Raw genomic sequence first — 121955 nt, 5'->3', positions numbered from 1 at the left:
GGTCATACACCACCACCAGGAAGCGCTGATGGTGAGGGACTGCGTGTCCATGGATCTCGCCACAGATGTCCAGTTGGATGTGCTCCCAGGGGCGGGACGGCCATACGAGAGGCTGCAAGGGGGTGGGGCGGACTGTCCTGTTTTCCCACTGAGGAGGCATGCAGCACAATCCCTGACCAGGGCTTCAATGTCGTGGTTGATGCCTGGCCACCACACAAGGTCTCGACATCGCAGTTTGACCTTCACTATGCCCAAGTGCCCCTCGTGCGCCATGGATAGAATACGTGCACGCAGACCACTCGGGACCACAGTGCAAAACCCTCAAGACACAGACTTCCACAGCTACTTCTGTTTGTTTGTCTGTGTGCCTGCTGCACGGGCATGCCGGTGTCTGTGTCCATGCAGCTATCGACGTGGGAGGCCGTGCGCAGCGCGTGATCATTATAGTGCGCCTGCTCGGGCTGAAGCTGCTGTGTGAGAATGGCTGGGGGCCGAGTGTATGCTGCAGAGCTGTCTGTTAGCATAGTAGAGCATTCCAACGCCGCTTCAACCAGGAGTGCTATTTTAATAGCTCCATCTAGTTGTAAATTATCCGATTCCAAAAGCAGTTTCTCCCTTGTCTTTTCACATAACGTCCACTCTATCAACTGATCCCTGATGATCTCGTCCTGAAGTGTCCCGTAGTTACAAGAGCTAGCCAAATCCCTCAGATTAGCCACGTAGCTTTGAATGGACTCACCCGGCCGTTGGTGTCTCTTCCGTAGCGTCGGAGGAGCACTCGCTCTTTCCCGGCGAAGTGGGTCCGTAGGAGGCTGACTGCAGCAGTGAATGTAGGAGCCGATCCAAGTGCTCTGAAAATCCTCTGTACCGAGTCAGTGACGGAGCAGTGCTGTCCTCCGCTTGTTGGAGATTGTAGAAAAGTCCATAGCTTCGAGATAAGTGTTAAAGCTTTCGAGACAGTTATTCCACGGGACTGGAGGTTCACCTGGCACGGCGAGGAATGGTGTTGGCGGTGGTAAACTGAATTCAGCCATCTTCATCGCCAATGTTATATCTAGCCTAGCTGTAGAAGAACGCGCATCTGCACAGTTTCACATTGTACATCACTCTGTCATTTAATGACACATGCCACTCATTCTGACAACCCATTCATCCGTAAAGCAGCAAACTGTCGTAAACCATAACAACGTACAGTATGACGTACAGCACGTCGTACCATACATAACACTGAGCCCGAGCCTTCATTGTCCCAGCTGGTGCACGATCACCTGTCTTTGCTTTTAAAAGAGTTTGAGCGCTACTTCCCAACCACAAAAGACCCACGAACTGCCAAGGAATGGATCCGCGACCCATTTCTCAACAAACCAGGTGAATCCAGCATGTCTATGAAAGAAGAATATCAACTGCTGGAGATCGCGGCCTTAAAAGTATGTTCGAGACAACAACTCTGCCGGTGTTCTGGATTAAAGTCACGGCAGAATACCCTGAGATCACCACAACAGCACTGAAAACCCTGTTGCCATTTCCGACATCCTATTTGTGTGAAGCGGGATTTTCTGCAGTGACAGCAACCAAAACAAAATTACGGAGTAGACTGGACATAAGCAACACACTTCGGGTGTCATTGTCTCCCATTACCCCTAGATGGAACCGTCTCGTTGCAGAGAAACAAGCTCAGGGCTCCCACTGATTTAGCGTTATGGTGAGTTGTATTTTTCATGCACTTTACATTTGTTTTTGTGTTGTATCTTATTTTTAAGGCATGTTTAAACGTTACCATGGCGACCAGAGAGTGTTGGGGCAGAGAGGATGTTACTCATGTTATGTTGTTTGTGCGATGTTACGAGGACGCTGCTAATAAAGTTGCATACGAGTACACAGTGGATTTACGTTTATTATTATATTTATAAAATACCACAGTTTTTATGCCGGTCTTATCATTTTATTTTGTGTATTTATCCGCCACACCTTAAAGGCCGGTCCGTGAAAATATTGCCTGACATTAAACCGGTCCGTGGCCCAAAAAAGGTTGGGGACCGCTCTTGTAAATGACTATTGTAGCTGGAAACAGCTGATTTTATTTATTATATATCTTTTTTTAATGGAATACCTACATGGGTGTACAGAGGCCCATTATCAGCAACCATCAATCCTGTGTTCCAATGGCACATTGTGTTAGCTAATCCAAGTTTATCATTTTAAAAGGCTAATAATCATTAGAAAACCCTTTTGAAATTATGTTAGCACAGCTGAAAACTGTTGTGCTAATTTAAAGAAGGAACAAAACTGGCCTTCTTTAGACTAGTTGGGTATCTGGAGCATCAGCATTTGTGGGTTTGATTACAGGCTCAAAATGGCCAGAAACAAAGGACTTTCTTCTGAAACTCGTCAGTATATTCTTGTTCTGAGAAATGAAGGCTACTCCATGCGATAAATTACCAAGAAACTGAAGATCTCGTACAACACTGTGTACTACTCCCTTCACAGAACAGCACAAACTGGCTCTAACCAGAATAGAAAGAGGAGTGGGAGGCCCTGGTGCACAACTGAGCAAGAGGACAAGTACATTAAAGTGTCTAGTTTGAGAAACAGACGCCTCACAAGTCCTCAACTGGCAGCTTCATTAAATAGTACCCGCAAAACACCAGTCTCAATGTCAACAGTGAAGAGGCGACTCCGGGATGCTGGCCTTGAGACCTGTGTTTTGCGGGTACTATTTAATGAAGCTGCCAGTTGAGGACTGCCAGTCAAAACTGTAATTCAGCCACTCAGGAGCATTCACTGTCTTCTTGGTAAGCAACTCCAGTGTAGATTTGGTCTTGTGTTTTAGGTTATTCAAATCAAATGTTATTTGTCACATGTGCTGAATACAACCGGTGTAGACCTTACAGTGAAATGCTTACTTACAAGCCCTTAACCAACAATGCAGTTTTAAGAAGAATAAGTGTTAAGTAAAAAAGAGAATTTAAAAATAACAAATAATTAAAAAGCAGCAGTAAAATAACAGTAGAGAGGCTACATACAGGGGGTACCGGTACAGAGTCAATGTGCGAGGGCACAGGTTAGTCGAGTTAATTCAGGTAATATGTAGGTATAGTTAGTGACTATGCGTAGATAATAAACAGAGAGTAGCAGCAGCGTAAAAGAGAGGGGGGGAAATGCTAATAGTCTGGGAAGCCATTTGATTAGCTGTTCATGTGTCTTATGGCTTGGGGGTAGAAGCTGTTAAGAAGCCTTTTGGACCTAGACTTGGCGCTCCGGTACCGCTTACCATGCGGTAGCAGAGAGAACAGTCCATGACTAGGGTGGTTGAACTATTTGACAATTTTTTGGGGGCCTTCCTTGACACCGCCTGGTATAGAGGTCCTGGATGGCAGGAAGCTTGGCCCCCGTGATGTACTGGGCCGTTCACATTACCCTCTGTAGTCACAGCCATGTATATCACTCCAAGCAGATACCTCGACGGCCCTGAAAGAACTTTACTGGACTCTATGTAAACTTGAAACTTTATATCCTGAGGCTGCTTTTATTGTAGCTGGGGATTTTAACAAAGCTAATTTGAGAACAATGTTAGCTAAATTCTACCAGCACATTGATTGTTGCACCCGCTCAAGCAAAACATTGGACCAATGCTACTCTAACTTCCGCGATGCATACAAGGCCCTCCCCCGCCCTCCCTTCGGCAAATCTGACCATGACTCCATCTTCTTGCTCCCATCCTATAGGCAGAAACTAAAACAGGTCGTGCCCGTGCTTAGGTCTGTCTAACGCTAGTCTGACCAATCGGATTCCACGCTTCAAGATTGCTTCAATCATGTGGACTGGGATATGTTCCGGGTAGCCTCAGACAATAACATCGACGTATACGCTGACTCGGTGAGTGAGTTTATTAGGAAGTGCATTGGAGATGTTGTACCCACTGTGACTATTAAAACATTCCCTAACCAAAAACCATGGATTGATGGCATTATTCTAGCAAAACTGAAAGCGCAACTCACCGCATTTAATCATGGCAAGGCAACTGAAAACATGACCGAATACGAACAGTGTAGCTATTCCCTCCGCAAGGCCATCAAACAAGCAAAGCGTCAGTATAGAGACAAAGTAGAGTCGCAATTCAACGGCTCAAACACAAAACGTATGTGGCAGGGTCTACAGACAGTCACATATTACAAAAGAAAACTGGCCCTGTTGCGTACATCGACGTCTTGCTCCCAGACAAATTAAACAGCTTGTTTGAGCGCTTTGAGGACAATGCAGTGCCACCGACACGGCCCGCTACCAAAGATTGTGGGCTCTCCTTCAATGTGGCCGACGTGAGTAAAACATTTTAAACGTGTTAACCCTCGCAAGGCTGCCGTCCCAGATGGCTTCCCTAGCCACGTCCTCAGAGGATGCGCAGACCAGCTGGCTGGTGTGTTTACGGACATATTCAATCAATCCCTATCCGAGTCTGCTGTCCCCACATGCTTCAAGATGGCCCCATTGTTCCTGTTCCCAAGAAAGCTAAGGTAACTGAACTAAATGACTATCGCCGTGCATCACTCATTTCTGTCATCATGAAGTGCTTTGAGAGACTGGTCAAGGATCATATCACCTCCACGTAACAGCGCCTCTTCAACCTCCAGGATGCTGAAGAAATTTGGCTTGTCACCTAAGACCCTCACAAACCTTTACAGATGCACAATGGAGCGCATCCTGTCGGGCTGTATCACCGCCTGGTACGGCAACTGCACCACCCTCAACCGCAAGGCTTTCCAGAGGGTAGTGCGGTCTGCACAACGCATCACCGGGGGCAAACTACCTGCCCTCTAGGACACCTACAGCACCTGATATCACAGGAAGGCCAAAAAGATCATCAAGGACAACAACCACCCGAGCCACTGTCTGTTCACAACGCTATCATCCAGAAGGCGAGGTCAGAACAGGTGCATCAAAGCTGGGACCGAGAGACTGAAAAACAGCTTCCATCTCAAGCCCATCAGACTGTTATACAGCCATCACTAACATAGAAGCTGCTGCCAACATACAGACTCAAATCACTGGCCACTTTAATGAATGGATTTAATAATGGTATCACTAGTCACTTTAAATGATGCCACTTTAATAATGTTTACATATCCTACATTACTCATCTCATATGTGTATATACTGCATTTTATACCATCTATTGCATCTTGCCCATGCCGCATGGCCATCGCGCATCCTCATATTTCTGTACATATTTTTCCATCCCCTTACATTGTGTGTGTGTGTATAATGTAGTTGTTGTGAATTTGTTATATTACTGTACTGTCGGACTAGAAGCACAAGTATTTCACTACACTTCACTACACATTAACATCTGCTAACCGTGTGTGTGACCAATAAAATTTGATTTGCCTTGCGGTCGGAGGCCAAGCAGTTGCCATACCAGGCAGTGATGCAACCAGTCAGGATGCTCTCGATGGTGCAGCTGTATAACTTTTTGAGGATCTGAGGACCCATGCCAATAGGCTTTGTTGTGCCCTCTTAACGACTGTCTTGGTGTGTTTGGACCATGATAGTTTGTTGGTGATGTGGACACCAAGGAACTTGAAGCTCAAAACCTGCGCCATTACAGCGCTGTCGATGAGAATGGGGGCGTGCTCGGTCCTCCTTTTCCTGTAGCCCACAATCATCTCCTTTGTCTTGATCACGTTGAGGTTGTTATCCTGGCACCACCACACGGCCAGGTCTCTGACCTCCTCCCTATAGGCGGCCTCATCATTGTCGGTGATCAAGCCTACCAATGTTGTGTCATTGGCAAACTTAATGATGGTGTTGGAGTCGTGCCTGGCCTGCTGAAAGGTGAATTAATCTTCCAGTGTCTGGTGGGAAGCAAACTGAACCAGGTTTTCCTCTAGGGTTTTACCTGTGCTTAGCTCTATTCCCTTTCTTTTTTATTGTGAAAAACTCCTCAGTCCTTAACGATTACAAGCATACCCAAAGCATGACTAAGCCACCAATATGCTTGAACATATTGAGAGTTTCAATTTGCCCCAAACATAACATGTATTCAGGACAAAAAGTTAAATGCTTTGCAATTTGTTTTTGCAGTATTACTTTAGTGCCTTGTTGCAAACAGGATGCATGTTTTGGAATATTTGTATTGTACAGGCTGCTTTCACTCTGTCAATTAGGTTAGTATTGTGGAGTAACTACAATGTTGTTGATCCATCCTCAGTTTTCTCCTATCACAGCCATTAAACTCTGTAACTGTTTTAAGGTCACCATTTTCCTCATTGTGAAATCCCTGTGCGGTTTCCTTCCTATCTGGCAAGTTAGGAAGGACGCCTGTATCTTTGTAGTTACTGGGTGTATTGCTACACCATCCAAAGTGTAATTAATAACTTCATGCTTAAAGGTATATTCAATGTGTGCTTTAAAAAAAAAAAAAATACCCATAGGTGCCCTTCTTTGCGAAGCATTGGAAACCCTCCCTGGTCTTTGTGGTTGAATCTGTGTTTGAAATTCACTGCCCGAATGAGAGACCATACAATTATCTGTATGTGTGGGGTACAGAGATGAGGTAGTCATTCAAAATTATTTATGTGACTTGTTAAGCACATTTTTAATCCTGAACTTATTTAGGCTTGCCATAACAAAGGGGTTGAATACTTATTGACTCAAGACAATTCAGCTTTTCTTTCTTTTATCAATTTGAAGAAAGAAAAATCGAAAACATAGTTCCGCTTTGACATTATTGTCACGACTCCTACCGAAGGTGGCCCCTTGGCGCTCGGCGGTCGTCGTCACCGGCCTACTAGCTGCCACTGATTCCCTTTTTGTTTTCCCCCTTTTCGTTATTAGGTGCACCTGTTCTGAGTTGGGCTGATTAGCGGGCTTTATTAGCCATTAGGCCCGCCTGCTCTTTGTGCGGGATTATTTCATTGTATGCTGTGTGTGGTGACACGCTGTTTGTTGTACATTTTCAGTGGTGTGTGTGTTTTGCGCAAGCTGTGTTTTTGTCCCTTGTGTTTGGGGCACTTTGTTTTGTAGTGCGCTCTGTGCGCTGTTTGGGTTGGCTTGTCGTTTAGTCATTGTGCCTATTAAAGCCAATACCCTGAATCGCTGTTTTCTTGCGCTTGATTCCTCGTCAGCAAACACCCACGCCTTACAATTATGGGTTTTTGTGTATAGGCCAGTGACAAACAAATCTAAAATTGAGGTATTTTACAATTCAGCCTGTAACACAACAACATTTGGAAAAGGTCAAGGGGTCTGTATACTTTATTGGGCTCATTGCAGTCATAAAGTGTTGTCATGTACATTGTTATGGAATGATACCAAAAGATACCCCTAATTTGGTGAAGAACAGAACCCAGCAGTGTATGTATTATAGAGCAGCAGCATTAGATGGTCTCTGACTGAATCATGTGACATCTTTGTCCCCTAAAATAATTCAGCTGATCATGTCACATTTGAATCCATGCCCTTTCCATACCATGGTTCAACTCCTGGCACACTTTCTCTATGTGTTGTAATAAATCTTGCGGACCACTCGAGAGGTGGGACAAGTACTGGATTGAGCAGAGTAGCTCAGGCGTCCGAGGCTTGGACACAGTTATAACAAACAATGAACTTTATTAGAAAATACAAATTCATGGGACAGCGTGGACCAAAGATGTTAAGAACAAATTCTTATTTACAATGATGGCCTAGGAACAGTGGGGTAACTGCCTTGTTCAGGGGCAGAACAACAGATTTTTACCTTGTCAGCTCAGGATTCAATCTAGCAACCTTTCGGTTACTGGCCCAACGCTCTAACCACTAGGCTACCTGCCGCCCCTAGGGAAGGCCCTAGGAGTGGCCGTCCTCCCTCATGGGGTCTGGGTGTGTGCAACATCTTTGGGCCCTGCAGTAGATGCACATCTACGGTGCACTGAATAAGCTACAATAAACTGGACAGAAGCAACAGCTAGGCTATACTCGGTTTCAAATTAATCACTGTGAATGCAGGAAACCAGATAGGGAAGACAAATGCAGCAACTTACAATTGCAAGAAAAAGTATGTGAACCCTTTGGAATTACCTGGATTTCTGCATAAATTAGCCATAACATTTCATCTGATCTTCATCTTAGTCACACAGTGTGCTTAAACTAATAGAACCCATATTTTTGTATTTTTCTTGTCTATATTGAATACATCATTTAAACATTCACAGTGTAGGTTGGAAAAAGTATGTGAACCCAAGGCTAATGACTTCTCCAAAAGTTAATTGGAGTCAGCTAACCTGGAGTCTGGACAAGATTGGAGATGTTGGTTAGAGCTGCCCTGCCCTATAAAAAAACACTCACAAAATTTGAGTTGGCTATTCATAAGAAACATTGCCTGATGTGAACCATGCCTTGAGCAAAAAGAGAGGATGGACCGATGGGAGAGGAGTGGTCTCCTCTCTCACCCTCCGGCTCCTCCGACTCCACCACCTTCTCATCCCACTGCGTCCGGCTCCGGCGCGCTTCGTCTTGCGCCCCCGAGGGAGTATGATGGAGCGGCAGCTGGGTGCCAGGGATTTCTGCTCTAGCTCAAGCTGTACCTGGCTACCGTGAGACCTGCTCCCTCGGGGGAGGAGAGTGTGAGTGTCTTCGTTTCCTGCCTGACGGGCCGAGCTCTGGAGTGGGCCAACCTAGTCTGGAATGGTCCGGACTCGGCGAGGGACCACTATCCGGAGTTCACCCGCCTCTTTCGGGCCGTGTTCGACCATCCCCCGGAGGGAAGAGCGGGGGGTGAGCGGCTGATCCACCTCAGGCAGGAGACGAGGAGCGCGCAGGACTTCGCGCTGGAGTTCAGGACCTTGGCCGCTGGAGCAGGGTGGAACGACAGGGCCCTGATAGACCATTACAGGTGTAGTCTCCGGGCGGACGTTCGCAGGGAGCTAGCGTGTCGGGACACCGCTCTCTCTCTCGATGAGTTGGTCGACATGTCGATCCGACTGGACAATCGGCTGGCTGCCCGTGGGCGTTCGGAAAGGGTCCTGTCCGTTTCACCTCCGTGCACTCCCGCCCCTACCCCTATGGAGTTAGAGGGGGCCGTACCGAGGGCTACCGGAGGAGGTGGCTCCTCCTGCACCAGCTGTTGTTGGAGAGGACACATGGCCGACCGGTGCTGGAGGAGTCAATCTGGGAGTCGAGAGGGCAGGCAGAACACTTCTCGGTCACCCCAGGTGAGTCAGCACCAAACTCACCCAGAACCCCCTGTTGGTCACATGTTCGTATTAATTTTTTTTCTGATTTTTCTCCCTCTTCCCAGCATAAGGCGCTAGTCGATTCAGGCGCAGCTGGGAATTTTATGGATCGCGGACTCGCCATCAAGCTGGGCATTCCGCTGATGCCGATAGATTCCCCCTTCCCCGTGCACAGATGGTCTCTAACTGAATCATGTGACATCTTTGTCCCCTAAAATAATTCCGCTGATCATGTCACATTTGAATCCATGTCCTTTCCATACCAACTCAACTCCTGGCACACTTTCTCTATGTGTTGTAATAAATCTTGCGGACCACTCGAGAGGTGGGACAAGTACTGGATTGAGCAGAGTAGCTCAGGCGTCCAAGGCTTGGACACAGTTATAACAAACAATGATCTTTATTAGAAAATACAAATTCATAGGACAGCGTGGACCAAAGATGTTAAGAACAGGTGGGACAAGATCTCAGAAGACCTAAGATTAAGAATTGTTGACTTGCATAAAGCTGGAAAGGGTTACAAAATTATCTATAAAAGCCTTGGTGTTCATCAGTCCACGGTAAGACAAATTGTCTATAAATGGAGAAAGTTCAGCACTGTTGCTACACTCCCTAGGAGTGGCCGTCCTGCAAAAATGACTGCAAGAGCACAGTGTAGAGTGCTAAAGACTTACAGAAATCTCTGGAACATGCTAAGATCTCTGTTGACGAGTCTACGATACGTAAAACACTAAACAAGAATGGTGTTCATGGGAGAACACCACGGAAGAAGCCACTGCTGTCAACAACAAAAAAACATTGCTGCACGTCTGAAGTTCGCAAAAGAGCACCTGGATGTTCCACAGTGCTTCTGCCAAAATATTCTGTGGACAGATTAAATTAAAGTTGAGTTGTTTGGAAGGAACACCCAACACTGTGTGGAGAAAAAAAGGCACAGCACATTAACATCAAAACCTCATCCCAACTGTAACGTATGGTGGAGGGAGCATCATGGTTTGGGGCTGCCTCAGGGCCTGGACAGCTTGCTGTCATCTACGGAAAAACTTGGGAATTCATTTATCAAGACATTTTGAAGGAGAATGTAAGGCTACCTGTCCGCCAATTGAAGCTAAACAGAAGTTAGGCGATGGAACAGGACAACGACCCAAAACACAGAAGTAAATCAACAACAGAATGGCTTCAACAGAAGAAAATATGCCTTCTGGAGTGGCCAGGTCAGAGTCCTGACCTCAACCCGATTTTAAAATGCTGTGGCATGACCTCGAGAGCGGTTCACACCAGACATCCTAAGAATATTTCTGAACTGAAACAGTTTTGTGAAGATGAATGGTCCAAAATTCCTCCTGACAGTTGTGCAGGTCTGATCCGCAACTACAGAAAACGTTTGGTTGAGTTTATTGCTGTCAAAGGAGTGTCAACCAGTTATTAAATCCAAGGGTTCACATACCTTTGCCACCCTACACTGTGAATGTTTACATGGTGTGTTCAATAAAAACATGAACATGTATAATTGTTGTGACTTAAATGAAGATCAGGTATTTTTTGTCCAATTTATGCAGAAATCTTGGTAATTCCAAAGGGTTCACATACTTTTTCTTGCCACTGTATGACAGGTTTAGCCTGATTTAAATCTAATAGAGGAGAGCAATATAACTGGCAGCGCGCTCTGTTTAGCCTAAAAACACTGATACAGCTTCAAGCTAATTAATATTGCATTTCAAAGAACAAGTTAGGTGCAGCGTGATCTGTTTACAGAAGCAGGGGAAAGGGCTAGCACTCCTAGAAACCCCACTATCCAACATGGACTATCTGGTGTAATTCTCTCCTCCCATAGCACCTGAGCCCTAGGACCATGCCTCGAAGGGTCTGACGACTCATGGCTATTCCCTTCCCAGTCCACCTGGTCGTGCTGCTGATCCAGGTGTTCTGCCTGCGGCTATGAAACCCTGACCTATTCACTGAATGTGCTACCTTGTCCCGTACCTGGTGTTTTGAGTGTCTTTCCCTCGACCTCTCTCTTGACCTCTGAATGCTCGACTATGAAAAGCCAACTGACATTTACTCCTGAGGTGCTGTCCTGTTCCACCCTCTACAACCACTGTGATTATGATTTGAACCTGCTGGTCATCTATGAACATTTGAACATCTTGAAAAACGATCTGGCATTAATGGCAATATACTCTTATAATCTTCACCCAGCACAGCCAGAAGAGGACTGGCCACCCCTCAGAGCCTGGTTCCTCTCTAGGTTTCTTCCTAGGTTCCTGCCTTTCTAGGGAGTTTTTCCTAGCACCGTGCTTCTACATCTGCATTGCTTGCTCTTTTTCGGTTTTAGCCTGGGTTTCTGTATGAGCACTTTGAGACAACTGCTGAAGTAAAAAGGCCTTTATAAATCAATTTGATTGATTAAACATAAATCCAGGACACTCCAATCAGTATGATATGTTACGTTTCGTATGGTATGTATTAATTTGTGAATGTCCATCATCCATGTTACGAATTGCAATTTGTACAAAATGTAACAAATTTGAAAAATATATGATATGTTACAAATTTCAAATTTGTTGTGGCTAACGTTAGTTAGGTGGCTAACGCTAACATTAACTAGTTGGCTAACATTAGCCAAGCTTGGGGTTAGGGTTAGGTAAAGGGCTAGGGTTAGGGGAATGGTTAGCTAACATGCTAAATAGTTGCAAAGTAGCTAAAATGGTAGTAAGTTGTTGCAGAGTTGCTAAAATGCTAACGGGCAACCTTTTGGGTTTCTAGACATTCGCATTATACGCCCACCCATCTTGCGTTAAAGGGATACTATGGGATTTTGGCAATGAAGGCCTTTATCTACTTCCCCAGAGTCGGATGAACTCAAGGAAACCATTGTTATGTCTCTGCATCCAGTATGAAGGAATTTGTTGGTAGTTTCACGGGCCAGTGCTAACTAGCATCAGCACAATGACTGGAAGTCTATGGCATCTAATAGCATGCTATAAAAATGTATCCACAGTTCATCTGACTCTGGGAAAGTAGATAAGGGGCTTTATTGTCAAAATCTGGAAGAAATCTTCTGTCTTGTGCAGGGGTTGGAACCAAAAATGATTTCCCAATCATTTCATTCTAAACAGAACCATTATAACCAGCAAAATAAAGTTCTGAATCGGTTTTTAAACCTTTGAAATCTGATTTTAACATTAAATATCTACGGATAGAGCAACTTGCTATGGAGCGGGCAAGCGCTGGGTATCTAGTGATGACATGCATTATCTGAATTAGGCTCAAAGAATTATCTGAGATCCTTGGGACATCCCTACCCCATTTGAAGTTTAACATTTTTAAAAAATTAAGGTAAGGGTTATGGTTAAGATTAGGTTAGGGTTTAGGGTAGGGACGTTCCAAGGATTCTGGATAGCACTGACCTTTGGCAATTCAGATCTGCAAATCAGATCATGACTCGTGACTTGCTCCATTGAGAAATCGTAATCAGAAATGGAGATTATGGACTGCTTTGCTAGCGCTGATTGGAATATGTTCTGAGACTGATAACATCGACAAGCTAACCACCTCTGTCACCGGCTTCATAAGTGAATGCATCGGCGAAGGTTCGCTGCTCCTCCAATCAAAAGCCCTGGATTAACACAGAGGTTGGCGCTAAACTGAAGGACAGGGCTATCACAGACAACCCTGAGGCTACGGCTGAGGATAGGAACAAGTACAAGAAGTCCCGCTACGACCTCAGCAGAGTCTTTAATCGAGAAAAAGGACAATATAGGAATAAGGTGGAATCATACTACACAGGCTCCGACACCCGCTGCATGTGGCAGGAGCTACAGTCCATTACAGATTACAAAGGAAGACGCAGCTATGATCTACCCCCACCGACCCAGAGGACTGATCTCGTGATCTCGCGCTTCGAGGCCGACGTGATTTAAGGTCTTTAATGAGATCAACACTGGCAAGGCCGTGGGCTGGAGAGTATTCCAGGGCGAGTTCTCAGCGCATTCACAGATCAGCTGGAAGGCATATTCATGGTCATTTTCAACCTCTCCTTGTCCCAGTCTGTAATCCCAACATCTTAAAATGACTGCCATCATTCCTGTTCCCAAGAACTCTAAGGCTTCTTGCCACAATGATTACCACTCTGTGGCCCTCACATCTAATCATGAAGTGCTTTGAAAAGCTGGTTATGGAACACACCAACTGTATCATCACACCAGCTCCCCCGCCAAGACCTGCCTGCGCTCTCGGCTCTGCCTTATATCAGTTTCTCAGAGTCCCGGGCAGAGTTTAGCAAGCAGGAGCAGGTATGAGCAATTAGTTAATTATTTGGACATGTCTTTTCTTACAAGCTGTCCCAAAGTTTCATCACAGTATGACACCAGATAAAGGGGCGTTAATACTTTAGGGGTGGGGCACAGGAGAGGTAAAAAACACAGACAACTGTGTTCTCTCATGTTTAAACCTGACACAGCAAGACACCAGCCATTCCTGAACTTAACTGACTGAGGTAGAGGTAAGATTATTACATTTTTTAAGATATAAACTGTATTTGATTAACTTCCCATTTATAACAAGCATTAAGTTGATCAACTTTCCTTTTGTAAAGTAGAACAAAGGAAATTGTGATTTTTGTATGAATATGTTGTATCAATATCCAATGAAATGTAAGTAGCTACTAGAGAGGATTGCAAATGTTATTGCCTATCATGAGGCATTAAAAAAACATGTATATCTGGTTTCTAGAGGTGTCAGCATAATTTGCCCAATGTGGCCAATAGTGTAAAGGCAATGTCAGGACAGCTGCACATTGCTGGGGGGAAAAAAATCATTTTCATTCCTGTATACTTACAATGCCTTCAGAAAGTATTCACCCCGCTTGACTTTTTCTACATTTTGTTGTTACACCCTGAATTTAAATTAGATAAAATTTAGATTTTTATTCACTGGCCTACACACACTACCTCATAATGTCAATGTTTTTTGAAATTTTTGCAATTTAATAAAAAATTTAAATCTGAAATGTCTTGTGACAATAACTATTGTTGCACAATCCAGGTGTGGAAAGCTCTTAGAGACTTACCCAGAAAGACTCACACTGGGCTCCTGAGTGGCGCAGCGGTCTAAGGCACGGCATCTCAGTGCTTGAGGCGTCACTACAGACACCCTGGTTCGTATCTAGGCTGTATCACATCCGGCCGTGATAGTGCAGCGCGCAATTGGCCCAGCACTGTCCGGGTTTGGCCGGGGTAGGCCGTCATTGTAAATAAGAATTTGTTCTCGACTGACTTGCCTAGTCAAATAAGGTTAAATGTTTTTGTTTTTTTTACAAAAAAATATAATCGCTGCCAAATGCTTTCTACAAAGTATTGACTCAGGGGTGTGAATACTCTTGTTAATGAGATGCGTATTTCTGCATTTCATTTTCAATACATTTGCAAAAAAAAACGTTTTTTTTAACTTTGTAATTATGGGCTATTGTGTGTGTAGATGGTTGAGAATTGTGTACAATTTTATTCATTTTGATTTCAGGCTGTAACAACAAAATGTGGAATAAGTCAAAGGGTATGAATATTTTCTGAAGGCACTATACATGCTCATAGTTTAGCAATTCCCTCTTTGCTTGAATAGCTATGAATTCATTATTGTAATGCGTTGTCACTCCCAACATCAAAGCAGAAGTAGGGGTCACATTATATTTGATGGCAGGCCACAAATGGTCGCTGAAAGGTATTTACCTATCTTGATGGCTGTCCCTCAGACAGCTTTCCTCCTATACATCATCTATGTCTAATCGCCACTGAGTGTACAAAACATTAGGAACACCTTCCTACTATTGAGTTGCACCCCCTTTTGCCCTCAGACAGCCTCAACTCTACAATGTGTAGGGATGCTGGCCCATGTTAACTCCAATACTTTCCACGCTTGTGTCAAGTTGGCTGGATGTATTTTCGGTGGTGGACCATTCTTGATACACATGGGAAACTGCTGTGTTAAAAACCCAAGTAGTGTTGCCGTTCTTGACACACTCAAACCAGTGCGCCTGGCACCTACTAACATGGCACTTTAATATTTTGTCTTGCCCATACACCCTCCATTCATCCATGTCTCATAAAAATCCTTCTTTAACCTGTCTCCTGCCCTTCATCTACACTGATTTGAAGTGGATTAACAGGTGACCTCAAGGGATCATAGATTTCATCTGGTCAGTTTTGTACACTCAGTGTATATTGTTACTATGCCAAGGAATGACAAATGGATGACAACACAGGATGTGACTTTTTGTTTCTGTGTAGAGTATGAAATAACCTGTTTGACATCATTTTACCCCGCTGGCATAAATAGGGTACTGCGCTATCAGGAATCTGGGAGTGCCTCAATTGTGGTTGGTTGGTATTGAATGGATTAGAATACCAGTTTAGAATTAACAGAATTTCCACCTTACTATATGAGAAACTGGCAGTGTCCGAATACCCATACTAGCATACTACATACTTAAAACCTCTTACATCTAGATGTTCCGCTAGCGGAACACCTCGCCAATATCCAATGATAGAGCGTCGCCAATATCCAATGGTAGAGCGTGTCGCGAATTACAAACTCCTCAAAAATACCAAAACTTCCATTTTTCAAACATATTACTATTTTACACCATTTTGAAAGACAAGACTCTCCTTTATCTAACCACGTTGTCCGATTTTAAAAAGGCTTTACAACGAAAGCAAAACATTAGATTATGTCAGGAGAGTACCCAGCCAGAAATAATCACACACCCATTTTTCAAGCTAGCATATAATGTCACAAAAACCAAAACCACAGCTAAATGCAGCACTAACCTTTGATGATCTTCATCAGATGACACTCCTAGGACATTATGTTATACAATACATGCATGTTTTGTTCAATCAAGTTCATATTTATATCAAAAACCAGCTTTTTACATTAGCATGTGACTAGCATTCCCACCGAACACTTCCGGTGAATTTACTAAATTACTCACGATAAACGTTCACAAAAAACATAACAATTATTTTAAGAATTATAGATACAGAACTCCTTTATGCAATCGCGGTGTCTGATTTTAAAATAGCTTTTCGGTGAAAGCACATTTTGCAATATTCTGAGTAGATATTAGCTATAGCTATTTTGACACCCACCAAGTTTGGCACTCACCAAACTCAGATTTACTATAAGAAAAATTGGATTACCTTTGCTGTTCTTCGTCAGAATGCACTCCCAGGACTTCTACTTCAACAACCAATGTTGTTTTGGTTCCAAATAATCCATAGTTATATCCAAATAGCTGTATGGAATCTTCTCAGGTTTGGCCTGCCATATGAGTTCTGTTATACTCACAGACACCATTCAAACAGTTTTAGAAACTTTAGGGTGTTTTCTATCCAAATAAAATAATTATATGCATATTCTAGTTTCTGGGCAGGAGTAATAACCAGATTTTATCCGGTACGTTTTTTATCCGGCCGTGAAAATACTGCCCCCTATCCTAAACAGGTTAAACTGCATACTATGTACTCATCGTTGCATAATATTTAGCACGTACCATTAGGTAAAAAGTATGCTACGGCCGCAACGCAATAGCGGCTCCTGACTGGCTGAGTAGGTGGGGCGGGACCGAGTGCGGGTAGATTTTTCCAAACTCATCAGGAATCAAGATTAGGAATCAAGAGGATAGAATTATACTCATGTTAACCAAATGGACGGCAAGGGAGAGCTTTGTATGCGTCTCTGTGTGTGGAGTAAAGGTGGCTAAGAGTTTTCTTTCCTCTGGTTGCACATGTGACATGCTGGTAGAAATTAGGTAAAGCGGATGTAAGTTTGCCTGCATTAAAGTCCCTGGCCACTAGGAGTGCTGCTTCTGGGTGAGCATTTTCTTGTTTGCTTATGGCCTTTTACAGCTCGTTAAGAGCGGTCTTAGTGCCAGCATCAGTTTGTGGGGGTAAATAAACGGCTACGAATAATATAGATGAAAACACTCTTTGTAGATAGTGTGGTCTACAGCTTATCATGAGGTACTCTAACTCTAAGGCGAGCAATACCTCGAGACTTCTTTAATATTAGACATTGATCACCAGCTGTTATTGACAAATAGACACACACCCCCACCCCTCGCAAGTTAATTTTAAATCGGATACATTCATACTTTTACTCAAGTAGTATTTTACTGGGTGACTTTTACTTGAGTCATTTTCTATTAAGGTATTTTTACTTTTACTCAATTATGACAATTGGGTACTTTTTCCACCATGCGCATATCTAATTGTTCAGCAGTCGTCAAAGCCAAAATGAGAATGCCATCCAGGCATTTAAAACATACTTGATTTTTGAAATGTTGCATACTATTAAACTTATTTTTTCACATACTCAAACAACCTACTATTTAGGACGCAAGTATGGGTAGGCTATTCGGACACGGCCACTGTCTGTAGAATTTCTCTGTTCTACAGTTGCAACATTGTTTGCTTTAGTTTGTAGTCAACAGACACACCCTTCTCATCCACTCCATGATCTTCTTTGGAATTCTCTCTTTGTCTTTGTAACTTTGAGAGAATTGAATTTGTAGGGTGTACTTAACCTTACAATAGTACTATAACTATTGTTATGCAGAGGTCAATGCTTTAGTAGTTTTTGGTCACATTTTTTTCACATTTCTATCGGATCTTGACCCCACTGCCCACCAAACCCCTAGATGGAGTATTCCACCAGCACTATTGCTGCTGGCTGCTTTGGGAAGATCTACAGGGAGAAGTACAATGACACCTGGGCTGCAATCAAGAAGGTGCCACAACACTTAATCAATAGGAAAGACCTGGAGAGAGAGTGTCAAGTATACAAGTGAGTATGACAGACAATGTGCTATCATGGTATGTTGCTAAATGGTGATATCAGCCTCAGTGATATCAGTATTTTGCTCAGTGGTCTTTTTTTCATCTCTGTAGAAATATGGGAGATCTCAATTTTGTATCATTTATCTGAACTGTTTCTCCTAAGAGAATTAATTCTTGAAACTTTCTTGAGACAAATGAGCTTGGATTGAGACTTCCATTTGAGAAGCATGCGAAATAGATGAGATCTTATCATCGTATCCTCATGAGCTAATTTATTGAGCCAGAAATGCCTTTTTGAGCATTAAGGAGATGCATTATAAAAAATGTGCATGCATTAAACACATTCAAGTATCACAACAACAGATTCTTTAAATGTTAACAACTTTTAATGTATTTTTTTTATACAACATTGTCAAACATACAAAGAAAATGACTGAGAAGAGGTTAGATTGCGTTTAATACATTTTTACATTACATTTTAGCAGACGCTCTTATCCAGAGCGACTTACAGTAGTGAATGTATACATTTCATGCATTTTTTTTTTTGTACTGGTCCCCCGTGGGAATCGAACCCACAACCCTGGCGTTGCACACACCATGCTCTACCAACTGAGCCACAGGGAATACTAAATAGTATTGCTTGTAAAATATCAAAATAGTCCAAATATGGCCTTCTCTAAAATTGGTGTGAAATTGAAAGTGCTGTCATTAACCCCATATAAAAAAACATGAGCTAACCCTAAAAAAGGTTGGTAGAGGTGCTGACTGACAGAAAGTAAAACGGTATGCTATTTAAAAATAAAGAGAGTCAAACATTATTGGGTAAACCACAAACGTTTCGCCACCCTATTTAGACAGAGCCAAAGTGGAAAACTCCCTGCAAAATGCCTGGGGGAGCTGTCTAAAAAGCTGTCAGTCAGCACCTACCAGCTCATAACTGGTACAAACTGTACCAACTTCACACTTAGCGAAACTCTGTATAAATACTGAAATCTGTTATTGCAAGCACCCTTGTCTGAAATTGAAAGTGCCATCACTAACCCATGAACACTTGAACAGATGATTGTAAACTTCTTACATGTGTCAAAATGGACCTGGGGTTCACCTGAAATGCAGCTTAACCCAAATTAAATTACATAATTTATAGGGTTTAGGGCTGGGAATTGCCAGGGACCTCATGATACAATATTATGGTGATACTTTGGTGACGATACGATATGTTTTTGCAATTCTCACTATTCTATATGTATTGTAATTCCATACTGTGATTTTATTTTGATTCAATATTCCAAACATATTGCTCACCGACCGTATGTCTGCTGCAGAGAGATGAGAGAGCCATGAGAAAACAAGTTTTGATCAGTCACGGAAAAAAAGTGCTGAAAAAAATGGTCTCCCTTTTTAAAAAGAAGATGGAGAACAAGCAATGAAGGAAAAATACTGGAGTTTTGGTGCAGGTACAGCCAACTAGCACAAAAATTATATCACGACATTGTCAAAACGATACAATATAGCGTCAAAGATTATATCCCGATATGTAACTGTATAGATGCTTTGCTTTATTACTATTAGGGTTGTCCTGATGGCAAAATATTACCCACAAAACAATGCATGTGTAATGAGAATGATGTGAGACAGAGTGCTGGTTTCAAGCGCAGGGCGCTTGAGGATGGCCAAAAACTACGGCACACGGGAGGACTAATATGGAAATAAACAGCGCTCCGACTAGAATGTGTACAAAAACAATACCTCACAATGATGGGGTGCAATGAACTGAACTAAATAGTGTGTGTAAATGACATACAGGTGTGTGAACAGGTGATCAGAATTCAGGTGATTGGGATCTGGAGAGTGAGCTTGGTTCAGGGGATCTATGTGTTTGAGTGTGTGAGTTGGAAGCAGACGTTACAGCATGTGAAAGTATCACGATACTACTGCAGAACCTTTTTGTCACTGATATCCACATCTCATATCAATATAACACTGAATTTTACTCACGCTATTCACAAACTGTATATGACTGTGGTAGCTGCTGTTGTTGTGTGAGTGGTGGTTACGGTGTCTGCCATGGTCTCTGGAGCCCAGGCTGTCTCATCTGTATACCCTATCCCCTCTCTCTGAGTGGCCTCCTGGTAAGATGACCTTCTAGAGATCCCACCTGAGTCCCACTCTCTGTCTCTGTCCCTCTCTCTGTCCCTGTCGGCCTGGGGTGCAAGGGGCGGAGAAGGCATTGCAGGGTGCTGTGCCATGTGCTGTCCAGCCCCTCTAGCATTAGGATATATGGGGTAGAGCGGGGGCTTGTTAGGTCGGAAGGGGGCAGTAGGTGGGTACTTGGGGTGAACCCTGTCATAGGGGTCTTGAGAAGGTGCATGGGGGTTCTCCAGATAATGGGGAGCTTTGTATCCCCCGACTGAGGAGGAGACAGCAGAGGAGGAGGAGGGCAATAGGTCAACAGCCCAGCGCTGTATCCAGAATGTCTGACAGAAACACAATGACAGAAAGAGGGTTCAGATAAAACAAAAGTTGCCACATTTTAATAATGTGATCATAATAAACATGTAGATAATTGCTGAACTCTAACTGAGCTGTAATGCTAGTTTCTCTAGCCTCCCACAATTTTCAAATGCTCTGTCACATGTGCTCCCTCTCCGGCCTCTAGGTCACCAGGCTGCTCGTTATGGCGCACACCTGTCACCATCGTTATGTGCACCTGTGCGTCATCAGACTCACCTGGACTCCATCACTTCCCTGATTACCTTCCCTTTATATGTCACTCCCTTTGGTTCCTTCCCCAGGCGTTATTGTTTATGTGTCATGTCTGCGTTTATGGTTCTTATTTTGTATTATGGTGTGTTTATTAATTAAAACATTCACTCCCTGAACTTGCTTGCCGACTCTCAGCACACATCGTCACAGAATAACGCCTCACCTAAGGGAAGCATCATGGAGTGTGTTTTTTGTGTCAGGTGGAATGACGTCGGGTCCGGGAGCCGCTACAATCTTTCATCCCTCCGCCGGCTCGCCAGGCTCGCCCTGCCTCCGCCAGGCTCCTCTGCCTCCGCCAGGCTCGCCAGGCTTCCGTGCCTCCGCCAGGCTTCCCTGCCTCCACCAGGCTCCCCTGTCTCTGCCAGGCTCGCCCTGCTTCCGCCAGGCTCGCCAGGCTTCCCTGCCTCCGCCAGGCTTCCCTGCCTCTGCCAGGCTCGCCAGGCTTCCCTGCCTCTGCCAGGCTCGCCAGGCTTCCCTGCCTCCGCCAGGCTCGCCAGGCTTCCCTGCCCCCGCCAGGCTCGCCAGGCTTCCCTGCCTCCGCCAGGCTCCCCTATCTCTGCCAGGCTCGCCCTGCCTCCGCCAGACTCTGCCAGGCTCCCCTGCCTCCGCCAGGCTCTGCCAGGCTCCCCTGCCTCCGCCAGGCTCGCCAGGCTTCCGTGCCTCCGCCAGGCTCGCCAGGCTTCCGTGCCTCTGCCAAGTTTCCCTGCCTCTGCCAGGTTTCCCTGCCTCTGCCAGGCTCGCCAGGCTTCCCTGCCTCTGCCAAGCTCGCCAGGCTTCCCTGCCTCCGCCAGGCTCGCCAGGCTTCCCTGCCTCCGCCAGGCTCCCCTGTCTCTGCCAGGCTCGCCCTGCCTCCGCCAGACTCTGCCAGGCTCCCCTGCCTCCGCCAGGCTCTGCCAGGCTCCCCTGCCTCCGCCAGGCTCGCCAGGCTTCCATGCCTCCGCCAGGCTCGCCAGGCTTCCGTGCCTCCGCCAGGCTCGCCAGGCTTCCGTGCCTCTGCCAAGTTTCCCTGCCTCTGCCAAGTTTCCCTGCCTCTGCCAGGCTTCCCTGCCTCCGCCAGGCTCTGCCAGGCTTCCGTGCCTCCGCCAGGCTCGCCAGGCTTCCCTGTCTCCGCCAGGCTTCCCTGCCTCTGCCAGGCTCGCCAGGCTTCCCTGCCTCCGCCAGGCTCGCCAGGCTTCCCTGCCTCCACCAGGCTCGCCAGGCTTCCCTGCCTCCGCCAGGCTCCCCTGTCTCTGCCAGGCTCGCCCTGCCTCCGCCAGACTCTGCCAGGCTCCCCTGCCTCCGCCAGGCTCTGCCAGGCTCCCCTGCCTCCGCCAGGCTCGCCAGGCTTCCATGCCTCCGCCAGGCTCGCCAGGCTTCCGTGCCTCCGCCAGGCTCGCCAGGCTTCCGTGCCTCTGCCAAGTTTCCCTGCCTCTGCCAAGTTTCCCTGCCTCTGCCAGGCTTCCCTGCCTCCGCCAGGCTCTGCCAGGCTTCCGTGCCTCCGCCAGGCTCGCCAGGCTTCCCTGCCTCTGCCAAGTTTCCCTGCCTCTGCCAGGCTTCCCTGCCTCTGCCAGGCTCCTCTGCCTCCACCAGGCTCGACAGGCTTCCGTGCCTCTGCCAAGTTTCCCTGCCTCTGCCAAGTTTCCCTGCCTCCGCCAGGCTTCCCTGCCTCCGCCAGGCTCGCCAGGCTTCCCTGCCTCCGCCAGGCTCCGCCAGGCTTCCCTGCCTCCGCCAGGCTCTGCCAGGCTCCCCTGCCTCCGCCAGGCTCTGCCAGGCTCCCCTGCCTCCGCCAGGCTCTGCCAGGCTCCCCTGCCTCCGCCAGGCTCTGCCAGGCTCCCCTGCCTCCGCCAGGCTCGCCAGGCTTCCATGCCTCCGCCATGCTCGCCAGGCTTCCGTGCCTCTGCCAAGTTTCCCTGCCTCTGCCAAGTTTCCCTGCCTCTGCCAGGCTTCCCTGCCTCTGCCAGGCTCCCCTGCCTTCGCCAGGCTCTGCCAGGCTTCCCTGCCTCCGCCAGGCTCGCCAGGCTCCTGTGCCTCCGCCAGGCTCGCCAGGCTTCCGTACCTCTGCCAAGTTTCCCTGCCTCTGCCAGGCTTCCCTGCCTCCGCCAGGCTTCCCTGCCTCCACCAGGCTCGCCAGGCTTCCCTGCCTCCGCCAGGCTCCCCTGCCTCCGCCAGGCTCTGCCAGGCTCCCCAGGCTCTGCCAGGCTCCCCTGCCTCGGCGGGCCTCGGCCAGGCTCCCCTGCATCTGCTGGCTGGCAAGGCTTTGGTGCCTTTGCCGGATCGCCAAGCCCCCCGGCTTCCGCCGGCTTGCTAGGCTCTCGTGCCTCAGCCGGATCGCCAGGCTCCCCTACTTCCGCCGGCTCTTGTGCCTCAGCCGGATCGCCATGTTCCCCTGCCTCAGCCGGTTTGTCAGGTTCCCGTGCATCAGCAGGGGTGACGGTCCGCTCATGATCCCCGGGATCGTCCCTTTGGTTGGCGTCCTGCGGCAGGAGCCGAACGCACCGGGGAGGGGGTACCGTCACATATGCTTTCTCTCTGGCACTCATGTCGCAATGCTCCCTGCTCAGCCGGATTGACAGGTTTCCAGCACCTCAGCAGAGGTGACCGGTCCGCTCCGGATCCCTGGGATCGTCATTTTGGTCGGCGTTCTGCGGCTAAAGCAGCGAGTCGGGGAGGGTGTACTTTCACATGCACTCCCTCTCCGGCCTCTAGGTCACCAGGCTGCTCGTTATGGTGCACACCTGTCACCATCGTTACGCGCACCTGGGCGTCAGACTCACCTGGACTCCATCACTTCCCTGATTACCTTCCCTTTATATGTCACTCCCTTTAGTTCCTTCCCCAGGCGTTATTGTTCCTGTGTCATGTCTGTGCGTTGTTCGTGTTTATTATTTTGTCTTATGTTGTGTTTATTTATTAAAACACTCACTCTCTGAACTTGCTTCCCGACTCTCAGCACACATCGTTGCATGCTCTAATTTAACAGCGTCTGTATGTAATAGAACATACATTTGGCATAGAGGAGCTAGGTCACTATATCTGCTTGGATAAAATAGTAGCTAGCAAGATGGAGATCAGAGGTTATTTTTAATGAATGCATTTCACAAGTGGCTAGTTTGCATCAACTATCTTCAGTAAAACCAAAGCAAAGTTTTTGCCTGCAAACTTTTTTTATTGTATTTATTTTTATTTCACATTTATTTAACCTGGTAGTCTAGTTGAGAACAAGTTCTCATTTACAACTGCGACCTGGCCAAGATAAAGCAAAGCAGTGCTACACAAACGACAACAGAGTTACACATGGAATAAACAAACATACAGTCAATAACACAGTAGAAAAGGTGTGTATATATATATACAGTGTGTGCAAATGAGGTAAGGCAATAAATAGGCCATAGTGGTGAAATAATTACAGTTTAGCAATTAAACACTGGAGTGATAGATGTGCAAGTAGAGATACTGGGGTGCAAAGGAGAAAAAAAACAATAACAGAATGGGGATGAGGTAGTTGGATGGGCTATTTACAGATGGGTTATGTACAGGTGCAGTGATCTGTGAGCTGCTCTGACAGCTGGTGCTTAAAGTTACTGAGGGAGATATCTAGAGTCTCTAGCTTCAGTGAGTTTTGCAATTCGATCCAATCATTGGCAGCAGAGAACAGGAAGGAAAGGCGGCCAAAGGAGGAATTGGCTTTGGGAGTGACCAGTGAAATATACCTGCTGGAGCGCGTGCTGCTATGGTGACCAGTGAGCTGAGATAAGGCGGGGCTTTACAGTGGGGGGAAAAAGTATTTGATCCCCTGCTGATTTTGTACGTTTGCCAACTGACAAAGAAATGATCAGTCTATAATTTTAATAGTAGGTTTATTTGAACAGTGAGAGACAGAATAACAACAACAAAATCCAGAAAAACGCATGTAAAAAATGTTATGAAATGATTTGCATTTTAATGAGGGAAATAAGTATTTGAACCCTCTGCAAAACATGACTTAGTACTTGGTGGCAAAACCCTTGTTGGCAATCACAGAGGTCAGACGTTTCTTGTAGTTGGCCACCAGGTTTGCACACATCTCAGGAGGGATTTTGTCCCACTCCTCTTTGCAGATCTTCTCCAAGTCATTAAGGTTTCGAGGCTGACGTTTGGCAACTCGAACCTTCAGCTCCCTCCACAGATTTTCTATGGGATTAAGGTCTGGAGACTGGCTAGGCCACACCAGGACCTTAATGTGCTTCTTCTTGAGCCACTCCTTTGTTACCTTGGCCGTGTGTTTTGGGTCATTGTCATGCTGGAATACCCATCCACGACCCATTTTCAATGCCCTGGCTGAGGGAAGGAGGTTCTCACCCAAGATTTGACGGTACATGGCCCCGTCCATCGTCCCTTTGATGAGGTGAAGTTGTCCTGTCCCCTTAGCAGAAAAACACCCCCAAAGCATCATTTTTCCACCTCCATGTTTGACGGTGGAGATGGTGTTCTTGGGGTCATAGGCAGCATTCCTCCTCCTCCAAACACGGCGAGTTGAGTTGATGTCAAAGAGCTCCATTTTGATCTCATCTGACCACAACACTTTCACCAGTTGTCCTCTGAGTCATTCAGATGTTCATTGGCAGACGTCAGACAGGCCTGTATATGTATTCTTGAGCAGGGGGACCTTGCGGGCGCCGCAGGATTTCAGTCCTTCACGGCGTAGTGTGTTACCAATTGTTTTCTTGGTGACTATGGTCCCAGCTGCCTTGAGATCATTGAAAAGATTCTCCCATGTAGTTCTGGGCTGATTCCTCACCGTTCTCATGATCATTGCAACTCCACGAGGTGAGATCTTGCATGGAGCCCCAGGCCGAGGGATATTGACAGTTCTTTTGTGTTTCTTCCATTTGCGAATAATCGCACCAAATGTTGTCATCTTCTCACCAAGCTGCTTGGCGATGGTCTTGAAGCCCATTCCAGCCTTGTGTAGGTCTACAATCTTGTCCCTGACATCCTTGGAGAGCTCTTTGGTCTTGGCCATGGTGGAGAGTTTGGAATCTGATTGATTGATTGCTTCTGTGGACAGGTGTTTTTTTTTACAGGTAACAAGCTGCGGTTAGGAGCACTCCCTTTAAGAGTGTGCTCCTAATCTCAGCTCGTTACCTGTATAAAAGACACCTGGGAGTCAGAAGTCTTTCTGATTGAGAGGGGGTCAAATACTAATTTCCCTCATTAAAATGCAAATCAATTTATAACATTTCTGACATGCGTTTTTCTGGATTCTTTTGTTGTTATTCTGTCTCTCACTGTTCAAATAAACCTACCATTAAAATTATACACTGATCCTTTCTTTGTCAGTGGGCAAACGTATAAAATCAGCAGGGGATCAAATACTTTTTCCCCCCCACTGTACCTAGCAAAGACTTATAGATGACCTGGAGCCAGTGAGTTTGGCGACGAATATGAAGCGAGGGCCAGCCAACGAGAGCATACAGGTCACAGTGGTGGGTACTATATGGGACTTTGGTGACAAAACGGATGGCACTGTGATAGACTGCATCCAATTTGCTGAGTAGAGTGTTGGAGGCTATTTTGTAAATGCCATCGCCGAAGTCAAGGATAGGCAGGATAGTCAGTTTTACGAGGGCATGTTTGGCAGCATGAGTGAAGGATGCTTTGTTGCGAAATAGGAAGCCGATTCTAGATTTAATTTTGGATTGGAGATGCTTAATGTGAGTCTGGAAGGAGAGGCTTTGGTTTGCCTGGTGATTTGTTTGGAGAGTTGTCTGTCTGAAGAGGACACACCCGGAAAAATATCCCTTATCAAAGTTGCCAAAATAGTCCGACATTGAAATCAGACCCTCGTCACTTGCCCAGGGTTGGATTTTCAAGACTACTGTTATGCATGTTTATAACCTCATGTTATATTTGTATTATTATCTTCCATAGACTCAATGTCACCCCAACAGGGTGTAGGGTGTTTCAATTAAATAACTTTTATTTTCTGAGGGAACTTCATGTGTGGTGACATGACGGACTGACCTGGCAACAGAGTAACCCGAGTCCTGTGAGAACGGAATCCAGGAGTGAGGTGTGTAGTGCGTTCCTTTTCCCAGGGAGGAAGCAGAGGAGCCTGGGGTGTAGGGTTCACCCATGGAGGAGGGGGGCGTGTCTAGATGCTGTTAACTGAAGCTCGTGTCCACAGAGCAGGGGCTGGTGCATCCGGGGGTAGCATCCCTGCTTGCTAGCATCCCTGCTGCCAAGCCAGCTATCTCAGAGGACAGCTTCCGCCTGATATCTGAAGACTGCACAGAAAAAATAAGAGAGGATTAGATAGATACATTACACAAAAGCAGGCAATGAGTCTCAAGCATGAGGGACCATAAAGGTAAATCATAAATATTACATGAAAATGATGGTTGTGATGAGCCCTCGGTCAGGGCCTCCTGTGGGCACAGTCTGGGCCGTGTAGGAGCCATTCATCAGGTCATAATACTTCTGCCTCTGCTGGCCTGCAGATACACACACTCTCACACATACAAACAAACAAACATTTCTATAAATAAAAATATATCTAATTTTATTTGTCACATACACATGGTTAGCAGATGTTAATGCGAGTGTAGCGAAATGGTTGTGCTTCTAGTTCCGACCATGCAGTAATATCTAACAAGTAATGTAACCTAACAATTTCACAACAACTACCTTATACACACAAGTGTAAAGGAATGAATAAGAATATGTACATAAAAATATATGAATGAGCGATGGCCGAACGGCATAGGCAAGATGCAGTAGATGGTAGAGTACAGTATATACATATTTTTTTTTTTACATTTTAGCAGACGCTCTTATCCAGAGCAACTTACAGTAGTGAATGCATACATTTCATAAATTTTTTCTCCATACTGGTCCCCCGTGGGAATCGAACCCACAACCCTGGCGTTGCAAACACCATGCTCTACCAACTGAGCCACACGGGACAATATGAGATGAGTAATGTAGGGTATGTAAACATTATATAAAGTGGCATTGTTTTAAAGTGACTAGTGATACATTTATTACATACATTTTTCATTATTAAAGTGGCTAGAGATGAGTCAGTATGTTGGCGGCAGCCACTCAATGTTAGTGATGGCTTTTTAACAGTCGGATGGCCTTGAGATAGAAGCTGTTTTTCAGTGTCTCGGTCCCCGCTTTGATGCACCTGTACTGACCTCGCCTTCTAGATGATAGCGGGGTGAACAGGCAGTGGCTCGGGTGGTTGTTGCCCTTGATGATCTTTTTGGCCTTCCTGTGACATCGGGTGGTGTAAGTGTCCTGGAAGGCAGGTAGTTTGCCCCCGGTGATGCGTTGTGCAGACCTCACTACCCTCTGGAGAGCCTTACGGTTGTGGGCGGAGCAGTTGCCGTACCAGGTGGTGATACAGCCCGACAGGATGCTCTCGATTGTGCATCTGTAAAAGTTTGTGTGTTTTTGGTGACAAGCCAAATTTCCTCAGCCTCCTGAGGTTGAAGAGGCGCTGCTGCGACTTCTTCACCATGCTGTCTGTGTGGCTTGACCATTTCACTTTGAGCTTAATGACTAGTTTGGAGGGTACTATGGTGTTAAATGCTGAGCTGTAGTCGATGAACAGCATTCTTACATAGGTATTCCTCTTGTCCAGATGGGATAGGGCAGTGTGCAGTGTGATTGCGATTGCGTCGTCTGTAGACCTATTGGGGCGGAAAGCAAATTGGAGTGGGTCTAGGGTGTCAGGTTGGGTGGAGGGGATATAGTCCTTGACTAGTCTCTCATAGCACTTCATGATGACGGGAAGTGAGTGCTATGGGGCGATAGTCATTTAGCTCAGTTACCTTAGCTTTCTTGGGAACAGGAACAATGGTGGCCCTCTTGAAGCATGTGGGAACAGCAGACTGGGATAGGGATTGATTGAATATGTCCGTAAACACACCAGCCAGCTGGTCTGCGCATGCTCTGAGGACGCGGCTGGGGATGCCGTCTAGGCTGGCAGCCTTGCGAGGGTTAACACGTTTAAATGTTTTACTCACGTTGGCTGCGGCGAAGGAGAGCCCACAGGTTTTGGTAGCGGGCCGTGTCAGTGGCACTGTGTTGTCCTCAAAGCGAGCAAAGAAGTTGTTTAGTTTGTCTGGGAGCATGACATCGTGGTCCGCGACGGGGATCGTTTTCCTTTTGTAGTCCGTGATTGACTGTAGACCCTACCATATACCTCTCGTGTCTGAGCCGTTGAATTGCGACTCTACTTTGTCTCTATACTGACGCTTAGCTTGTTTGATTGCCTTGCGGAGGGAATAGCTACACTGTTTGTATTCGGTCATGTTTCTGGCCTGATTTAAAAGCAGTGGTTTGCGCTTTCAGTTTTGCGCGAATGCTGCCATCAATCCACGGTTTCTGGTTGGGGAATGTTTTAATAGACGCTGTGGGTACAACATCACCGATGCACTTGCTAATAAACTCGCTCACTGAATCAGCGTATTCATCAATGTTATTGTCCAACGCCATGTGGAACATATCGAAGTCCACGTGATCGAAGCAATCTTGAAGCGTGGAATCCAATTGGTCGGACCAGCGTTGAACAGACCTGAGCACGGGCGCTTCCTGTTTTAGTTTCTGTCTATAGGGTGGGAGCAACAAAATGGAGTCGTGGTCAGATTTTGCGAAAGGAGGGCGGGGGAGGGCTTTATATGTGTCGCAGAAGTTAGAACAACAATGATCCAGGGTTTTGCCAGCCCAGGTCGCACATTTGATATGCTGATAACATTTAGGGAGCCTTGTTTTCAGATTAGCCTTATTAAAATCCCGAGCTACAATAAATGCAGCCTCACGAGGTGTGGTTTCCAGTTTACATAGAGTCAAATGAAGTTCTTTCAGGGCCGTCTGTGTCTGATTGGGGCAGGATATACACGACTGTGATTATGATCTAAGAGAATTCTCTTGGTAGATAATGCGGTCGGCATTTGATTGTAAGGAATTATAGGTCAGGTGAACAAAAGGACTTGAGTTCCTGTACGTTGTTATGATCCCACCACGTCTCGTTAATCATAAGGCATACACCCCCGCCCTTCTTACCAGAGAGATGTTTGTTTCTGTCGGCGCGATGCGTGAAGAAGCCAGGTGGCTGTTCCGACTGATGACGTATCCCGAGTGAGCCATGTTTCCGTGAAACAAAGAACGTTACAATCTCTGATGTCTCTCTGAAAGGCAACCCTTGCTCGGATTTCGTCTACCTTGTTGTCAAGAGACTGGACATTGGCGAGTAGTATGCTCGGGAGCAGTGCGCCCGTCTACGGAGCCTGACCAGAAGACCCCTCCGTCTGCTGCGCCGTTGTTTTGGGTCGCCGGCTGGGATCCGATCCATTGTCCTGGGTGGTGGACCAAACAGAGGATCCGCTTCGGGAAAGTCATATTCCTGGTCGTAATGTTGGTGAGTTGACGTTGCTCTTATATCCAAAAGTTCCTCCCGACTGTATGTAATAAAACCTAATATTTCCTGGGGTAACAATGTAAAAAATAACACACAAAAAAACTAAATACTGCATAGTTTCCTAGGATCGTGAAGCGAGGCGGCCATCACTGTCTCTATATGACAAGGTTGTCGTCATTTTTTTTTAACTTTCCAGTACAAAGATATTGAGTACAATAATTTCTCATGTCTCTATGAAACAACTCTATGCTTCAATATGTATCATGTAAAAAAGGCCATCCTGTTCCTCCTCTCTAGTCTCTAGCTACACAGTTTTCCCGCAGTCCCCTTAGTCCTGTTAGTTTGGCAGCTGATGCATTGTAAATGTTTATCATAAGAACTAGCCTAAACACACATTGGCACTGACAGTTAAAATGATCAATACTAAATAGACACTTGTTAACTAGCTAGCTATACATTTCACGATTCCAAGAGGTAAGAATACACAGTCTATCAGCCTGGTCTCATAGACTAGACGTAACATAGTAAATGTAAATCCAGGACACTCAAATTAGAATGATATGTTAAGTTTGGTATGGTTAAGGCAAAAACAAAATTAGGGTGGTTAGTCGGGGTCGATGGGTAGGAGTATAACGCGAACCTCTAACAACCTGAAGGTTGCGTGTTTGAATCTCATCACGGAGGACTTTAGCATTTTAGCAAATTGTCAACTTTGCAACTACTTACTATTTAGCTAGATTGCAACTACTTAGCATTTTAGCTAACCCTTCCCCTAACCCCTAGCCTAGCTAAAATTAGCTAGCTAACGTTAGTTTGGTAAAATATGTTAATCTCTGGTAGCAAGCTAAGTTAAGTAGGTGACGTTAGATAATTTAGTATGGTAACTAAGCAGCTGACTTTAGCTAATAAATAGTTACATTTACAGCATTTGATGTTCGGACACTAACGTTAGACATACTGTGTACATTGTTCCCTTACCCTAGTTCTTTAGAAGTAATTTAGTCACCTGCATTGCTTGCTGTTTTGGGGTTTTAGGCTGGGTTTCTGTACAGCACTTTGAGATATCAGCTGATGTAAGAAGGGCTATATAAATACATTTGATTTGAAATTTGATTTGATTTAGTAGTCTACTTTGTGGAAAGTTTTGTTGAAGTCTTCTTGTTGAAATCACATCTAATATTGTGTAGAGGCTTGACAATCGAGAAGACTACAGACAGTGAATCTCTAGTGAGCTAGCTAACTCGCACTGAAATAAAACAAATCCCGCCCGAACGTGACGTGGTTGTGGGCCAATTGCAGCAGTTGGTCACAAAAAAATGCAGCAATGAGAATATTATGTGAAAACAGACATGTTTGAGAAGGAGCATACAAATCATTGCAGTCATAATATAGTCAAATCGATTTTATTTCAGATCTTGCTGTAATCTCATTGTCTCATGCATGGAGACCTGTACAGGAAAATTCAATTATTTAAGATAATTTAGATCTATTATTTTGATTTGAGTAAAACAAATATGAGCTACACGACATAACCAAAAGTAGGTGGACACCTGCTCGTCGAAAATCTAATTCCAAAATCATGGGCATTAAAATGGAGTTGGTCCCCTCTTTGCTGCTCTAACAGCCTCCACTCTACTGGAAAGGCTTTCCACTAGATGTTGAACCATTTCTGTATGGACCTCACTTTGTGCATGGGGGCATTGTCATGCTGAAACAAGAAAGGGCCTTCCCCAAACTGTTTCCACAAAGTTAGAAGCACAGAATCGTCTAGAATGTCATTGTATGCTGTAACGTTAAGATTTCTCTTCACTGGAACTAAGGGGCCAAGTCCAAACCATGAAAACAGCCCCAGACCATTATTCCTCTTACACCAAATTTTACAGATGACACTATGCATTGGGGCAGGTACTGTAGTGTTCTATGGCATTGGCCAAACCCACATTCGTCCTAGTGAAGCGTGATTCATCACTCCAGAGAACACGTTTACACTGCTCCAGAGTCCAATGGCGGCAAGTCCAACCACTCCAGCCAATGCTTGGCACTGCGCAGGGTGATCTTAGGCTTGTGTGCGGCTGCTCGGCCATGGAAACCCATTTCACGAAGCTCCTGACGAACAGTTATTCTATTGCTTCCGGGTGCAGTTTGGAGTGTTGCAACCGAGGACAGACAATTTTTACACACTACGCGCTTCAGCACTTGGCAGTCCCGTTCTGTGTGTTTTAGGCCTACCACTTCTCGTCTGAGCCATTGTTATTTCCACTTCACAATAACAGTCAAATCCACTAATTTGGAGTGTCCACATACTTTAGTATATATAGTGTATGTGGTTGTTTCTCTTAAGTAGACATTTTTTAAATTAAGAAAATGCTCTGCGTCTCATTTCGGTGTTAAAGTGAGCTCATTTGTGTCTAGGATAAAAAATGTATATTTAACCTTATTTAACTAGGCAAGTCTGTTAAGAACAATGACGTCCTATACCGGCCAAACCCGGACGACGCTGGGCCAATTGTGCGCCGCCCTATGGGACTCCCAATCACTGCCAGTTGTGATACAGCCTAGATTCAAACCAGGGTGTTTGTAGTGACGCATCAAGCACTGAGATGCAGTGGCTTAGACCGCTGCACCACTTGGGAGCCCAGGGGGAAACAAAGGGGGAAAAGATGATCTCTTCTTGGATTTTGCTTTACTTTAGGATAAATGTGATGAGGGTGCTGATGAAGGTCACTACAGAAGTGATTAGTTGTGCTGTCTGTAGACTCCATTTCCATGATAACCATTTCTCCCCATTGTATTTTACACTCTCTCTGTGACCTGGGACTCCAGTAAGGCAATTCATCCTAACATAGTGAAGCTTCTGGGTAATCCAACACTCAAGGACTCTAAGTGGATCATCCCCATGGAGTTCATCTTTGGAGAGGAACTGGAGACAACCATCTTCAAATCACAAAAGTCTAAAATACAGGTAGGCCTATGGGTCCCACTGCTGCCACCAAACATGCATGTGACAGTGTTGATGAAAGTTCACATTGAAAAACTCTAAATATATTTGATAAATAATTATCTAAGCCTACAGGATTTTCAGGGGGTCTTCCAAACATTATTACAAAAAAGTGCAAGTTAACTCATCAGTTGATTATGAAAGCCTTTGATCTCCCACAGTTAACTCCATCTGTAAAGGCTACCCTCATCACAGGCATGTGTGAAGGACTACTTCACCTACACAGCAAAGATATCGTCCATCAGGACCTCAAGCCTGAGAACATCATGGTGAGACAGGCATTAAAATAGTTTTTGTTGTTTTAATGTTCTTCATTAATGATGCAAGACTTTAGAAGCAGTTGTTCATCTGTTGTTGGGAATAAAGGACATTGTCACACTAAATGCTTAGATTAGATATAAAACAATATTTTTCCACCCCTCTCAAATGATCTCTTCCAGGTAGAGCATGACACTCACCGAGCTGTGATCATTGATATGGGGCTGGCCAAATTCTTCCGCAATGGCCTAAATTCTGCAATGGATATGGGCAACGAGGCCTACTCTTCCCCTGAGGTCCTGCAGAGGCGGGGCCAACGAGACCAGCGTTCAGACGTGTGGGCTATGGGTAAAATCATTGCTGAACTCTGTGCCAGAGTCAGGCTGCACACCCCCAGTGTCTGTCCGGCTATGATCTATGAGATCCTCAGTCTCCAAGGCCAGCAGTACTGTAACGCTGTCTGTTGGATGGTGCAGAGCGACCCCACAGTGCGAGCCACTATGGCCAGGATCATGCCAGAGATACGAAGGGCAGGGGGAGGTGGCAACACCGGGGAGCAACAAAGAGGACATCTTCCGATACCCTTTCCTCACACTGAGGTAAAAGACACATCACCACGTCCTCAAGCTCCCCCGCTATCAAGAGCTGAGTGCACAGTCTTGCCAAAGACTGAGGTCAAGACGACACTGCAACCACAACCCGTACAGCGGTCACCTTCCCCGGCAAGATGGGAGCATGCAGTCTTGCCAAACACTGAGGTCAAGACGACACTGCAACCACAACCCGTACAACGGTCACCTTCCCCGGCAAGATGGGAGCATGCAGCCTTGCCAAAGATTGAGGTCAAGACGACACTCCAACCACAACCCATACAGCGGTCACCTTCCCCGGCAAGATGGGAGCATGCAGTCTCTCCAAAGCCTGAAGTCAAGAACTCACCATCTCCCCTTCCAAAGGTAGACCAGGGTAATGCACTGGTGGTTCCATCAGGCATGGTTCAACACAGTCAAGATGTCATGGGTCTCCCATGCCCACTCCCCACAACGGGCAAGGTGCGAATCTGCCGCTATGAGCGAAGGAATGGGGAAGTGGAGACTTGGGAACAAAATGAGGTAGAGACTGAAGGAGGGAGGATAGTCAAGTTTGAGAATGTGATGTTTAACAACAAGTCGTAAGAAGGTTATTGAGAGGTTGTGAAATAGTTGGGAGTTGATTTGACTCTGCTTCTGAAATAGTTGGGAGTTGATTTGACTCTGGTCACCCACCTTCCATCCTTCATTGTAAAAGTCTGACATGTTTATGGAGAGGGGGAAGAGTATATTTGGGAGGTGGGATAAACTAATGGAAGAATTCTAAGGTCCAGTGAAACTATACCGGACGTGCTGTGCCTAAAAACAAAACGACACACTATCCCACTACGTGAGACCCCCCCCCCCAAAAAAAAAATCATATATATATATATATATATATATTAACAACAAAAGTTGTCTTGCACTGGTAAGAAGGAAACCTTGGAGTGTGTTAAGGTTGAGTAAGGATTTAGGGATGATCTTGAAAGTACAATCACTTCTTCTAATGCTACATCATGTTACAATGTTGCTCATCTAGTTAGGTGACAGTGTACAGAGGCACCTGGAGTCAAGTAACTATCTGTGAATGGTTTTGAAACCTTTTTGTTTTGGGAAACTTATCCCTGTTTGCAAATCAGTTGTCTCTTTAGCTCTATATCATTTTTTTACATTTTAGTCATTTTAGCAGACACTCTTATCCAGAGCAACTTACAGTAGTGAATGCATACATTTCATTCATTATTTTTTTTCAGGGTTTTTTTTCTCTCCGTACTGGTCCCCCGTGGGAATCGAACCCACAACCCTGGCGTTGCAAACACCATGCTCTACCAACTGAGCCACAGGGAAGGCTATCATACATTTGACTGTGTACATACAGTACCAGTCAAAAGTTTGGTCACACCAACTCATTGCAGGGTTTTCCTTAATTTTTACTATTTTCTACATTGTAGAATAATAGTGAAGACATCAACACTATGAAATAACATATATGGAATCATGTAGTAACCAATTAAGTGTTAGACAAATCAAAATATATTTTAGATTTAAGATTCTTCAAAGTAGCCACCCTTAGCCTTTGACAGCTTTGCACACTCTTGGCATTCTCTCAACCAGCTTCACCTGGAATGTTTTTCCAACGGTCTTGAAGGAGTTCCCACATATGCTGAGCACATGTTGGTTGCTTTTCCTTCACTCTGCAGTCCAACACAAACCAAACATTCTCAATTGGGTTGAGGTTGGGTGATTGTGGAGGCCAGGTCATCTGATGCAGCGTTGCTCTCCTTCTTGGTCAAATAGCCCTTACACAGCCTGGAGGTGTGTTGTGTCATTGTCCTGTTGAAAAACAAATTATAGACCCATTAAGCGCAAACCAGATGGGATGGTGTATCGCTGTGGTAGGCGTGCTGGTTAATTGTGCCTTGAATTCTAAATAAATCAGTGTCACCAGCAAAGCACATCCACACCATCACACATCCTCCTCCATGCTTCACGGTGGGAACTACACATGCAGAGATCATCCGTTCACCAACTCTGCGTCTCACAAAGACACGGCGGATGGAACCAAAAATCTCAAATTTGGACTCATCAGACCAAAGGACAGATTTCCACCAGTCTAATGTCTATTGCTCATGTTTCTTGCCTCAAGCAAGTCTCTTATTATTATTGGTGTCCTTTAGTAGTGGTTTCTTTGCAGCAATTTGACCATGAAGGCCTGATTCAAGCAGTCCCTCTGAACAGTTGATGTTGAGATGTCTCTGTTACTTGAACTCCGAAGAATTTATTTGGGCTGCAATCTAAGGTGCAGTTAACTCTAATGAACTTATTCTCTGCAGCAGTGGTAACTGTGGGTCTTCCTTTCATGTGACGGTCCTCATAAGAGCCAGTTTCATCATAGCGCTTGATGGTTTTTGCGACTGACTGCACTTGAAGAAACTTTCTTGAAATGTTCCTTATTGACTGACCTTCATGTCTTAAAGGAATGATGGACTGTCATTTCTCTGCTTATTTGAGCTGTTCTTTCCATAATATAGACTTGGTATTTTACCAAATTAGGGCTATCTTCTGTATACCACCCCTACCTTGTCACAACAGAACTGATTGGCTCAAACGCATTAAGAAGGAAAGAAATTCCACAAATTAACTTTTAAGAAGGCACACCTGTTAATTTAAATGCTTTCCAAGTGACTACCTCATGAAGCTTGTTGAGAGAATACCAAGTGTACAAAGCTGTCATCAAGGCAAAGGGGGGCTAATTTGAAGAATCTCAAATATAAAATATTTTGATTTGTTTAACACTTTTTTTGGTTACTACATGATTCCATATGTGTTATTTCATAGTTTTGATGTCTTCACTATTATTCTACAATGTAGAAAATAGTAAAAATAAAGAAAAACCCTTGAATGAGTAACTTGTCCAAACTTTTGACTGGTAGTATAGAAATAATCAAAGACAAGAAGTTGTAAAATTTTTCTTACTCTTAAGAATAAAAGTAATTTTTCATAAATATATGCCGTTATCCTCTTTACAACAACAGTGTACAAAAAAACCTTTTGCAAGACTGTCAACCAGAACTGTGTTCAGCTACAGAAAGGGTAACCCACACAGTTCATCCACTTCCTCCAGTCAGAAGGAACTTCAATGGCGTTTTGAATAATCATTTTGTTTATTAGTCATTGTATAAGGCCACTCTGGACTGTGCAGGCTTCATTGAGAGAGGAGAAATGAAATCAGAAATATCACATTGTCAGTGAGCTCTATCTTCAGGCGCAGTCACCCTGGACAGCAGATCCACATGTCACGTCCTGACCATAGAAAGCTTTTATTTTCTATGGTAGAGTAGGTCAGGGCGTGACAGGGGGTTTTCTCTAGTTTAAATGTTCTATGTTGGGTGGTTCTAGTTTCTGTATTTCTATGTTGGGTTTTTTGGGATGATCTCCAATTAGAGGCAGCTGGTCATCGTCTCTAATTGGGGATCATATTTAAGTAATTTTTCCCACTAGGTTTTGTGGGAGATTATTTTGAGTAAGTGTATGTTGTACCTCTTTGTCATGGTTTGTTGTTTTGTTTATTAGTATGTCTTGCATAGTTTCACAGTTATAATAAAATGTGGAACGATACACACGCTGCGCCTTGGTCTTCTTCATCATACGACAAACGTGACACATCATAATGGAGTGAAAGTCAAGTTATACATTGACTGAAGCCAAAGAGCACACATACAGACATTATAATACGATATCATATGATAATAAACCACGGCATGAAGTGTTAAAAGGTACATACTGTACAATACAAGGTGCATATAGCATACGTCTTACGAATCACTACACAAGCATATACTTTAGCATGCTTCTAGAAACTCAAATGTGAATTCATGTGATAGTGGTCTGTGTATGGTTTTCTGTACATTCCACTCATCTAATACAGGGTCTGTGTATCATGCATAATCAGGCTTCATATGGAGTAGAAAAGGTCAAGACATAGTCTACATAGTGAAGCAGGTCACCCAAGAGATTCCTAGATCAGATAGTAGCACACACACAAAGACCTCAGCATCCCTGGAGTCAGTGGAATCCCATCTATTCCCATGTCAGCATGCAACCGCCAGCACAACTATCAGGCGTCCAATGCTTTCTCTCGAAATAAACGGTCAACCCTGTTACATTATTTGGCGCTATTTAGGCTTGCCATAACAAAGGGGTTGAATATTTATTGACTCAAGACAGTTCAGCTTTTCATTTTTAATACATTTGTAAACATTTTGAAAAACATAATTCCACTTTGACATTATGGGGTATTGTGTTTCGGCCAGTAACAACAACAAAAATCTAAATGTAATCATTTTTAAACTCTTGCTGGAACACAATAAAATGTGGAATAAATCAAGGGGTATGAATACTTTCTGAAGGCACTGTAATTGGTGGAACAACCCATATGCTATTGCATTATCAGTGACTGAAAGAGATTTTTCATTTATCTTTCTCCTAATCTTGCTGTCACTAGAAACCGGTTCCATTCATAACTCTCGAGCTGAAGTTTTATTAAAAGTAAAGTAAGAGTGAAAGGACAAATAGAAAACCTGTTTTGTTCTAAGGCAACAGGGTTTTCAGCAGCCACCCTGGTGCTGTACATACAGTATATGTAAGCAATAAGGCCCGAGGGGGTGTGTTAGATGACCAATATACCACGGCTAAGGGTTGTTCTTATGTACGACGCAACGCGGAGTGCCTGGATATAGCCTTAGCCATGGTATATTGGCCATATACCACAAACCCAAGGTGCCTTATTGCTGTTATAAACTGGTTACCAACTTAGAGTAGCAGAAATATATGTTTTGTCATACCCGTGGTATACGGTCTCATATACCACGGCTGTCAGCCAATCAGTATTCAAGTCTCAAACCATCCAGTTTTGTCACATGTGCTCCCTCTCCGGCCTCTAGGTCACCAGGCTGCTCGTTATGGTGCACACCTGTCACCATCGTTACGCGCACCTGTGTCATCAGACTCACCTGGACTCCATCACTTCCCTGATTACCTTCCCTTTATATGTCCCTCCCTTTGGTTCCTTCCCCAGGCGTTATTGTTTCTGTTCCTGTGTTATGTCTGTGTGTTGTTTGTGTTTCTTATTTTTGTATTTATGTTGAATTTATTTATTAAAACACTCACTCCCTGAACTAGCTTCCCGACTCTCAGCGCACATTGTCACAGAATAACGGCTCCCCTAAGGGAAGCATCAGGGAGTGTTTTTATTTTATTTTTTTGTTGTCAGTGGGAATGACGTCGGGCCCGGGAGCCGCTACAGACTCCCCTGCCTCAGCCGGCGACAGGTTCCTGCGCCTCAGCAGAGGTGACCGGTTCGCTCCTGATCCCCAGGATCGTCATTTTGGTCGGCGTTTCCTCGCTTCCTCTCCCCATACCATAAGCCACTTTCATATGATTTGAAAGTCAGTGGAGTGGCGAGATATAGCTGGAGAAGCTAGTACCAGTACCGAGTCGATGTGCAGGGGTAGGCCCAAATGCTTCTACACCGGCATTGCTTTGAGAAGCAACTTCTTGCTGAAGCCCTCCTTCCATTGTTGATAGCCGTGGAAGGTCTCAGGGATGAAATGTGCCCCGCAGATTGACGAGTAGACGCCCAATTCGTCTGCCTCATTTTCACAAATGTATGCCACTTTTTATATGTTTTTCCATTCACCGTGTGATGATGACCACAGGGCGTTGTGGGATTGTTTCCGAAGTTAGAGCTGATTTGGCGAAAACCTCAAAAACAACTTTTAGAACAGTATTAGAATAATTGATTTAAGAGTTTGTAATTTGGGAATGTTTTTTTGGGGGGTGCTTTATGCGTTTCTGGCATAGAGAAATGTGCAATACTGCCTTGAAGATTATATTAACTGTATTTGATTAACTTCCCATTTTTAACAAGTATGAAGTTAATCAACATTGATTTTGTAAAAGAGAACAAATTAGATTTTATGTCAATGTAATTGCCAAATGTGACCATTTCTGTAAAGCCAATGTCAAGAGAGCTGCACATTGCTTGGGAAAAAAAACATTTTCATATTCTGCATATTTACAGTGGGGGAAAAAAGTATTTGATCCCCTGCTGATTTTGTACGTTTGCCCACTTACAAAGAAATTATCAGTCTATAATTTTAATAGTAGGCTTATTTGAACATTGAGAGACAGAATCCAGAAGAAAAAAAAATCCAGAAAAACGCATGTCAAAAATGTTATAAAATGATTTGCATTTTAATGAGGGAAATAAGTATTTGACCCCTCTGCAAAACATGACTTAGTACTTGGTGGCAAAACCCTTGTTGGCAATCACAGAGGTCAGACGTTTCTTGTAGTTGGCCACCAGGTTTGCACACATCTCAGGAGGGATTTTGTCCCACTCCTCTTTGCAGATCTTCTCCAAGTCATTAAGGTTTCGAGGCTGACGTTTGGCAACTCGAACCTTCAGCTCCCTCCACAGATTTTCTATGGGATTAAGGTCTGGAGACTGGCTAGGCCACTCCAGGACCTTAATGTGCTTCTTCCTGAGCCACTCCTTTGTTGCCTTGGCCATGTGTTTTGGGTCATTGTCATACTGGAATACCCATCCACGACCCATTTTCAATGCCCTAGCTGAGGGAAGGAGGTTCTCACCCAAGATTTGACGGTACATGGCCCCGTCCATCATCCCTTTGATGCGGTGAAGTTGTCCTGTCCCCTTAGCAGAAAAACACCCCCAAAGCATAATGTTTCCACCTCCATGTTCTAGACTAGTCTGATGGCCTTGAGATAGAAGCTGTTTTTCAGTCTCTCGGTCCCAGGTTTGATGCACCTGCACTGACCTCGCCTACTGGATGATAGAGGGGTGAACAGGCCATGGCTCTGGTGGTTGATGTCCTTAAATCTTTGTGGCCTTCCTGTAACATCGGTGCTGTAGGTGTCCTGGAGGGCAGGCAGTGTGCCCCCGGTGATGCGTTGGGAAGACATCGTCGTCTGTGAATCTTTTGGAGCGGTATGCAAGTTGAAGTGGGTCTAGGGAGACAGGTAAGGTGGAGGTGATATGATCCTTAACTAGCCTCCCAAAGCACTTCATGATGCCAGAAGTGGTGGAGCGATAGTCATTTACTTCAGTTACCGTTGCTTTATTGGGTACAGTAACAATGGTGGACATCTTGAAGCAAGTGAGGACAGCAGACTGGGATAGGGAGAGATTGAATATATCCGTAAACACTCCTGCCAGCTGGTCTGCGCATGCTCTGAGGACACGGCTGGGGATGTCGTCTGGGCCGGCAGCCTTGCGAGGGTTAACACGTTTAAATGTTTTACTCACGTCGGCCATGGAGAACGAGATCCCACAGTACTTGGGAGCGGGCCGCGTCGCTGGCACTGTGTTATCCTCATAGCGGGAAGAAGGTGTTTTAGCTTGTCCAGGAGCAAGACGTGGCTGGGTTTCCCTTTGTAATCCGTGATTGTCTGTAGACCTTACCAAATACATCTTGTGTCTGAGCCATTGAATTGCGACTCTACTTTGTCTCTGTACTGACGTTTTGCCTGTTTGATTGCCTTATGGAGGGAATAACTACACTATTTGTGTTCAACCATATTCTCAGTCACCTTAAATGCAGTGGTTCACGCTATCAGTTTTGCACGAAGGCAGCCATCTATCCACATTTTTTGGATTGGGTACGTTTTAATACTCACAGTGGGAACAATATCCCCTATACACTTCCTGATGAACTCAGTTACCGTGTCCGTGTATACGTCAATGTTATTCTGAGGCAACCCGGAACATATCCCAGTCCCCGTAATAAAAACAGTCTTGAAGCATGGATTCCAATTGGTCAGACAAGCATTTCTGCCTCTAGGAAGGGAAGAGCAGGATGGAGTCGTGATCTGATTTGCTGAAGGGAGGGCGGGGGAGGGCCTTGTAGCCATCCTGGAAGAGGAAGTAACAATGGTAGAGAATTTTTGATTCGCGAATACTACAAGCAATGAGTTGATAGAACTTCGGTAGCGTTTTCCTCAAATTTGCTTTGTTAAAATCCCCAGTTACTATAAATGGGGCCTCAGGATATGTGGTTTCCAGTTTGCAAAAAGTCCAGTGTAGTTGTCACAATATCCACAGAAGATGGCGCCCCTCCTCTGTCGGGCGGCGCTCGGCGGTCATTGTCGCCGGTCTACTAGCTGCCACCGATGACATCCTGATCTACTCCGCCACACGCGCCGCGCATGTGGCTCTGGTACGCAAAGTGCTTGGGCGGCTGCTGGAGCATAACCTATACGTTAAGGCTGAGAAATGTGAGTTCTCCAAACGAGCCGTCTCTTTTCTGGGATATCGCATTTCCACCACAGGGGTGGTGATGGAATGTGACCGCGTTACGGCTGTGTGTAATTGGCCGACCCCCCCTGAAGGAGGTGCAGCGGTTCTTGGGGTTCGCCAATTATTACCGGAGGTTTATCAAGAATTGTGGTCAGGTGGCAGCTCCCATTACCTCACTGATGAAGGGGGGTCCGGTGTGACTGTGGTGGTCGGCAGAGGCGGACAGAGCCTTTCGTCATCTGAAGGTTCTGTTTACCGACGCTCCGGTGCTGGCGCATCCGGATCCCTCTTTGCCATTCATAGTGGAGGTGGACGCGTCCGAGGCTGGGGTAGAAGCAGTGCTGTCGCAGCGTTCGGGCGCTCCTCCGAAGCTCCGCCCCTGCGCATTCTTTTCCAAGAAGCTGAGCCCGGCCAAGCGCAACTATGATGTGGGGGACAGGGAGTTATTAGCCGTGGTCAAGGCTTTGACAGTGTGGAGACATTGGCTTGAGGGGGCACGTCACCCTTTTCTCATCTGGACCGACCACCGTAACCTGGAGTACATCCGGGCAGCAAGGAGACTTAATCCTCGTCAAGCTAGGTGGGCCATGTTCTTTACGAGGTTCCAATTTACCCTTTCATACATTCCGGGTTCTCGGAACCGGAAGGCCGACGCACTGTCCGCTCCTACGACACCGAGGAGCGGACCATCGATCCCACTCCCATACTCCCTGCTTCCTGTCTAGTGGCACCGGTGGTATGGGAGGTGGATGCGGACATCAAGCGGGCGGTTCAGTCAGAACCCACTCCACCTCAATGTCCCGCGGGTCTGAAATTCGTTCCGCTTGGTGTTCGCAATCGCCTGATCCGATGGGCCCACACTCTACCCTCCTCGGGTCGTCCTGGGGTGGAACGGACAGTGCGAGGCCTGAAAGGAAAGTACTGGTGGCCCACCTTGGCTGAGGATGTAAGACACTATGTCTCTTCCTGTTCGGTGTGCGCCCAGTGCAAGGCTCCTAGGCACCTGCCTCGGGGGAAACTACAGCCCCTCCCCGTTCCACAGCAACCTTGGTCTCACCTCTCGGTGGATTTCCTCACGGATCTCCCACCATCTCAGGGGAACACCACGATCCTGGTCGTTGTGGATCGGTTCTCGAAGTCCTGCCGTCTGCTCCCATTGCCCGGTCTTCCTACGGCCCTACAGACTGCGGAGGCCCTATTCACCCATGTCTTCCGGCACTACGGGTTGCCCGAGGACATCGTATCTGATCGGGGTCCCCAGTTCACTTCCAGGGTGTGGAGGTCGTTTATGGAGAGGCTGGGGGTCTCGGTCAGCCTGACCTCGGGTTTTCACCCCGAGAGTAATGGGCAGGTAGAGCGCATTAACCAGGATGTGGGCAGGTTTCTGCAGTCGTATTGCCAGGACCGGCCAGGGGAGTGGGCAAGGTTCGTGCCATGGGCCGAGATGGCCCAGAACTCTCAGCGCCAGTCCTCTACTAACCTGTCACCTTTTCAGGTTGTATTAGGTTATCAGCCGGTCCTGGTACCCTGGCAGCAGAGCCAGACGGAGGCTCCTGCGGTGGAGGAATGGGTACAGCGCTCTCAGGAGACCTGGAGTGCTGTCCAGGAGTGCTTGAAGCGGGCGATAGGTCGTCAGAAGGAGAGCACTGACTGCCGCCGCAGTGAGGCCCCCGTGTATAATCCGGGGGACAGAGTCTGGCTCTCGACCCGGAACCTGCCCCTCCGCCTGCCCTGCCGGAAGCTGGGTCCGCCATTTGTGGGGCCGTTCAAAGTCCTGAGGAGAATAAACGAGGTGTGTTATAGGTTACAACTCCCTTCATATTACCATATTAACCCCTCGTTTCATGTGTCTCTCCTCAGGCCGGTGGTAGCTGGTCCACTGTAGGATGCTGAGGTGCGGGAGGACCCTCCGCCCCCCCTGGACATCGGGGGGGCCCCGGCATACACAGTCCGGGCCATCCTGGACTCCCGACATCGGGGGCCTGCAGTACCTCGTGGACTGGGAGGGGTACGGCCCGGAGGAGAGGTGCTGGGTTCCGGTGGGGGACATTTTGGATCCAGCTATGCTGCAGGAGTTCCATCGTCTCCGTCCGGACCGGCCGGCGCCTCGCCCTCCGGGTCGTCCCCGATGCCGGCGTCGGCACGCTGCGGGAGCCGCGCATCAGGGGAGGGGTACTGTCACAATATCCACAGAAGATGGCGCCCCTCCTCGGTCGGGCGGCGCTTGGCGGTCGTCGTCGCCGGTCTACTAGCTGCCACCGATCTATGTTTCTGTGTTCTTTGTTTTTTGTCTGTCATTAGTGGGGGGGGGGGTATTTAGTTTGGTCCTTTGGGTTTGTTTTTTGTGCGGGATTAATTGTATGTCAGCGGGCAGTGTCTGTGTACGCTGTTGTTGTGTGTTCCCAGTAGCGGAACACGTTTATTATTATTATTGCCGGGCTGCGCCCCGTGCGTATTCTCTTTCATGGATGACCTGTTTTCCCTTTTGGGTATTGTGCGCTCCCTGTGCCTTTTTTGACCACCGAGTGTCGGTGTTAATAAACTTCGGTACTCCTGGACATAAGTCTCCTGCGTTTGACTCTGCCCCTTCCTCCTGCCCTTAAGGATCAAATCAAATCAAATCAAAATCAAATCAAATCAAATGTATTTATATAGCCCTTCGTATATCAGCTGAAATCTCAAAGTGCTGTACAGAAACCCAGCCTAAAACCCCAAACAGCAAGCAATGCATGTGAAAGAAGCACGGTGGCTAGGAAAAACTCCCTAGAAAAAACTCCCTAGAAAGGCCAAAAACCTAGGAAGAAACCTAGAGAGGAACCAGGCTATGAGGGGTGGCCAGTCCTCTTCTGGCTGTGCCGGGTGGATATTATAACAGAACATGGTCAAGATGTTAAAATGTTCATAAATGACCAGCATGGTCAAATAATAATAATCATAGTAGTTGTCAAGGGTGCAACAAGCACGTCCGGTGAACAGGTCAGGGTTCCGTAGCCGCAGGCAGAACAGTGGGAACTGGAGCAGCAGCATGGCCAGGTGGACTGGGGACAGCAAGGAGTCATCATGCCAGGTAGTCCCGAGGCTCAGGTCCTCCGAGAGAAAGAAAGAAAGAGAGAAAGAGAGAATTAGAGAGAGCATATTTAAATTCACACAGGACACCGGATAAGACAAGAGAATACTCCAGATGTAACAGACTGACCCTAGCCCCCCGACACGTAAACTACTGCAGCATAAATACTGGAGGCTGAGACAGGAGGGATCAGAAGACACTGTGGCCCCATCCGATGATACCCCCGGACAGGGCCAAACAGGCAGGATATAACCCCACCCACTTTGCCAAAGCACAGCCCCCACACCACTAGAGGGATGTCTACAACCACCAACTTACCGTCCGAAGACAAGGCCGAGTATAGCCCACAAAGATCTTCGCCATGGCACAACCCAAGGGGGTGGCGCCAACCCAGACAGGAAGACCACGTCAGTGACTCAACCCACTCAAGTGACGCACCCCTCCCATGGACGGCATGGAAGAACACCAGTAAGTCAGTGACTCAGCCCCTGTAATAGGGTTTGAGGCAGAGAATCCCAGTGGAAAGAGGGGAACCGGCAAGGCAGAGACAGCAAGGGCGGTTCGTTGCTCCAGCCTTTCGGTTCACCTTCACACTCCTGGGCCAGACTATACTTAATCATAGGACCTACTGAAGAGATAAGTCTTCAGTAAAGACATAAAGGTTGAGACCGAGTCTGCGTCTCTCACATGGGTAGGCAGACCATTCCATAAAAATGGAGCTCTATAGGAGAAAGCCCTACCTCCAGCCGTTTGCTTAGAAATTCTAGGGACAATTAGGAGGCCTGCGTCTTGTGACCGTAGCGTACGTGTAGGTATGTACGGCAGGACCAAATCGGAAAGATAGGTAGGAGCAAGCCCATGTAATGCTTTGTAGGTTAGCAGTAAAACCTTGAAATCAGCCCTTGCCTTAACAGGAAGCCAGTGTAGGGAGCCAGTGTAGGGAGGCTAGTAGTAGTTCCTTGAGGGTCGTTGTGGTATCGGCTTGAGGGGGAATATACATGGCTGTGACTGTAGCCGAAGAGAATTCTCTTGGGAGGTAATACGGTCTACATTTGATTGTGAGGTATTCTAGGTCGGGTTAAAAAAAGGACTTGAGTTACTGTACGTTATCACAATCACACCATGAGTAGTTAATAATGAAACATACACCACCGCCTTTCTTCTTTCCGGAGAATTCTTTATTCCTGTCTGCGCGATGTACTGAGAACCCTGCTGGCTGTATGGACCAGGACAGTATATCTGGAGAGCTATGATTCCGTGAAACAGAGTATGTTACTTGATGTCTCTCTGGAAGGAGATCCTCACCCTGAGCTCATCTACTTTATTGTCCAGGGACTGAACCTTAGCACGTAATATATTCTGAAGCGGTGGATGGTGTCCATGTCTCCTGAGTCGGACTAGAAGCCCACTCCAAATACCTCTTCTCCTCTTTTTGTGCCTGTGTAGAGTTTGACAACGTTTGACTGTGCTGACATAAATAGTGTACTGTGCTATCTGGGAATGCTTCAGTTTGAGATGGTTGGTTGGTTTTGAATGGATTAGAGTATCAGGCTAGATTTTCTACAGAATTTCCACCTTACTATGTGAGAAACTGTCTGTAGAATTCCTCTGTTCTACAGATACAACACTGTTTGCTTTAGTTTGTTGTCAACAGACACACCCTTCTCACCCACTTCATTGTCATATTTTCTTTGGAATTCTATCTTTGTCTTTGTGACTTTGAGAGAATTGACTCTGTAGAGTGTACTTTCCCTAACAAATGTTATGCAACAATAGTATGCACATGCGCCTCGCACACTTTCTGTGTATGACAGACCGACCACATTCTCTGTCATTTCCAGAGAAAGGGGTGTGACTACTTTAGGGGTGGGACAGGCAAGAGGTAAAGACACACAGTTGTGTTATTTTATGTTTACACCTGACACAGCAAGACAGCAGTCATACCTGAAGTAAACTGACAGAGGTAAGTATCATTTAATAGGATTTGACCTTAAAGTCAAATAATGGAAATAATGGACCTCATCTGACATTTACGTAGTTGGTTCTGTATATTAATGTAGCTAATATAAATGGGTTCTAACTTGACAAATTCTTTGTTAGTTTACAATTTTACAATTTATGCAACTCGCATATAAAAACCAGTAAGACTGCTGGAATGCCCTGAGCACAAGATTGTAATTTGTATGACTCACGTAGTAGAGGAACATGTTGCCTGTAGCCTACTGAACATGGTAAGCTGTTGAGCACCAAGTGGCACTTAACTTCACTTCACTTAGTTATGGAAAACGGCTAAGAGGATGTTGGTACACTATTCACAACCTATTGAAACAATTAGAATCTACATATAATTCAAATCTTATTTCAGCAATAACGTGGAAATACCAGTGATGGAAAAAATACCCGATTATCATACCTGAGTAAAAGTAAAGATACTTAAATAGAAAAGGACTCAAGTAAAAGTGAAAGTCACCCAGTAAAATACTACTTGAGTAAAAGTATAAATGTAGTTGGTTTTAAATATACTTAAGTAGCAAAAGTAAAAGTATACATCTTTTCACATTCCTTATATTAAGCAAACCAGATGGCACAGTTTTCTTGTTTTAAAATTGTATAAGTGTTTTATTCACCATGTGACGATGACCACAGGGCTTTGTAGGATTTTTTCCTGAAGTTAGAGCTATTATGGAGAAAACCTCAAACAGATCTTTTAGAACAGCATTACAATATAAGAACAATTGATTTAAGAGTTTGCAATTTGGGAATGTTTTTTTGGGGGTGCTCTAAATTACTCTTTATATATGCGTTTCTGGCATTTAGAAATAAGTGCTACACTGCCTTTAAGATTATATTAACTGCATTTGATTAACTTCCCATGTATAACAATCATGAAGTTTGCTTTTGTAAAATAGAACAAAGGCGTTTTCGTGTGTTATATCAGTATCCAATGAAATCACAGGAGGTTGGTGGCACCTTAATTGGGGAGGACGGGCTTTGTGGTGATGGCTGGAGCGGAATGTGGGAATGTTATCAAGTACATCAAACACATGATTTGATGCCATTCCAATCACTTTGTTCTAGCGATTATTATGAGTCGTCTTCCCCTCAGCAGCCTCCACTGAATGAAATATATGTCATGTAAAGAGGATTGCAAAAGTTATTGCTCCATTCTAGAGGTGTCAACGTGATTTACCAAATGTGGCCATTTCTGTAAAGCCAATGTCAAGAAAGCTGCATATTGATGGAAATAAATGGCATTTTCATATTCTGCGTACTTACATGCTCAAAGTTTAACAATTCCATCTTTGTTTAAATAGCATAAGCTCTGAATTCCTTACTGTAATGCATTGTCATTCCCAACATCAAATATTTTTAAATCATTGTAGTGCTGGGAACAGAAGTAAGGGCCACATTATATATGATGGACGGCCACAAATGGTCCCTGAAAGGAACACAACATGATCAAAAGCATTTCTAAAAACATTTTGTCATTATGGGGTATTGTGTGTAGGCCCTGAAGGCACTGTGTATATATACACTACATGACCAAAAGTATGTGAACACCTGCTTGTCGAACATCTCATTCCAAAATCATGGGCATTATAATGGAGTTGGTCCCCCCTTTGCTGCTTTAACGGCCTATTTTCTTCTGGAAAGGCTTTCCACTAGATGTTGGAACATTTCTGAGGGGACTTCCATACAGCCACAAGAGCATTAGTGAGGTCAGGCACTGATGTTGGGCAATTAGGCCTAGCTAGCGGTCGGCGTTCCAATTCATCCAAAGGTGTTTGATAGGGTTGAGGTCAAGGCTCTGCGCAGGCCAGTTCACACCCTTCTTGACAAATAATTTATGTATGGACCTCGATTTGTGCACTGGGACATTGTCATGCTGAAACAAGGAAGGGCCTTGCCCAAACTGTTGAAACAAAGTTGCAACCACAAAATTCTCTAGAATGTCATTGTATGCGGAAGTGTTAAGATTTCCCTTCACTGGAACTAAGGGGCCTAGTACGAACCATGAAAAACAGCATATTATCCAATGGTGGTGAGGCTTCTGTGTGGCTGCTTGGCCATGGAAACCCATTTCATGAAGATCCCGACAAACCATTTTTGTGCTGACGTTGCTTCCAAAGGAAGTTTGGAACTCGGTAGTGAGTGTTGCAACCGAGGACAGACAATTTTTACGTGCAACGCAATTCAGCACTCAGCAGTCCTTTCTGTGAGCTTGTGTGGCCTACCTCTTCGTGGCTGAGCCGTTGTTGCTCCTAGACGTTTCACTTCACAATATCAGCATTTACAATTGATCGAGGCAGCTCGATCAAGGCAGGAAAGAGTGTGCAAAGTTGTCATCAAGGCAATATATTTTGATATCTTTAACACTTTTTTGGTTACTACATGATTCCATATGTGTTATTTCATAGTTTTGATATAGTCTTCACTATTATTCTACAATGAAGAAAATAGTAAAAATAAAGAAAAACCCTTTAATAAGTAGGTGTGTTCAAACTTTTGACTGGTACTGTATATGACAAACGGATGACATAACACAGCATGTGACTTTTACGTTTTTGTGTAGAGTTTGACAACCTTTGATTGTGCTGGCATAAATATGCTACATTGCTATCAGGGATTTGGGAATGCCTCAGTTAGAGATGGTTGGTTTGGAATGGATTAGAATACCAGTTTAGATTTTCAACAGAATTTCCGCCTTACTATGTGAGAAACTGTCAGTAGAATTCCTCTGTTCTACAGTTGCAGCACTGTTTTCTTTAGTTTGTAGTCAACATACACACCCTTCTCACCCACTTCATTATCGTCTTCTGTTTGGAATTCTCTCTATGTCTTTGTAACTTTGAGAGAAGTAACGGTAGGGTGTACATACTGGTACTTACCATAACAATAGTACTATAACAAATGTTATGCAGAGGTGAAAGCTTTAGTCCACTGGTTCTCAATCCTGGTCCTGGGGACCCAAAGGGGTGCACATTTTTGTTTTTGTCCTAGCACTACACAGCTGATTCAAATGATTAACTCATCAAAAGGCTTTGATGATTTGAATCAGGTGTGTAGTGCTAGGACAAAAACAAAAATGTGCACCCCTTTGGGTCCCCAGGACCAGGATTGAGAATCACTGCTTTAGTCATTTCTATTGGACCTTGACCCCACTGCCCACTCCCCACCAAACCCCCTAGATGGCGTATTCCACCAGCACTATTGCTGCTGGCTGCTATGGGAAGATCTACAGGGAGAAGTACAATGACACCTGGGCTGCAATCAAGAAGGTGCCACAAAACTTAATCAATAGGAAAGACCTGGAGAGAGAGTGTCAAGTATACAAGTGAGTATGACAGACAGTGTGCTATCATGGTATGTTGCTAAATGGTGATGATATCAGAGATGGTGTTGATGAGGTTGCTGATGAAGGTCACTACAGAAGTGATTAGTTGGGCTGTCTGTAAACTCCAATGCCCTCATAACTATTTCTCACCATTTTTTTTCACACTCTCTCTGTGACCTGGGACTCCAGTAAGGCAATTCATCCTAACATAGTGAAGCTTCTGGGTACTCCAACACTCAAGGACTCTAAGTGGATCATCCCCATGGAGTTCATCTTTGGAGAGGAACTGGAGACAACCATCTTCAAATCACAAAAGTCTAAAATACAGGTAGGCCTATGGATCCCAGCGCTCCCAACAAACATGCATACGACGGTGTTGATGAAAGTTCACATAGCAAAACTTTTACATCTGAAATATCTGATAAACAAGTACCTAGGCCTACAGGATTTTCAGGGGGGCCTTCCCAACATTATTAAAACATTTCTATAACAGCCCAAGTTTGATAGACTCTGGTCTCCACTACTCAACTATATTTCAAATTGGACAGAGTGAATGGGGTGATTAGGGAAATGAGCAGATACATGTTGTGTAAGGTGCTGTAAAAACTAAAAATGAATTATTTGCTCGTCATCTCAGCAAAGGCTGGAAATGGCTAATATGAACCTTGATAGTGCTGCTGCAAGTTATATATATATATATATATATATATATATATATATATATATATATATATATATATATATATATTTCTTTTTTCTTATTTAATAATTATATATATATATATATATATATTTCTTTTTTCTTTTTTTATAATTATTCTTTATTTTAGTTTTATATATATTTATTTATTTATTTATTTATTATATATTTTTTTCATTCTTTTTATTATTGTTAGTTTTTTAATTACATTTTTTAAATTTTATTATTAGTTTATTTTAATTTTTATTTCATTTTTTAAAGTCTGCCACATCTGCGAGTGTGGAATGTGTTTTGTTGGTTGATTGAAAAACAAGAAAACTTAATAAAACTTTAAATTGAAGAAGAAGAAAAAACATTTCTATGTGCAAGTTAGCTCATCAGTTGATAATCAAAGCCTTTCTTCCCCCACAGTTGACTCCATCTATAAAGGCCACCATCATCACAGGCATGTGTGAAGGACTACTTTATCTACACAGCAAAGATATTGTCCATCAGGACCTCAAGCCTGACAACATCATGGTGAGAAAGGCAATGAAGTTGTTTTTGTTATTCTGATGTTCTTCATTAATGATGCAAGACTTTAGAAGCAGTTGTTCATCTGTTGTTTATCACATTATCACTGTAAATGAATAGACTAGAAATAAAACAATATTTCTCAACCCCTCTCAAATTATCTCTTCCAGATAGAGCATGACACTCACCGAGCTGTGATCATTGATATGGGGCTGGCCAAATTCTTCCGAAATGGCCTAAATTCTGCTGTGAATCTGGGCAACGAGGCCTACTCTCCCCCTGAGGTCCTGCAGAGGCAGGGCCAACGCGACCAGCGTTCAGACGTGTGGGCTATAGGTAAAATCATTGCTGAACTCTGTGCCAGAGTCAGGCTGCACACCCCCAGTGTCTGTCCAACTAAGATCCAGGAGACCCTCAGTCTCCAAGGCCAGCAGTACTGTAACGCTGTCTGTAGGATGGTGCAGAGAGACCCCACAATGCGAGCCACCATGGCCGGAATCATGCCGGAGATACAAAGGGCAGGGGTAGATGGCGGTAGCGGCAACACCGGGGGGCAAAAAAGAGGACGTCTTCTGACACCCTTTCCTCACACTCAGGTAAAAACCACATTGCTACGTCCTCAACCTCCTGTACAGCATTCACCATCTCCATCGAGATTTGAGCGCAATGCTTTACCAACGTCTGAGGTCAAGACGCTAGTGCGAGCTCCTGTGCAAGAGCCTTCTCCATCGAGATGGGAGCGTGCAGCCTTGCCAAAGAGTGAGTTGAAGTTTGAGGTCAAGACAACACTGAGACAACAACCTGCACAGCGGTCACTTTCCCCATCAAGATGGGAGCGGGCAGCCTTACCAACGCCCGAGGTCAAGAACTCACCATCTCCCTTTTCAAAGGTAGACCAGGGTAATTTTCTGGATCCATCAGGCATAACTCAACTCAGTCAAGATGTCATGAAACAGCTTCTCTACAAAGAGGCAGCGAGGGGTCTCCCATGCCCACTCCCCACGACGGGAAAGGTGCGAATCCACCGCTATGAGCAAAGGAATGGGGAAGTGGAGACTTGGGAGCAAAAGGAGGTAGATACTGAAGGAGGGAAGATAGTCAAGTTTGAGAATGTGATGTTTAACAACAAGTCGTAAGAAGGTTATTGAGAGATGTGAAATAGTTGGGAGTTGATTTGACTCTGCTTTTCCAGAGCGTGGGCCACACCCCTTCCATCCTTCAATGTAAAAGTCTGACATGTTTCTGAAAAAGGCGAAAGTCTGTATTTGGGACGGGGGATAATCTAATGGAATAATTCTAATGTCCAGTGAAACTATAGTATGTAACAATACATTTACGCATTTTCTTACTACGGTAGACAAAAAATCTATATATATATATATATATATATATATATATATATATATATATATATATATATTCATACAGTATATACATCAACAACAATAAAGTTGTATTGCACTGTTACGAAGGAAACCTAAGGTTGATTAAGGATTCATGAATGATGTTGAAGGACTATATCACCTTACAGTACTGCTACAATAACTAACTATCTGTGAATGTTTTTGAAATCTCATCCCTCTTGCAAATCAGTTGTATCTTTAGCTTGATATACATTTGACTGTGAACATAGTAAAAAAAACGTTGTTTTGTATCATCTAAGACAAGGAGATCTTACATTTAGCTTACACTTAAGAATTCAAGTCATGTTTCACAAATATATGCGGTGTTATATCCTCTTTACAACAACAAAGTGTACAACATGGCCTCTTTTCAAGACTTTGTCAACCAGAGCTGTGTTCAGCTACAGACAGGGTGTCCCACTCACAGTTCATCTACTTCATCCCGTCAGAAGGAATTTCAACACAGGGGTTTGAGTAATCATTTTTTTGTATTAATCATCGTATTAAGGCCACTCTGGACTGTGCAGAGTTCATTGAGAGAGGAGAAACTAAATCAGAAATACAGTATCACATTGTCCTTGACCTTGTTACATTTTCACTGCGCTGCGGGGAGCTCTATCTTCTGGAGCAGTCACCCTGGAAAGTATATCCACATCACAATGAAGTGAAAGTTTAGTTATACATCAACTGAAGCAAACTAAAGAGCACACATACAGACATGATAATACAATATCATGATTTCATAATAAGCCACTGCATGAACTGTTAAAAGGTACATGGTGCATATCATTGGCGGTCGTGCCGTTTTAGATCAGGGGAGACATTATTTTTATTTCTATTACAGCATATTGAATGACTGTCATTCATATTCCATTCACCCAGTTCAATGTAACATCGATAGGTTTAGGCTACTACATGATACTCAAATATTCCCTATAGCCATCATGAGCTACGAATAAAAGTTTACAATGTTACTGCACACAGTTTAGCCATAGCCAGTTAGCTAACATAGCATCCCTCTCTGTTTGACACTGGTGTTTGAGTAGGCAAAACTAGCTAGCTGTATTCACTAACTAAGAAAGAGAAAGTGAGAAAAAGAATACCACGAAATATAACTCTCTATCTCTTGCTTTTCCTTCATTTTTGACAAAATAATTTTGTTAAAAAAATTTCACCTATAGTCTCTGAGTCAACTACTCACCATATTTTATGCACTGCAGTACTAGCTGTAGGTTATGTTTTCAGTACCATATTCATTCTCTGATCCCTTGATTGGGTGGACATGTCAGTTTATGCTGCAAGAGCTCTGATAGGTTGGAGAACGTCTTCCGGAAGTTCTCATAATTACTGTGTAAATCTTTTGAAGGGGGTAAAAACCATGAGCCTCCTAAGTTTTGTATTGACGTCAATATACAGAGGAGGACGGAAACTAGCTGTCCTCCGGCTACGCCATGGTGCTACCCCAGAGAGTGCTGTTGAGGCTACTGTAGACCTTCATTCTTCAGTGTTTTAATCAATTATTTGGTGACGTGAATATATTTTGTAAAGTTTTATCTAAAAAGGATAACTTTTTTTTAATGTTCCACTATTAAAAAATTTCTGAAATTCACTGAGGAGGATGGTCGTCCCCTTCCTCTGAGGAGCCTCCACTGGTGTGTATAGCATATGTCTAATTAATCACAATACACAAACTTTAGCATGTGAATGTGAATGCAGAGTGGTCTATGTGTGGTTTTCTATACATTCCACTCAGCTAATACAAATCTAACAAATACCATTTTGGATAAAAACATGGGATATCAGTTCCTAGTCAATGTGCAGGGGTACGAGGAAATTGAGGTAAATATGTACTAATAGGTAGGGGTAAAGTGACTAGGCAACAGGATAGAGTGTGAAAGTGTGTGTGTTGCAAATGTGTGTCTGTGTGTACGTGTTATGTGTGAGTGAGTGTGTGTGTGTATGTGTTCAAGTGTCAGTGTAAGTACAGTACCAGTCAAAAGTTTGGATACATCTACTAATTCCAGGACTATGTAACAGTCTGGGTGTAGGAGTCAGGCGCAGGACAGCAGAGATGATTAATAAAAGTAACTTTACTCAAAATTAACAAATACATGTAGTATTACCAAGCCCACACAAAAGGACAAAAATACATACAACAAACACACACAAAAACCATGGGGAAAACAGAGGGTTAAATAATGAACGTATAATTGGGGAATCGAAACCAGGTGTGTAAAACAAAGACAAAACAAATGGAAAATGAAAAGTGGATCGGCGATCGGTGATGGCTAGAAGACCGGTGACGTCGACCACCGAATGCCACCCGAACAAGGAAAGGGACCGACTTCGGCAGAAGTCGTGACAGACTATGAAATAACACATATGGAAACATGTAGTAACCAAAAGAGTGTTAAACAAATCAAAACATATTTTTATATTTGAGATTCTTCAAATAGCCACCCTTTGCCTTGATGACAGCTTTGCACACTCTTGGCTTTCTCTCAACCAGCTTCACCTGGAATGCTTTTCCAACTGTCTTGAAGGAATTCCCACCTAGGCTGAGTACTTTTGGCTGCTTTTCCTTCACCCTGAGGTTCGACTCATCCCAAACCATCTCAATTTGGCTGAGGTCGGGTGATTGTGGAGGCCAGATAATCTGATGCAGCACATTATCACTCTCCTTATTGGTCAAATAGCCCTTACACAGCCTGGAGGTGTGTTGGATCACTGTCCTGTTGAAAAACAAATGATAGTCCCACTATGCGCAAACCAGATGGGATGGTGTATCATTGCAGAATGCTGTGGTAGCCATGCTGGTTAAGTGTGCCTTCAATTCTAAATAAATCACTGACAGTGTCACCAGCAAATCACCCTCACACCATCACAACTCCTCCTCCATGCTTCACGGTGGGAACCACCGATGCGGAGATCATCCGTTCAGCTACTCTGCGTCTCACAAAGACATGGCGGTTGGAACCAAAAATCTCAAATTTGAACTCATCAGACCAAAGGACAGATTTCCACCGGTCTAATGTCCATTGCTCGTGTTTCTTGGCCCAAGCAAGTCTCTTATTATTATTGGTGTCCTTTAGTAGTGGTTTCTTTGCAGCAATTTGACCATGAAGGCCTGATTCAAGAAGTCCCCTCTGAACAGTTGATGTTGAGATGTGTCTGTTACTTGAACTCTGTGAAGCATTTATTTAGCTGCAAGTTCTGAGGTGCAGTTAACTCTAATGAATGTATCCTCTACAGCAGAGGTAACTCTGAGGCTCCATTCCTGTGGCAATCCTCATGAGAGACAGTTTCATCATAGCACTTGATGGTTTTTGAGACTGCACTTGAAGAAACATTCAAATGTTCCGTATTGACTGACCTTCATGTCTTAAAGTAATGATGAACTGTTGGTTCTCTTTGATTATTTGAGCTGTTCTTGCCATAATATGGACTTGGTCTTTTGCCAAATAGGGCTATGTTCCGTATACCACCCCTACCTTGTCACAACACAACTGATTGGCTCAAACACATTAAGAAGGAAATCAATCCCACAAATTAACTATTAACAATGCACACCTGTTAATTGAAATGTATTCCAGGTGACTACCTCATGAAGCTGGTTGAGAGAATGCTAAGAGTGTGCAAAGCTGTCATCAAAGCAAAGGGTGGCTAATTTGAAGAATCTCAAATATAAAATATATTTTGATTTGTTTAAAACTTTTTTTGTTACTACATGATTCCATATGTGTTATTTCATAGTGTTGATGTCTTCACTATCATTCAACAATGTGGAAAATAGTACAAATAAAGAAAAATCCTTGAATGAGTAGGTGTGTCCAAACTGGTACTGCATGTGTGGGTGTGTGGGTAGAGTCCAGTGTGTGTGCATAGAGTCAAAAAGAGTTGGTGCAAAAAAGGTTAATGCTATTTTGTTAACTATTTAGCAATCTTATGGCATGGGGGTAGAAGCTGTTCCAGGATCCAGCTGCAGAGGGAGGTATTCAGTCGCAAGGACCTTAGCTTAGTGATGAGCTTGGAGTGCACGATGGTGCTGAATGCTGAGCTGTAGTCAATGAACGGCATTCTCATCTCGGTTTGTTTTGTCCAGGTGGGAAAGGATAGTGTGGAGTGCAGTAGAGATTGCATCATCTGTGGATCTGTTTGGGCAGTATGTGAATTGGAGTGGTCCAAGGTTTCTGGGATGATGGCGTTGATGTGAGCCAAGTATCAGCCTATCAAAGCCTTTCATGGCTACAGATGTGAGTGCTAAGGGGCGGTAGTCATTTTGACAGGTTACCTTGAACTTCTTAGGCATAGAGACTATGGTGGCCTGCTTGAAACATGTTGGTATTACAGACTTGGTCAGGCAGAGGTTGAAAATGTCAGTGAAGACACTTGCGATCTGGTCAGCGCATGCTCTGAGTACGCGTCCTGGTATTCCGTCTAGCCCTGCGGCCATGTGGATGTTAACCTGGGTAGAGTTCTTACTCACATTGGGTACGGAGAACGTGATCACACAATCGTCCAGAACAACTAGTGCACACACGCATGGTTCAATGTTGCTTGCCTCGAAGCGAACATAGAAGGAATTTAGCTTGTCTGGTAGGCTCGAGTCACTGGGCAGCGCTCAGCTGGGTTTCCCTTTGTAATTCGTGATAGTTTGCAAGTCCTGCCACATCCGACGAGTGTCAGAGTCTGTGTAGTAGGATTCGATCTTAGTTCTGTATTGACGCTTTACCTGTATGATGGTTTGTCAGGGGGCGTAGCGTCATTTCTTATAAGCGTCTGGATTAGTGTTTCCGCTCTTTGAAAGCAGCAACTCTAGCCTTTAGCTCAATGCGGATGTTGCCTGTGTTGGATTCAACATTTTGAACATTGAGATATTAAAGACATGATAGATCAGACGCATAGTATATTAAGGAATGAAAGAGACTGGGTGTCTGTAGAAAGACAGATAGCTTTGGAATGTGTTGGGTGGACAAGAGGAGAGCAACGTGTTGATACAGGTGAGACAGATGGACATCTGTGGATTAGGTGAAGGAGGGGTTGAGGTCAGGAGGTGAGGACAGGTCCCCTGAAGGGAGTAATAAGGGTTTGGTACGTTACTCTTTTCCTGTTAAACCATAAAATGTAAGGATTGGAGAGAAGGAGGAGTGTCTTAAGTGGGATATATACAGTTGAAGTCAGAAGTTTACATACACCTTAGACAATTACATTTAAACTCAGTTTTTCACAATTCCTGACATTTAATCCAAGTAAAAATTCCCTGTTTTAGGTCAGTTAGGATCACCACTTTATTTTAAGAATGTGAAATGTCAGAATAACAGTAGAGAGATGATTTATTTCAGCCTTTACTTCTTTCATCACATTCTCAGAGGGTCAGAAGTTTACATACACTCAATTAGTATTTGGTAGCATTGCCTTTAAATTGATTAACTTGGGTCAAATGTTTCAGGTAGGCTTCCACAAGCTTCCCACAATAATATTCCTTCTGACAGAGCTGGTGTAACTGAGTCAGGTTTGTAGGCCTCCTTGCTCGCACACACTTTTTCAGTTCTGCCCACAATTTTTCTATAGAATTGAGGTCAGGGCTTTGTGATGGCCACTCCAATACCTTGACTTTGTTGTCCTTAAACCATTTTGCCACAACTTAAAGTATACTTGGGGTCATTGTCCATTTGGAAGACCCATTTGCGACCAAGCTTCAACTTCCTGACTGATGTCTTGAGATGTTGCTTCAATATATCCACATAATTTTCTTTCCTCATGATGCCATCTAACCAGTCCCTCCTGCAGCAAAGCACCCCCAAAACATGATGCTGCCACCCCCGTGTTTCACGGTTGGGATGGTGTCCTTCGGCTTGCAAGCCTCCCTCTTTTTCCTCCAAACATAACGATGGTCATTATGGCCATACACTTCTATTTTTGTTTCGTCAGACCAGAGGACATTTCTCCAAAAAATATGATCTTTGTCCCCATGTGCAGTTGCAAACCATAGTCTGGCTTTTTTATGGCAGTTTTGGAGCAGTGGCTTCTTCCTCACTGGGCGGCCTTCAGGTTATGTCGACTCGCTTTACTGTGGATATAGATACTTTTGTACCTGTTTCCTCCAGCATCTTCACAAGGTCCTTTGCTGTTGTTCTTGGATTGATTTGCACTTTTGGCACCAAAGTACATTCATCTCTAGGAGACAGAACGCATCTCCTTCCTGAACGGTGTGACGACTGTGTGGTCCCATGGTGTTTATACTTGCCTACTATTGTTTGTACAGGTGAACGTGGTACCTTCAGGCGTTTGGAAATTGCTCCCAAGTATGAACCAGACTTGTGGAGCTCTAAAAAAAAATTCTGAGGTCTTGGCTGATTTCTTTTGATTTTCCCATGATGTCAAGCAAAGAGGCACTGAGTTTGAAGGTCGGCCTTGAAATAAATCCACAGGTACACCTCCAATTGATGCAAATTATCTCAATTAGACTATCAGAAGCTTCTAAAGCCATCACATAATTTTCTGGAATTTTCCAAGCTGTCAATTTAGTGTATGTAAACTTCCGACCCACTGGAATTGTGATACAGTGAATTATAAGTTAAATAATCTGTCTGTACATTTTTTGGGGAAAAATGACTTGTGTCATGCCTTAGATGCCTTAACCAATTTACCAAAACATCATCGGACCACATCCGTATTGAGCGCGTCACTGGTATTTCCTCTTTGAGTTTTTGCTTGTAAGCAGGAATCAGGAGGATATATACTGTTCAGTTAGGGCAGAACAAGGTGACGACTAAAGGAGGGAGGGTAGTGAAGTTTGAGGATGTGATGTTTAAGTTATAAGGTTATGTAGTGTTTGTGAAATAGATGATTTGACTGCTTCTTCAGAGGGTGGGCCACTCCCCTTACATCATGCATTGGAAAAGTCTGACATGTTTATGGAGAGGGAATATTATATTTGGGAGACGGGATTAACGAATAGAATAATTCTAAATGTCCAGTAAAACTATACTAGACGTATCTAACAGTGAATATTTCCCACTACAGTAGACACTTTTTTTTTAACTAAATCAAGAATAAATGTTTTCTTGCATTGGTAAGAAGGAAACCTTGGAGTGAGTTAAGGTTGAGTAAGGATTTAGGGATGATCTTGAAAGTACTATCACTTCTTCTAATGCTAATTGTTACAGTATGGCTACAATGTTGCACATCTGGTTAGGTGCAAGTTCAGAGGCAATTAGAGTCAAAAAAGTATTGGTTCTGGGAATCTTATTCCTCTTGTAAATCAGTTGCATCTTTAGCACTGTATCATACATTTGACTCTGTACATCAGGGCTCTCCAACCCTGTTCCTGGAGAGCTACCTTCCTGTAGATTTTCACTCCAACCCTTTTCTAGCACACCCGATTCTACTAATTAGCTAGTTGATAAGCTGAAATCAGGTTAGTTACAACTGGGGTTGGGAGTGAAAACCTACAGAAGGGTAACTCTCCAGGAATAGGGTTGGAGAGCCCTGGTGTACCTAGTAAAAAGCATTTGTTTTGTATCATTTATGACAAGAAGCTGTTAATTATTTCTTACTGTTAAGAATCTTAAGTCCCTTTTCACAAATATATTGTTCTATCCTCTTTACAACTAGCCTGGCTGACGCAACTCACGTGACTACACAGCGAAGAGCTGTGACCAAGAGCTGTCAGCCAGACTACTTTACAATAGTGTAAGAAAATGGCCTCTTGCAAGACTGTCAACCAGAGCCATGTTCAGCTACAGAAAGGGTAACCAACACAGTTCATCCAGTCAGAAGGAACTTCACAGGTGTTTGACTAATCTTTGTTTATTAATCATTGTATAAGGCCACTCTGGACTGTGCAGACTTCATTGAGAGAGGAATTAAAAATCTGAAATATAGTATCACATTGTCCTTGTTACATTTTCAATGCCCTGCGGTGAGCTCCATCTTCAGGCACAGTCACCCTGGACAGCAGATCCACATCATAATGGAGTGAAAGTCAAGCTATACATCAACTGAAGCAAACTGCAGAGCACAAATAGACATGATAATACAATAGCATGATATATAATAAACCACTACATGAAGTGTTAAAAGGTACATATAGCATACGTCTTACGAATCACTACACAAGCATACACTTTAGCATGCTTCTAGAAACTCAAATGTGAATTCATGTGATAGTGGTCTGTGTATGGTTTTCTGTACATTCCACTCATCTAATACAGGGTCTGTGTATCATGCATAATCAGGCTTCATATGGAGTAGAAAAGGTCAAGACATAGTCTACATAGTGAAGCAGGTCACCCAAGAGATTCCTAGATCAGATAGTAGCACACACACAAAAACCTCAGCATCCCTGGAGTCAGTGGAATCCCATCTATTCCCATGTCAGCATGCAACCGCCAGCACAACTATCAGGCGTCCAATGCTTTCTCTCGAAGCCATCTTTGGTTTCAGCCAAGAGGCCTGAGTCCTCTATGTGATGCACACACAGAGGTTCAATTCCCAGTAGGGATCTAGTGTAAACAATCATATTGGTCAGGGGGTCCAGACAGCGTGCAAAGAGGAAAGTCAGGGGACAAGCCATGCAGTGATGAGGACATTGCACTGGGGAATTCTAGGGGTGACAGATTTTAGATAGCACAAAATAAAAAATGTAATATGTTGAAAGAATGGCTAGTGGGAAAATGCTGTAAATGCTAACCCAGTATACCTATATCAATCTTTAAATCAGTGCTTCAGCAGAATCAGTACAACCAATGAGTGTACTACACACAGTCAACTGGCACTAGTTTCCACGTCACTTACCAGTGCCTGATTCTGTTTAAAGACCTAATTAATTATAGTGGTTTCTGGTCATCCATGGACAAAGTTCCTGGTTTTCAGCTCTCCTGGTTTTCAAACCATTCAGCCAATTTAGAGTATGGAGATGGATCCCAAGTCTCTGACTATGGAGAGCCCACTAGGACTTCAATCCCTCAGTTTTAAGCTGATCATAGGAAACCAACATAAAAGCTCCATAAGGTAACAAACAATAAGATAAAACACAAATGACAAACCACCATTCTGATGTGAATATAGCCAGCCCACCTGAAGGCAGTGCATTGATTATTTCACCCGCACCTATTCTATTTGACAAGGCAAAATTTAACCCCACGTCAACACAATCTAGAGATAACTGGAGAAAAGACACATTCTGATTGTAGTGATAAAACCCAACCATACCAAAAAGCTGTGCCAGAACTGTGAACCTACTATGAGAAAATCCTTCAATAATCAGCCTGATATTCAGGGCCTGTATTGTGCATGTCCCTCAGACTAGGTGTTCTGATATAGGATCATTGTTGCCTTTGCCATAATGAATTTGATATGAACACGGAGGACCTCATCCTAGATCAGCACTGCTACTCAGATGCTTTATGAAGACAGGCCCAGGGGGTGACTACCATGCTAATTGCAAACAGCACTTACCCATGTCAATATCAGGGTAGCAGCTTCACTTTGTATATTAAACTGTAAAATCAGTTACATATGGGTCGTTCTGAAATTAGTGCCTTTTGCATCCCTTTGATATATTAAGTAGAAATTAAATATTAAAAGCCTGTTCTTTAAATGAAGTGCCCTTTAATACTGACCACATGGAAAAAAAGACTTTTTGACATATCCCTCTAAGCATCCTGTGACTTCGAGGAAGATTTTAACCCACATAACCTCACCATTATTTGAAAGCCCTAGTTATTTTGTTGCTTTGACAAAATAATTTCTGAAGACTTATTTCATCATTTTAAAGAAAAAAAAAGTGAACTGAACTCTCGTTTTAATATGGTGAAATTCCTCTTTAAATATTTCTTTCAAAAGAAAGATTGAACATATAATAGTCAAATCATAGTGTACAAGCAGGTGAGCTGGTTTTACTCTTTTTGGCCATTGTCTGGTGTTTTTGGATGGAAAACAGAGCAGCTCGAACATAACACGTCTACCCTGTTACCCATAAATAGGCTAGAAATGTTTGAACAATTTAATTTGCATTCAACTGCCCCTCCCTGTTGCATACAACAAGCTTCCATTCCCTCTGTCACAAGGGGATTTATGGCTGACTTAACCTGGTTACGGTCAACCCCGTTACTTTATTTGGCACCTGCTATGGTCATTTCTTTAATTTGACCTCGAGATGGGAAACCGTGTTTTGAACATGTGCTCTTTATGGCAGAATGTTAAAATTGGGTGAAATCAAGTTCTAACCAAGTTACACTACTCAAAAGCCACCTAATCAGCAGAAAGACCCATATGCTATTACAATATCAGTAGCATAAAATGGTTTTTCATTTATTTATTCTATCCCCTAATCTTGCTATCACTAGAAACGGGTTCCATTCATAACTCTCGACCTGAAGTTCTACTAAAAGGACAAATAGAACAAGACAGGTTTTCCTAAGGCAACGGGGGTTTTCGGCAGCGATATAAACTCATAGAGTCAGTCTTTTTTCCTCTCCTCTACCATAAGTCCCTTTCATAGAGTCAGTCAGTGGAGTGGTGGGACATAGCTGGAGAAGCTCGAGAATCACAACTAGGGTGGAGAATGCGACAGTAATTCATTCAGACAGACAAAGCCTCAGCCCACAGATTCTATCTAGGCAGTGGAGAGCATTGGTCTTCGGTTCAGTCTCTGCTATGCTATTGTTAAAGTCTCAGTTGATAATGTTGATCAGACCAGAGGAAGGAACAGAAGGAAAAGGCATGTGCGTATAATGGCCTCTAGTCCAATAGGGGGAGCCACCCACCTCTCCCCACTGTAGGAGTTGATATGAGGTGTGAAGGCAAAGAAAGGAGCGATTTAAGGGTCCAGGACTCCCTCTCACATCCCTGCTCCCAGGCATAAGTTAGGGGGGGAGAGTCAGTGGTGAATGGGAGTGGAGTGGGTAAAGGTGGTCCAAGTCAGTGGTTCATGGGTTGGTTCTGTTTTTGTTCCTGTTGGAGCTTGGCTGGAGGTTTGGTGGGGGCTTTGACTGGTGGCTTTGCTGGGGCTTTGGCAGGGATCTTGGGGGACGGCGCCATGGCATGCAGGCCGGCCTCGGTGCCGATGTGCACAGTGATGTTGGTGTAGAGGGGGAAGTGTTCACGTGACAGCACCTCGTACTCCACAGTGTTCATGCCGTCCAGCTTCCATGTCTGACGCGTCTTGGCCAGCATGTTGAACCTAGGGGGAGGCAGGGAGAGGGGATTTTAGTGATGGTCTGTGGGTTTATTCAACAGACCTAGGTCTTATTCGATAGAGGGCAACATTCAGAGGTAGCAGATGGAAATAAATAAATGTACAGATACAATGTGCTGCCTATTTGAAAGAATCTGAACATGTCACCCTACTGAATGGACCCCAGCCATACACAAACACGTGTCAGTCCTGTACCATACCTCCTGGGATTCACATCATTTCCCTTGTCCAGCTTGTGTTTGATCATCTTGTATCGGCCCACCTTCACCGATGGACGAGAGATGAACATCCCTCCTAGGGATACTCTGAGAATGGGAGAGAGGGAAGGAAAGAGAGAGAAAGAATTTTAATTGGGTTATTATCTATTATAAATAATAGGATTATTCTGTGTCTTTAAATTGTATCATTTGTTAGACAGAACAAATCACAATGGGTCCATTGCTCAATGAATTGGCTCAATGTTCCACCCCCAAAACTCCCAAAGACCACTCTCACCTGACTCCAATGTCATCGTCCTCTCCTCCCCAGCCCCAATAGTTGTTGGGGAAGCCGTTCATCTTCAGGTAGTGCAGTGGAGACAACGCTGACACCCCTCCGAAATACATCTTGTATGGCAGCCTAGGAGAATGACAGGATTAAAATAAAAATGAAGGATCAGATAGGGAACAAGTGAAATCAGAAATGAGTGAAGCCACGCATAATGAAAGAACTAAATGACAACTAAAATATAATACATTTTGTGTTGAATAAACTTGTGAAAAACAATGAGACTTACGGTGAAAAGAAGAACTAATAACCATAAGGGGAAAAAGAAGCAAAAAAAAATGTCAAAAAAGAGAATTGACTGACTTATATCCAAACTTGTCCATGGCGATGGCAGCGTGCTTGGGGTTGGCGTCGCACATGTAGGTGTTGCGGTCGTCCTCAGGGATGAGGTCCACATCATGGAAGAACAGGCAGTCCCAGTCCTCCTCCCGCATGGCCTCTCGGAACCCAACGTTCATCAGCTTGGCCCGGTTAAACGTGTAGTTACCAGCCTAAAGAGTACAGAGGTGGAGACATGGTTAAACGTGTAGTTACCAGCCTAAAGAGTACAGAGGTGGAGACATGGTTAAACGTGTAGTTACCAGCCTAAAGAGGGACAAGTAAGACATGTTTTATTTGGCCTTTAGAAACCCTTATGTCAGCAACAGCCTGCAAATATTCAATATTGACATGGTCTCTATACAAATTATAACAATAATAATAGGTTATTCAATATGAATGTTCACTATTTCCCTTAGGATTAAAAAAAAAAAAAATCAGTGGTGGCAAGGGTAACTGGGTGCATTGCTGCAAGCGGTAGTGCAATGACATGCTAGCTGTTCCCATAGACTTCCAGTCATTGAGTTAATGACTATCCATTTAAAAGCGCGTCTCAGCAGAACGATAGACAGGAGATAAAGATACTTTTTGCCATGTAGTGTATGTGGACACCTGCTTGTCAAACATCATTCCAAAATCATGGGCATTAATATGGGGTTGGTCATCCCTTTGCTGCTATAACAGCCTCCACCCTTCTGGGAAGGCTTTCCACTAGATGTTGGAACATTGCTGCGGGGGCTTCCATTCAGCCACAAGAGCATTAGTGAGGTCGGGCACTGATGTTGGGCGATTAGGCCTGGCTCGCAGTCGGCGTCCCAATTCACCCCAAAGGTGTTTGATGGGTTTGTGGTCAGGGTGCAGGCCAGTCAAGTTCTTCCACACTGATCTCAACAAACCATCTCTGTATGGACCTCGCTTTGTGCACGGGGACATTGTTATGCTGAAACAGGAAAGTGCCTTCCCCAAACTGTTGCCACCAAGCTAAGATTTCCCCGAAACATGAACAATAGCCCCCAACCATTATTCCTCCTCCACCAAACTTTACAGTTGGCACTATGCATTAGGGCAGGTAGCATTCTCCTGGCATCCGCCAAACCCAGATTCGTCCGTCGGACTGCCAGATGGTGAAGAGTGATTCATCACTCCAGAGAACGTGTTTCCCCTGCTCTAGAGTCAAATGGTGGCGAGCTTTACACCACTCCAGCCGACGCTTGGCATAGCGCATTGTGATCTTAGGCTCGTATGCAGCTGCTCGGCCATGGAAACCAATTTCATGAAGCTCCCGACAAACAGTTCTTGTGCTGACGTTGCTTCCAGAGGCAGTTTGGAACTCGGTAGTGAGTGTTGCAACCCGAGGACAGACGATTTTTACGCACCACGTGCTTCAGCACTTGGCGGTCCCGTTCTGTGAGCTTGTGTGGCCTACCACTTCGCGGCTGAGACGTTGTTGCACTTAGACGTTTCCACTTCACAATAACAGCATTTACAGTTGAGCGGGGCAATTCAAGCAGGGAAGAAATTTGACGAACTGACTTGTTGGAAAGGTGGCATCCTATGACGGTGCCGTGTTGAAAGTCACTGTGCTCTTCAGTACGGGCCATTCTACTGCCAATGTTTGTCTATGGAGATTGCATGGCGGTGTGCTCGATTTTACACACCTGTCAGCAACGGTGTGGTTGAAATAGCCAAAACCACTAATTTGAAGGGGTGTCCACATACTTTTGACCATGTAGTGCATATATCATATTTGGGCCCCCACTGCTAAATGAATATAGGGTAAACACTGACGTTGGTTCCATACAACAATAACGGGTAATGGGGTTAACCCATTAAATATATGGAGTGTGCGACTTCATTTTTATACTGTTTATTCTCCGTTAGTAGTCTCAAAGCCGACCGTAGGCAACACTGGTCTGGTTTCAATGATGGACTCTGTTGGCATAGAGGAACTACGTCACTGCCTAGGTCACTACTTTATCTGCTTGAATAAATACTACATAGTAGCTAGCAAGATGGAGATCCCAGAGGTTCTTTTTAATGAGTGCATTTCGCAAGTGGCTAGTTTGCATCAACTACCATTATTAAAACCACTGCAAAAGCTTTTGCCTGTAAACTTTGGCTTTGAATAGCAACGTGGATCACATTAGTGGAAACCAAGACTGTTCTCAGGGCTGGTTGCAGCTACATATTTGAGTCGGGGACAATTTTTGCGTTTTAGCTAACCCTAGCCCTTTTCCTATCGTTAACCTAATTCTCCTAACCTGCAATGAAAAGTCACTTACTCTAGTCAAAGCTGGAAGACCTGCCCTGAGAGCAGTGAAAGTATCCACTAATGACATACAGCGTTCTGGCATGTCTGTCTCGTGATTTGTTGGGCGAGTGTTCGGAAATATATTTTTGCCCTTATCGACATGGGTATTGAATTACTAGTTCCTCTATACCAGAAGAGTCCATCATTGAAACCAGACCCTAGTCACCTGCAACTATTCAACATGGAAATTAATTGTGTAGTCTACATAATGAAATCAATAGTCTGATTATTTACAGTACAACTGATCATCTGTAAATTGGCCAGGATGCTCTTGAAAAAGAGACATCAAATCTCAATGAGCCCTTCCTGGTTAAATAAAGGTTAAATACATAAAAAAAATATTACAGCATACACTCAAACGGTCTAATAATATTCACTCAACTAAAAAACATCTCAGGAGGATTACACCTGGCAAGATATGACATTTGAGAGTGTTACTGAGGTCAATAGCGTGAGTAGTATTTGTTCCTGTAGTTCAGTGTGTGTGTAACTATGACAACCAACCACAGCTGAAGACATGCAAATGCTTGAACTGCTGCTAGCCTGCATTATCTTGTTTGAGTTGAGTGCAATCTGGCACTGGTTACGCAAAAATACTGCACACATGCAGAGTTATGAATAAATGCTTTAGACATGATGCTGTAACATCTTTCTAATGATAAGTGCCTTAGAGCCAGTTTCATTTTGAGATGCTAACTTGGTAGAGGTTGGCTTGGCGTTCATATGTTGCAGGTAAACAACAAGCAGGCAGTGACAACTTGACTAACAGTGTGAGGGTAAGACAAAGTGCTTGTTTAAAGTGTAAACAAAGGGATTGCTGCAAGTTGTTAAGAAGATTAAACTCGGTTAAACCTTCCGGTAAGCATCTTTCAACCATAAGGCTGTGTGTGATTCCATGGTTAGGACACCAGAGGGTGGTTTTGATCTAGGCTGAATGTATACTTGGCCTCACCACTACAGCTAGAACGTAGTCCAAATGAATATATATTTTGGTCAATTGTAGGAAGTGTAAAGCACATATTCATACTGATAGGCTATGTTACAGATTGCACAATCAATTGATAACATTAATGTTGTCTTTAAAACAGCAATCAACAGTTGAAACAAAGTGTTTTTCACAAGCCCGTTTCAGTAAAAGGCTGAGGGATGGAGAAATGTGTAACCACTCCAATTCATAGAGCTATGGATGCAAGGACTGACCATTCATGACAGTTTTAACCATGTTTTGAGGCTAGACAGTGTTTGTTTACATTTACAAACATTGGAGAAAAACAAACGTATATGTTGGGTTCTCATGGAGTGTGACAGTTGAACTAAACTCATGAGTCATTTATAAGTTATATTCTTCAAGAATCAAATGGGTACATATCATTAATTTATACATCCAAAAAGGTATGTAGCAACTGACGATTGCCCCTTTAAAATGAACATTTTGAAACATTGTGTGTGTGTGTGTGTGTGTGTGTGTGTATATACGTATGCATTTCACCTGGTGGATGACGTAGATGCCGTAGTTGAGCTGCTGTCGCTGTAAGAATGGGTGAAGGTAATAGAGGAAGAACTTCAAGTGGTGCTCCCGGTTTCTGTGGGGAATGATTATGGCGGTGCGGTGCCGCGCCTCACAGTCAGGTGGCCTGTAGCGCCCCCCGAGGACCACCAATGGATTCTTCCGCGCAACTTGGGCCAGTGTCAACCCGGAAGGAAAGCTGACGTGGATCGGTCCACCTGATAAGAGAAACGGGGTGAGAAGAAGCTAGATGTCATAACAGCATTTTATTGCTAGACCTATATCGTAACACACCAATTAATTAAAAATCAGTAGGTTGTCCACGCTAGCATGCTCGTTCTAATAGAGTTTTTGGGGTTTGAGATCAAATGTTTTACATGAGACGACATGTGCCCCCTTTAATCCATTCTGCTCGGTCGTCTCATATAAAACCTCTCCAATCCAAAATGCTGCAGTATAGAGACAAATGTAAAAGTTTTAGCTTCACTGTCCAAATAAATACATGGGGGAGTGTAGGCCTAGGCTATGTAGCCTATGTGCTTTGAAGTTTGTCACTTCAAAGTCAGTAACCACTGCAAACAAATACTTGTGGAACATGCTGTCGTCTCATGTAATTTAAAAAAAATCTCAAATCCCAAAAACCCTGTTAGAACGAGCATGCTAGCATGGACAACCAACTGATTGGGGAGGCAGGTAGTCTAGTGGTTAGAGCGTTGGACTTGTAACCGAAAGGTTGCAAGATCCAATCCCCGTGCTATCAAGGTAATATGTCGTTCTGCCCCTGAACAAGGCAGGGTTCATGGGCCATCATTGAAAATAAGACTTTGTTCTTAACTGACTTGCCTAGTTAAATAAAGGTAAAAAGATAAACAAATAAAAGGGCACAGCAAAACATTGTAGAAGCCTTTGCTGTAGGCAAATCTCTTGGTTTCAGTGTGTATATCCAAATTTGAATGCAAAAAAGTAAGAAGTTGGAAACAAGGTAAACTGACCATTTGAACACAAGTATATTCAGACCCTCTAGTCGAAGCGTACAAACACTCCTGTTGGGTCAGCCGCCACCAAGTCTTGGCTCAGTTTGAATGATCTCAAAGTCAAAACATATCCTTCCTTCCCTTACTAGGGGCCATCATTGAAAATTGATCAGTTCCTGACTGTATAGGTGAAGCCAAGGTTCCACCATATCATGTCTACTCAATTCTGGTAACTTTCCCAGATATCCTGGGTGAAGGACTCCCGGAATCAGAACAGAAAAAGCAGGAAATACAGAATTCTCCAAACAGGATTTCTCCTACCGAAATTTGGCACGCCCACTACCCATCCAACCTGGTCAGATCAGTAGCCAACTAACAAGCAAGGACGGTTGCATGTGTGGAATTATTTGGAAATTCCCTTCCACAACAAACCAACCGAGGCTTTCTGACTGGCAACATTTCACATTACGTTTTCTGGCACACTAATCAAGTATCTGAGCCACTTTCTTTTTACGAGAAAGTATTGTTCTGGCGTACATTGTAAAAAACATTCCCTCTTCAGTTTCAGTCTGGAGAGGGAATGAAGTAAGAGGTACGGGGAGCGCTGGATAACTGAAGACGGCGGCTGGTGAACTCAGAGAAATATAATGGGGCTGCCAGTTCTAGGACTTCCATTTCTGTGTGTGAACTCACCTATCAGGGGAGACGTCTTGGGGCAGTAGGGCATGTCCTCGCCCCGGCCGTGGGCCTTGGTCAGGAGGGACAAGTTGGCGTAGACGTCACTGCCCGTGTGATTGCGCACGTGGGGCGAGCCGGCACCGGACGTCCCCAACGCAGTGGTCTCCGGCTTGCGGAAAATCCTGATGAAGTACGACACTCGCTTGTGGTAGCCCTCGCGGGACAGCAGAGCCATGACAACCAGCTGGACACCCAGGAACATGAACAGGTAGCGCCATTTTGACTGTAGCCACGTCGCCATGTCGCCGGCTCTGCGTCACAAGGAACTTGGAGAGCGGTTTGGTGATAGGTTTGGCTTCGTTAGTCCTAGCAATCTACACTAGAGGAACGCTGTGAGAGAATGCTTACTTTGTGGCTGGGTGAAATACGGGGTGGGATTGTCAACAGTCGGAATGGAGGTGTATGTTTTTTCTGTAAACAAGTGTGCACTGTCAGTATTGTGCAACTGTATGATATGACATGTGCAACAGGCAATGGTATGGAGGTGCATCAATGAAAAGTGCAAAATCCTTGAGATGTTGAAATGTTTCTTTTAAATCTATTTTCAGATATTGGAGTGTGATATGAAGTTAGATCAAGTTTATAGTAAAAGCACAGTGAGAAACCAAGAAAGGCACTTTGGTTTAGCTGATCACTGGAGAAGCAAAAAAGAAGGTAAAAAAAATATCCTGAAAAAAGATTGATGTCTTTATTTCAATCTCTTGTCCCACCACAAGTTGAGATGTGTCAATCTCCAAAGTCTGCTGGTGGCCCTCTGGTTCATCGATGGCGTGTGGTGGCGATACCAGCCCAACATCATGCTACTAAAATTCCATCAGTGTCCAAACCACCACCACAGCTCGTTTGTTTCCAGTAAAACGTCTGACTGGGTGCTGTTGTGCTGCCTTGTGTTCTCTAGCTGCTACTCTCATGGGGGCCCTCTAAATAAACAGCCACCAACAACAAAAGGGAGCACAGGCAGCTGTATAGGCCCCTATCTTTTACAGAGGATTATGGTTTTGTTTGGCTTGACAAGGCTGGCTAGAGAGGTAGGAAGAGGAAGTGGACCGAAACCAGTACAGTGGAAGGAGTAGTAGTCAGGAGCTGGCTGTGTGTGTGTTAGGGGAAGGGTGTGGGGACGGGGCACACAGAGAGCAAAGAGAAAAAGGGGAAGGTCCGATGGCGACTGCGGCTATTGTTCCATTCTGACTGACACTCTGGGCTAAGAGACGCTTCCAAGGGGGAGGGGTTCACCAGGCGTGGCGGACAGGGGCTCGGACCAATCCCGAGAATGGTGCTCTGAAAGACAACGAGAGAGAGGTAGGTGGTTAAGAAGTTGTTACGATTGACATCCTATAATAATCTATTGTTGCTGCTAGCATCTTTCCCAATTAGACTAACATAAATGATGCACAGCCGGAACAAACAGCTTGTTTGTTTTCAGCCAAACAGCCCAGCTGGAGAGAGCCAGGAGGAATCAGGCATAACAGGAGCTCCAATACGGACGCCTTCGAAGAGAACAGACCGCTGGCAGCAACCGAGGAGCAGAAACAAACAAGCTCAGAGAAGCTGAAGCGATTCAGAGAATCAAGTTAGAAAGCAGTGGACGTTCTAGCTCTAGGAAAAGGTCCTACTACTACCACCACTACCCCTCAGACAGACCATAGAACGTTAAAACGGTCCTGCTACTTGTGCTCGCGTAATCCTCCTTCCTTGCGATGGCTATCTGTTGGAGAATACCCGACACGTCGGCACTCACGAATCAATTAGTGCACATTAAAGACGCCAGCCTCAGACTAACTAATCCTAATCCCACATGGAGAGCCCAGGGATTGGCAGAATGGTAGAGATACAGAGTTGCAGAAAACAGGATGAGAGTCAATGGGCGAGGGTGTGTGCATGTATAATAATGATATGTATCAGGGTTTCTGTTAGCCAGTAATAGCCGGCTTTTGGCCATAAAAAAAATTGAAACGCCGATAAATGAAATTGGCACCGGCCAATTGTCCCCCCCTCAAAAAAAAACATTGCGAAATAATGCTTTTTAGCCTACTCATTGATGGAAATACATTTGACCAGTCATGCTTATCAGTCTATGGGTTCATTTGCATAATTTTGTATAATTAAATTGGCACGTATATTCCTTATGCATCACACGCACAATACAGCCTTTTTGTGGAAAATTTGTCAGCTAGCACTTTTATAAGGCCAAATCATAGCACAAAAATTCTTAATGCAATCTGTTAAAAATAGTTTTAGGGCCACGATTAAAAAGAGAGCATATTAATAAACACACAACTCTTTTTATCAACTGGTAATTGAAGTGCGCTTCCCATTCAAATGCATAGGCAGCAGGCTTCATCAACGCATCACACACCACGTTGCAATGAGCTGGAGGCAGTATGCATTTTGAAAATGTATGCTAACCATGTGTATGTGACCAATACAATTTGATTTAGCTACTTTACAGTGCATTCGGAAAGTATTCAGACCCCTTGACTTACCACATTTTGTTATGTTACAGCATTATTTAATGGATACATTTTATTTAAAAAAAATTGTATCCCTCAATGTACACACAATACCCCATAAATGACAAAGCGAGAAAAAAATTACATTAGTATTCAGACCTTTTACCATGAGACTGGAAATTGAGCTCCGGTGCATCCGGTTTCCATTGATCATCCTTGAGCTGTTTCTACAACTTGATTGGACTCCATGTCCAATCAATTGAATTTACCACAGGTGATTTGGAAAGGCACACACACTTTTTATATAAAAAGGTCCCACAGTTGACAGTGCATGTCAGAGCAAAAACTAAACCATGAGGGCGAAGGATTTGTTCGTAGAGTTTCCGAGACAGGATTGTGTCAAGGCACAGATCTGGGGAAGGGTACCAAAAAATGTCTGCCGCATTGAAGGTCCCCAAGAACACAGTGGCCTCCATCATCCTAGAGCTGGCCGCCAGGCCAAACTGAGCAATCGAGGGAGAAGGGCCTTGGTCAGGGAGGTGACCAAGAACCCGATGGTCACACACAGAGCTCCGGAGTTCCTCTGCAGCACGCCACCAATCAGGCCTTTATGGTAGAGTGGCCAGACGGAAGCCACTCCTCAGTAAAAGGCATGACAGCACGTTTTGCGTTTGCCAAAAGGTACCTAAAGGACTCACAGACCATGAGAAGCAAGATTTTCTGGTCTGATGAAACCAAGATTGGTCTGAATGCCAGGCATCATGTCTGGATGAAACCTGGCACCATCCCTACGGTGAAGCATGGTGTTGGCAGCATCATGCTGTGGGGATGTTTTTCAGGTGCAGGGAGACTCGTCAGGATCGAGGGAAAGATGAATGGAGCAAAGTACAGAGATCCTTGATGAAAACCTGCTCCAGAGCGCTCAGGACGGCTGACCTTCAAAACAGGACAACGACCCTAAGCACAGTCAAGACAACGCAGGCGTGGCTTTGGGACAAGTCTCTGAATGTCCTTGAGTGGCCAAGCCAGAGCCCAATCTCTGGAGAAACCTGAAAATAATGTAACTGTACAGCGACGCTCCCCATCCAACCTGACAGAGCTTGAAAGGATCTGCAGAGAAGAATGGGAGAAACTCACTAAATACAGGTGTGCCAAGCTTGTAGTGTCATACCCAAGAAGACTCGAGACTAACCGCTGCCAAAAGGTGCTTCAACAAAGGACTGAGTAAAGGGTCTGATGTAGATGTCATCAAGTTAAAAAAAAAAATACAAATTTGCACAAAAATTCTAAAAAAAACCGTTTTTGCTTTGTCATTATGGGGCATTGTGTATAGATTGAGGGGGAAAAAATATATTTCATACATTTTAGAATAAGGCTGTAATTTGTAAAAATGTGTAAAAAGGGGTCTGAATTCTTTCCGAATGGACTGTAATTGCTTGAAACCTGAAAGTTTTACTACATATTAAGAGGCATGATTTACCTTGCTTCAAAGTAGCCTAGACAAAATCTGACCATATCCGTGTAGGCAATTATTTTATACAGACATTCATATGTCATTGACACTAGTAGCCTATTTCTCTCATGTGCCATTGGTCGTCAACTTTGTTTCATTGTCTGGTAGCTAAATGCACACGTTGCCTTGTGTGCATTGCTGCACTAATAATGTTAAGAAAAAAAATAGGTTTATCAACATTTTAAACTAAAACGTTCTTATCCGTCGCATCAGATTCATTGCTTTTTAACGTTGTTCTATGTAGCCTAGGCCTACTGGTTGTATGAATTTAGGATCCATCATCCCACGACTGTCCCTGAGTCTGTTTGGGACATTTCCTTCTCGACAAGCTGACCAATAAAAATAGGTAAACTTTACTATAGTGTATGGTAGATTGATATAGGCTCACAGGCAGCGCATCAATAAGGCTAGGGGAAGCTAAGCTTTCCTTAACTAAATTGCCAAAATTATGTAGCCTTATTAGCATACTCCTCTCCAGAAATAAAATAATTCAAAATAGGCTACTAAAAGCATGATTTGGCCACAGAGGATCATTAGCTGACCTTAACCTCCGTGCAATTTGGTCAGCGCGTGCTGCAAATACCAAATAGATCATTTAAAGTCAAATGTTTTGTCATATGCGCCAAATACAACAGCTGTAGACTTCACCGTGAAATGATTACTTACGTGCCCTTAAGCAACAATGCGGTGTTTCAAAAAAGTACAAAAAAATGGTGCTAAATAAACAAAAGGAAAAATATGATTGTGGAGTTGCGACCGTCAGTGAAAAGAGGCCCAGCCAGGGATATTGCAATATTTCAAAATACAAATCATGGGAAGACAGAGTGGAAAGAAAATAGCTATTGCTGAAAAGACAATGAAAAGACTAATCTGTCTTTCAGTTGAGCGAACAACAGTAGACCCATAGCCTATCTTATTGGGACGAGCGGAGGGCATCAGCCCCATCGCTGGTGACTGTGCACCGTGCATATTCACTCTATCATTGTTGGCTCTGTCATGACTGTCCTGATCAGGTCAGGGTACAGGAGACCACCACCCTACAGATTATCTCCCAAACCCCCAACAGAGGAGGAGAGATCTAGGGGTCTGAAGATGTGGGGGTTTTATGACACCTCACGCCCATAATAAAAAACTTAGGCCACAGAGAAATTCCTTTGTCCTAACAATGGAGAACTGGCCTCAGAACATTAAACATGCAATAAGGGGACTTTGGAACAATGGTTTCCGTCAGCCACAATGGTGGTTATGACGAAAAGTGGAATATTAAAATGTATGTAACTTTTGTATCGTTTTTAAAGGTTAAGAGATGACGTTATTATGAAAACATTGTACCTTTAAGAGTTTTCCCCAGTATATGCCTGATGTTTATACATTGTACGTTGTGTAGAAAATATCCAAATCAAACAGAATGTTTTGGTAAAGATGAAATGTGAAGTTAGTGTCTAAAATTGGATATTTTCTAGAACCAAAGCCTTGCCCCCTTTACTTGGTCCGCCCAGAGAATTGCCCTAAAGGCGGTTACACCCACTTCTGACCCGAGGGTATAAGACAGGAGAGTGAAGAATTAACATAGGAGACTAATTGACCCCAAGCTGCAGCTAAGGTCTAACAAAGTCGACGAACCCCAAAACGAAACACAAGGTTGAAGACAAAGAAATATTTTTCTACACGAGCTACGGACGAGTAGCTGTGTCTAAGCGGGTGAATTCAAGCCGAACCACCCAGCCTCCACTCTCCATTGAATCGTGGTATCGACACCATTCGAGCCGAAGCTGTGAGCTCTGAACTACAGAGCTGTCTGTCCTCAGAAGACCCCTTTCCGATCAAGGGTGAGGATCAGACCACTTAGCCAAGAAGGACACTGACATCGTGAGGACAACCAGAGAGTTGCGCCGGAGAAGTGCGTCATTTAGAAGCCTAAACGACCCACGCGGAGCTTCCCACCTGAGACCTCCAACACGTAATTACATCATTATATTCTGACCCATAAGAGCGGCAGTTCGGGGCAAGGCTAATTTTAAATAAGCATGGCTGACAAATGAACCCAAATGTATATTTCTCTCGTGTACTTCCTTTATTTCTCTCTCTTTAAAATCCCCATTTTGGGTAACAAGCGCCATAGTGTGTTGGCCCGTTATACTAAGTCCTAATCAATAGCTAGACTGTGTTTTGTGTATGTGTATTTTTATCATCATTTTAGCTTGCTAGTAAATAAATAATCAACTAAGATTGGTGTGGTAAATTCAGTGGTAAAGCCCGGGTCCGTGCAGATTCCCGGATTATACGACGTTCAGATTATGAGACTGTAGAGGAAAATGATTAATTTAGCGACTGTTGTAATCGATATTCTGATATCCTTTGAGTTAATTTGGGAAATAGAAACTCAATCAAAACAATGTTCCCATGGTGCCCCAGGTTAATGAGTTAATAATTGCTTGATTCATTGCTTAATTCATTTAATCACGCAATTATAAACCGTTAATCATTCGATGAGCAACAGTCGTCACATTAACTAATACAACGTCACGACAGCTCACTGCCACTTAAAATGTTGTTTTTCTAAAATGTCCTCCTCCAGTTTAGATGGATGTCATATTGTATTTGTGTCTCCCCTTCTCATAAGCCTATTATATGGACAACGTAGTTGTTATTGATTGTTTGTCAGTGTCAGCAGAGTAGGCTACCCTGTAATTTGTTGTATATTACATTTTTTTTAAAGTATTTTATACACACACAGCCAATGTCTCGAGTCATATCAAGTGCAGAGGAATTGTATGAAATGGGTTTTTCCCATGCAAAGTAAGAAACTTATCCGACAGACTATAGCCAAGGCCTCTACACTGCACGCGCTCAGCCATGCATTGAGCAGTCTGAGTATTATTATTAGCCTAAATGACTATCCAATCTACTCATCACATTACAAATAGTAGGCTATCTTACATAAATCTGCAAATGTGATGATGCGTGGAATGCTATATTATAATAGTGCATTTTGATGGTGAAAATGTGCTTCCCCAAACTTGAAACTCATCCTCGGCCTATACATATGCTAGTGATTAGGTTCGTTTATCATCTTGTTGGCTGAGGGAAAGTAAATGTGGACAGTTGTTTTAACATCTTCAAACTATAAAGTAAGGACACACGTCCTTGCATCCTCAACTTACATTTTCTGTTAAGATGAATTACCATATTCTTAATGTGATTGTCATTCTGAGCACCATGGGTGGACGCCCTATTCAGGTTATGCACCCAATGCACATAGGTTCGGTACATTTCTCAAATGTCTGGTAAATTATAGTGTTGCTGGTCAAATGTCCGGCGCCACATTTTCATAACAGAAACCCTGATATGCGTGTGTGTGATCTGCAACTGTGAGCACATCAGTTTCAACAGAAATCTCCCTTAACCCGCCTTTTCAGCTTCAATACTCCTTAATCCCCAGACAATGAGGAAACAAGTTCATTAAACACACAGAGAGACAGAGAAATGGAAAGACAAGAGGGTGAGCGCATGACGAGTCAGCAAAATGTGGAGATACTGGAACAGGAAGGAGAGAGCTAGAAAGAGGGAGGGAGTGAAGAGAGGAAAAAGGAAAAAAATATTATTTTTTACAACTTCAAATATGAGCAGATGCAGGGGGAACTTCTCAGGCAGTCCTCTCAAATGAACGGTGGCCAGCAACATCATATACACAGCAACCATATAGGCATAGTGGCTAAATCCTTAGAGCAAACATGATAACCTTCATTTACTACGGTTTAAATGCACACTATACTACCGTATGTCCAATGTCCACTGCAGTTTCACAGGTGTTTACATGAATAGTCGGCTGATCAACAGGGTGTGTATAGTATCATCCCAGCCCGGTTAAGCGCTCAGGGGCCGTATTGACTTAAAATGGGATATAGGATTGCTGCCTGGGATATAGTGTAGCAGGACAACTTGGCAGCTGGCAACTCCCTTGACAAAGCCAGGGCCTTGCCTTCTCAGCACACATAAAAAGAGCCAGTGACTAGATTTAGATGCCCCTGTTCCTCAGGCTATGTGATGCTATGTGAGGGAATCTGAGAATGACAAAAGGAGAGGGAGAGAAAGCAGAGTAGGCCCAATGCAAGTGGCTAGTTTAGTTGTCTCACCAGCGTTCAATCTAGGCTACAGTCCCTCTCTCGAGTCTCTACATTTGAAAGTCAAAGAGGTAGAACTGGCATGACTAGCTCATGCAGGCCCGAGTCAGCCAAAACAAACATCTTCCCTCCAGTGTTCTTCCACCTCCTCACGTCGCCCCCTCCTCCTCAGACTGTAAAGCAGCACACACTTCAGACCGAGTGATGGCAGCTATGGAAGATTACAGGCAAGATATGGGACAATCCTTTTCTGCCTGGAGCCATCAATATTATATGTATACTGTATGTACACATGCATACTTGCACACACTGGAATGGATGAGATAATAGTAGTCAGCGAGGGGGCCGAGGAAAGAGAGAAATGAGGTGGGGAGGGATGGAAGGGGAGCAGAGAGAGCGAGAAGTATGCAAAATGTATATATGAATCATTATCTAAGGATCTCTGTTAGCGTGGCTGGTTATTCAGGATCCCACGCATGCGCAGCCCATAGCCAGGCAGCTAGCCAGCCTGTCGGCCAGGCACAGGGGACCCACTAAGAGACCCGCAGTCCCGTGAGAGGGGAGCAGTCAGCCAGCCAGCTCAACAGACTGCTGGGAAATATAGGACGACGCAATAGAAGAGAAGAAAAGAGTGGCGGAAAGTGGAAATATGTAGCCAAGTACTTGAAAACATCTGGTGTGTGTCTGTCCCAAAGGAGAGCTGCAGAGCAGGAGTGGGAGGAAGAGGATGGGGTAGAAACAGTTGATAGCAGACTAACGCAAGGCCTGCCTGTGAATCAAAGCCTTAACCTGCCGGAGCAGAGCGGGATGCCAGACACGAAGAGAAGGGTGAGGGACTGAAGCGATGCCATGTTCGGCTGATTAGAGGAACACGTACTATATCCATCCATCCGTCAGCATCTGTCAGCTGTGGACGACTGTGCTTTCTAGCATTAACCTTGTGATCTCTGTAGTCTGCAAATCTGCTCCAAAACAGCTTTGGAGCTTGGGCGGAAAAGGCCCTCAAATCCTTGCACTCTATTCAGACCCATTCAGTTCTACACACTGAAGATAGGCTCCACTGAGAATCATGCAGACTTCTGCTACATTTCACCTCAGATTGTCAAAAGAACTTTACCAACATATTACCTGCCGCCAGTGTTCCATTACGAAGCAAACTGCCACAAATACTATACCTGGCAAGCCTGTCTGATGAAGTTACTGGTCATATCCACTGCATTATCTAGTGTCACTAGCTAATTCTTTATCTATTGCCATGAGTCACAAGATGACTCTGTGTCACCTCTTGCTCAACAAACCTGTTATCACCCTGTGGGAGTGTATAGGAGGAAAGAAGATATGGTATGAACAAAGCTAACAGAAACCATGTGAGGGGAAAGAGTAGACTAAACAGCTCTTCCCCCTCGGCTCACTACCACTCTCAGGTGTAAGGTGACAATATACAATAGGGAGACACTCCAGACCGAAACTGCTACAGACCTATATCTATCCTACCCTGCCTTTCTAAGGTTTTCAAAAGCCAAGTTAAAACTAGAGGTCGACCGATTAAATCGGAATGGCCGATTAATTAGGGCCAATTTCAAGTTTTCATAACAATCGGAATTTTTGGACGGCGATTTAGAAAAAACTTTTTTTTGACCTTTATTTAACCTCTCTAGGGTAGGGGGCAGTATTTTCACAGCCGGATGAAAAACATACCCAAATTAAAACGGCCTACTACTCGGGCCCAGGAACTGGAATATGCATATTATTAGTTTGGATAGAAAACACTCTGAAGTTTCTAAAACTGTTTGAATGATGTCTGTGAGTATAACAGAACTCATATGGCAGGCAAAAACCTGAGAAAAATCTAAGCAGGAAGTGAGAATTCTGGTGCTTGTAGTCCTTTCAAGTCATTGCCAATCGAACACACGGTGAGTTAGGGTTCATTTTGCACTTCCTAAGGCTTCCACTAGATGTCAACAGTCTTTTAGAAGTGTCTACGATGAACAGAGACCGAATGAGAAGGCTGGGAACTTGGTCAGCCAGAGAATGACATCACTTCATTGGGGCGCATTCACGAGGGTGGATCCTCCGTTCCAAAACCTTTTTCAAGACACAGGAACCGTCCGGTTGAAATATTACTGAATCTTCACGTTCTAAAGGCCCTAAAGATTGATGTTTTACAACAGTTGACATGTTTGAACGAACATAAATACATTTTTTTTGTACTTTTTGTCGTAACATTTTCCGCGCGCACATTTGGAGTAGCTGAACTGAACGCGCGAACAACAATAAGCTATTTGCACATAAATTATGGATTTTATCGAACAAAACAACATTTGTTGAGTACCTGGGATTCCTGGAAGTGCCTTCTGATGAAGATCATCAAAGGTAAGTGAATATTTCTAATACTATTTATTAATTTAGATGACTCCAACATGGCGGCTATCTGTATCACCTAGTGTTTTTTTCTGAGCACAGTACTCAGATTATTGCAAAGTGTGAATTCCCAGTAAAGTTATTTTGAAATCTGGCAATGCGGTTGCATTCAGGAGATGTTAATCTATAATTCTTTGAATGACGTTTAATATTTTATCAATGTTATGACGAGTATTTTTGTAGATTGTGGTGCTGATTCACCGGCAGTATTGGAGGCAAAATATTTTCTGAACGTCACGCGCCAATGTAAAATGCTGTTTTTATATATAAATATGAACTTTATCGAACATAAAAATGCATGTATTGTATAACACACTGTATTAGGAGTGTCATCTGATGAAGATCGTCAAAGGTTAGTGCTGCATTTAGCTGTGTTTTGGGTATTTGTGATGCATGCTAGTTGCTTAGAAAATGGCTGTGTGGTTATTGTGTCGATGTACTCCTAACATAATCTAATGTTTTGCTTTCGCTGTAAAGCCTTTTGGAAATCAGAAAACGTGGTTCAATTCAGGAGAAGTGTATCTATAAAATAGTCCTATGTTTGAGAACTTTGAATTTTGACATTTAGTGGTTTTAAATCTGGCGCTCTGACTTTTTACTGGCTGTTGAATAGTGTGGGACGATTTCGTCCCACCTCCCCTAGAGAGGTTAACTAGGCAAGTCAGTTAAGAACACATTCTTATTTTCAATGATGGCCTAGGAACGGTGGGTTAACTGCCTTGTTCAGGGGCAGAACGACAGATTTTTACCTTGTCAGCTCGGTGATTCAATCTTGCAACCTTACGGTTAACTAGTCCAACGCTCTAACCACTTGCTTTACATTGCACTCCACGAGGAGCCTGCCTGTTACGCGAATGCAGTAAGAAGCCAAGGTAAGTTGCTAGCTAGCATTAAACTTCTTATAAAAAACAATCAATCATAATCCCTAGTTAAACTAGTAATATCATCAACCATGTGTAGTTATCTAGCCTGTCCTGCGTTGCATATAATCGTTTAGGTACACGTTGCTCCAACCATAAACATCAATGCCTTTCTTAAAATCAATACACAAGTATATATTTTTAAACCTGTATATTTAGTTAATATTGCCTGCTAACATGAATTTCTTTTAACTAGGGAAAATGTGTCACTTCTCTTGCAAACAGTCAGGGTATATGCAGCAGTTTGGGCCGCCTGGCTCGTTGTGAACTGTGAAGACTATTTCTTCCTAACAAAGACATCCGACTTCGCCAAATGGGGGATGATTTAACAAAAGCGCATTTGCGAAAAAAAGCACAATCGTTGCAAGACTGTACCTAACCATAAACAGCAACGCCTTTCTTAAAATCAATACACAGAAGTATATATTTTTAAACCTGCATATTTAGCTAAAAGAAATCCAGGTTAGCAGGCAATATTAACCAGGTGAAATTGTGTAATTTTGCATTCATTGCACGCAGTCAGGGTATATACACAACAGTTTGGGCCGCCTGGCTCGTTGCGAACTAATTTGCCAGAATTTTACGTAATTATGACAGGAATAATGTTTTGTTTTCGAAATGATAGTTTCCGGATTCGACCATATTAATGACCTAAGGCTCGTATTTCTGTGTGTTATTATGTTATAATTAAGTCTATGATTTGATAGAGCAGTCTGACTGAGCGATGGTAGGCAGCAGCAGGCTCGTAAGCATTCATTCAAACAGCCTTTCACAATGCATTGCGCTGTTTATGAATTCAAGCCTGTCAACTCCCAAGATTAGGCTGGTGTAACCGATGTGAAATGGCTAGCTAGTTAGCTGGGTGCGCCCTAATAGCGTTTTAAACGTCACTCGCTCTGAGACTTGGAGTAGTTGTTTCCCCTAGCTCTACATGGGTAACGCTGCTTCGAGGGTGGCTGTTGTCGATGTGTTCCTGGTTCAAGCCCAGGTAGGAGCGAGGAGAGGGACAGTGTATACTGTTACACTGGCAATACTAAAGTGTCTATAAGAACATCCAATAGTCAAAAGGTATATGAAATACAAATCGCAGAGAGAGAAATAGTCCTATAATAACTACAACCTAAAACATCTTACCTGGGAATATTGAAGACTCATGTTAAAAAGGAACCACCAGCTTTCATATGTTCTCATGTTCTGAGCAAGGAACTTAAACGTTAGCTTTTTTACATGGCACATATTGCACTTTTACTTTCTTCTCCAACACTTTGTTTTTGCATTATTTAAACCAACTTGAACATGTTTCATTATTTATTTGAGGCTAAATTGATTTTATTGATGTATTACTTTAAAGTTAAGTGTTCATTCAGTATTGTTGTAATTGTCATTATTACAAATAAAATAATATATATATTTTTGTTTTATTATTTAAAAAAAATATATTTAAAAAACATATATACATTTTTTAAATAAATAAATAAAAATAAATAAATCCAAAAAATGTAATCGGCCGATTAAAATCGGCATCGGCGGGTTTTTGGGTCCTCCAATAATCGGTATCGGCGTGGAAAAATCATAATCGGCCGACCTCTAGTTAAAACAGATTACCGACCATTTCGAATCCCACCGTACCTTCTCCGCTATGCAATCTGGTTACAGAGCTGGTCATGGGTGCACCTCAGCCACGCTCAAGGTCCTAAACGATATGATAACCGCCATCGATAAGAGACAATACTGTGCAGCTGTATTCGTCGACCTGGCCAAGGCTTTCGACTCTGTCAATCACCACATTCTTAGCGGCAGACTCAATAGCCTTGGTTTCTCAAATGACTGCCTCGCCTGGTTCACCAACTACTTCTCTGACAAGAGTTCAGTGGGTCAAATCCGAGGGTCTGTTGTCCGGACCACTGGCAGTCTATGGGGGTGCCACAGGGTTCAATTCTCGGGCCGACTCTCTTCTCTGTATACATCAATGATGTAGCTCTTGCTGCTGGTGATTCTCTGACCCACCTCTACGCAGACTACACCATTCTGTATACTTCTGGCCCTTCTTTGGACACTGTATTAACTAACCTCCAGACGAGCTTCAATGCCATACAACTCTCCTTCCGTGGCCTCCAACTGCTCTTAAATGCAAGTAAAACTAAATGCATGCTCTTCAACCGATCGCTGCCCGCACCTGCCCTGCATCACTACTCTGGACGGTTCTGACTTAGAATACGTGGACAACTACAAATACCTCGATGTCTGGTTAGACTGTAAACTCTCCTTCCAGACTCACATTAAGCATCTCCAATACAAAATTAAATCTAGAATCGGCTTCCTATTTCGCAACAAAGCATCCTCATGCTGCCAAACATACCATCCTACCGATCCTCGACGATGTCATTTACAAAATAGCCTCTAACACTCTACTCAACAAATTGGATGCAGTCTATCACAGTGCCATCCATTTTGTCACCAAAGCCCCATATACTACCCACCACTGCGACCTGTACGCTCTTGTTGGCTGGCTCTCGCTTCATACTCGTCGCCAAACCCACTGGCTCCAGGTCATCTACAAGACTTTGCTATGTAAAGCCCTGCCTTATCTCAGCTCACTGGTCACCATAGCAGCACCCACCCGTAGCACACACTCCAGCAGGTATTTTTCACTGGTCATCCCCAAAGCCAATTCCTCCTTTGGCCGCCTTTCCTTCCAGTTCTCTGCTGCCTATGACTGGAACGAACTGCAAAAAAAAACAAAAAAAAAAAAAAACAAAAAAAAAAAATCACTGAAGCTGGAGACTCATATCTCCCTCACTAACTTTAAGCACCAGCTGTCAGAGCAGCTCACAGATCACTGCACATAGCCCATCCAACTACCTCATCCCCATACTATATTTATTTATCTTGCTCCTTTGCACCCCAGTATCTCTACTTGCACATTCATCTTCTGCACATCTATCACTCCAGTGTTTAATGGCTATATTGTAATTACTTCGCAACCATGGCCTATTTATTGCCTTACCTCCCTTATCTTACCTCATTTTCACACACGATATAGACTTTTTCTATTGTATGTTTGTTTATTCCATGTGTAACTCCGTGTTGTTGTGTGTCGAACTGCTTTGCTTTATCTTGGCCAGGTCGCAGTTGTAAATGAGAACTTGTTCTCAACTAGCCTACCTGGTTAAATAAAAGGTGGAGGGAAAAACAAAAAAAACAAGCTATCCATATTCAATTAGTAAACAAAACATCTGAAATCCTTGAGGACGGTTCCTGACTCCTGAGGATGTGAAATGACCATTGTGATATAGGCTAGCCTAGGACTTGAGAAAACTTAGGCTCCTTCCCAGTCTGTGGTATCAACGGAGGAAGAGGCTTGAGCCAGAGACCAGCTCAGTTTGCACTGCCCTGAGCATCAATATGCACCAGAAAATGTGCTTTGTGACAAGAGCATTACCTTTACTTGACTGCCAAGACAAGGGAAAACTGTTCATATTTGGATAACCACTGGCTATAAGGCCAACCCTACATTCTAAAAAAGAAAAGAAAAATAGCCTACAAAGATACAGTAGATAGCTCTTCCAACTAAACAAGTCCAGTCAATTAAAACATTAGCATACAGTGTGAAAAAAAGTGTAATATATATATACATACACACACACACACACACACACACATATTAATGAGGGCTAGCGCCCTTGTCATAGCAACCCATGGCAACACACTGGCCATTCATTGTCAGTGCAGCTGGTACATGTCTCTTTAGCCGCTCCCTCAGGTCTGAGTCCACTGGGACAGGCTCACTGCTGAAGAGAAAAAAATAACAATTCTCTACAGCTTCTCCTTTACTGTCTGCTGCTGCTTGGGTAGTAACTAGTCTGAGTAGTTTCCATAGCGCAAAGTTCATTTGTGGCTTGAGCACCCACCCACACCTCTGGGACAGCCCTCATTGCAACCATGATGACAAGCTGCACGGCTCAGTAGCTAAGCAATGACAACCATAGGGACCAACCAGAAAAACTGAGGAAAACCACGTAAACATAACAAAAAGGGCACTAAGAGTCACACAGACATGAACGGCGAATGTGTTGCCTATCCACCGCTACTATCATTCCAGAGTAGATATGTAGATAGGTAGATTGGTAGATGGAAAATGTAATGTCTTGCCCTGATTGGACAGAAAGGGAGCAGGGTCAGCAATGGATCTGACAAATTGGAAGGCTAACACTAATGAAACAACCACAAGTATCAACAGGGATTGGCGTAACAAGTTGCCTTGTCACCTAGGGCAAGTGAACTGAGCAGTCGTGAAAGTTCAGACTGCTCTGTGGTTGTTCCATTGGGCAGGTGACAGTTTACACTGGAAACAACCACACAACATAAAAATGTGTGGTTCATTCACTACATTCATATAAAATACAGAATATTGCATTTCTGCATGTAAGTGATCATATCTGACAGGCAACCAAAAGCCTACTCCTTACTTGGCTAATGGGCAAGTGCACTTCAGACCTTAAAAGGGATACTTCAGGATTTTGGCAACCAAGCCCTTTATCTACTTCCCCAGAGTCCAATGAACTTGTGGATACCATTTCTATGTCTCTGTGTGCAGTTGGAAAGAAATTGCTAACTAGCGTTAGTGCAATGACTGGAAGTCTATGGTAACTGCTAGCATACTAGTAGATACCATAGACTGTCATTGCGCTAACGCTAGTTAGCATTAGCGCACAAAACTACCTCCAACTTCCTTCATACCGGACGCAGAGACATAAAACTGGTATCCATGAGTTCATCTGACTCTGGGGAAGTAGATACAGGGCTTTGTTGCCAAAATCCTGGTGTCCATTTAAAATGTCCAATACCTGTTGAAGGGTAGAAAATGAATGGTCACACAGCACTGGTTGGCTGATTGTGTAAACAGTAGTTCACTAACTGTTGTAAGTATGTTGTTAAAATCCTGTTTTTGCATATTCAGCATCAAACTGTAGGCATCAAAGCATGTCATTGCAGTCTCTTCCACAAATGGAGAAACTCTTCCAAGTAACACATTGTATGTACACCACAGTTCAAAAGTTTGGGGTCACTTAGAAATGTCCTTGTTTTAGAAAGAAAAGCACATTTTTTGTCCATTAAAATAACATAAAATTGATAAGAAATACAGTGTAGACATTGTTAATGGTTGTAAATGACTATTGTAAGTGTAAATGGCAGATTTTCAATGGAATATCTACATAATGGGCCTCTGTACACCTATCAGCAACCATCCCTCCTGTGTGCTAGCTAATCCAAGTTTATCATTTTAAAAGGCTAATTGATCATTAGAAAACCCTTTGCAATTATGTTAGCACAGCTGAAAACTGTTGTGCTAATTTAAAGAATCAATAAAACCGTCCTTCTTTAGACTAGTTGAGTATCTGGAGCATCAGCATTTGTGGGTTCGATTACAGGCTCAAAATGTCCAGAAACAAAGATCTTTCTTCTGAAACTCGTCAGTCTATTCTTGTTCTGAGAAATGAAGGCTATTCCATGCGAGAAATTGCCAAGAAACTGAAGATCTCGTACAACGCTGTGTACTCCTCCCTTCACAGAACAGCACAAACTGGCTCTAACCAGAATAGAAAGAGTGGGATGCCCTGGTGCACAACTGAGCAAGAGGACAAGTACATTAGAGTGTCTAGTTTGAGAAACAGACGCCTTACAAGTCCTCAACTGGCAGCTTCATTAAATAGTACCCACAAAACACCAGTCTCAACGTCAACAGTGAAGAGGCGACTCCGGGATGCTGGCCTTCTAGGCAGAGTTCCTCTGTCCAGTGTCTGTGTTCTTTTGCCCATCTTAATCTTTTCTTTTTATTGGCCAGTGAGATCTGGCTTTTTCTTTGCAACTCTGGAGTTGCTAACACAACGTGCCATTGGAACACAGGAGGGATGGCTGCTGATAATGGACCTCTGTACACCTATGTAGATATTCCATTAAAATAAAAAATATGCCGTTTCCAGCTACAATAGTCATTTTAAATGGAAAAAAAAAAGTGCTTTTCTTTCATAAACAAGGACATTTCTAAGTGACCACAAACCTTTAAATGGTAATGCATGTCTGTACAGACCAGAGCTGAGTTCAGTATGTTTTTACATTCTGGAACGTTCAATTGACCGCAAACGTGCTGTACTGAACGACCAGTTGAAAAACAGGGAGGGTTTGGGTTGTGGGTTCGGGAACGCTGTCAGCATGGCCACTGCCCTTTAAATACACCACTCATTGCTTCAAGCCACACCCCCCAAATGGGAGCAAACGTACCTCAATGTTTGTTCAAGAACGTTTTAGGGATTAGTGTCATTCAGTACAAACAGTTACGCAACATTCAAACGTTCAAGCGAACTGAACGCACCAGAACAGGATTTCACAAACTCGGTCTTGGGGTCCCCCCTGGGTGCACGTTTTGGGTTTTTCCCTAGCACTACACAGCGGATTCAAATAAATCAATGAGTGATGAGTTGGTTATTTGAATCAGCTGTGTAGTGCTTGGGCAAAAACAAACACCCGGGGTGGGGGCCCAGGACCAAGTTTGGAAACCCTGTGATAGGATCTAGCTGTTCAGCAGACGTTTGCATTGATAAAGACAGGCTCTTATCCCATAAACACCGTGGAGTCCTATAGTACTGTCCCCTCCGCTAGTCTAACGTTAGAGCCAGTATTCACTCAGTCAACCTGACAGCTCTTGTGACGGGGTCTTTGTGGCCATTTCTCACTCTGGAAACTATTTAAAAACAGAGAGGAGAGTAGGGAGGAAGGTTTGCCCAGCTCAAATGACGCTGCCCAAAGCAAACGGATTACAGAGCAGGTGTTATTTAACTAGGCAAGTCAGTTAAGAACAAATTCTTATTTTTTACAAAAAGACAGCCTACCGGGTTGTCTTGTTCAGTGGCAGAACGACAGATTTTTCCCATGTCAGCTCGGGATTTGATCCAACAACCTTCCGGTTACTGGCCCAACACTCTAACCACTAGGCTACCTGCTGCCCCTTTTGTACACCTTCAAAAGATGGCAAACAGCCATGGCTGGGCAAATATAGAAAACAAAAGACAGACCACTTTCTGAACTTGATTGCACAAACCACTGCTTTTAAATTACATTCACTCCCTCCCAATCCTGTTTACAGAGAGGCTGCTAGGTGGATTTAAAATGATCCTGGTTCAGGAACTGTACACAGGATACTCCTACACCTTGAGTAAACAAGTCTTCCATCATAGCTGGTTGATTTTGTAAATACAGGCACTTCTGGATGTTAAATGTTTTTGGAAAATTAAACCTCTTGAAACTGCTTCTTATCTCTCTGAATATGTTCTTCACTCTGTCTGGAAACAAGATCTAATAGAGTCTGAGACCATAACATTTAAAGAAATCAAACATTATTATTGGTTTCCCCATATACCCGAGGGGAAATGTCATTGCCACCACTTCATAAAATGTGCTATTTTAGTTGAAAAGGAAATTACATAAATTGTGCCTAAGGTATGTTATAGAACTTTTTTTTCTTCTTTTTGTTTTATACAAGTTTTGATTACATGTATTTATCATTGTCATGTCTAAATGTCCATATAGGCCTTGAAGATACTCAGAAACATGTATTTACCACATTAAAATCGTAATATTTTACATTTTTTTAGGAATTATCTTAAGAACAAGCATATAAGATTCACATACGGGAAAAATAATCAATATCAACTGTAATACACATTTGCCTCAAATATGTACCGTGATAGTAATGACTTTGCATTGTGGTAATGACACTGTGTGGAAATGGCATTTCATATAAAACTGAGAAATACCATTAAACATTTTAATGTCACAGTAGTACATGTTTAATTTTGTTGAAGATACAGAACAGACCATTAGTTCCGATTCATCCCAAAGGTGTTTGATGGGGTTGAGGTCAGGGCAGTCAAGTTCTTCCACACCGATCTCAACAAACCATTTATGTATGGACCCCTCGCTTTGTGCGCAGGGGCATTGGCCCTTTACTGTTTCAGCATGACTTCTCCAAACTGTTGCCACAAATTTGGAAGGACAAAATCGTCTAAAATGTCGTTGTATGCTGGAGGGTTAACATTTCCCGTCATCGGAACTAAGGGGCCTAGCCCTAACCATTAAAAATAGCCCAAGACCATTATTCGTCCTCCACCAAAAGTAAGGTTGGCACTATGCATGGGGCAGGTATCGTTTTCAAGGCATCTGCCAAATCCAGAGTCGCCCGTTGGACTGTCAGATAGTGAAGCATGATTCATCACTCTAGAGAACGCGTTTCCACTGCTCCAGAGTCCAATGGCAGAGAGCTTTACGCCACTCCAGCCGACGCTTGGCATTGTGCATGGTGATCTTATGCTTGGGCGGGGCTGCTCGTAAATGGAAACCCATTTCATGAAGATCCCAACAAAAAGTTTTTTTTGCTGAAGTTGCTTCCAGAGCCAGTGTGGAATTCGGTAGCGAGTGTTGCAACTGAGGACAGACGATTTTTACGAGCGTCAGCACCCGGCAGTCCCGTTCTGTGAGCTTGTGTGGCCTACCACTTGTGGTTGAGCCGTTGTTGCTCCTAGATGTTTCCTCTTCACAATAACAGCACTTACAGTTGACCAGCGCTGCTATAGCAGGGCTTACATTTTATGAACTGACTTGTTGGAAATGATGGCATCCTATGACTGTGCCACATTGAAAGTCGCTGCACTCTTCAGTAAGGGCCATTCTACTGTCAATGTTAATCTGTGGAGAATGCATGGCTGTGTGCTCGATTGTATTCACCTTTCAGCAACGGGTGTGGCTGAAATAGCAGAATCCACTATTTTGAAGGGGTGTCCACATACTTTTGTGTATATATAGTGTATGTCCTTGTTCTCTCCTTGGTTGATTTAGGGGACATCTCATAGAAAATAATTAAAGTCATTAATAACCATAGTAAGTCACATAAATAGACATCACAATCACTCCATCATCCAAACACAATACAAAATGTAATAGCAAATAAGTGTTCAATTTCAACTTAATCATGATCATATGTAATTGGTCTTTTCAGGTCTTAAGGTTAGTAAAAATGTATGAACTAATACATTTCGTCATTACCACATTCTTTCCTTACCATCACAGTTCATTATGTGGTGGTAATCACGTGTGGTGGGAATGACATGCTAACTCCAGTTGAACAGCTAGCATACAATGTATCCTAAATAAATAATTATAGCAATTTTAAAAAATGTAACAAGTTGTTTTAATTATAGCCTACTTGGTAATGACATTCAATAAAAATATTATATTTACCTTTATTTTTAAAAACATTTCCCGGCATCAAAATGTGAATTTCCCTCCATGTGCTCAGCTGTCACTATTCATATACATGGTAACAAAGTACACACATCTGAAAAAAACGTTATTATAATATACATTTGCTTGTCGTGGTGGTAATGACAAAATACTTAGAGAAGGCCGTATTGTTTGTATAATTTTTTTTTAAAGTAACAAATGGCTTATGCGCATCTAATATGCAGGTAGCCTAGTAGTTAAGAGTGTTGGGCCAGTAACGGAAAGGTTGCTGTATCGAATCCCAGAGCTGACAACGTAAAAATAAAAAACAAGTCGTTCTGTCCCTGAACATGACTGTTAACCCAAAAGTTTACGGTTATTTTAGTCTTAAAGGTTGTGAGAAAAAAAATCTAAATTCGCATTTTCTCTTTAAAATCGAACGTATTTCCTAAATCCGTCATTGTAAATAAGAATTTGTTCTTAACTGACTTGTCTGGTTAAATAAAGATTAAATAAAACAAAATCACCCAGCTATACCATCGGAATAAGATTTTTTTTGCTTGGTCACAGACATGAACAGATGCAACAATATCATGTAGCCTGCCTACAGACAGACATACACACACTCTATGGTGTTCAGTAAACTAATTCGTTTTGTGTTTTTACATGATTAGACCATTCAAGTCTTTAGATTTTGTACGAGAGTCATGATGATGTAACCAAAGATTCCACCATTTCTGGCGTAGCTAATTTACCTGGGCTCGAGCCTTGCCTCAACAACTCTTAAAGCGGCCACAATAAATAAATAAATATTTAACATTTTAGATAGCCAACGTTAGCTACGGACTAACTAGCAAATGTGACGGAGAAACAAGCTATAAAAGCCGGCAAACTAACGTCACTGACTCCATTTCCTTCTGCTTTGCTAGCTTGCTAACTTATTTCATACACGGTCATGATTTGTTAACGTAACGTTGCTGGCTATCCAGTTAGCATTATTAGCTAGTTAGCTAGATAAAAATAAATAAACTGTAGCCAGCTTACCAACTAAACGCACGAGACGGTGTTTACCATTCCACTCCTCTTGTTCGTGGATAGCTCAATGGTTCCTTTTCTAATTTATTCCAGGCAACAGAATTGCTAAACATCACTTTCACAATTCGAGTTGCTCCGGGGCTGCGTTTCGAAGTTGAAATGCAGCTTCTTCAGCCACACTTCACATGTAGACCAGTACAGGAAGTGATGTACACAGCTGTTTGGTGTTGCTTGTAGATAGAATGGTAACGTCGGTAGAGACTTTTTAAGAGTTAGTTTAGCGCACCTCCTCGGACCTTTTCGTGCTGTATGCATGTCCTGATTTTCACCACTACTTGCTGTTTTGGTTTCACAATAATTAAATGAATGCACTGACAATACAATTGAATGGGGTGACGTTGGTAGTACACAGTGACATAACGACCCTTTTGTGTTATGGCTTACTGAATATAGAACGAGGAAAACACCATATACTTGACTCGATGAGACATGGTAAAGATAAATTACAGAAATTGTGTAATATAAATTACATGTGTTTATTTAGACCTACTACTGTATCTTTCGTACACGTTCTGAGCTGTGCTTTTGTGTAGAAATTGTACTTTCTAATAAAATATAGATTTTATACCAAATGGCAGATGGGAGAAAATAAAGTATTATATTGTAATATATGTGTTCTAGATTCTAGAATGGTGCATCACTTATCTCTTAGTTGAAAATCAAGTGTAAACCAATTGTGGTCAAAGCCAAAGTACTGACTTTTTGCCATATTTCAACACAAAACAGCTTATTTAAAAGGTAAGGAATCCACTCAATACTTCAGTATTCAATGTTATGGGACTGGGTAGTTGTTACATGTAGATTAAGTTACTGGTCCACTGGCAGGAGTTAAACAAAGGCAATGAAGTGGTTACCAAAATGAATAGCCTTTTCATGATCACTAACATATCTAAACTAAATATATTTCTATAATCTGACAAATAACTACATGCCACTTTAAGGTGATGGATTGATCCTCTGAAACTGTAGTTATGGACAAATAGTTATGGCCGTTTGTGATCGCACACACATTTGAATTTGGTTGTCCAAACCTTTCTTCAGAATGTCCAAGCTTCCCACCTCACCTTCCTCAGTTCCACCCCTGGAAGCCCCAGTCCACCTTGGATGCTGTAGTGTCAGCAATGTGGTGCAGTTTCTGCCCTGGTCAAAGAATGCTACCCAGTGGCGGATTTAGGTATGGGCGACATGGGCGGCATCTTGCCAGGGGCGGCACGGGGCGCCCGCACAACATTTTGTGGAATGGTGATATTTGCACGTCACGTCAATGATTTCATGTCACTGTGGGTCAATTAACCTTGTCGGAGTGGGCGCCCTGATTCTAGTTTGTGAGCTAGGCAGGCTACTGCCTGGGAAGGTCTCTCACTCAGAAGTATGAGATGGGGAGGGAGGCGGGGGTATGTTGACCTCAGGTCTACCAACTGGAAGCCCGAGGTAGGGGGAGTGGGGGAATCTATCAAATAGCACACCTCTTAACTTTGTACAGTAGTAATGCAATTAGTAAAATCAGTCACACTACGAAATGCTACCAAATAAACCACAATTCATTCATAATACTGTGAATATATTGTTTCACAGACATATTGTTGAATTTTTTTCTGGTTTGTGCAAAATCGTTAAGAATAATATAAATCCAGTCTGCACACCACCAAGGTGAATTGGTTTAGTCTTGACTCTTGGTTGAGTGTTGGGGGATGGGTAATGTATTGATGCTCGAGTGCCAAATCAACACAAATGGATAAGAAAAGGTCTAAGCCATCAAGTGCCCAGTTTAGGAAAAAGAGGAAAGAAGAGGAGAAATGCGCAGAAGATAAAGGTAAGCAGCTATGTCATCTCTTTATGATTATAATATTATACATGTGATGAAATAGGCTAGTTTAACACTCATGTTTGTTAGCCTATGTTGCTTGCAATGCTATTACACATAGGGCGACTATATTCCGTTTTCTGTCCAACTAGCTTACATAACATTGGATATAATTTCACACAGTTTCATCATGATAATGTGTGTAGCCTGCAGCAAAACGATTACAACCTAACTAGCACATTATTGATTTGGTTAACATTCATTGAGGTGACATCATAAATGTTTCTGTGATTGTATTGATTAGTTCCCGAGCTCAGTAAGGGGAATTTCCAATGCTGTAAGCTAACTTAAAATAGGTCTATATTATGCTGATATGTTGTATCTTTTGTGATATATTGAGTCTTTTGGGGTGTCTTATTTCATTTGGTTCCTATTCTGAAAGTTTGATATATTGTGCATAATGACGTATATTTAATTGTGCAACAAATGTATTTAGGGTGTCAGACTCATATACTGTATTTTAATGTAAATTCAGGGACACTTCTGAAATATTTTGGAGCACCCTCTGGCACTGGCCAGGATGAGGAGCCATCTACCTCCTCAGCCACACAGGCCTCTTCAGAAATGATCTGAGCCTCAGGATGAAGAACCATCTACCTCCTCAGCCACACAGGCCTCTTCAGAAATGATCTCAGAGACTCAGGATGAAGAACCATCTACCTCCTCAGCCACACAGGCCTCTTCAGAAATGATCTCAGAGCCTCAGGATGAAGAACCATCTACCTCCTCAGCCACACAGGCCTCTTCAGAAATGATCTCAGAGACTCAGGATGAAGAACCATCTACCTCCTCAGCCACACAGGCCTCTTCAGAAATGATCTCAGAGCCTCAGGATGAAGAACCATCTACCTCCTCAGCCACACAGGCCTCTTCAGAAATGATCTCAGAGCCTCAGGATGAAGAACCATCTACCTCCTCAGCCACACAGGCCTCTTCAGAAATGATCTCAGAGCCTCAGGATGAAGAGCCATCTACCTCCTCTGCCACACAGGCCTCTTCAGAAATGATCTCAGAGCCTCAGGATGAAGAACCATCTACCTCCTCAGCCACACAGGCCTCTTCAGAAATGATCTCAGAGCCTCAGGATGAAGAACCATCTACCTCCTCAGCCACACAGGCCTCTTCAGAAATGATCTCAGAGCCTCAGGATGAAGAGCCATCTACCTCCTCTGCCACACAGGTGTCTTAACAAATGTTGTCTGAGCCTGAGGATGAAGACCCATTTGCTTCCACTTCTCCCCACCAGGATTCTACAGGTATGTTTGTGAACACGCGCATGTATGTATGGGTACACACACATGTGTTTATGTGTGCATCCCTGCATAACATAAACAAAACACAATTTCCCTTTTGCAAAGTTAAGTTTCCATATTGTAGGTAACAATGATTTTATTATTACTGGGTTTGTATGTGGGATGTTCCACCACTATAAATGCTGTGAATAACATGTGTAAACTAATGCCCATGTGCTCTCCATTAGAAATGCCTGTAGCAGCATCCCCACCAAACCCTGCTGCTGAGTATGAACCACTGAAGGCCAGTCAACCACGTTGACTGGCCTTCAGTTCTGACTGACAGAATTCAGACACACCTAGTCTGCAGAGGACCAAGTGAGGTACCACCTAACTTTATTTTCCCAAGGAATGGGAGTGATGGAAGAAGTTGCCACCACCAGTATTTCAGGAAGACCTTGGTGAGTGGTGAAAAAAATCCCTAGATGTTGGTTGGTGTATTCTGAAAGAAACAGCCGCTTCTGCTGCAAACTCTTTTCTAAGAAGAAAATTACTTTAGCAAACTCAGGACTGACAGACTGGAAACATACAAGTTCTTTGCTTACTTCACACGACAGCAGTCCAGAACACCAAAACATGGAAAGAACTGGCAAGGCTAAAAAAAGGGTAAACAAATTCTAAGCATGAGATGGCACTTATGGAGGCTGAGAGGATAAGATGGAGAGAGGTGTTGACACGTCTGACTGCTATTGTGCAGTCTCTGGCAATTAGAAATCTGTCACTAAGGGGACACACAGAAACACTGTACTCTCCACCAAATGGAAATTTCCTCAAAGAGGTTGAACTGATGGCACAATTTGATCCAGCCATGAAAGAGCACCTTAACCGTGTCCAAAAAGGGACATTGGCCACCAAATACAGAATGAACTCATTGATTTGTTGAGCAGCAAGGTCATTTCAATAATGGTGGGTGACATCAAGCTGGCAAAATTCTTCTCTATCATTCTAGAACGCACCTCAGACGTCAGCCACACTGAACAGTTGTCAGTTGTGATTATAATTGTGTCACTGAAGGAGCCCCACATAAAGGAACATTTATGGGGTTTTGAGAGGCAGACAAGTCCACAGGTCAACATTTGGCATCCCTGATTCTCAAAAGATTAGAGATAAAAATTCAGAGGACAGTCATGATAATGGGGCCAACATGAGAGGCAAAAACAAAGGTGTCCAAGCCAGACTCCTGGAAATGAATCCAAGAGCTCTATTTGTGCCATGTGGGGCTCACACATTGAACCTGGTTGTGGCTGATGCCACAGGTTACTTTGGCATCTTACACAAACTGTACACCTTGTTCTCAGCCTCAACACAGCAATGGGCCATCCTGAAAAAACATGTGGACATCACTTTGAAGACATGGACTGAGACAAGGTGGGAGAGTAAAGTATATACATTTTTTTTTACCCCTTTTTCTCCCCAATTTCATGGTATCCAATTGGTAGTTACAGTCCTGTCCCATCGCTGCAACTCTCGTACGGACTCAGGACAGGCGAAGGAAGAGAGCTGTGCGTCCTCCGAAACACAAACCAGCCAAGCCGCACTGCTTCTTGACAACGCCTGCTTAACCCGGAAGCACCAACGTGTCGGAGGAAACACCGTTCACCTGGCGTCCGTGTCAGCGTGCATTGCGACCGGTCCACCACAGGAGTCGCTAGTGCGCGATGGGACAGGAACATCCCTGCCGGCCAAACCCTCCCCTAACCCGGACGACGCTGGACCAATTGTGCACCGCCCCATGGGTCTCCCGGTCGCGGCCGGCTGCAACAGAGCCTGGACTCAAACCAGGTTCTCTAGTGGCACAGCTAGCACTGCCTTAGACCACAGAGCCACTCGGGAGGCTGTGGGAGTGTAAAGTTAAGAGTGTCGAGCCGCTGAGGTATCAGGCAGCAGAGGTGAGAGAGTCACTGATTGAGTTGAGGGATCAAACCAAAGACCCTGTGATAAAGATTGAGGCCCAGTCCTTGCCAGAGGTGGGATCATACCACTTCAGCATCTGTACAGTGGTGTGGTATGACATCTTGAGCCAGATCCAGCATGTGAGCAAGCTGATGTAGTCTCCCAGTATGCATGGTGCAGTCAGTCTTCTCATAAAGACAGAGGTCTCAGCAACTACAGGGCAACAGGCTTTATGACTGCACAAACATCAGCCAAGGATATTTGCGAGGCTATGAACGTAGAGGCCGTTCTACAACAAAAAAGTCTGTGATCCACAAAGTGCCACTTTTCATACGAATCATTTGATGAGCCTTTGAGTGATGATCTGAAGAAGCTGGATGTGACATTTTTCAATGTCGTTGTTGATGCTGCAACCTCAGCCCTTCAGGAAAGATTTTCCACATTGGAAAATGTGGGAGAGAAGTTGAGTGCTGTCAACCTTCCAAAGTCTCTCAAATGAGCTGACAGAACAATGCGAGGCCCTTAGTATGACACTGCACTATAAAGAACACTCAAACTTGGATGGCAGAGAGCTTGCACAGGAACTGAAGAACTTGCCATCTTAGACAATGACCCTGCTTGAGCTGCTGATATTTATATACGAAAGGGATCTCTCAGAAATGTACCCAAATTTGTGGATTGCTCTCAGAATTTGTCTTATTCTTTCAGTGAACGCAGCTGAAGCAGAGGAGCTTTTCAAAGCTGAAGCTCATCAAATCCTTTGGCGCTGAAGGGGGGGGTTCGCCCAGGGAGCCATACAAGCCAGAACCGCCACTGATGCTACCAAACCATGACCGGTGACCAATCTTCGCCAAGATGTCACAGGACCTGGAGTCTGCAACCATGCCCTTCTACACCAACTACCTTGACCCAGTCACTGACCACCTGCCCATGTTTCCCCATTAGGACACAAGTGGGTACTATTCCAATTGATATACCGTATGAGGGGCCTTTTACTTTCTAAACCACAATCTTGCCCTTAACTTTTCTAGGGTAGGGGGCAGTATTTTGACGTCCGGATGAAAGGTGTGCCCAAATTCAACTGCCTGCTACTCAGGCTCAGAATATAGGATATGCATATTATTCGTAGAGTTTGATAGAAAACACTCTGAAGTTTATAAAACTGTTTGAATGATGTCTGAGTATAACAGAACTCATATGGCAGGCAAAAATCTGAGAAAAATACAACCAGGAAGTGGGAAATCTGAGGGTTGTAGTTTTTTCAAGTGATTGCCTATACAGTGACTTAGGGTTCATTTTGCACTTCCTAAGGCTTCCACTAGATGTCAACAGTCTTTAAAACGTTGTTTCAGGCTTCTATTGTGAATATGGAGCGAACAAGAGGGCCTGGAAGTAGATGAGTGAGGAAATGACATGAGCTCAGAGGTGCGCGCTCGAGTGTGAGCTGTGCTCCTTTTCATAAGACATTGGAATTGTCCGGTTGGAATATTACTGAAGATATGTTAAAAACATCCTAATGATTGATGCTATACATCGTTTGACATATTTCTACGAACGTAAATAGAACTTTTGACTTTTCGTCGTGACATTTTTGCGCGCTTCCTGCATTTGGACATAAAAAAAGAAGGTATTTGGACATAAATGATGGACTTTATCGAACAAAACAAACATTTGTGGACCTGGGTTTCCTGGGAGTGCATTCTGATGAAGATCAAAGGTAAGTGAATATTTATAATATTATTTCTGAGTTTTATTGACTCCACAAAATGGCAGGTTTGGTTTCGTGTCTGAACGCTGTACTCAGATTATTGCAAAGTGTGCTTTCGCTGTAAAGTTTTTTTGAAATCTGACACAGCGGTTGCATTAAGGAGAGGTATCTATAATTCTTTGAATTACTGTTTAATATTTTATCAAAGTTTATGAGTATTTCTGTAAATTGATGTGCTCATTCACCGGAAGTTTTGGGAGGCAAAACATTTCTGAACATTACACGCCAATGTAAAATGTTTTTTTTTGATATAAATATGAACTTTAACAAGCAAAACATACATGTATTGTGTAACATGAAGTCCTATGAGTGCCATCTGATGAAGATCATCAAAGGTTAGAGCTTAATTTTAGCTGTATTTCTGTTTTTTGTGACGCCTCTCCTTGCTTGGAAAATGGCTGTGTGGTTTTTCTTGTCAAGGTGATGTACTAACATAATCTAATGCTATGCTTTCGCCGTAAAGCCTTTTTGAAATCGGACAATGTGGTTAGATTAAGGAGAAGTGTATCTTTAAAATGGGATATAATAGTTGTATGTTTGAGAAATTTGAATTATGAGATTTTTGTTGTTTTGAATTTGGCGCCCTGCTATTTCACTGGTCACGTCCCACATACCCAAGAGGTTAATAGTTAATGTCTATCTCCAGAGAGCTTGACTGACTAACAGAAAGTCTTTCTCCCCTTGTGGTGTAAGGCTGAACTTCAACCTGAGGCTGAACTGCTTTGACTCATGGGCAGACACAGAGAGAGAGAGAGGGAAAGAGGGAGAAGCCGCCATGTCCCCTCTAACGGAGGACCCCGCATCAGTGGTGCCTGCCTGTCTAGACTGACTAGGAACAGAGCGCCAAGAATAGAGGCTCTATGACCAACAGTCAGTTTATCTATCAAATGTATGGCTACCACTGCAGATGACCCTGGGCATGTTATTGTTTGTGTCTTGTTACATCACTAGACTTTAAACCAGTATATTTCAGTCCATATGAACAATAAAGACCAACTGTGCATACTTCTTACATTTTTATGGAAAACTTCTTTAATATTTTTTAGAGTACTGTTTAATCAGTGAGTACATTACAGGTACAAACTCTAGGCCATTATACTAGCTACAGTCAAGTAAAACATACTTAAGAACCTGCAGAGCACATAAAGACAGTCCATTCACTGTGTGTGTGTGTGTGTGTGTGTGTGTGTGTGTGTGTGTGTGTGTGTGTGTGTGTTCAAGTTTGGAATCCCAGCCGAGTTGACATTGGGCCTTTAGTAAATTAGGCAAAATTCAGTCCAAGGTCAATGTTAGTCAGTCTGTGAAACCACAAATGGACACAGTAGTAGACAAACACACAAACCACAAAATTGTGTGAATGCCTTTTTCTTTTTTTTAGAGAGAGGGCAGAAGAGGTTACTTTCTACTTGTAGAACTCATGCTCCTGCTCATCCTTCTTGATAACAGTCTTGTAGGCCTTTTCAAAGTCCTTGGCCAGGACGATGTACCTATTTTCACGGACTGCCAGCATGCCAGCCTGAGTGAGAGGAATGAAATAATTAAAACATTTAAAACAGCGTTTCCAGTTCTCACACCGACAACAGGTGATGTTCCAAAGAGAACTAAATATCCTCTGTTACAAGAGTTAACAAGCGCAATAACTTGCTACTCTTTGACATTGAGTCTTTTTGAGTAGTTTGACCCCCCCATGGAAGAATTCCTCCCAACAGCACGGGGTCCCACTCACCTCCTGGCAGATAGAGTTGATGTCTGCTCCGGAGATCTTGTCTGGTCTGGCCACATCTACACAATGGTTAAGGACAACTGCAAACACAAACTCATACGACACTGAACAATGTAGTGTTCGTTCGGTTACTTAGCAACCAAAGAAAGGTATGGGAAAGTGCATTAGACTTTACAAAGGCGGGATTCAGTTAGAGTACTAAAGTCATGGTTCATTTGACCTTTAATGAGACTATTGTTCCAGATCAGAGCGGTATTCAAGGAGGTAAATATTTAATGAAAACTTACAAGCACACTCGAACTGGACACAGAATTGGATTTGTGCTCCTGTGCTTTGTTCTGAGCAGGAAAAGATTGCATGATGCTGCTAGTACAATACACACCTGCACCCATTAACACACACACACACACGTTATAAGAGACTGCTGTAAGTAGGGCCTAATAAGGATACAGTCCTCCAGGTCCACCTCCTCAGAGAGGTTCATTTTGCTGGTGATGGTGGAGAAGACCAGGCGTTTCTGTCGGCGGTCAGGTAGGGGGAACTCAATCTTTCTGTCCAGACGGCCCGGACGCAGGAGGGCGGGGTCCAGGGTGTCCGCCCTGTTGGTGGCCATGATCACCTGACAAGGGAACAAACAGGTGGGTCAGACATTTAAAAAAATATATATTATCAATGTGACACACAAGGTTACAGGTTAGCTGCATTAATGGGACTACAACATACAATAAACCCTGGAGACAGTATGTCACAGAGGCTCACCTTGACGTTGACTGTCTGGTCAAAGCCGTCCATTTGGTTGAGAAGCTCCAGCAGAATCCTCTGCACCTCCCTGTCAGCTGTTTGGGAAGGAGAGAATACAATGAGGGATTACCAATGTCAGGGTTAAACCACACCAATAACTGCTTGGTCTTATTTTCAGTCCTAATAATCAATCCCATTCAAAATAATAAAGGCCACAACCAAGTTTGTCTCTATTGTGGATGTGTGAATCTGTTCACCTGGATGCTTTAAACAATGACATTTACTGACATCTTTACAGGTAGTTCTGTTTTGTAGGCAACTTCCGATTCCCAACTCTAACCTGATGTTAACTGCAACTACCCTGTCCTTAAACTTATCCAACTCTATGGTGGTGGCAGTCAAAACAAAATCACTTTGCCACACAAAAATGTGAATGTTATTTATTTCCCCAATGCTCTAGATAAGCTGACGGACCATGGGTCTGTTGTCTCCATCTGGGCCAAGGATAAACCATAGCCTAGCCAACACTCATAGCAACTAGGGGGCCTTTACAGAAACATGTTTCACTTGCTTAGTTGAGGCTGATTTGAACATTATTTGATTGAAATATTGCAATGTAAACAGCTAAAAATGTGAGATCCAGGGTTCGTATAGACATTAGCAAGTCAAATTCAAGGACTTTCAAGTACTTTTTCGAAGCACTAATATTTATTGTTAACCTGTTTGGGATAGGGGGCAGTATTTTCACGGCCGGATAAAAAACGTACCCGATTTAATCTGGTTATTACTCCTGCCCAGAAACTAGAAAATGCATATAATTAGTAGATTTGGATAGAAAACAGTCTAAAGTCTCTAAAACTGTTTGAATGGTGTCTGTGTATAACAGACTTCATATGGCAGGCCAAAACCTGAGAAGATTCTATATGGGAAGTGCCCTGTCTGACCATTTCTTGGCCTTCTGTAGCCTCTCTATGAAAAATACAGGATCTCTGCTGTAACGTGACATTTTCTAAGGCTTTCATTGGCTCTAGGAAGGCGCCAGAACGTGGAATGAGAGCTCTCCAGTCTCTGGGCAAAAAACAGCAGAGGTTTTGGAGAGTGGTCCTTCTGAGAACAATGTCACTGGAGCGCGCGTGCATGTGACGACTCCATGTTCTTCTTTCAGTGTTTGAACGGATACAACGTCTCCCGGTTGGAATATTATCGCTATTTTACGAGAAAAATCGCATAAAAATTGATTTTAAACAGCGTTTGACATGCTTCGAAGTACGGTAATGGAATATTGACATTTGTCACGAAACGCGCCGGCGCGTCACCCTTCGGATAGTGACTTGAACACACGAACAAAACTGAGATATTTGGATATAACTATGGATTATTTCGAACCAAAACAACATTGGTTGTTGAAGTAGAAGTCCTGAGAGTGCATTCTGACGAAGAACAGCAAAGGTAATCCAATTTTTCTTATAGTAAATCTGAGTTTGGTGAGTGTCAAAATAGCTAGCCGTGATGGCTGGGCTATGTACTCAGAATAATACAAAATGTGCTTTCACCGAAAAGCTATTTTAAAATCGAACACCGCGATTGCATAAAGGAGTTCTGTATCTATAATTCTTAAAATAATTGTTATGTTTTTTTGTCAACGTTTATTGTGAGTAATTTAGTAAATTCACCGGAAGTTTTCGGTGGGTATGCAAGTTCTGAACAAAACATGCTAATGTAAAAAGCTGTTTTTTGATATAAATATGAACTTGATTGAACAAAACGTGCATGTATTGTATAACATAAAGTCCTAGGAGTGTCATCTGATGAAGATCAAAGGTTAGTGCTACATTTAGCTGTGGTTTTGGTTTTTGTGACATATATGCTAGCTTGAAAAATGGGTGTGTGATTATTTCTGGCTGGGTACTCTCCTGACAATCTAATGTTTTGCTTTCGCTGTAAAGCCTTTTTGAAATCGGACAATGTGGTTAGATAAAGGAGAGTCTTATCTTTCAAATGGTGTAAAATAGTCATATGTTTGAGAAATTGATATGATAGCATTTGAGGTTTTTTGTATTTCGCGCCAGGCGCTACCATTGGATATTGGTGAGGCGTTTCCATCACTACCTTACAAGCTCTACTCAAAAACATTGTTTCACTACTTATTTATGACATACATAAGTCAGTACTGATGATTTTGTAATATGAGTAGTGATGAGTTTTGGGAGATGTCTACTGGTGAACACACATTTCCTATTCGCATTACTACCAACTTCCAGCTTAATGAAAAATTATTTAAAATGTTTACCTATTTTTTCTCCCCAATTTCGTGGTTTCCAATTGGTAGTAATTACAGTCTTGTCTCATCGTTGAAACACCCGTACGGACTCGGGAGAGGCGAAGGTCGAGAGCCATGCGTCCTCCGAAACACAACCCAACCTAGCCGCACTGCTTCTTGACAACGCACATCCAACCCGGAAGCCAGCCGCACCAATGTGTCGGAGGAAACACCGTACACCTGGCGACCTGGTCAGCATGCATTGCGCCCGTCCTGCCACAGGAGTCTCTAGTGCGCGATGAGACAAGGATATCTCTCCCTAACCCGGACGACGCTGGGCCAATTGTGCGTCGCCCCATGGACCTTCCGGTCACGGCTTGAACCCAGAGTCTCTGGTGGCACAACTAGCACTGCATCGCCTTAGACCACTGCGCCACCCGGGAGGCCCTTAATGAATGTTTTTAATTGAGCCTTTGGGATTCTACTAGTTAATAGCTATGAAAAAGCGTCCTGCTTCTGACTAGCAGCTTTAGTGTCGCTGGTCGGGAGAAAGGCGGGTGGGCTGTGTCAGAAAAACGGCTCGTAAACGGCCACTAAAACGGCAGGAGCACGGATGCCACTTGATAAAGCGGAATATCGCGTGCCCCCTGTGAATGAGGTGATTAGAGCTTTTTTTTTTTTCCAGAGCTTGTAGCAGAGAAAAAGTCACAACGTAGAACTGGCACCAGCGCAAGATGCAGCGTTGTGACTTTCCCCCTTCATGTAGCTCTTCAGAGTCGATTTCCCCTTGCTCACAATGTCAAAGTCTGACACATTTTTTGCGCCTTACATGGTGTCGGTTGGTTGGGTCCAGTGATATAGTGGTATAGAAATGTTCCATATGCACAAAAGGCAGGATTTGAATCAAAATTTTCCCGGCATTTTAGCCATCGACGTGATGGCTGTAGTTTAGTACCTGCCTGGATAATTGGCAGTGTGGATGGAATGAGCAAGCTCCCCTGGCAACCACAGCGTGAAACACGTGAGGAAATAAAACTCTGTAGTCTGCCTGGAAATTAAATTGTCAAGACCAATACATAAAAATATTTTCCTAAACACATTGGATCATTATCTGTTCTCCTCTCCCATCAATATGTTTTTTTTAACCTCCTTTTTCTCCCCAATGTTGATCCCCAACGGACTCGGGAGAGGCGAAGGTCGAGAGCCATGCGTCCTCCGAAACATAACCCGCCAAACTGCGCTTCTTAACACCTGCCCGCTTAACCCAGCTGCACCAATGTGTCAGAGGATACACCGTTCAACTGACGACCGAGGTCAGCTTGCAGGAGCCCAGCCCGCCACAAGGAGTCACTAGAGCGCGATGAGACAAGTAAAGCCCCCCCTGCCAAACCCTCCCCTAACACAGACAATGCTGGGACAATTGTGCGCAGCCCTATGGGACTCCCGATCACGGGCGGTTGTGCACTACTCAGGAGGCCCTCTCATTTTCATTCTAGTACCAACTTGAGAAAACGCCAGAGTCAAGGTATTCCAGTACTTGAATTTCAGAGTGCCAAATTCAAGTACTTTAAGCACCTTGAGAACCCTGAAGAACACAGGTAGAGAAATTTGATATCAGAAAATCCCAAACTGTAAATCTGCACTATTTTGCTTGTCTTATTGGATTTGGTTGCTATGTGCAATGCTAGTGATTAGCCAATGACCAGTCCATTCCATAGCCTATTCTGAAGTGCAGCTGATTCTAAAAAGGTACACAATGGCTCATACCTCCAGTCTGTGCGTCAAAACGCTTGGTAGCAATGGCATCGATCTCATCAATGAAGATGATGGCAGGGGCGTTTTCCTTGGCCAGCCGGAAGACATCACGCACCATGCGGGGGCCCTCACCTAGGTACTTCTGCACAAACTCGGAGCCTACCACACGGATGAAGGCCGCTGAGAGAGAGAAAGCGACAGAGAAAGAGACCAAGATATCAAATGAAATGTATTGGTCAATAACCAAATACTGATATGGTAACATGACAATTATTTTCTACAAAAAAATGACAACATAGCCTAATCACGTTAGCACCAGTGCATCCTATAGATAATGGTGAACGGCCTACCTGTAGTGTGGTGAGCCACAGCCTTGGCCAGCATGGTCTTCCCACAGCCAGGAGGCCCATACATCAGAACCCCCCTGGGCGGGTCAATGCCAATCTGTTTGTAGAGTTCAAAGTGTGTGAGTGGAAGCTCCACTGCTTCCCTCACTTCCTGCTTCTGGATATCCATCCCTCCGATGTCAGCATACATCACATCTGGCTTTTGGTCTGCAAGGAGAGATACAGGAAAACAATGCATATAACATAACAGAGTAGAGGAGCTGCACTACAAGTGATAAGGTATCAATGAGTGGAATATGCATGTAAGCACGCATGAATGCATGTTTGTTCCACTCACAACTGTGCAATATGTATGGGTCAAAGACGTGTAAATTTGGTGTCCGAAAGCCATTCATTTAACATAAAAATATATGGATCAATATAATATTAAATAACTCTTACCCTTCTTTTGATCCAGAAATATTTGTGTTGCAAACTATTACATTAAGGGAGATATTGAGCTCTAAAATGTCCTTCAGTGTAACTGTCCAGGTTAAAATTTGAATGATAAGTGTTTTTAAAATGTAGAAATTCATCCTAAAAATAGAAATGAAAACCCATGGCATAATTGTGTTAGTGTTTGCAACAATATATAGAATAATGGGCGACAATACTGTATCTAAAAAATATTTTAAAACGAGAATAACTTTTGTCCGGACTTTTGCACTTCATCAATGTCATTTAGTAGAACAAAGGCAAAAAGCCATTTTAAAGCGTATAACATGATGGTAATCGTGTGACATCACAAAGAAGACCCTCTATCAATGTGACGAGGTGAGTAAATCTGAATTATTTTATGATTTCACCTTTTCACCCTCTAGTAACCTTTGTAACAAAAACACATGCCCTTCAGTTCAACACAGAAAACGTACTTTTAATGTTATTTTATAAAATGCTATATTAAATATGAAAAGTAAGGATAATCTTTATAGGTCAAGATCATTACTTTATATAGGTTGCCAAAGAACTGCCTGTTAAATATGTTTATGTATGAAATCTGTCCTTCAGTATCAAACTTTTGGTCCTTCAGCACAACAGAAGTTTCATGTTATATTACTCGTTATGCTGAATGACAGCTTTGTTGTCCCATGTTTTCACTAGTTTACAACATTTAATTATGCAATTCATATTTACTTGTATGAATACTGAATCATTTTAAACAGTTGTATGGCATTTTAAGGTATTTCAAGGCACATTATCTTTATACTGTAGATGCCGTTATCTAATAAGGAGAGGGCTGCACAGCACAGACAAAAGATTAACGCAGATCCAGAAAGACTAGCAAGAAGAAAAGCAAGGTATTGTTTTCATGCTATCGTCAGCAACAGAATAGGATATAAAGCTGGGTGGATAACACTTAACATTAAGTTGCACTATTACACTGTAGTTCATGTTTAATTGCACTGTTAACTTCTCTAGGGTAGGGGGCAGTATTTTGACGTCCGGATGAAAGGTGTGCCCGAATTAAACTGCCTGCTACTCAGACTCAGAAGGTAGGATATGCATATTATTAGTAGATTTGGATAGAAAACACTCTGAAGTTTCTAAAACTGTTTGAATGATGTCTGAGTATAACAGAACTCATATGGCAGGCAAAACCCTGAGAAAAATCCAACCAGGAAGTGGGAAATCTGAGGCTGTAGTTTTTTTCAAGTGATTGCCTATCTAACACAGTGACTTTGGGTTCATTTTGCACTTCCTAAGGCTTCCACTAGATGTCAACAGTCTTTAGAAAGTTGTTTGAGGCTTCTATGGTGAACAGAGAGCGAACAGAGGAAGTTGGAAGTTGCTGACTCAGGAAAGGCGCACGTTCATTGGCGCACGTTCACGTGAGAGGTAGCTGTGTTCCATTACATTTTTCAAGACATTGGAATCGTCTGGTTGGAATATTGTTGAAGTTTTATGTTAAAAAGGCCCTAAAGATTGATGCTATACATAGTTTGACATGTTTCTAAGAACGTAAATATAACTTTTTGCGCAAACAAGGAGGTATTTGGACATAAATTATTGACTTTATCGAACAAAAGATTTATTTTGGACCTAGGATTCCTGGGAGTGCATTCTGCTGAAGATCAAAGGTAAGTGAATATTTATAATGCTATTTATGATTTTAGATGACTCCAAAATGGCAGGTATCTGTATTGCCTGCTGCTGTTTTCTGAGAGCCGTAATCAGATTATTGCAAAGTGTGCTTTCCCCGTGAAGCTTTTTTGAAATCTGTCACAGCGGTTGCATTAAGGAGATGTTTATCTATAATTCTTTGAAAAACAGTTTAATATTTTGTCAACGTTTATGATGAGTATTTCTATAAATTGATATGCTCATTCACCGGAAGTTTTTGAAGGAAAAACATTTCTGAACATTACGGGCCAATGTAAAAATGTTTTTTTTTGGATATAAATATGAACTTTATCGAGCAAAACATACATGTATTGTGTAACATGAAGTCCTATGAGTGCCATCTGATGAAGATCATCAAAGGTTAGTGCTTAATTTTAGCTGTATTTATGGTTTTTGTGACGCCTCTTGCTTGGAAAATGGCTGTGTGGCTTTTCTTGTTTAGGTGGTGTCCTAACATAATCTAATGTTTTGCTTTCGCCGTAAAGCCTTTTTGAAATCGGACAATGTGGTTGGATTAACGAGAGTCTTATCTATAAAATGGTGTATAATACTTGTATGTGTGAGAAATTTGAATTATGAGATTTTGGTTGTTTTGAATTTGCCGCCCTGCTATTTCACTGGCTGTTGAATAGTGGACTAATTTGAGCTTCTTTGTGAGAATATATCCCAGTATCTATTTTAAGAGCTGAAGAAGATCATATTTTAACCTCATAAGAGTACTGCACAGGTGGGACGGTCACATCCCACATACCCAAGAGAGGTTAATAAGGTATAACTGATGGATTAAATTAGTTAATATAATATTACACACACACAAATTATGGATAAAAAATGTATTATGAACTATTAGTTATAAGCTGCTTCACATTTGGGGCACTTTATGAAAAATCGGGACTGTACAAGTATGAATTGAAGTAGTTTGATGGCCCATTTTATGTAGCCATGTGTGTAGGTATCTTGAAATTGCATTCATGTACCTGCATTGAAGAGAAATTTACCAGTTATAGTGTAACAATGCATAATTAAAACATTAACTATCATGTAATAATGCAAACTAACGCAATGTAAAGTGTTGCCACAGGCTCAAATTATAGTAAAGTGATTATTATTAACATTATCAATGAAATAGTAACAAAACATGTTTGAGAAAGGGAGGGGGAGTTGATTTAACTTTTAAACTTTGATCAAGTGTTATCATTGTATAGCCTACTATTAGACTACTAATAACATTTAATGGATGCGAATCTTATTCTGTGTCATAACTATTACATTTTTGTTTTTCAGCTATCAGAGAAGGATGTCAATCCTAATCATCCACCGATCCATACGACACAATCTGATGCTCAAAAAAAAGAGGGGAAAAATTGAGATAAAATTTTAAGCAAAACAGTTTTTTGCAATGTTTATGGAATGTTTTCAAGTTAATGCTTTGTTTGAAATATTCAATACTGATTTAATCCTATGTGAATTAAACTGTACCTCATGTGTCAATTAAACTATGTTGCATAGTAAAACCCATGTTCTGAATGTGTGTGGCGTATGGGTCATTTCTTTACATTTACATTTTACATTTAAGTAATTTAGCAGACGCTCTTATCCAGAGCGACTTACAAATTGGTGCATTCACCTTATGATATCCAGTGGAACAAGCACTTTACAATAGTGCATCTAAATCTTTTAAAGGGGGGGGGGGTTAGAAGGATTACTTTATTTATTTCTCTCTCTCTAGTATGGAAGCGATCTAAGTTCAGCTAGCCTGCACATTTTAAACATCTTATCCTGTCTTTTTAGACAGTTTTAGAACTTAAAAAAATTGCTGAAGGAATCACATTTAATCAATATTTGTGGGCCGTAGCGATGTGTTCAGGGTAACAAAATATTGTCACACAGTCTAACACCAGTATTTTATATTAAAATTCAACAAAACAAAGTTAGTCTCAGAAAGAAAAACATCTCAAAGGATGAAGTGAAAGATATTTTCATAGATTTTTGCATTTTTTCCAGTGTAAGGCAGTATGTTTTTGTAAAAACAAAACAAAAATACAATTTCAGTTGTGCCCGTGACAAATCAAATGTGGTACACAAAATAAAATGTCATTTTTCTGGGTAGTTATATTTCTGCCAGTCTAAGCAGAAATGTTGTGATATAAAAAATAAAAAAAAGCCAATTTTTCATAAACACTTAGTGTTATTCTGAAATACATTTTACTTGGGTACAGTCATATGAATCACAATAAAAATGAATTATAAGCTTTATTTTTCAATATAACTTCTATAAGGGCATAGGTGACATGCCAATCAACATACAAAAGCCTTTTAGGGAATTGTAATTGATGTTTTATTTTTTTGCTACTTTGAAAACCTTATACGTCTTTGACCCATATTACAAAAGGGATATGTATACCAGGGGGTAAAATAGTGTGTATGTGTACCTGATGTGAGCATCATGATGCTGCTGTCAGCCTCTGGGGGGAGCACGTCCACCAGGGCATTGCTGTGCTTGTGCAGGGCCACCGACGCATTGGGCTTCAGCAGCTCTCTGTCGATGGTGCTTAGGATACGCACATAGTAGTTTGAGCCTGAGTCAAGGAGAAAAGAGGGTGGACAGAGACGGAGAAGGGGGTGGACAGAGACGGAGAAGGGGGTGGACAGAGACGGAGAAGGGGGTGGACAGAGACGGAGAAGGGGGTGGACAGAGACGGAGGTGGACAGAGACGGAGGTGGACAGAGACGGAGAAGGGGGTGGACAGAGACGGAGAAGGGGGTGGACAGAGACGGAGAAGGGGGTGGACAGAGACGGAGAAGGGGGTGGACAGAGACGGAGAAGGGGGTGGACAGAGACGGAGAAGGGGGTGGACAGAGACGGAGAAGCAGAGAAAGAGGGTGGCACAGGGAAAGAGAGGGGGAAATGTCATTAGTGAATATTAGAGCCAAATGTTCAGCATCACAGTAAGAATGAGGCATTGGTGTTACTGTGCAAAATATGGGTGCTTATGGGTGTGTGGCTATTAGAGAATGACCGATAGATTTTAGGGGTCAGAGTTGTCCGATATTTTAGGCAGATGAACAATATAACATTTCCCAAAGACAGCCATGTATGCAATAACGCATCAATTTTAAAACCGAACAATAAATTTGACTTAGTTATTACCAAACTAAATAACAATGGTCATTTTATTTGAATGGTAAATATCTTGATAAACTGGGTAAATGAAGATGTCATAAGCATACTCACAATACAGGTGAATCCATATTCAATAGAAGTGTGTGCATGCATTGAGTTATTGAGCTTGTTTTGGCTGATCAATGGAGTCTATGGCGCTACAGATGACAATCTGTTAGCCCTTCATTTTGGACTAACAGTATATTAGCCAACTGATCAACAACATTTGCACAGAAGCATCACTCCAGCATGTCACGCCTGTATGGAATGACATCATATAGGCACTGCTGTTAGTTTGAGAATATAAAATATCTATTTAACACAAATGAGTCCAACATAACGTTATGATTTGTGAACACGGATGTTTACGAAACTAGTATTTTATGTCATTTCCCGGGATCGTGAGAAAATATTCTCTCTAAACAACTCAGCTGCAAGGACAAAATTCGAAACAACTCAATTGGCTATTCCAGCCATCTGTCAAGAAATGGGCGGGTTATAACTTGATCCTACTTCTACATTTGGATAGAGCAAGGCTGCAACTTCGCTCCCTTTCACATCTCTCCATCGCTCATATCGCTTGCTGCCGTTTACTGCTACTACGATAAATAAAATGAACAAAAATATAAAACGCAACATGTAAAGTGTTGGTCCCATGTTTCATGAGATGAAATAAAAGATCCCAGAAATGTTCCATATGCACAAAAAGTTCTCAAATGTATGCACAAATTTGTTTATATCCCTGTTGAGCATTTATCTTTTGCCAAGATAAATCCATCTACCTGACAGGTGTGGCATAACAAGAAGCTGATTAAACAGCATGATCATTACACAGGTTCACCTTGTGCTGGGGACAATAAAAAGCCACTAAAATGTGCAGTTTTGTCACAACACAATGTCACAGATGTCTCAAGTTTTGAGGGAGCGGGCAATTGGCATGCTGACTGCAGGAATGTCCACAAGAGCTGTTTCCAGATAATTGAATGTTAATTTCTCAACCATAAGCCACATTAAATGTCATTTTTGGAGAATTTGGCAGTATGTCCAACCGGCGTCACAACCGCAGACCGTGTAACCACGCCAGCCTAGGACCTCCACATCCAGCTTCTTCACCTGCGGGATTGTCTGAGACCAGCCAACCGGATAGCTGATGAAACTGTGGGCTTACACAACCAAAGAATTTCTGCACAAACTGTCAACTAACTGTCTAAGGGAAGCGCATCTGCAATTTTGGTCACTGTGTCAATTCATCAGTTTCTCAATACTGCACCTTTCTGTTGGAGAATAAGCTAGCTTCCCGCTGCTGCTGATGATTTTCCCAGCTAGACATTCATCGGCATTGTGCAGTGCTCGTGGCTCAGGCAGTGAGTGGCGGCTGGCATAGCAGCAGTATTGCTAGGCAGAGAAGGGCCGATAGACTAGAAAAGGGCCAATAATCGGACCGATATCGACTCGGAGTCAAGTCTCCAGTCTCTGGATCCAACAACCAGAGGCTTACCTACACAATCTATGTGAGGACAGACAAAAGTATAAAATACTGTACCTGTGGTGGATCCCACGATGGCTGTGTTTTGGTCCACAGCCTCCAGGAACTGGCCAATGACCAGGGGGATACTCTGTATCCTCTTCACCTCCTCCTGGGCGTGGAGGAACTCCTTCTTCAGGTTCTTCTGTTCATCTTTGATGTACTCCTCCTGCACCTCTAGAAACTCCAGCTCCTGCTGCAGCTTCTACAATAGTAAAGGGGAGATTGGGAATGGTGTCATGGAGAATGAATGTTTATTGATGAATCATGGTGATCATATTACTCTAGTGCGAGCCTCTCTACAATGGCTTACTGTTATGGCTAGGGCTGATTTCAAGGTTTTACTGCTAACCTACAAAACATTACATGGGCTTGCTCCTACCCATCTTCCAGATTTGGCCAATTTTTTTTATTCTTTAAACTCTGTCAAATCATTGCTAGACAACAGGTTTCAGGTCTTGCCATATATTTAAGTCAAAACTCGGCCACTCAGGAACATTCTTCTCGGTAAGCAACTCCAGTGTAGATTTGGCCTTGTGTTTTAGGTTATTGTCCTGCTGAAAGGTGAATTCATCTCCAAGTGTCTGGTGGAAAATAGATTGAACCAGGTTTTCCTCTAGGATTTTGCCTGTGCTTAGCTTCATTACGTTTCTTTTTTTGTCCTGAAACATCCCCAGTCCTTCACGATTACATAAATACCCATAACATGATGCAGCCACCACTATACTTGAAAATACAGAGTGGTACTGTGTTGTATTTGCCCCAAACACAACACTTTGTATTCAGGAAAAAGTTAATTGATTTGCCACATTTTTGCAGTATTACTTCAGTGCCTTGTTGTAAACAGGATGCTGCTTTGGAATATTTTTATTCTGTACAGACTCTCGTTTTCGCTCTGTCAATTAGGCTAGTATTGTGGAGTAATAAGACCATTGTTGATTCATCCTCAGTTCTCCTATCACAGCCATTAAACTCTGAAACTGTTTTAATGTGAAATCGCTGAGCTGTTTCCTTCCTCCCCGACAACTGAGTTAGGAAGGACGCCTGTAACTTCGTAGTCGCTCTGTGTATTGATGCACCCTCAAAAGTGTAATTAATAACTTCACCATGCTCAAAGGGGTATTCAATGTCCATTTAAAAAATATATATCTACCAATATGTGCCCTTCTGTGTGAGGCATTGTAAATCCTCCCTGGTCTTTGTGGTTGAATCTATGTTTGAAATTCACTGCTCAACTGAGGGACCTTACAGATAATTGTGTGTGGCGTACAGAGGTAGTCATTTAGAATTCATGTTAAACACTTATTGCACAGAGAGTGAGTCCATGCAACTTATGTAACTTGTTATGCACATTTTTACTTCAGAGCTTATTTATGCTTGCCATACAAAGGGGTTGAATACTTGACTCAATACATTTCAGCTTTTCATTTTTAATTAATTTGTTTAAAAAAATTGAAAAATATAATTCCCCTTTGACATTATGAGGTATTGGGTGTAGGCCAGAGACCCCAAAAAATCTCGATTTAATCCATTTTAAATTCAGGGTGTAACAACAAAATGTGGAAATAGTCAAGGGGTGTGAATACTTTCTCTAGGCACCGCAACTAATTAACATCTTTACTGTGATTGAAGAAATCACAGAAAGGGCCTGTATGATTTAAAATTGCTTTTCTTGTGGTGCTGACAGAAATAGTTCTCAACAGTCAAGCACAGACACACAGAAGCTGTTCCCAGTACAGACCTTGTATCTGCTGTAAAGGTCTTCAAGATCTTCTGGTTCTGGGGCCAGGAAAGAAAGCCCCGTATGGGGTCGTGAGTTCAGCATGGCAGGCACTTCGTCCTGTGTAGACACAAGACAACACAAACATTTACACAAATTCTACGTTGAGAGCATACCCCCAAATCTGTGAGAACTCTGTAGCTAATGTTAACTACTAACGTTAGCTAACTTTGTTGTGTTGCTAGCTAGCTTGTTAATTTACTTGCCTAATGCTGGGTGAGTGATGACCGACAGAAAATGTGAGAGACGCGAATTGGAAGACATTTCAATCCACGAGATTGTTTCAGTGCTGTTCCGTAACGGATAAATACGTTACTGCGGTAGGTAGTTGACTTCTTCTGTCTTGGCTAATAATTAATGACGTTCAACATTAGGCTCAGTCATATGCAATCTAATTTATCGCGCTAGCTACTTAGCTAGCTCGCTAACGTTACATTCGGTTGTTTTCTGACTTGTTAATAACTAACTTCGCTATCTAACCTTACCCGCCGGCCGTTGACTTGTGTTATTTTGTTTACGTTGTAGCTTGAAGCTTACCAATACTACCCCCACAACATAAATAGCTACGTAGCCACACCAAAATAAACGTTTAGCTAACTAGCTAAAATTGCCTAGCTTGCCAGTTGAGATAGCATGTTAGCTTACATGACAGAGCATTTACAGTGCCGTGAATGAATTGGCACATTTAGTTGGATGACGTACGATTTAAATGTATTCAAAGAACACTTTAGATTAAAGATAGTACGTTTTAAGTTGTCTATACTTTTTAAAGCTTTGTATAATCAAAAACAACGGTGAAACGGCGTGAAAATGTACACGGTCAAAATGAATCATACCTGAATTTTTTCAACAGTTACTCCAATGTCCTCCATGTTGAATTCCTTATCATGTGACGTTCTACGTAAGGACCCAAGCGACATTTCTGTGATTCATGGGTAATGAAGTTTCTGTGGACAAGTGTTATCAACAAATGCAAATGAATTGAGAGATTGCTCCAAAAATGAAATGTGTTCTTCTGAGTAATTTGTTTTCTAAACCTTGCCTCCATCTGATATAGTAAGCAAGCACCCTCACATCACTATGAATAAGATGAATACTGATGATAGATATGATGGATAGCAGGTGAATGACAGCTCACACTCTCTTTAGCAGAATACTAGTTTTATGTACAGAACAGTTTGGCAAAGAATGTTGACAGTGACGTGTGGTTTGTGGATTTCCTGCCAGTTAGTTGGTGGCTATAAAAGGCTGTATGACTCTACTGCTGCTACATCTATCCTCTGTTGCATAGTTTTTTATTTTTGTCTTCTATTTCAAGTCTGTCCACAGATGAAAAAAACATGCTTCATACCAAATCTATCACAATAACATTCAGTTGTTTTCGAGGGATCACTGTCCCCCATAGGCTAAGCTTCCCCTAAAGTAAATTGAATTAAAATTGCCAAAATTATATAGCCTAATTAGCCTACTCCTGTCTATACAGAAACAAATCAAATAATTCAAAATAGGCTACTACACCAGAAAGCATGATTTGGCCACAGAGGATCATTAGCGTCTTTGAAATAAATAAGCTGTGGATTGTTTTAAATCGCATTGCTGACAGTCGGAAAGGCCCTCAATTAGTATTTGCGTTATCAAAATGTATTGCGCAAACAGTATACTCTAAACAGCGGTACTCAACTCTTACCCTACGAGGTGTGAATCCTGCTGGTTTTCTGTTATACCTGATAACAGCCTTCCCTGTGGCTCAGTTGGTAGAGCGTGGTGTTTGCAACGCCAGCATGGTGTGTGCAACGCCAGGGTTGTGGGTTCGATTCCCACGGTGGGCCAGTACAAAAACAAAAAAAATAATGCATGAAATGAAATGTATGCATTCACTACTGTAAGTCGCTCTGGATAAGAGCGTCTGCTAAATGACTAAAATGTAAATGTAAATAATTAATTGCACACATCTGGTGTCCCAGGTCTAAATCAGTCCCTGATTAGAGGGGAACAATGAAAACAATGCAGTTGTCACATTCTGACCAGTAAAGGGGTTATTTGTTATTGTAGTTTGGTCAGGACGTGGCAGGGGGTGTTTGTTTTATGTGGTTCGGGGTTTGTTGGGTTATGTTATTATGTAAGAGTTGTGTTTGTTTAGAGTGTTCCGGGGTTTTTGGGCTATGTTCTTGTTAGTTTATTTCTATGTTAGTTCTAGTCGTTCTATGTCTATGTTTAGTTTATGGGGTTGACCTTCAATTGGAAGCAGCTGCTCCTCGTTGCTACTAATTGAAGGTCTTGTTTAAGAGGGGTGTTTGATTTATGGTATTTGTGGGTAGTTGTCTCCTGTTTAGTGTCTGAGCACATGATAGGACTGTTAGTGGTGGTCGTGTGTTTTGTATACGTGAGTTGTTTGTGTTTCCTTCTTCACATTAAAAAGAAGATGAGTATACACGTTCTGCTGCGTTTTAGTCTGATCCTTACGACACCCGTTACAGCAGTGGAACTGGCTTCGAGGTCCAGAGTTGAGTTTGAGGGCTCTAAAATGAAAAGGTTCCTGGAGGCACCTTTAGGTGTTCCTCAGGTTGCAACACCAGTGGGAACTTTTCCCTGAGGAACCTTTTTAAAAGGTTCCTTAAAGAACCTTCTAGGAATCTAGGGCTTTAAGGTTTGTTGTGTAAATTCAACACAGGGACACTCTGAGTCAATTTTAAATAATTATTTTTTTATCAGGAACCTGGAGAGGTTCCAACAAACTTAATGCACCAAGTAGTACACGTCTGTTAGGAACTCCTTGTCGGGGCAGTCCCGTGAGTTCTCTTATATGCTTGCTTAAACAGACAGGTTATATTTGTATGATTTACATTATTCATGATTAATTCATCATTAACTTTTGGTTCATGCATGTGACTGACCAATACCTCACAAGGCTTCTTCTCTCAAGCTGAGACCTTGAAACTGACACCCCTTTTGGGTCTCAAAACAATGTTCTAGGTGTATTGCCAATTGCATTATACTGATAGTGAGGATTCCTCACAGGCGAGCTCAATTATTCACTTAAATGAACCCAGTCAAATTGGTCAAAAAGCACAAGCATAAAATGTTCCTTCACAGGTTACTGTCCAATGTATTCTATTATGAATAATAGTAATATTAACAATAATAATAATTATACAAATAAGATTGGGTGGCAAACTTGTAAAGTCACAAATTAATTGTATTGACATTTAAAGTCACAGAAATCCAAACATGCAATCAATAAATAAAGTACAATGTCAACTGTTGACAAATATTCATATTTGATGTGTATCGGCAAGATAGGAGCCTACATTAAAAATTACAATAATAATTAATGTCATCAACTATATCAAAAGACCACATCTTACTGATAAAAATATGTTTAGATACAGTCAGGGTTGGGGAGTAACGGATTACAAAAAAATTGTAACTATAATCCATTTAGTTACCAGCAAAAATATTGTAATCAGATTACAGATACTTTTGAAACACTAGATGATTACTTCAAGGATTACTTTTAAATTCAGAAAGGATGTTTGCAAAATAATTTGTTGACACTTCTCTGTTGTCATGACTGTCCTGGGAAGATCCAATAGGTCAAATCAGCTTTGTAATAAATAACTTCAACCAGACCCTCTCTCACCCGCAGAAGGTTTGCAAAGCAGCTTAGCCCGGAAATATTTAAAACATTTAACACATCGATTGACACAGGTGAGCTCCCACCTTGTATGAGTGATGCAGCAATCACCCTTATCCTCAAAAAAGGAAAGGATCCCCATGAGTGTGGGCGCTACCGTCCAATTTCTTTGATACATTTTTATGGAAAATTGTTTACAAAACTTCTGGCTAATCATATCATAAAGGAAATCATAAATCCAGACCAGGTGGGATTTGTGAAAGGCAGAACTTCATCTGACAGCCTTAGACGGCAACAGCATGTCATCTGGAAGGTAAAAGATTTGGATACTTCAGTGACAGCCTTATCCCTAAATGCAGAGAAAGCTTTTGATAGGGTGGGCTGGGACTACCTGCATTGTACTATAAATAAATTTGGATTTGGACAGGGCTTTCAGAATATTATTAAACTTACGTACAACGACCCCAAATCCATAGTAGTCACTAACGGACTACGGTCATCTCCATTTTCAGCAGAAACAAAGTGACTGTCTCTCGCCTCTCCTATTTATTATAGCAATAGAACCATTAGCAGAAGCTATTAGGCTGCATAAGTCAATCATAGGGGTTAATAATATGGAAGGTTGGGAGAATAAACTACTACTTTATGCAGACAACATAATGTCAGACCCCCAACTCTCCATATCGCCTTCACTGGACTTAGTAAATTTTAGTAAATGCATTTTCAGAGATATCGGGCTATAAAGTAAACTGGACCAAATCTGAATTAATGCCGCTATCAAAACATTGTCTGGGGAATTACGTCCTCAGCTGGAGGTTTCAATGTTTCCCTAAAAACTTGAGGTACCTGGGGATCGCTTTAAATCCTGGTCTGGAGAACATGGTTTATGAAAATCTTGGCCCACTACTGAACAAAATTAAACTTCAGTTTAAGACCTGGGATAAACTACACATCTCATTATGGGGTAGGATACAGGTTATAAAGATGGTCATAGCTCCTAAATTGAAAAGAGGGGTACACATGGTTTTCTGGAAAGATTGATATAGAAAGGGGATAAAGAACATTGGTTGTCTATATCAAGAAAATGTGTTTACCTCTTTTGAAGGACTAAGGTCCAAGTATAATTTACAGAAACAAGACTTTTGGAGAGATCCCCAGCTTATGTTTAAGGTAGGACAGAGTAACAAAAAATTATCTGTACATTCTGATATGTGTTAAGATAGAAATTCTTTGCAAATTAACACATACTGCAGGGCTTACCTTATACTGTAGGTGGATATAACGGAATTTGTAAAACCCTAAAGTCCGTATGGGGAAAAAGACCCGGATGTAACTTTTGGAGAGGAGGAACGGAATATAACAGTAAAACAGATGCTCCTCCCTATGAGAGATGCCTGGTTCAAACTGATTCAATTTAAAGTGTTCAATAGGATTTATTGGACTCCTCTGAGGTTGAACAGAATAGGTTTGATAGAATGCAATCTATGCTGGAGATGTCAGTCAAGTACAGGTGACATAAACCATATGTTCTGTGACTGTCAAAGCTTGCATACCTTTTGGCAGAAGGTGATGGAAAAGATTGGGGATATTCTGGATACAACATCACCTGCAAATCCTGCTTTGCTATTACTGAATATCAGTAATGATATTGATAGACTCATGTTTAAACTGGCTAAAAGTTGCTCTAACCACAGCCAAAAGATTCACATTGAGACACTGGAGGGAGATGGGCCCTCCCTCATATAAGGAATGGTACATAGTCTTGGCAGAAAAAGCTTCATATGAAAGATTGATTTATAAAATGAATGGTAAACTCAATAACTTTTCTGACATCTGAGGACATTTTCTCTCAGAGATAGAAAGAGAAAACAATCTGTAATGGCCTGATAGACTACAGACACACATAGACGACTGGTAGGGGTAGGCCTTTTGTTTGTTTACGGTAGTTGTTATTAGGGGGGGGGGTGTTGGTGAAAAATTATAAGGTTGAGATTGTTTCCCTTTCTATCTTCTCTATTGTATGTGTGGTGCTGTCACGTCCTGACCAGTATAAGGGTTATTTGTTATTGTAGTTTGGTCAGGACGTGGCAGAGGGTATTTGTTTTATGTGGTTCTGGGTGGTGTTTTTGGTAGAAGGGTATTTGATTTATGTATTCCCGGGGTTTTTGGGCACTGTTCCTTGTTTATGTATTTCTATGTTTAGTCTAGTTAGTTGTATTTCTATGTTTAGGTTAATGGGGGGTTGGACTCTCAATTGGAGGCAGGTGCTTTCTCGTTGCCTCTGATTGAGAGTCCTATATATGGGTATGTGTATGGTTTACTGTTTGTGTAGATTGTTTCTTGTTTTGCATGTGTGAGCCTTACAAGACTGTTTTTGTTGTTTGTGCGTTTTTCCGTGTTTATTATTTTGGTGTTCATTTTATTTTATAAATAAATCAAGATGAGCATCCACATTCCTGCTGCGTTTTGGTCCTCCATTCCAGACGACAACCGTGACAGGTGCGGGTGGGGGGTTTGGACACACCTACCCATTCAAATGAGTGGGTGGGTGTATCCAGGCTTTTGACTAGTGCTGTATGTTAATGGCTGCCAAGTTATTGTTTAGTGCAAAATGTAATTCAATTGCATTGTTATATCGTAAAAGGAAACAATAAAAACAAACAACAAAACAAATTACAAAAAATATATATAGACAGTTGAAGTCGGAAGTTCACATACACCTTAGCCAAATACAATTAAACTCAGTTTTTCACAATTCCTGACATTTAATCCGAGTAAAAATTCCCTGTCTTAGGTCAGTTAGGAATCACCACTTTATTTTAAGAATGTGAAATGTCAGAATAATAGAAGAGTGATTTATTTCAGCTTTTATTTCTTTCATGATATTCCCAGTTTACATACACTCAATTTGTATTTGGTAGCATTGCCTTTAAAATGTTTAACTTGGGGCAAACGTTTCGGGTAGCCTTCCACAACCTTCCCACAATAAGATGGGTGAACTTTGCCCCATTCCTCCTGACAGAGCTGATGTAACTGAGTCAGGTTTGTAGGCCTCCTTGCTCGCACACGCTTTTTCAGTTCTGCCCACAAAGTTTCTATAGGCTTGAGGTCAGGGCATTGTGTTGGCCACTCCAATACCTTGACTTGGTTGTCCTTAAGCCATTTTGCCACAACTTTGGAAGTATGCTTGGAGTCATTGTCCATTTGGAAGACCCATTTGCGACCAAGCTTTAACTTCCTGACTGATGTCTTGAGATGTTGCTTCAATATATCCACATAATTTTCCCTCCTCATGATGCC

General features: G+C 43.0%; 4 protein-coding genes across 6 annotated transcripts; 2 read left to right on the top strand and 2 right to left on the bottom strand.

Moving 5' to 3' along the window:
* Positions 1–47278: 47278 nt before the first annotated feature.
* Positions 47279–53316, top strand: LOC115177058 (mitogen-activated protein kinase 14). The gene is made up of 5 exons (XM_029737524.1): positions 47279–47366; positions 50593–50738; positions 50928–51066; positions 51850–51957; positions 52122–53316. Exons 2-5 carry the CDS (start codon positions 50593–50595, stop codon positions 53085–53087), a joined length of 1359 nt encoding a protein of 452 aa, XP_029593384.1. The 5' UTR covers positions 47279–47366; the 3' UTR covers positions 53088–53316.
* Positions 53317–61150: 7834 nt separating this feature from the next.
* On the bottom strand, positions 61151–92955 carry LOC115177059 (beta-1,4-galactosyltransferase 3). 2 transcript variants are annotated; one of them, XM_029737527.1, is made up of 8 exons: positions 92700–92955; positions 91674–91770; positions 70907–72229; positions 69222–69457; positions 65407–65594; positions 65053–65175; positions 64758–64862; positions 61151–64542 (listed from the first exon to the last, which is right to left on the bottom strand). In XM_029737527.1, exons 3-8 carry the CDS (start codon positions 71190–71192, stop codon positions 64281–64283), a joined length of 1200 nt encoding a protein of 399 aa, XP_029593387.1. In that variant the 5' UTR covers positions 71193–72229; positions 91674–91770; positions 92700–92955; the 3' UTR covers positions 61151–64280. The 2 variants fall into 2 exon arrangements, with proteins under 2 accessions (XP_029593387.1, XP_029593386.1); XM_029737526.1 differs by lacking the exon at positions 91674–91770.
* Positions 92956–95239: 2284 nt separating this feature from the next.
* LOC115176516 (putative protein TPRXL) lies at positions 95240–95803 on the top strand. Its single transcript, XM_029736545.1, has one exon. The coding sequence runs from the start codon at positions 95240–95242 to the stop codon at positions 95801–95803; it is 564 nt and encodes a 187-aa protein (XP_029592405.1).
* Positions 95804–100576: 4773 nt separating this feature from the next.
* On the bottom strand, positions 100577–115963 carry LOC115177051 (26S proteasome regulatory subunit 6B). Of its 2 annotated transcripts, none has more exons than XM_029737512.1 (10): positions 115858–115963; positions 114983–115081; positions 113260–113446; positions 110986–111132; positions 106397–106600; positions 106059–106226; positions 102050–102126; positions 101741–101909; positions 101294–101349; positions 100577–101083 (listed from the first exon to the last, which is right to left on the bottom strand). In XM_029737512.1, the coding sequence occupies exons 1-10, from the start codon at positions 115939–115941 to the stop codon at positions 100970–100972; spliced, it is 1305 nt and encodes a 434-aa protein (XP_029593372.1). In that variant the 5' UTR covers positions 115942–115963; the 3' UTR covers positions 100577–100969. The 2 variants fall into 2 exon arrangements, with proteins under 2 accessions (XP_029593372.1, XP_029593373.1); XM_029737513.1 differs by lacking the exon at positions 115858–115963 and adding an exon at positions 115228–115327.
* Between the last annotated feature and the right edge of the window lie 5992 nt (positions 115964–121955).

This window comes from Salmo trutta, chromosome 37 (assembly GCF_901001165.1).
Source record: "Salmo trutta chromosome 37, fSalTru1.1, whole genome shotgun sequence".
Lineage (NCBI taxonomy): Eukaryota > Metazoa > Chordata > Actinopteri > Salmoniformes > Salmonidae > Salmo > Salmo trutta.
This window is presented reverse-complemented; position numbering and strand designations above follow the sequence as displayed.

Coding starts and splice junctions, on each gene's coding strand:
- LOC115176516 (XM_029736545.1), top strand. CDS start 95,240: ATGATCTCAGAGACTCAGGATGAAGAACCATCTACCTCCTCAGCCACA.
- LOC115177059 (XM_029737527.1), bottom strand. CDS start 71,192: ATGGCGACGTGGCTACAGTCAAAATGGCGCTACCTGTTCATGTTCCTG. Junction 65,176..65,406: donor ATGGACAAGTTTGGATATAA/GTCAGTCAATTC, acceptor TCATTCTCCTAG/GCTGCCATACAAGATGTATT. Junction 64,543..64,757: donor AATGATGTGAATCCCAGGAG/GTATGGTACAGG, acceptor GCCTCCCCCTAG/GTTCAACATGCTGGCCAAGA.
- LOC115177058 (XM_029737524.1), top strand. CDS start 50,593: ATGGCGTATTCCACCAGCACTATTGCTGCTGGCTGCTATGGGAAGATC. Junction 51,067..51,849: donor CACAAAAGTCTAAAATACAG/GTAGGCCTATGG, acceptor CTTCCCCCACAG/TTGACTCCATCTATAAAGGC. Junction 51,958..52,121: donor TCAAGCCTGACAACATCATG/GTGAGAAAGGCA, acceptor TATCTCTTCCAG/ATAGAGCATGACACTCACCG.
- LOC115177051 (XM_029737512.1), bottom strand. CDS start 115,941: ATGTCGCTTGGGTCCTTACGTAGAACGTCACATGATAAGGAATTCAAC. Junction 106,227..106,396: donor TGTGGCTCACCACACTACAG/GTAGGCCGTTCA, acceptor TCTCTCTCTCAG/CGGCCTTCATCCGTGTGGTA. Junction 102,127..106,058: donor TTTTGACGCACAGACTGGAG/GTATGAGCCATT, acceptor CTTCCCAAACAG/CTGACAGGGAGGTGCAGAGG.